At 40.0% G+C, this 144,179-nt stretch overlaps 1 protein-coding gene and 1 non-coding gene across 3 annotated transcripts; both read right to left on the reverse strand.

Annotated features, from left to right (window-relative positions):
- Positions 1-6,815: 6,815 nt before the first annotated feature.
- LOC126260121 (sialic acid synthase) lies at positions 6,816-99,892 on the reverse strand. Of its 2 annotated transcripts, none has more exons than XM_049957369.1 (7): positions 99,839-99,892; positions 31,945-31,964; positions 31,105-31,238; positions 14,201-14,419; positions 13,989-14,112; positions 13,676-13,902; positions 6,816-8,627 (listed from the first exon to the last, which is right to left on the reverse strand). In XM_049957369.1, exons 3-7 carry the CDS (start codon positions 31,234-31,236, stop codon positions 8,226-8,228), a joined length of 1,104 nt encoding a protein of 367 aa, XP_049813326.1. In that variant the 5' UTR covers positions 31,237-31,238; positions 31,945-31,964; positions 99,839-99,892; the 3' UTR covers positions 6,816-8,225. The 2 variants fall into 2 exon arrangements, with proteins under 2 accessions (XP_049813326.1, XP_049813325.1); XM_049957368.1 differs by lacking the exon at positions 99,839-99,892 and adding an exon at positions 91,453-91,521.
- Trnat-ugu (transfer RNA threonine (anticodon UGU)) lies at positions 52,471-52,545 on the reverse strand. The gene has a single exon. It is a non-coding gene; the product is annotated as a tRNA-Thr (tRNA).
- Positions 99,893-144,179: the final 44,287 nt, after the last annotated feature.

Here is a 144,179-nt window from a genome sequence, read left to right on the forward strand (position 1 = left end):
CTTGCTTAAGTCCTTGTCTTATTTCAAAGTATTCAGGGTTCCCCAATGGTGTTCTAATTCTACAATTGTGGCCTCTGTACATTGTCTTTATAACATTAATGTATCCATCTTCTATATCTATCTTCTTCAGTCCTTCCCAGAGTCTTTCCCTGTCAACTGAGTCATATGCCTTTTCTATGTCTATAAAAACCATTATCACCCTTTTGTTATACTCCCAACTTTTTTCCATCAGTTGACGGATAGAAAATATCAGGTCGATCGTGCTCCTTCCTTTCCTAAACCCATGCTGTTCTTCACTCAGCTCCTTGTCTATCTTTTCACTTATTCAATTTAGCAAAATTCTTTCAAAAATCTTGGCTGTATGACTCATGAGGGTTATTCCTCTGTAGTTTTTACAAAGTCTTTTATTGCCTTTCTTGAAGATGGGAACAATGTCTCCTGTTCTCCAGTCGTCAGGTATTTTACTATTTCTCCACACACTTGATAGTACTCTATATAGCCACTGCATTCCCACTGGACCTGCTGCTCTTATCATGTCCACTGATACTTCATCAGGTCCTGAGGCTTCTCCCCCCCCCCCCCCCATTCATCTTCTTCACAGCTTTTTCCATTTCTTTCCGTGTAATTTGTCCTAATTCTGCTTCCCAACTTCTCTCAATTTCTCCATTATTTGTTGTTTCCTCATGTACCTGCTCCTCAGCGTTTAACAGATTCTTAAAATGTTATTTCCAGAGATCTTTTATATTCCCTGGATTTTCTTATTGCTCTTCACATCTTCTTCAAGTTTTTTTTGTAAACTCTTCCCATGCCTTTTTCTTTGCTGTTTCCACTATTTCTTTGCACTTCTTCTTTTCCTCTATATATCTCTTATGGTCTTCGTCATTTTTAGTTTTCCACCATTTTCTCCATGCTCCATTTTTTCTTCTAACTGCTTGGATTGTGGTATCATCCCACCAACTTGTCTGTCTTATTTTTTCCTTTCCAGATGTTCTGCCACATACTTTTTGTGCTGCTTCAACTAAAGTGTCTTTGAATAAACTCCATTCTTTTTCTACATCGCAGAAAACTTCTTTTGGAAATTTTTGTGTTATTAATTCTCTTTACTTCTCAGCACATTCACTCTCCTTCAATTTCCAATCCCGTATCCTCATCACTTTCTTCTGTTTTCTATTTTTCACACGCTGATTCATTTTCCATTGTCCCACCAGTAATCTATGGTCTCCATCTGCACTCACACTTGGAATTACCCTCACATTTGTTACTTTCTCTCCCCATTCCCTATCTACTAGAATATAATCAATTACACTCTTCGTTCTTCCATCCCAACTGTATCTGGTGATAACATGACTTTCTCTCTTCATAAACCAGCCGTTTGCTATTTTCATTCCATTCCTATGGCACAAATCCAGGAGTCTTTCCCCTTCTTCATTTCTGCCTCCATATCCAAAACATCCCAATACTTGCTCAAATACCTTTCTGTCTTTGCCTACCTGTGCATTAAAATCTCCCATCACTATATTAGCACTCTCTATATGGTTTTCTAACACATTTTCAAAATCCATCTTCTCTTCTTCGCTACATCCCACTTGAGGTGCATAAATCTGGATTACTTTTAGTGTTTCTTTTTGGAATCTCAGGTTTAAGATTATGATCCTGTCTGATATATATCTCACATTTTCAATATAGCTTTGTACATTCTTATTCACCATCACTGCCACACCATTTATACCAGACCTGTTATTCCCACTCCAGTACAGTTTTCCTCCTCCTCTCAAATTCTTCTCACCTTTTCCCTTCCACTTTGTTTCGCTTAATCCCAATATATCTAACTTCCTCTCTGTTAGTACATCTGTCATTTCTTCCATTTTTCCATTGAGGATTAATATATTAAGGGTGCCAATATTTAGGTTATTTTTTAGACCAGTTGGTTTCATCTTCTTGTACTGATGAATATCATCAGGTCTCCCAACATTTGCACCAGTACTTGAAGAAGCAGTGGAGTCAAATCCTGAGTGGTTCGTTCCGAGGCTCGTCTGTGTTTTGAAAGCAATATATGAAGACTTTCCTACTGGCTTGGTAGGCCTAACGCAGGGAAGGATTTTTTGTTGGGGTTGTCTCCCTTAGCCTTTGGAGTTTCTCCTCCACCACAAGGCAGTGGTTCCCTTCTCATTTAATCCCCAGAAAGGAGGGTTGCCTCATCAGCCAGCTACGCCGTTCCAAAGTCTTCCTTCTCCGTCGTCGCTGCCATTAAGGTCTTCACCCGTAACCCTGGGCATGGGTTCCGTGTTATACCCCATGGGATAAGGTCCCTGCCTGAACTCAGCCATCCTAGCACTCCGGCCTACTGAAGTGTAGGATGCCCACCCCCGCGACGTGGACGCGCCAGACAGGAATTACCCCAGTGGAGGAATAGGGAAGGGCACCCTACCTCCCTGGAGCCAGGTTAATGATTGTGTATGGTGCCACAATCAAAGGGCTAATTTATATAATATTAATTATTAATTAAAATATTTAGCTATGACTTCTATAAATTATTTGATCACTTAGGTTCAAAAATTGAAACTTTCCGTAACCAAAATGACAGGCATTATGACAAGTAGTTATACTACTGCTGTCATAAATGTAGATAATACTGTCTTTGAAAATTTTCAATGCATTTTTATTAATATGAAGCTACCAATACAAGGTAAACAGAAGGCTATTTTATGCAGTGTTCAGATTAAGTTTCTGACACTTGCTCCTCTTTTGCAAATGTATACATTGACTTGTTCCACGCTCCTGAAGTTTCTTCTTATGAATAAACGAATGAAACAGTGGAATCTCCAGGTAGGAATTTCAACAATGTAGGAAAAGATAGATTGCTACTTAATGTAAAGAAGAAGAGATGAACGCTGTCTGGTGGAGTGTGCAGGAACTTGTCTCCAACAGGTGCAGCATCGAGAGGTTGTGGGGCAGGGAGGTGGTTGAAAAAGGGAACAAAGAATGAGAGCAGTGGCAAAAGATGAGTGGATGCATTGGCAGAGAGCTGCAAATAAACAGGATGGAAGACGAGAATGGGGAGATGATGATTGGACCTAAGGGGTGGAAACTGTTGGGTGGAGGGTGTGGGGACATTATGTTACCATAGGTTGAGGCCAGGATATTACAGGAGTGGAGAATGTGTTTTAAGCATAACTCACATCTGCGAAGTTATGAAAAGCTGGTGGTGGAGGGAAGGGTCCAAATGGCTCAGTTAGTAAGCAGCCATTGAAATAAAGTGTTTTAATGTCAGCCGCATGTTGTGAGACAGGGTGGTCTACTTTGGTCTTGGCCACAGTTTGCGGTTGTCGTTCATCCTGGTGGACAGCTGGTTGGTTGTTCTTGTTGTGGTCTTCAGTCCAGAGACTGGTTTGATACAGCTCTCCCTGCTACTCTATCCTGTGCAAGCTTCTTCATCTCCCAGTACCTACTGCAACCTACATCCTTCTGAATCTGTTTAGTGTATTCATCTCTTGGTCTCCCTCTACGATTTTTACCCTCCACGCTGCTCTCCAGTACCAAATTGGTGATCCCTTGATGCCTCAGAATATGCCCTACCAACCGATCCTTTCTTCTAGTCAAGTTGTGCCACAAATTTCTCTTCTCTCGAATTCTATTCAATACCTCCTCATTAGTTATGTGACTTACCCATCTAATCTTCAGGATTCTTTTGTAGCACCACATTTCAAAAGCTTCTATTCTCTTCTTGTCTAAACTATTTATCATCCACATTTCACTTCCATACGTTGCTACACTTCATACAAATACTTTCAGAAACGGCTTCCTGACACTTAAATCTATATTCAATGTTAACAAATTTTTCTTCTTCAGAAATGCTTTCCTTGCCATTGCCAGTCTACATTTTATATCCTCTCTACTTCGACCATCATCAGTTATTTTGCTCCCTAAATAGCAAAACTCCTATACTACTTTAAGTGTCTCATTTCCTAATCTAATTCCCTCAGCATCACCCGACTTAATTAGACTACATTCCATTATCCTTCTTTTGCTTTTGTTGATGTTCATCTTATATCCTCCTTTCAAGACACTGTCCATTCCGTTCAATTTGTCTTTCAAGTCCTTTGCTGTCTCTGACAGAATTACAATGTCATCGGCGAACCTCGAAGTTTTTATTTCTTCCTCATGGATTTTAATACCTACTCCGAATTTTTCTTTTATTTCCTTTACTGCTCCCTCAATATACACATTGAATAACATCGGGGATAGGCTACAACCCTGTCTCACTCCTCTCCCAACCACTGCTTCCCTTTCATGCCCCTCAACTCTTATAACTGCCTTCTGGTTTCTGTACAAATTGTAAATAGCCTTTTGCTCCCTGTATTTTACCCCTGCCACCTTCAGAATTTGAAAGAGAGTATTCCAGTCAACATTGTCAAAAGCTTTCTCTAAGTCTACAAATGCTAAAAACATAGGTTTGCCTTTCCTTAATCTATTTGGTCAGGCCTGGCTCTCCCAAGGCTGTCAGTAGTTCTAATGGAATGTTGTATATTCCCAGCGCCTTGTTTCGACTTAGGTCTTTCAGTGCTCTGTCAAACACTTCACCCAGTATCATATCTCCTATTTCATCTTAATATACATTCTCTTCCATTTCCATTATACTGTCCTCAAGAACATCGCCCTTGTATAGACCCTCTATATACTCCTTCCACCTTCCTGCTTTCCCTTCTTTGCTTAGAGCTGGTTGGTAGTCATACCAATATAAAAAGCTGTGCAATGATTGCAACAGTGCTGGTAATTGACATGGGTGTTTTAACAGGTGCCCTGGCCCCTGATGGGGTAGGATAGACCTGTGACAGGACTGGAATAGAAATTGCTGGGTGGGTGAATTTGACAAATTTTGCACCTGGGTCTTCCAAAGGGAACAACTGAACCACATCCTTTGCCAAGGCTTTGATTGCCTATCATTGTGTGCTGAAATGAGAGTCTCCCACCCGAGATACTTCCTCCTGGTCCATCTGTATGCCACTCCCAATCACAACCCATAGTCACAAGGATCTTGTCCCTGTGGAAGACCCAGGTGCATGACTGGCTCTATCCACCCATCCAGCTCTTCCTATTTCAATCCTGTCATGTCTTATCTTACCTCATCAAATGCTGGGCCATCTGTACAAGCAGCCATGTTGTATACCAGCTCAGCTGCAACTATGCACTGCTTTTTTATGTTGGTGTGACTACCAACCAACTGTCCACCAGGATGAATGGCCATTGCCAAATTGCAGTCAAGAGCACAGTAGACCACCCAGTGGCACAACATGCATCTGAACATATCACACTTGATTTCAATGACTGTTTCACTACCTGTGCCATCTGGATCCTTCAGTCCACCACCAGCTTTTCTGAACTGCACAGATCGGAATTATCCTTACAACACATTCTCTGTTCTCATAATTATCCCAACGTGAACCTATGGTAACATAATGTCCCCACACCCTCCACCCAACAGTTTCCACCCCCTATGTCCTATCATCTCCTCCCCATTCTTGTCTCCCACTCTGTTTTCTGCAGCATTCTGCCAGTGCATCCACCCATCTTTTTTTTCCTCCCGCCTCCCTACTCCACAACCTCCTGACACTGTACTTGTTGGAGTCTAGTCCCTGCACACTCCACCAGACATTCGTCTCCCCCCCTCCCATACACTACTATCCCTTCCCCTTCCCCTTCCCCACCCCATCCAGATTGCTGCTTGCATCGCACGTGATGTTGCATTCCGGCCCCGAGATGCTGGAGATGGCAGTTCTTGTGTGTGTGTATGTCTCTCTTTACTGATGAAGGCCGTGGCCGAAATCTACATGTGAGCGTCATTTCATAGTGCCTGTCTGTAACTTGATGTGTCTTCTTTACGGAAGTAGCACTCTCATCTTTCCTTACATTGTTGAATGAATGAATATTTTAACTAATTAACAAGTAAATAATTGGATTATTGACATTTTATGTTTCACTGATCAACTGGATATAATTTTGTTTTTGGTCAGTGTGAGCAGAATTTTGATACATAATAGCAATCAAAAAATTAAGGTCAGTACTGCATATCTGAAGTCTAAACAATGAACCTTTTGTCATCTTGTTCTTTATTTCCTTTACAACAATGCTTGTGGTAAGCTATAGGTCTCCATTGGTATCACTGAAAGGCTCCTATTAACATTTCACAAATAATATTTATCTACTCTTTGTACACTGGACAAAACAGCTCGCATAGCTTAATTTGCAGTGTACGTTTGCCAGAGGAGAGGAAAATGAGCCAAACCCAGATACACTCTATGACTGGATTCCTGAGGGTGAATCTCATATACCGCCAATCCAGAACACACAGCAGTAATAGCAGAGTAAAATGTTTTGAAACACACATTAAACAATTATTTGAATAATACACACAAAACATAACATATAACAATTAGTCATGCAATGTATAAGAAAATATATAAATATGGAGTATGGGTATTGAATATCTACTAATGGTTTTCACCTGGCAGCCACAATATAAGGTAAAAACAGTATTTTTGTGTTGTGTCATTTATTTTTTATTTATAACTGAAATACATACAGTCTGTGAAATAAGAGCTCACAACCACACAATGGTTCAGTTTGATATACATACAATATGAACTGAAGCTATAATGAAATGGAAGAACTACATAACTGCTTCAGAATAAATGTGCTTATATCAGGAGTAAGCAGTAAATAATTAGCTAAAGTGATAAGAAGCTGTGCATCAAGGAAGACAGTAGGCAGCTGAAAGAAACTGGAACCAAAATAATATTAAATGTAAGAGACTCAAATTTTAGCAAACTATTAAGAGTTTGAGAATGAGAAATCAAACCTCAAACAACTCAAATGAAGTAGATGAATATGAAAGATTAGGGAAAACAGAAATAGAATGAAAGAAATGGTGAGTGGAGCATATTTGCAAAGGAACGAGTAAACAATGGTAATAAAACACAAAGATAAAAAAACCTATAGTGACAGAAATAAAACATTAGAAGAAGAGAAGGAGAACATAGAATGTAAGTAAAATTTAGTGGAAGGTAGGATGGATAATTTTAAATGTGCTCTAGGAAGCCACTTTTTAGATCTAATTTGGATCTCTCTCATCTTTCCCCAAAATCTTTGTGGCATTCCTTTCCTTCCTGCTTCATCTATATCCGCTCTTTCGAAGTTGAGCTCCAATCTTTGATAGTACTTTGATATCAGTGTATGGAGCCCCTTTTGATTTCCAGCTCAGTTCCTTAATTTCACATACCCCTTAATTCACACTTTGCAGGGATTTTTCAACCATTCAGTAACTATGGATTCTTAACTTACTTTTCTTTGCATTTTGTTTCTTTACCCTGATAGCAAAATGCTTAAAAATTGCAGTAGTTGAATATTCATATACTTTCATAATTTCTGTTCCTGTCAGATTTTCTCAAGTTCATCTTCCGACAGATGATAATTAGATCTATCTCTTGTGTCTCGCAGAACAATTAGAATAATATTAACCCTCGAGCAGGTGCACCTATTTATGAAGTGCGCCAACCACAAATACGATTGTCTTGTACCACTCCATTGTTGTTTTATAATTGCAAGACCATACTTATTCCTTTGTTATTGCTTCAGCTAACACAGAGATAAGTTGTGTTGTCATAGGTCGAAGCAAGCAGCAGTTATATAAAATAAACACCGAGCTAGGTGAGAAAAAATTTACGATCCGTGCAAGAAAATAAGCCAGATTCTGAGCTAACAGCACAAGATAATAAGTAATCAAGTAAGTGTTCAGCTCGCAGTGATGCAACTGTGCTGTTTAATGCTCCAAGTGGTTCATTATTGTGGACTAACACTAGTGCGTGGCAACAGAGAGGTTAAATGAAAGTTAATTTATTATTGTTTAGCTGAACAATGATTTAGCTCATATAATCTAAGTTAATTTTATCATTGTTTAATTAAACCAAGGTTAAGCTGTGATTTTGCTCATACTTGTGTACCTTTGTAACACAACAACAGACATACTATAGATGTGTACAAAGTGCCTATTGTGTTATGAAAATTGGCCTGCCTACTCATAGGGTTAAGGTTCCAGACCTGCAGAACATCATAAAATGAAGAGATCTGAGTTATCGCAATAGATTATTCGGATCATGCAGGTGCTCCACTGAGAATAAGAGCACTCATTACAATGATTTTTTTGCTCCTAGTTATAAACACTGATATCTTTAACTTTCTGGTTGTGTAACAGTTAAATTTGATAGACTTTGAATTTCAATCAGATCTGTTAAACATATGCTTTCATCTCTCTTAATATCTCTGATTAATTTTTTCCCAAGAACATGTTCCATGTCTTCAGCCTTTATCCCTTTGGGTTCTGCTACTTTAATTTTAATATCATGTTGTGTCAGTAAATACCCCAGCTTCAAATCTCGTCCAGCTACCAATGTTTTACCTAGCTTTTTATAGCACAGTAATTCACTGGGCTGAATCTTCTTTTGGGGATTACCTAGTGCTTGTTCCACAATTCTTATATTTGTTACCATTTCTGTAAATTCCTCTGGTGTTAACGAACATTTGTGGTCACTTCCTTTCCAACTCTTGTTGAGCGTTATGTGCCGCTCTAGCACCTGAAAACAGGATCTGTGTAAAAATTTGAAGTCAAGAGCAAGAATATAAAAGGAAAAGTGGGATTAAAAAGACATTTTCTTAAACATCAGTTGTAATTTACACTTTTTAACATTTGTAGCACATTAAATGTTATTCATATCTTTGTTTCTGCCTCCTGTGAATACCATTCTTTTATTTTAGCTGCATGATGCATTGTGGAGCAACTTAAGTCTCACTTTCACTTTGGAAGAAAACATGAGGGAGCAAAAAGATGTTCTAAAAATTCCCAATTTAATTTTAGCAACATCTCTGATACCATATTTAAACCATTCTCTGTATCACCCTATTTTTACTTTGGGGTGCTATCCCTTTTTGGTTTAGAAGATGGGCAGCATGGAGATTAGAAGAGAAAGAGAGTGTTCGTGAAAAGGGGAGGGGGACATTTTGGATTAGCCTTGGAAGTTAATCTAGATTGCAGAAATTGGTACAGCAGTGCCCATAAAAGACTGCAGCATCACTTCCGGTTCCATCCAATACACAGTTTGCTGATTTATTTACAGGACCACTGTCTCATTTAAAACAACAGAGCTGTTCAGAACTGGTTTAAAGGCAAAGAGAGACATAAACATACTCCTTTCATACCAAAATCACCAGATCCAAAGCAATACAAAATATGTGGGCAGATGTTACATGGCAACTACAACCTAGACCAGTGCTAATCATTTTTGGATCAATTTTGAACAGTGGTGGGAAATATAACCTCATCTAATTTAGCAATATCTGTGTTATACCTTCAGCTAAGCCTACCGAATGAGGTTTTACTGCAGCTCCCTATAAATGCCATCAGCTTTCTAGTTTCTCTTGGACTGTTGTCCCATTTCCATAAAATGTGGAATTTTCCCTCTTTTTCTAGGTATTGCATAAACAGTTGACTAATTTAATGCTCAGTGGATATTCAGAAACAGCAGAAATTGAATTTTTTTCACCCAACAGCGAGTTTTCTCAAATGAATATCCTTTTGATAATAATAAATTTTAATGGAATTTAGGTAATTTATTGACAGGCGAGCTGCAATTTATTGGGATTTGTAGAAACCGCTTTCAGCAAAAGGATATCCACAAATGATCTAGTATAGAGGCAAAGGCCCATATTCAGGTGGGAGTGGATTCTGATACTAATGCGTAATTATGATATATATTTTATTGTTGTTGTGGTCTTCAGTCCTGAGACTGGTTTGATGCAGCTCTCCATGCTACTCTATCCTGTGCAAGCTTCTTCATCTCCCAGTACCTACTGCAACCTACATCCTTCTGAATCTGCTTAGTGTATTCATCTCTTGGTCTCTCTCTACAATTTTTACCCTCGACGCTGTCCTCCAAAACATGTCCTACCAACCGATCCCTTCTTCTAGTCAAGATGTGCCACAAACTTCTCTTCTCCCCAATCCTATTCAATACCTCCTCATTAGTTACGTGGTCTACCCACCTTATCTTCAGCATTCTTCTGTGGCACCAAATTTCGAAAGCTTCTATTCTCTTCTTGTCCAAACTAGTTATCGTCCATGTTTCACTTCCATACATGGCTACACTCCATACAAATACTTTCAGAAATGACTTCCTGACACTTAAATCTATACTCGATGTTAACAAATTTCTCTTCTTCAGAAACGATTTCCTTTGCCAGTCTACATTTTATATCCTCTCTACTTCGACCATCAGCAGTTATTTTACTCCCCAAATAGCAAAACTCCTTTACTACTTTAAGTGTCTCATTTCCTAATCTAATTCCCTCAGCATCACCCGATTTAATTTGACTACATACCATTATCCTCGTTTTGCTTCTGTTGATGTTCATGTTATATCCTCCTTTCAAGACACTGTCCATTCCGTTCAACTGCTCTTCCAAGTCCTTTGCTGTCTCTGACAGAATTACAATGTCATCGGCAAACCTCAAAGTTTTTACTTCTTCTCTATGAATTTTAATACCTACTCCAAATTTATCTTTTGTTTCCTTTACTGCTTGCTCAATATACAGATTGAATAACATCGGGGAGAGGCTACAACCCTGTCTCACTCCTTTCCCAACCACTGCTTCCCTTTCATGCCCCTCGACTCTTATAACTGCCATCTGGTTTCTGTACAAATTGTAAATAGCCTTTCGCTCCCTGTATTTTACCCCTGCCACCTTCAGAATTTGAAAGAGAGTATTCCAGTTAACATTGTCAAAAGCTTTCTCTAAGTCTACAAATGCTAAAAACATAGGTTTGCCTTTTCCTAATCTTTCTTCTAAGATAAGTCGTAAGGTTAGTATTGCCTCACATGTTCCAACATTTCTACAGAATCCAAACTGATCTTCCCCGAGGTCGGCTTCTACCAGTTTTTCCATTCGTCTGTAAAGAATTCGCGTTAGTATTTTGCAGCTGTGACTTGTTAAACTGATAGTTCGGTAATTTTCGCATCTGTCAACACCTGCTTTCTTTGGGATTGGAGTTATTATATTCTTCTTGAAGTCTGAGGGTATTGCGCCTGTCTCATACATCTTGCTCACCAGATGGTAGTTTTGTCATGACTGGCTCTCCCAAGGCCATCAGTAGTTCTAATGGAATGTTGTCTACTCCCGGGGCCTTGTTTCGACTCGGGTCTTTCAGTGCTCTGTCAAACTCTTCACGCAGTATCTTATCTCCCATTTCATCTTCATCTACATCCTCTTCCATTTCCATAATATTGTCCTCAAGTACATCGCCCTTGTATAAACCCTCTATATACTCCTTCCACCTTTCTGCCTTCCCTTCTTTGCTTAGAACTGGGTTGCCATCTGAGCTCTTGATATTCATACAAGTGGATCTCTTCTCTCCAAAGGTCTCTTTAATTTTCCTGTAGGCAGTATCTATCTTACCCCTAGTGAGACAAGCCTCTACATCCTTACATTTGTCCTCTAGCCATCCCTGCTTAACCATTTTGCACTTCCTGTTGATCTCATTTTTGAGATGTTTGTATTCCTTTTTGCCTGCTTCATTTACTGCATTTTTATATTTTCTCCTTTCATCAATTAAATTCAATATTTCTTCTGTTACCCAAGGATTTCTACTAGCCCTCGTCTTTTTACCTACTTGTCGTCTTTTTACCTACTTGATCGTCTGCTGCCTTCACTATTTCATCCCTCAGAGCTACCCATTCTTCTTCTACTGTATTTCTTTCCCCCATTCCTGTCAATTGTTCCCTTATGCTCTCCCTGAAACTCTCTACAACCTCTGGTTCTTTCAGTTTATCCAGATCCCATCTCATTAAATTCCCACCTTTTTGCAGTTTCTTCAGTTTCAATCTGCAGTTCCTAACCAATAGATTGTGGTCAGAATCCACATCTGCCCCTGGAAATGTCTTACAATTTAAAACCTGGTTCCTAAATCTCTGTCTTACCATTATATAATCTATCTGATACCTTTTAGTGTCTCCAGGATTCTTCCAGATATACAACCTTCTTTTATGATTCTTGAACCAAGTGTTAGCTATGATTAAGTTATGCTCTGTGCAAAATTCTACAAGGCGGCTTCCTCTTTCATTTCTTCCCCCCAATCCATATTCACCTACTATGTTTCCTTCTCTCCCTTTTCCTACTGACGAATTCCAGTCACCCATGACTATTAAATTTTCGTCTCCCTTCACTACCTGAATAATTTCTTTTATCTCGTCATACATTTCATCAATTTCTTCATCATCTGCAGAGCGAGTTGGCATATAAACTTGTACTACTGTAGTAGGCATGGGCTTTGTGTCTATCTTGGCCACAATAATGCGTTCATTATGCTGTTTGTAGTAGCTAACCCGCACTCCTATTTTTTTATTCATTATTAAACCTACTCCTGCATTACCCCTATTTGATTTTGTATTTATGACCCTGTAATCACCTGACCAAGAGTCTTGTTCCTCCTGCCACCGAACTTCACTAATTCCCACTATATCTAACTTTAACCTATCCATTTCCCTTTTTAAATTTTCTAACCTACCTGCCCGATTAAGGGATCTGACATTCCACGCTCTAATCCGTAGAACGCCAGTTTTCTTTCTCCTGATAACGACGTCCTCTTGAGTAGTCTCCGCCCGGAGATCCAAATGGGGGACTATTTTACCTCCGGAATATTTTACCCAAGAGGACGCCATCATCATTTAATCATACAGTAAATCTGCATGTCCTCGGGAAAAATTACGGCTGTAGTTTCCCCTTGCTTTCAGCCGTTCGCAGTACCAGCACAGCAAGGCCGTTTTGGTTAATGTTACAAGGCCAGATCAGTATATCATCCAGACTGTTGCCCCTGCAACTACTGAAAAGGCTGCTGCCCCTCTTCAGGAACCACATGTTTGTCTGGCCTCTCAACAGATACCCCTCCATTGTGGTTGCACCTACGGTACGGCCATCTGTATCGCTGAGGCACGCAAGCCTCCCCACCAACGGCAAGGTCCATGGTTCATTGGGGGATATATTTTATATGAGCCCCTAAATCACTAACAACAAGTTACAGGAAGGTTCTAAAATGCCACAGCAAATTCTTTCCTCTTTCAGCTGAGTTTGTCTTCCATTTATAATGACCATAATGTTGACATAACATTGAACTGTAATCTTCACTTTATTTCCTTTAAATGCATTGCTAGACTTGAAGAATAAAGAAGTATCCTACAAATCCATAAATGAAGACATATACATCTCGTTTGAAATTACTAACATAAACATTATTTCATTTACACCCCAGTATCATGAACAAAGTCTTTCAGTTGTAGTATGATTTTGTTTACTTTCACATCCTAATTTGAATGCTTTTTAATTTTATGTTCTCCTGTTGAATACAACTTACATGCAAATTAAAATTTCATTATATCATTTATATGGAGCTACACTTCCCAGTTGATTCTGTGAATTCAGTTAAGTAATAACATAACTGATTTTATTGAGCTCTGCATTTTTCTAAACAAACAAGTTTTGAGCGAGTAAATACAATGGTAATATATTCAGAAGGCTTTAATATCTATGTTAGATACTCTCCACAAACAAAGTAACAGCAGACTATTGATAATACCTTGGATCCCATAGCAATAGCAGCTGTTGAAATTGCTATCCCAACTTCATGTCCAGAATATCCAATATGGATATCAGGAAATTCCTGTTTGAATGTAGTGATAACTCTCAAGTTGACTTCCTCGGGCTTTGTAGGATATGATGAAACACAGTGCAATAAACAAAATTTACTAAAGATGGGTCGAACACAGTGATATATCTTTTTCACTATTTCCATGTTTGTCATACCTATATAAAACAAATGTATTACAACATAGTTACAACACTCATAGAAATTTATTGAACCTGCAAATAAAACAACTATAAATACATACCTGTAGATATGAACATGGGTCGTTTCTTAAATGCTGCATATCTCAACAAGGGAAAATTGTTTGCATCGCCAGAACCAATTTTTATGAATGGGACATTCAGAGAGTCAAGAATATCAACTGATACCTAAGAATGACACATCATTAATGATAAAAAAAAAAACAATAAATTTACTGTTAAGAGAGTTGAGGGCTTTTAGGGACTGTATACTTACCATATCCATTGCTGATGCCGAGAACATTATTCTAACTTCTTCTTCAGCATATCGCTGCAACTCTCTAAACTGCTCCTGATCAAATTCCAAAAATCTTTTATGTTCACCATATGTTTTACCCCAAGAGTTCTCATTTTCGTAAGGCCGATTAAGAGCTTCAGCATTAAATTTTTCAGATAAGCAAGATTTTTGGAATTTCACACAGTCAGCTCCACTTTTCTGCAAAATAATAATAATAAATCAAGTAACTTTGTTAAAATAAAACTATTATTTTGCAGAAATTTAATCTTTTTCCAAGGCAACACAAGAGTATATCCACCCATTCTATCATTATCTTCATCTGGCTTGTATATTCTGTAAATTGCAATAGATGTGATTACTTTTCATGAGGATTTATATTAATGTTTCTACTGATTATATTTCTGAGCAAAGTCTGGGAAGATGACTGTGAGTGCTAAAGCATTTCATAAAAGATTACAAGGAAAGAAGTCTGTACACTACATACTGCAGTAGATATATATAAAAGAGATGATGATAACCAAGGTTTTGCAATCAGTTGTTCATACCTTGATTCATGACTGTAACATCTGCTTCTTCCATGCACCAATATGATTGATCTGTTTTAAGGACAGCAACTTAAACTGACACAGCTAGCTAACAATAAACCAGTTCTTCAGGCAAAATGTGTATGGAACTGTGATAGACTCGTATTGCCAGTCTACTCAATGATTTGGTATACAACATACAATGAGGTGTCAAAAGTAAAGGGATAGCAATATGCAATACACAGTTGGCAGTACCACCGCATACACAAGACATAAAAGTGCAGTGCATTGGCAGAACTGTCATTTGTACTCAAGTGATTATTGTGAAAAGGTTTCCGATGTGATTGTGGCCGAACGATGGGAATTACAAGACTTTGGATGCGGAATACTAGTTGAAAGTAGACACATGGGACATTCCATTTTGGAAATAGTTAGGGAATTCAATATTTGAAAATCCACAGTGTCAAGAATGTGCTGAGAATAACAAATTTCAGGCATTACCTCTCGCCATGGACAACACAGTGGCCAATGGTCTTCACCTAACAAACGAGAGCAGTAGCATTTGTGTAGAATTGTCAGTACTTACAGACAAGCAACATTGCATGAAATATCAACAGAAATCAAAATGGGACATACGACATAATTATCTGTTAGGACAGAGTGGCGAAATTTGGTGTTAATGGGCTATGACAGCAGATGACCAACACAAATGCCTTTGCTAACAGCACATCATCATCTTAAGCTCCATCCTGGTCTCATGACCATATCAGTTAGACCATAGACAGCTGTAAAACTGTGGCCTGGTCAGATGGCTCCTGATTTCAGTTAGTAAGAGCTGATGATAGGGTTCAAGTGTGGTGCATACCCCCACAAAGCTGTGTACCAGGTTGTCAACAAGGCACTTTGCAAGTTGGTGGTGGCTACACAATGGTGTAGACTGTGCATACATGGAATTGACTGGGTCCTCTGGTCCAACTGAACCAATCATTGACAGGAAATGGTTATATTTGGCTACCTGGAGACCATTTGCAGCCATTCATGGCCTTCATGTCCCCAAACAATGATGAAATTTTTATGGATGTCAGTGTGCCATGTCACCGGGCCAAAATTGTTCACAATTGGTTTGGTGAACATTCTGAACAATTCAAACAAATGATTTGGCCACCCAGATTGCCCAACATGTTTCCCATCGAAGGGGAAACTGTTGGGTGAAGGGTGTGGGGAGAGTGAGCTACAGGAGATTGAGGCCAGGACAAATATAGGAGTGATGGATGAGTTTTAAGGACAATTATCATCTGCGTAGTTCAGACAAGGTGGTGGTGGAGGGAAGGATCCAGATAGGCCAGGGTTTAAAGCACATATTGAAATCAAGCATGTTATGCTTGGCTGCATGTTGTGGCACCATATGGTCAACTTTGTTCTTAGCAATAGTTTGGTAGAGACCATTTATCCTGGTCGACAGTTGGTTGTTTGCCTTAAAGATGTAAAAAGGTGTGCAATGTTTGCAGCAGAGTTGGTATATGACCTGGGTGCCTTCTCAGTTGTTCCAGCCTCTTATGGGGCAGGAGAAGCCTGTGGCAGGGTTGGAGTAGGATATGCTGGGTGGATGGATTGGACAGGTCTTGCACCTTGTTGTGCCACAGGGATATGACCCCTATGGCAAAGGTTGGGAACGGGAGTGGCGTAGGGATGGACTAAGATGATGTGTATGTTGGGTGGACAAGGGAACATCACTTCAGGAGGGATGGGAAGGATCTTGGGTACGATGTCTCTCATTTTAGGGTATGATGAGAGATAAACGTGGCCCTGGCGAAGGATATTGTTCAGTTGTTCCAGTGCATGGTGATATTGGTTGACGAGGGGGCGCTCCTTTGTAGCTGATTCTTGCGAGTGGTGGGAGGACTGAGAGTGTGTGAGGATATGGCACGGGAAATCTGTTTGTGGACTAGCTTTAGGAGGTCCCACATGACATATTGAAAGCTTTTGATCAAGGCAATCAGATAGCCGCTGTATTTCTTGATTACCAAGAAGCATTTGAACAGTACCACACTTATGCTTACTGTCAAAAGTATGATCATATGGGGTATCAAATGAAATTTATGACTGGATTGAGGACATTTTGGTAGAGAGGATGCAACATGTTATCTTGGATGGAGAGTCATCATCAGACTTTTTGGTAGAGAGGATGCAACATGTTATCTTGGATGGAGAGTCATCGTCAGATGTGTAAGTAACTTCCAGTGAGCCCCAAAGAAGTGTGTTGGGACCTTTGTGCCTTCAAATTTTTCACCTTTAAGATGTTGCCACAAATAATAAGACTCCTCTTAACTTCTTACATTCTTGTTAATGTTCTGTAACTTTGTGCTGGAAGGTTGTATGACATCTGATAAGCATAAAAGACTTTCTGATATTCCAATAGCCCTTCTGTTTCTATTAATCACTATTAAAATTCATGCTACTCATTTGTAAGTTTTTTTATGTTTTAAAGGAAGATACTAAATGCTCCTCTCTCTGTTGCACAGATTTGTCCTAGTTGTAATTTTTATTTTCTGGGAGCTGTTTCAACTTAGCTATACTTACTCTGTACAATAGTTTCATGGAATAATTTTCCTTAGCAAAAGCTTAGTGGATACATTGAGAATCATGGGGATTGGATGGACACTGATTTTGTCAGACAGGATGTCACTGGTAATCAGACTCTGTTTAAAAATGGTCAAAGAACAGAGGTAAAAAATCACAGACAATCTCTCTACTGTCTTGAATTTCTAAAATATTAGAAAAAATATTTTGTAAGTGGCTCATTCATTTTATAGAAGAACATTACAGCTTCTCAAAATCACAGCATGGTTTCCATAAATGTAGGTCAACAGAAACTGCTGTCTTTGATTTTTTATGTGAAGCTCTGATCTCAGTTGGCCATGAACATCAGTTATCTGCTATATTTTTGGACCTCACCAAAGCTTTTGATGTTGTAACCTTAAACTTTTACTCTCAGATTTGGAACATCAGTGTATCAGAGGACTGGGACACAAATGGTTACAATCATGCCTGAACATCAGACAGTAGTGGAACGTAAATATCAAGGAGGAAACAATATAAAGATGAATCAATAAGGGAAACAGATTGTTAAATATTATGTCCCCCAAGGTTCCATTCTCAGTCCAATCTTGTTACTGCTGTTTATAAATGACTTAAAGAGTCAGCAACCCCTTCCCAGACATGCATAAAATGTGCACATGACACCAACATTCTGATAAAAAGGAAGACTGTAGATGAACTAGAAAATGAAATCAAAGTATGCATGTTACACATAACTAATCAGTTCTCTTGAAAAAAATGTTCTCATAAATGCAGAAAAGAGAGTAAGTATGCATTTAAATACTGCACAAAGGAACACCCCTCAAGACCCATCATATTGTTATCTAGCGAATAATAAGAAACTTTAAACAGCACTTGATTTCGTGGAATATGGGCCCAATAAAATCTAAAGCAGGACAAGCATTAAGTTTCATCAATAAGAAAGTAAATACCACCTGGTTCTGCATGAAAATTCTTAGTGGGTGCTTGACACAACATATGATAAAAATATTGAGATACGACATAATTTTTTGTGAAAACTCACCTGCCAATGGAAGTTGCTTTATTGACCAAAAAAGAATTAAGGGGACTGATGACCTCAGATGTTGAGTCCCATAGTGCTCAGAGCCATTTGAAAAAAGAATTATTAGGACCATAGGAAATGTAACTACCAGAAGCTCATGCAGGCCACTATTTAAGAATCTACAAATTCTTCCACTACCTTCCTTATACATTTAGGAAGTTACATGTTTCAGTAAGAAAATAATGGACACTGAAGACCAACTAGTGCAAAAAAATGAAACAATTCATAAGTACAATACTTGACAGAAAATGAAACTGCCTAGTGAAAATGCAAAAACAAAACTTAAACTAGATGGACCTCTACTACCAGGGTGTAGGAACCGCCTGGTGACACAACGAAAAAGACACAGTGGACTTTGGTGTTTATTCTGTGAAGAATGTTATTTACAATGTGTTTATTCTTTGGTTTTATTCTAGCGCTATGCCATCTCTTTTTATATATCTTGGCTTTGGTTTTGTTCCTGTGTTCAACGACATGCAAAAATAAAGTTATATTCTTGAATGCATTACTCTATCTCAAAAATAATTATTAATTAGTCTCAGTGCCTTTAGTGGTGACCCCAAACACTGAACTTAAAGAAAATTATGATGTACAAACAAGAGAATTCAGCGACTTCAGAAAGTTCACGGAGGAATGCAGAGATGCAGCTCGTGAACCTTCAGGAACAGATACATGAACAACTTGAAGCAGTGAAGTTAGCATTGGAGACGCCTATTACTCCAACATCAAACACATGTGCGGCCGTAAAAACCAACAGACCGACAGAAAACATGCAGCATGTAAAACTTTGAACACCACAGTTCCTGCCCGATAAACTGCAGTTGTTGTTGTTGTTGTGGTCTTCAGTCCTGAGACTAGTTTGATGCAGCTCTCAATGCTACTCTATCTTGTGCAAGCTTCTTCATCTCCCAGTACTTACTGCAACCTACATCCTTCTGAATCTGCTTAGTGTATTCATCTCTTGGTCTCCCCCTACGATTTTTACCCTCCACGCTGCCCTCCAATACTAAATTGGTGATCCCTTGATGCCTCAGAACATGTCCTACCAAACAATCCCTTCTTCTGGTCAAGTTGTGCCACAAACTCCTCCTCTCCCCAATCCTATTCAATACCTCCTCATTAGTTATGTGATCCACCCATCTAATCTTCAGCATTCTTCTGTAGCACCACATTTCGAAAGCTTCTATTCTCTTCTTGTCCAAACTATTTACAATCCATGTTTCACTTCCATACATGGCTACACTCCATACAAATACTTTCAGAAATGACTTCCTGACACTTAAATCTATACTCGATGTTAACAAATTTCTCTTCTTCAGAAACGATTTCCTTTGCCAGTCTACATTTTATATCCTCTCTACTTCGACCATCAGCAGTTATTTTGCTCCCCAAATAGCAAAAATCCTTTACTACTTTAAGTGTCTCATTTCCTAATCTAATACCCTCAACATTACCCGACTTAATTCGACTACATTCCATTATCCTCGTTTTGCTTTTGTTGATGTTCATCTTATATCCTCCCTTCAAGACACCATCCATTCCGTTCAACTGCTCTTCCAAGTCCTTTGCTGTCTCTGACAGAATTACAATGTCATCGGCGAACCTCAAAGTTTTGATTTCTTCTCCATGGATTTTAATACCTACTCCGAATTTTTCTTTTGTTTCCTTTACTGCTTGCTCAATATACAGATTGAATAACATCGGGGAGAGGCTACAACCCTGTCTCACTCCCTTCCCAACCACTGCTTCCCTTTCATGTCCCTTGACTCTTATAACTGCCTTCTGGTTTCTGTACAAATTGTAAATAGCCTTTTGTTCCCTGTATTTTACCCCTGCCACCTTTAGAATTTGAAAGAGAGTATTCCAGTCAACATTGTCAAAAGCTTTCTCTAAGTCTACAAATGCTAGAAACGTAGGTTTGCCTTTCCTTAATCTTTCTTCTAAGATAAGTCGTAAGGTCAGTATTGCCTCACGTGTTCCAGTATTTCTACGGAATCCAAACTGATCTTCCCCGAGGTCGGCTTCTACTAGTTTTTCCATTCGTCTGTAAAGAATTCGTGTTAGTATTTTGCAGCTGTGGCTTATTAAACTGATTGTTCGGTAATTCTCACATCTGTCAACACCTGCTTTCTTTGGGATTGGAATTATTATATTCTTCTTGAAGTCTGAGGGTATTTCGCCTGTCTCATACATCTTGCTCACCAGATGGTAGAGTTTTGTCAGGACTGGCTCTCCCAAGGCCATCAGTAGTTCCAATGGAATGTTGTCTACTCCGGGAGCCTTGTTTCGACTCAGGTCTTTCAGTGCTCTGTCAAGCTCTTCACGCAGTATCTTATCTCCCATTTCATCTTCATCTACATCCTCTTCCATTTCCATAATATTGTCCTCAAGTACATCGCCCTTGTATAGACCCTCTATATACTCCTTCCACTTTTCTGCTTTCCTTTCTTTGCTTAGAACTGGGTTTCCATCAAAGCTCTTGATATTCATGCAAGTGGTTCTCCTTTCTCCAAATGTCTCTTTAATTTTCCTATAGGCAGTATCTATCTTACCCCTAGTGAGATAAGCTTCTACATCCTTACATTTGTCCTCTAGCCATCCCTGCTTAGCCATTTTGCACTTCCTGTCGATCTCATTTTTGAGACGTTTGTATTCCTTTTTGCCTGCTTCATTTACTGCATTTTTATATTTTCTCCTTTCATCAATTAAATTCAATATTTCTTCAGTTACCCAAGGATTTCTACTAGCCCTCATCTTTTTACCTCCTTGATCCTCTGCTGCCTTCACTACTTCATCCCTCAAAGCTACCCATTCTTCTTCTACTGTATTTCTTTCCCCCATTCCTGTCAATTGTTCCCTTATGCTCTCCCTGAAACTCTCTACAACCTCTGGTTCTTTCAGTTTATCCAGGTCCCATCTCCTTAAATTCCCACCTTTATGCAGTTTCTTCAGTTTTAATCTACAGGTCATAACCAATAGATTGTGGTCAGAGTCCACATCTGCCCCTGGAAATGTCTTACAATTTAAAACCTGGTTCCTAAATCTCTGTCTTACCATTATGTAATCTATCTGATACCTTTTAGTATCTCCAGGGTTCTTCCATGTATACAACCTTCTATCATGATTCTTAAACCAAGTGTTAGCTATGATTAAGTTGTGCTCTGTTCAAAATTCTACCAGGCGGCTTTCTCTTTCATTTCTTAGCCCCAATCCATATTCACCTACTACGTTTCCTTCTCTCCCTTTTCCTACACTCGAATTCCAGTCACCCATGACTATTAAATTTTCGTCTCCCTTCACTATCTGAATAATTTCTTTTATTTCATCATACATTTCTTCAATTTCTTTGTCATCTGCAGTTATGATTTGCAATGACTGAGCTCACGTTTTCCCAAAGCAAGATCCATGATGAGCAGGTGATGTTTGCGATAATGGTGAAAGCACTGGATGCTAGAACAGCAACCACAGCAGAAGATGTAATACTCCAACCTCCAGCAGAACATCTGTATGCTGCATTGAAAAATGTATTACTCACCAGAATGTCTAAACCGTTAAATCAAAGCATATGGCAGGTGCTTAAAGAAGAAGCTGTAGGTGACAGGACACCTACAGCTTCTGCGGTATTGTCAACGCAAAAGAATTGTCAGATGCGATGCTCAAACACATCTGCGTACATCAATTGTCAAGCACAGTAAAAGCCACACTAGTAACTAGTGAAAAAGACAACATACAGAACCTCTTGGAGATAGCAGACAAAGTCCATGTGACCATAGGCAAGCCACAGATGGCTTGCATGGCAATCTTTAACGAGGAAGAAGTGATAGCAGCAATACAGAAGACTCAGCATACAGACGTCAACAAACAAATACAAGAACTAACACAACAGATGACATTATTGCAGCAAAAGGTCTCACAATTATTACAGAATGAAAACAGCAAGGCCAGCGGCGAAATTCAACAAGGACAGGTATGTTGGTACCATCAATGTTTCACGGATAGAGCAACAAAGTGTTCACAGCTATGTGCATACCCAAAACGTGAGTGGCAGCTAGCAGTAGGCGCAGTGGGCCATGGTAGCACAGAAGAGCGCCTGCACACAACGAGGTGAGAGTGACGCAAACTACGGATGGGTGAGTAACGTCAATAATTTTCTTACCATCTCCAAACAGCTTTATGTCAGAGACGTCAAGTTGAACCGTTGCTACCTAACAGACTCAGGATCTGATGTGAATGTGCTCCCCTTTACTGACTATCAAGGAACAGATAGCACTCCATTGATGCAATTAACCACAGCAAATAAGTCGTCCATTGTTGCTCATGGCACGCATAAAATGGAAGTTGCTTTAGATTTCTCACAAAGCAGTCAGTGGACCTTCATTCCAGCAGAGGTGATATTGAGTGCAGAATTTCTTTGTGACATGCACATTACCGTAGATCTTGCTAATGCACACTTACCGCACTGGCAAGCATAACTGTGACGCGGTGTCACATGCCATAAATGATATCACGGTCGCAGAAAAATCCGCAGTAACTCACAAAACTGTACACCGCATTTACACCACGCGTGGTCAGCCAATACATCAACAACCACACAGGTTAGCACCCAATTGGTTTGTGGCAGCAAATGCAGAATTTGAGGCATTACTGGCATCAGGTGTCATACGTAGATCAGACAGCCCGTGGGCGTCACCCATACATTTGGTAAAGAAAACAGTTGGATCAAGGAGACCATGTGGCGATTACAGGAAGTTAAATGCATGTACTATACCAAATAATTACCCAGTGCCTAATGTTCATGATTTCACAAATCAATTAGCTGGGGAAACGATCTTTAGCATTATTGATTGTAAAAAGGCTTATCACCAGATACCGGTCGCAGAATAAGACATACCAAAAACAGCAGTTACATCACATTTCGGTTTATTTTAATATGTCCGAATGCCTTTCAGGTTAAATAATGCAGCTCAAACAAGGCAACAATTTATTGATGAAGTGTTGTACGGGTTGAAAGGATGCTTCGCATATCTTGATGACATATTAATCTCATCAACGGCAGAAGCACACAAGAAGCAACTGTCCGCAGTGTTCGCCCGCATAAAACAGTATGGAATAATAGTCAACGAAGCGAAATGCGAATTGCGAAAACGGCAAGTGACATTTCTAGGATATGAAGTTTCGGCGAAGGGCATACACCCGTAAGAGGACAAGGTAGCAGTAATCGACAACATGAACTGCCCTGAAACTTACCATCAACTCAGAAAATTTTTTGGCGTGGTAAATTTCTAAAGACAGCATTTGCGGCGAGCTGCACTACTACAAACGCCCTTGACAGATGCTCTTGCAGGTAAAAATGCAAATGGCAAACGACCATTGCAATGGAACATGGACATAGAGAGAGCATTTCAACACATAAAGGCTGACTTATGAAAAGCAGTACTCATTACTCATCCGGTACCAAAAGCACCTCTGTAAATAGTAGTTGATGCCAGTCAAGACGTGTTGGGAGCCGCACTGCATCAGAAAGTAAATGACAAATGGCAGCCTTTTGGTTTTTTCTCATGAAAACTTACAGACCCTCAAAGGAAGTGGAGTGCATATGACAGAGAACTATTAGCGATAGATGAAGTTATCTGGTACTTCCGCTCGTATGTTGAGGCAAGAGCATTTACTGTATTTACAGACCATAAACCAATAACCTTTGCATTCACGTTCATTTGGACATTGTGGGCCCTCTACCATTTCCAGAAGGCTACAAGTATTTGTTGACATCGGTGGACTGGTATACAAGATGGGCAGAAGCTTCTCCACTATCGGACATTTCAGCAGAGATGGTAGCTTGAGTATTTTTGCCTCCTTGGATCTTCCGTTTTGGATGTCCACTGTAAGTGACAATGATCAAGGACAACAATTTGAATCCACTTTATTCCAACAACTAGCCAAGCTCTGTGGATTCTGCCATCACCGCAGCACCGTTTATCAACCAGCGAGCAATGGCATGGTTGAGCGGTGGCACAGGACATTAAAGACAGCATTGATGTGCCATAAGGACAGCTAGACTTCAGCATTGCCAGTGGTGCTGCTAGGTCTCCGAACCGCCTGCAGATCAGACCTAGGTGCATCCATGGCTGAACTGGTTTATGGAGAGAACCTCAGGCTGCCAGCAGGATTTTCGTTGAACCGATGGAAGCGACAGCGGGTGACATGCCTTAAGTCTTACAACAAGTCCACAACCACATGGCACAGCTACGACCAACACCTGGTTTTCGACATGGCACCAACACGCCATTCATTTACAAGCAGCTTAGCGATTGCCCTTATGTGTGGCTGAGGACAGACATTGTATGAACACCTCTTCAGCCACCATATACTGGGCCGTATAAAATACTCGCGAGAGATGAACATACACTGCAGATAAATCATGATGGGGAAGCGACTAACAGTTTCCATTGAGAGAGTTAAACTGGTGCACATGTGGCCACCAGCTGACGAAGAAAATCAGACACCAGTGAAGAACCACTGCCTACACAATATGACAAAGAGGCGTTGCACGCAGAGAACAATAAGCCAATCCAAAAGCAGGAAACCAGACCAGAAGACCCACCGTTCTCAGAGAAGCACTCTGGGGTGGGCAGAATTATAAAATACAAGTATCCTTATGTGCTCGGAGCTCTGCTCTACAAAGGGGAGGCTGCCTAGGAACAGCCTGATGACACAACAAAATCGCACAGTGGACTTTGGCGTTTATTCTGTGAAGAATGTTATTTACAATGTGTTTATTCTTTGGTTTTGTTCTAGCGCAATGCCATCTCTTTTTATACATTTTGGTTTTGTTCCTGTGTTCAATGACATGCAAAAATATTCTTGAACGCATTACTCTCTCTCAAAAATAATTATTAATAAGCCTCAGTGGCTTTAAGGGAAAAAAACTTTACAACAAATTATGACAAGACATTAAGACACAAAAAATGTAAGGGATTTAAAAATGGCTCTAAAAATGTATCTTTTATGTGAACTGTATTGTAGTGTGGATGTATATATACAATCTTAAACTATACAGAAGCTAGTGAAGCTAACTGCTTCTAAAATCTGGATGCATTCTTGTAGAATAATTCAGTCAGTGTGTCATATAAATCATAAATATTTTCTATACTTTACATTGGTGTCTTTTGTAGAAATGCAAAAACTATAAGCTACAATCATGAAGATAACACAAAAACTGCAAACTTACTCTGCTTTTTTAATTAAAAAGATCAGTTGTTGATAATTCATTAGAAAAGTGTCATGATTTAATATAAATTTGTTTCCTTTCACAGAATGATTTTGTAAGCTATGATCAACACAATGAAGTAAAACTGGTAAAAATCCTCTTGCTTTTTTTTTAACTAGAAAACTGTTACAAGTTCATGAGAACAGCATGAAGATACTATATGTATACAGTTGCTTACAGTTTTATGTCTTTAAACTTCTTTATATTATAGTAGATATACAATTCATAATCATCACATTAATTCATATTGTCTGTTATCATCTCACAAAAACTGAATTGCCTAATATCAATACCAATCAATCAGTCTGTCTATCTTCTGGCCACAAGCATTCAGATGCACATTGTGTCATGTATAATTCAATCAAACAACGGGCTGTGCATCATTCACAGCCACATTCTGAACACCACTCACTTCTGAGTGGCTTTTGCAGTTCCACAGAATTCTTCACCCAATGCTTGCTTTTCAGCTTAAAGACTGATACAGTCTTTACTGTAGTGTGAGAAGCGTTCTCAGTGATATGCATGCTGTCATCCTTAATTTAGTGTGCAGACCAAATTATTGTCTGCACCCTTCAACTATAATTACATTCACTGATAATCATCACCCAAATCCAAGTTCTTGCATTCCTCTCCCATAGCTAAGTTACTCTACTGTGCTTGGCTCACACCCTCTAAAAAAGTTAAAACTCCAGGTGTAAAGGTTGTTTATTAAAACATTGTTTTTAAAGTGCAATGGCTTTTTTTGTACAAGCACATATACTGAAAACACCAAAAATACGAAAAGGGAAAAGTACAAATTGCAACTTAGCTCACAGAAGAGGTATTCAGCCACAGACAGGTACAATGAAAAAATATTCAGCTTTCAGACTAAACCTTCATCAGAAATCAAAACCTCCCACACATTGACAAAAGCACAACTCCCTCTCTCTCTCTCTCTCTCTCTCTCTCTCTCTCTCTCTCTCTCTCACACACACACACACACACACACACACACACACACACACACACACACACAAGCAATATCATCTCTGGGCACTAAGGCCTGACTCAATGAGCTGAATGAATGAGTCAAGCCTTAGCATCTGGAGACAAGAGTGGCCATGTGCGTGTAGTTGTGCTTGAATGACTGTGTGTTTTCTACTTCTGATGAATATTTAGAGAATTATTTTTCATGGTGTCTGTCTGCAACTCATTGCCTCCGCTGTGTCGTGAGTGTTGGTCTGTTCTTTCTGTATACAATAATTTATACAGGTACTCAAGGTATCTCTTACACAACCATTGAATTCATCATTCCTGGAAGGATTATTTTTCTAAATTGCTTAAAAACTGCATTGATAAAACTAATACATTTAAAGGGAAATGAATGTGAACCAGAAAATTGTAGACCCATAGCTCTTCCACCAGAATATCAAAAATGCTTGAACAGGCTTAGGCACAGAGACTGACTGATGGATAAGAGAAATGCAGGAGATAGGATTCTATTATATCTGACAAACAGGAGCCAATATGCAGAAATTACAAAAATGACAGGAAATGAAATAATATCTGAAGTGAGAATTCTACACTTCTCTAACCTATGGGATCCATTCTTGGCCCATTGCTTTTCATTTTATACAAAAATTTCATCCCAAGCATTATTAATTATGGCAATGTAGTTACTTATACAGATGACGCAACTCTACTGATGAAGAATAAGGGCACAGAAAATCTAGTAATAAAAGCCAGATTAGAAGTAAATGATGCTATTCAGAGATTTACAGAATTAAATTTGCATTTCAATATCACTGAAACAACTTGTCTAAGTTTCAAACTAAAAAACCAACACAATGAAGATATCGACATTTGCATAGATGAGTGCATAGCAGAGAACAAATATACAAAATTCCTTGGGATAACAACAGAGGAAAATATAAACTGAGATAAGCATGTAGAATTTATAAGTAGAAAACACAGCTCAAACCTATATGTCCTACCCAAAAGAAGCAAATATTATGAAAATGATGTACTAGGCCCTAAGCCGTTCAACATTAAGTTATTTTGTGGGGTTGCATCTCCAAAACAAACATTAATAGGGTATTCCAGTTACAAAAAAGAGCAACGGGAATGATAGCAAACCTTAAATGATGAGCATCATGTAGATCACAGCATTTAAAGCTCTTAAGATGCTAACACTTCTCAGAATATACTTATTCAAACTCCTATGCTGAAAAAAATTCAAATAAACTCCTGATACTCAAGATAACAAGAGACAACACAGCCATGACACAAGGGATGAAACCTCTTCTGTGAGCCTATACCAACCACCAAGAAATGCAAATCGAAGTCATCACATGCAGCACCAAAAGCCCTACAAAAATTCCCTTTAAACTTGGAAGAGACAAATAATAAAAATATTTTCAAAACAATCTCTCAAAACTTTTTGATATAAAACTGTTATTATAGTATAAATACTAACAAAGAGATAGAGGGGCTGGCCAGTACTTACCTCAGCTCAGTACAGCCGATAGATACATAAAATAGAACAGAAAGTTTACGTTCCTAGCTTTCGGAGAGAGAGGAAAAAAGGGAAGAAGGGAAAGTGGATTCAGTTACTCACAACCCAGGTTATGAAGCAACAGGGAAAGGTAAACAGGGAGGGTAGCAAGGATGGAGGCATGTGAAACAACACGTCATTTATCAGCTGACATGCCTGCACTGTACAGCCTTTTACATCAGTATGATGACAACTAAACTGGCTGAGCGCACGAACGGGCACAGACGAACTGTCCACCTAGGAGATGTCCAATACCCAGTAGCAGAGCATGCCCTCCAGCATAAGTCTAGGGACCTAGGAACCTGCTACACCGTACATGCCATTTGGCTTCTCCCACCCAACACCAGTCCCTTGGAACTGCGGAGATGGGAACTTGCACTACAACACATCCTTTCATCCCGCCACCCCCCTGGACTGAACCTACGTTAACCAACCTTACTCTTCAGTCTTCTCCTTTTTCCCTTTCCTCTTGAGCCATTCGCCCATCTTTTCACCCTATATAGTTGTGTTTATCTTTATACTATATACCTTTTTACTTCTGCATGCATCGTCTTTGGTTTGAAGCTGGCATAGTACTTACAGTAGAATATCTTTGGCTACCCTCTGACAACCATGCCTCCATCCTTGCTACCCTCCCTGTTTACCTTTCCCTGTTGCTTCATAACCTGGGTTGTGAGTAACTGAATCCACTTTCCCTTTTTCCCCCTCTCTCCTCCCTGACGAAGGAAACTAAGTTCCGAAAGCTAGGAACGTAAATTTTCTGTTCTGTTTTGTGTATCTATTGGCTATACTGAGCTGAGGTAAGTACTGGCCAGCCCCTCTATCTCTTTGTTAGTATTTGTTTCACATCTTTATATGAGATTTTCCATTAATCATTTATTATACACTCCTGGAAATTGAAATAAGAACACCGTGAATTCACTGTCCCAGGAAGGGGAAACTTTATTGACACATTCCTGGGGTCAGATACATCACATGATCACACTGACAGAACCACAGGCACATAGACACAGGCAACAGAGCATGCACAATGTCGGCACTAGTACAGTGTATATCCACCTTTCGCAGCAATGCAGGCTGCTATTCTCCCATGGAGACGATCGTAGAGATGCTGGATGTAGTCCTGTGGAATGGCTTCCCATGCCATTTCCACCTGGCGCCTCAGTTGGACCAGCGTTCGTGCTGGACATGCAGACCACGTGAGACGACGCTTCATCCAGTCCCAAACATGCTCAATGGGGGACAGATCCGGAGATCTTGCTGGCCAGGGTAGTTGACTTACACCTTCTAGAGCACGTTGGGTGGCACGGGATACATGCGGACGTGCATTGTCCTGTTGGAACAGCAAGTTCCCTTGCCGGTCTAGGAATGGTAGAACGATGGGTTCGATGACGGTTTGGATGTACCGTGCACTATTCAGTGTCCCCTCGACGATCACCAGTGGTGTACGGCCAGTGTAGGAGATCGCTCCCCACACCATGATGCCGGGTGTTGGCCCTGTATGCCTCGGTCGTATGCAGTCCTGATTGTGGCGCTCACCTGCACGGCGCCAAACACGCATACGACCATCATTGGCACCAAGGCAGAAGCGACTCTCATCGCTGAAGACGACACGTCTCCATTCGTCCCTCCATTCACGCCTGTCGCGACACCACTGGACGCGGGCTGCACGATGTTGGGGCGTGAGCGGAAGACGGCCTAACAGTGTGCGGGACCGTAGCCCAGCTTCATGGAGACGGTTGCGAATGGTCCTCGCCGATACCCCAGGAGCAACAGTGTCCCTAATTTGCTGGGAAGTGGCGGTGCGGTCCCCTACGGCACTGCGTAGGATCCTACGGTCTTGGCGTGCATCCGTGCATCGCTGCGGTCCGGTCCCAGGTCGACGGGCACGTGCACCTTCCGCCGACCACTGGCGACAACATCGATGTACTGTGGAGACCTCACGCCCCACGTGTTGAGCAATTCGGCGGTACGTCCACCCGGCCTCCCGCATGCCCACTATACGCCCTCGCTCAAAGTCCGTCAACTGCACATACGGTTCACGTCCACACTGTCGCGGCATACTACCAGTGTTAAAGACTGCTATGGAGCTCCGTATGCCACGGCAAACTGGCTGACACTGACGGCGGCGGTGCACAAATGCTGCGCAGCTAGCGCCATTCGACGGCCAACACCGCGGTTCCTGGTGTGTCCGCTGTGCCGTGCGTGTGATCATTGCTTGTACAGCCCTCTCGCAGTGTCCGGAGCAAGTATGGTGGGTCTGACACACCGGTGTCAATGTGTTCTTTTTTCCATTTCCAGGAGTGTAGTATAAATGATTTTAAGTGCCCTACAGTTTAAGAACAATTGCAGTGCTACTATTATAACAAAAGGAGATGTAACTTACATGTACAAATACAAACAGCATTAATGATGTAAACAAAATTGTAATTTAATATGAAATGGGCTGAGAATATGATTGCTCAAAATTATTATTTGCTCAATGCCAGTTAGTATCAGTGGATACTTGTCAGTGCATTTAATATAATTTCACCTGATGCATACAGTGTATTTTATCCACAGACCCAATAAATAAATAAATAAATATTGTTATTCCATCCTGGAATTTTCATTGTTTGATTTCTACCCAAAATGAGATTTTTAGGAATATTGTTGCCATCATTACAACAACTTTTCCAGGTTTGTGACAGTGGCATTATGTTGTTACGTAGACAAGCATTTCAGTTCTTGTTACAAGTGGCCAAAATGTTGGTCTATATAACATGATGCTGCAGTCACATACCCAGAAACATTTGTTGAAGTTATAAAAAATTCTTGCAGTTAATATCTTGCTTAAGAAAATGACTAGTCCATTATTTATTGCAAATGCTAAATAAAGAATCTTGAATTATAGCTCACCTTTGCACAACTGATTAGTTTCTTAGCTATTCCAATATCACCTTGATGGTTCTGACCGATTTCGGCAATAATGAAGCATGGTTCATTAGTTCCCACTTTTTTTCCATAAGCTATATCAATATCTGCAGCCATTGCTAGGAGAGGAGAGAAGGCATTATGAACATCACATGATGCATATCTGTGAATTATATTCACAATGTAAAATGCATTTACAACAGATAGAACTGAGAACAGTTGGTGTGGAGTTAACAGACACTTGAAACAGTTAAAAGGCAATGAATTGTGAGCAATCAAAACCCAAGGAAAAAATTAAGGAAAATAAGTAGTATAAACAATCAAGCTCATGAATCGTGGGCAATCAAAACTCAGGAAGAAATTAAAGAAGCAAGTAGCATAGAAAAAGGTCATTAATTGTGAGCAATCGAATGCCAACAAAAAACTGAAGAAAGTAAGTAGGGTATTGTTGACAAATGTATTACGTATGTGCATTTTATCATGAGAAGAAAATCTTTGATGAAATACAAACAATGATTGATAAGACAGATTATCAGACATATAAAATGAAGCAGTGAATAAAGATAGGTATGAACAAAATAAAAATGAGTACTTGTTTCATTGTCCAAATTTTGTATGGGAAATTTTCAAACTGTCATTACTTTTTGTGCAGAAACCTATCACTTCCCACTAAAATCTAAATATGAGTTGTGATAATTCTCTAGTTTTCATTCAGTATCCTCATTATGGAGAAATGACAAGTAGTTACAAAGTGTACATAACAATTTATCAAAGATTATTTGAAATGTCTGCTTTTATTTATAAGAATTTATTATTTATACTCACCAGAGATGACCAGCTGCTCACTGCCAGTGTGCATGCAAAGACCAAAGATTGTGAAAGAAGTGCTCCGCAGTATCATCAAAAGATCTTTTGTAGACAGTTTGTGTCAAGCCTAGTGGAATTAACATATGGCATGTCAACTGCATACAATCTGAAGACTTACTCAATCTTACTGAATGTAGTTATTACTTTATTTATTGTAACTGCATATAAGTTATATAAATTATAATTTTAAAACCTTAATTAAGTTTTTAATAAACTGGAGTTTTTATTTGATTAATGGATCCACTGCAGCTACATGGAAGAATTTCATTTACAAGTGAGTTATTGATCTATAAATTATAGTGGCACAAAAAATGATGGGATACTACACCTTACAGTATCTACTGCAAGAGAATAAATAGTGAAGTCCTTTAAAGGCAAATTATGGCAAACTTTAATTATGGAGTGCTGAAAGTCATTTACAACATTATGTCCGAAACCAGCCATTTTATTGCATACATCACAGTTCAAGAATAAATAATTAGCTCTAAATAGTGCAGTACAAATTCTATGCAACTAAGGTAAAGTAATGGTATGCAGCTTTGAAAATTTTCCAGTGCCAATCTTAACATCACATTCACATCAAGAACAATATGAAGCAATGCAAACTTCTTGTTGGATGAAAGTTATAAAATTTTCATGAAATCAACCAATTTACTATCACACAATGAAGTAATAGAAAGATAAAACAAATTCTTATTTGGTCCTACACCACTGCATCTTTTTACCTACTGAGAACACAAATTTAACACTGTACGAGAGAGAAAGTGATAAGAGTAAGAGAAGAAGATAACAAATAATTACTCTCAGGGACATCAAGGCAGAATATAACAGATCTATACTGGCTGTAATTGTACCACCCAACGCCACTACAGAATCCGAGTAGTCAGTGCAAAATTACTGTTGACACCATAGTGCCACTACCTAGGTGGAGCTTGTCACCAGGAGACCCTCTGATGAGGCCATACCTACCAGAATCCTCCATAAAAGCCAGCCCAGCATCAGTCTGACTCAGTTGTAATTTGATAACAGAGTGAGTGCTAGAGAAGTATGTGCCAATTGATCTATTGGTTTGTTTCTCCTTACAGGCTTAGTTTATAGGCTTCTGCAATTTAGTCTCTGACACTGAATTTGGGTTGCATTTCATACTTAAAGATAGATTAAACTGTTGTGGGGAGCATTCTGTAACCTATCTCACTCTGTCCAACAAACTGGGACAAGTCTCTGTTAGTGTAGATTGCCTTTACATAAGTGGTGATGAGGATGAGACCTGTGACATATGCAACTCAGACTGTGAAAATTTTGTGGTTAGATGAGAGTGAGGGCCTTCAACCATGGAGCAACTACAACTACTAGTCACACAGGCAGTGCAAGCATTAGTAAATGCAGCAGATACATCTTTTGTGGCAGCCATGTTTATGGCTTTTCTATCTTTTAATGAGCAAAGGATGCACTGACGAGGATAATTGCAACACTCCTACAGAATCGGCATTTTTTTGTGGACTTCCAAGGAAAACACAGCTGATGGAGAACTCAAAAGAACGGTCTCCCCCAAGGAAGTGTACTGTCAACTATTTTATTTAATGTGTACACTAACGATCAACCACAGCCGCAAGGATGTGAAAAGTTTCATATGTGCTGATGACCTTGCTCTTGTGCTGATGACCTTGCTCTTGCTGCCCAGGGCAATTGGTCTGAAGATTTAGAGATAATGCTTACACATGGTCTACAACAGCTTGGTACTTACTATGAAAAGAATCAACTCACACCCAATCGTAAGAAAACGCAAGTGTGTTCATTCCATATGAAACATAAACAAGCTAACAGGAAACTTGAAATATTCTGGAATGGAGTTGCACTAGAATATTGTTCCCACCCCAGGTATTTGGGCGTCACTCTCGACTGTACACTGACCTACAAGGAACATTGTCTGAAGCTGAAGCAGAAAGTATCTTCCAGAAACTGCCTTCTTTGGAAACTGGCAGGATCGAACTGGGGTACACATCCACAAACATTAAGGACTACAGCTCTTGCCTTATGCTATTCTGCAGGAGAGTATGCTATCCCAGTGTGGTACAATTCAGTACATGCAAAGCAGGTTGATGTAGCCTTAAATGACAGCTGTAGAATAGTTACAGGCTGCCTAAGGCCAACCCCCATGGACAAAGTTCAGTGTCTCACTGGGATTGCTCCATGTGACATCAGAAGAGAGGTCGCCACTAACATCGAGAGGCAAAAATCAAATACAGTGACCTGACATCCACTCTGTGGACATCAACCTGCCAAGCCAAAACTGAAGTCCAGGGAGAGTTGCCTAACAACTTAACAGCCCCTAGGAAGGATCAGCTGCGGCTACCCGACTCACCAAGTGGAAAGAAATATGCCAACACCTGTCAAACTGGATGACACCACAAGAATCCCTGCCGCCTGGTTGCACAGAAGTGGGTCAATAGGAAGTCCTTGAACAGACTACGGACCGAAGTCGCAAGATCAAGGGACAATCTCCTTAAATGGAACTTCCAACTCCCAAATGCCAGCACAACACTGTGTGAATGCAGTGAATTGCAGACAATCTGGCATCTCCTCAATTGTAACTCAAGCCCAACCAGCTGTAGCATGAAGGACTTAACATCTGCAGCACCCAATGCTATCAAATTTGCCCAATTCTGGGTGAATACTGTATAGTTTTCTTTGTGTGTATTGTATATGTGTTCATTTTAGTGTACCTCTGACACGAATAAAGAAAGAATGAGCAAAGTAAAGGGTGGGACACTTACCACCAATGATTGCAGTTAAATTTCAGAGCTTGCTCAGTTTACGACACAGAAAGATGAATGGCCATGTTCTTGTCATGACATCCCAAAGGGCATCACCTAATTCAGAAATTAGAACCACTAACAAATCCAGCATAACTTAAGTTGCCCAGAATAGTGTCGTTATTACAAGGACATTGTTCAATGAAGAATCATGTTTTGCAGCCAGGTTAGAATTTTGGCAATGAAACGGGGCCCTTATCAGTCTTACGTAGACTGGGCCATTGATCTACAAGAATTAAGTTGGAATTGCAGTTCTGAACTTTTGTGTAAGCAGAACTATGCTTACTCTCCAATCAGGGATGTTCTAGTGCTCCTTACCCATGACTTGGAAGTAAGAAAACACACATTGAGATAATTGGATCCCACTCTGATGTAACTAATGCAAACTGCTCAAGCTTATGTAACAGCCTGCAAATCTCAGAGTGTGTTTATGTGGGAAGAAGATGTTGAGGCAATCAGCTCTCTGCCACCAGTCATTATGGAGGTTGCACAATCCCCATGGCAGAGCCCTCCCATTTTCCATGGCCCTAATGACCCCCTCAACAAACACACCAACAGAAATGGGCCACGTAAGCAGCAGTGCGGTTGCTCAGCTGTAAACATTGCTTCCTTCACCATGCTTGAAGTGCATGCCCCCGTCGGCGTCCAGCGTACTGTAGGTGTAACAAAAAGGGACACTTGCAAGAGCTGTGTTTTAGTAGTTCTGCTACAAATGCATTCCAGATTGTGGAAGTGAAGCAAATGAATGATGAATCAGAGAAGTGCAAACTTCTCAGAATGCAGCTGAGTAACTGTACAAAGATGTGTTCATAGGCAAAAAATCAGTGAAGCTATTCCTAGACACTGTTGCTTCTGTGTTCTTACTAAACCAGCCTAGTTACCTAAGTTTAGGGTCATCATGCTTCCAGGCAGCAGAGACAAACCTTTGAGGCTATGGACTCCATAATACATTGGTGTTAGGGAAACCTCCAGTTTTGCTCTCTTACAGCCAAGTCACTTGTCAAGTAAATTTTCTTGTGGTAGCTTTCCCCAAAGTGGACAATATTTTGGGGGTGGACTCTTTTCTTGCTTTGGGACTTATGGCTCATGAAACGGTACATGTCATGCCCCACCCCCCTCCCAAAAGACTCACCATAATAGATATGCTTAAATTTTCTCACCTGGGTTGGGAAGTGCAACTGATTTTGAAGCTCAGGCCACTCTTAAGGCAACAGCTACCTAGCTCTTCTTCACATCTCAACTGGTGCCTCTGGCCCTAAAAGACACCCTAAAAACAGAGCTGGCCACACACACTCATGAAGATGTGTTAACAGCTATTCGCCACAGTCAGTAGGCCACTCCACTGGTAACAGCATGCAAACCCAACAGCACCTTGAGGCTTTGTGATGACTTTAAGGTGTCAATAAGTGCACAAGCTGAAGTAGAAACTTAAACACTACCGATCCTTGATGAACACATTGCAAAACTGGGTTATAATACATTACTCAATGAAACTGACTCAAAAATGCATGTTTCCAAATATCCTTGGATGCAGCATCACAGATTTACCTGGTGCTCAATATGCATATGTCCTCTACCATTATAATTGGTTAACTTTCACAATCTCATCAGCTACTGCCATATTCCAGCATTTTATGGATCAATTACTATAAGGCATTTCAAACTGTGCTGCAAAGCTCAATGATATCTTGGTTACAGGTGCGACTCCAGGAGCCACATTCACAATCTCAGCCTCTTGTTCCAGAAGCTGGCTGCAAAATGACTAAAATCCAAACTGCACAAGTGTTCCACCAAGCAACTGTCCATGACATGTACTGCATGCACTATTGCATGCTGTAGTTTTCTGGCAACTTACAGAACCACCCTGACTGGAGGCTGTAAGCTGGCAGAGCAGCTTCAAGGACACCCTTACCACACCCTCTTGGATAAGCTGAACCTGCCACTATACATGTCATCACTAAGGCTTCTCCCTTGCATGTGGATGACCTGCTTGTGGGCCTACGAGCCTCAATGCCACTCAACCTTGATCTGTGAGATGATCTCCACCCATCAGAAGCCCATGGCTATTTCATGGCCTTCACCTGCCACCAGTCCATAGCGTATATTGTAGCCTCTACCCATGGCCTTCTCTGGCACCATCAAAATCACCTTCATCTTTGCCATCCCTAGTCAGAAGTCACCTGCTTCTTGACCCTCATTGGACCTTATGTTTCTGTGGCAGCTCATCCATCTTCCATTGAACCTCGTCCTGCCCTGACCTCCCACAGTGATGCCCACAGACCCTGACCTGCTGCCTACCTGGTGGTAGCTCCGTTGGACCATGCATGACCAGTTTCTTTTCCCTGGCAGTTGCTGCTTAATATGGGGGGGGGGGGGGGAGGAGCAGGAGAGGCAATGGTGGAGTAGATGTAGTGGCGTCAAACGGCATCTCTACGGAAACCAAGCAGCTGGCACAACATTACTGGTGACTGGCTTGGCACCACTCCCCGGTGCCATCTGATGAGCCCACGACTACCAGAATCCTGGATATAAGCTGGGCCCATGGCTGGCCTGAGTCATTTGTAATTGAATAATAGTGTGGATCCTATGGAAGTGTGCTCTGGTTTGTTTATTGGTTTCGTTCTTGCAAAGGACATGGTTTATGGGTGTTGACTCTTCAGACGCTGACACTATGCAAACTGGACTTCAGTTGGATTGCTTTCTGGTAACTTGCACTGCTCTGGGGGGAGGGGTGGGGTGGGGGGTGGGGCATTCTGTAATCTGTCTCAATTTGTCAAATAACCCAGGGTAAGTCTCCATTAGTTTCTTAGTGTGATCACCTTAACAAAACCAACACTGCTCATAATCCTATGAGAATAAATGTTGATATGTATCTTCTCTGGAGCTCCATCTTCAACCTTGAGTGCACACTGAAATGCTATGTTGGCTCAGGCTTGCATTTGCATTGCATAGTGTACCTACTTCATGTCAATCAGGAACATATGAGTCCAGATAATAATTACAAACAACAACAGCCGTGCACTGTAAATTTTTCATGCATGTCGCATCCTAAACAAAGAAATGTGATTAAAAAATCAGTCGACTGGCCTAAAGTGTGCAAAAAAGAACAAAAAGTGTTGATTTTTGCCGATAATCATGGACGTCAGATAGCAGAAAAGGTAGCAGATACACAAACTAACGCAAGTGTCCAAGCCATTGTCAAACCAGGAGCAGGCATTGCAGAAGTGACAAAAACAGTGGTAAAATCGTGTGAAAACCTTAACCCAAAAGACTGTGTCGTAATTTTTGCAGGTGCGAATGATGTTGCCAGAGATAAAGGTAGTGAACTCATCACTATTCTTGAAAGTGTGCTACCCAAATTAGGCAACACAAATGTAGCTGTTGTAAATCAACCACACAGATACGACCTTCCTCCTTGGTCATGTGTAAATAAGTTAATAGAAAGAGTAAACAAAGAGATAGATACTGTATGCAAAAAGTTTCTGTACGTGAACTTAATAAATGTAAGCATGTTAGACAGGTCCATGCACACCAGCCATGGCCTTCATTTAAATCACATTGGGAAACAATTTTTGGTTGAAGAAATCTGTCGTCTAGCAAATTGGAATCACAATAGGCCTAATATAGAAGCAGTCCAAAGTACTTTGGACAAATGGGTCATAAAGAAAGATGCAATGTCTTATAAAAAGGGTGAAAGGCATTTTTTAGGGAAGTAGACTGTATCACAAATAAATGTGATGCAGAATTAAATTGCAAATATAAACTGAAGATTGTACACCAGAATGTACAGTCATTAACAAACAAAGCTGATGAAATAAATATACTCCTCAATAGTGAATGGAAAGATGTTTCAGTGTTATGTTTTTGTGAGCATTGGTTACAAAATGAGTATTTTCAGTACTTAAAAATATTACATTTTAACCTTGCAAACTGCTTTTGTAGAATGGAATCAAAACATGGGGGAACTTGTATATATGTAAAAGAAAATGTAGATTACAAGAGTATAACATCTGTTTGCAAACTTGGTTGTGAAAGAGACTTTGAAATCTCAGCTGTAGAGTTAATGTCTGAAAACACTATTATTTTATGTGTGTATAGATCTCCTGTTAGCAACATAAGTGTTTTTTTTTTTTTCAAAAAATTGTACCTTGCTTTAGGCAAACTTAAGACAACTGGGAAAACAGTGGTACTATGTGGTGATTTTAATATTGACTTTCTGAGCCATAGCCCTCACAGGGAAACGTTTTTAAATATTATAAAAGCCTACAATCTTTGTCTTACTGTTAGCTCTCCAACACATGTAACTAAAACTAGTGTCACTCTCCTTGATCAGGTATGTGTAAACATGGACAAGTGTACATCAGAAAACTTTGATACCGGCTATAGTGACCACCTTTCACAATTACTGACCATACCTGTAAATCACATTTCGACCAGTATAGAAAATGTTATCCATAAAAGGATTTATAGTGGGAAAAATATTGAATGCTTCCAGTACCTAATCAGGGAACAATCTTGGAGAGAAGTATATGATACCTCTAATACTAACGAAAAGATGGAACATTTTTTGAACATTTTCAAGCATAACTTTGACATAGCTTTTCCACAAAGGAAAGTTATTTCCAAGAGCACAGATAGATTCAGAAACTGGATTACATCAGGCATCAGAGTATCTTGTAAAAGGAAGCGGGAACTTTTTCTGCAGTCAAAAATTAACAGCAGTCCAGAATTTATTAATTATTTCAAAAAATACAAGCTAGTTTTGAAACGCATCATTAAGGAGGCAAAAATTAAGGAAAATGACAAATATATTATGAAGTCATCCAATAAAACTAAGTCCATGTGGAAAGCTGTGCAGAATCTTACTGGGAAGAAGACAACTCACAAAAATATTGTGATATCACATGATGGCAAGAATGTCACTGACCCTAGGGAAGTTGCAAATAGTTTCAATTCTTACTATGCAACTGTTTCTGGGAAATTAGTGAAGGAAAAATTTGGAAATCCACCTAATACAACATGGAAAGAACTTTCATCTATTGAAATAAATAATATATCCATGTTCCTCAGTCCAGTAAGCCCAACAGAGCTCCTAAATACCATTTATTCACTGAAGAGTAAGTACTCAAATGGTATTGATGATATTCCAGATTATATTATAAAAATAACTGCAAGACAAATACTTTCACCTTTATTGGACATATGCAATTCATCCTTAGCATGTGGTGTCTTCCCTCAGCAACTGAAAATGGCAAAAGTAATACCCCTATATAAAAAAGGTGATCATCAATGTATGGGTAACTGTAGGCCTGTGTCTCTATTGTCAGGGTTTTCGAAAAGTATTGAAAAAGTGTTCCTTTCAAAAATAATTACATTCTTCGACAAGAATAATATTATTTCTGGATGTCAACATGGCTTCAGACCACAGAGATCAATTGAAACTGCCACTTTCAATCTGATAAACCATGTCGTAAATGCAGTGGACAACCACAGAAATATCTCAGGTTTATTCTTGGACCTAACAAAAGCTTTTGATGTGATTGATCATTCTATACTCCTGAGGAAGCTCGAATGGTATGGTCTAAGAGGTGTGCCAAATCAGTGGATCAAATCATATTTGGAATATCGTTCTCAGGTAACTGAAATTAAGTACACAGAAGGAAATGAACTCCAGGTACACGTTTCAGAACCACGTGGACTAACTCATGGTGTTCCACAGGGCTCCATTTTAGGTCCCTTTCTTTTTTTGGTCTACATTAATGATTTCCCATCACACGTTAGGGATTCTGAACCAGTACTGTTTGCAGATGACACCAGTCTATTGATTGAAGGAAATAATTAAGAAAATCTTACTGCATCTGCAAAAGATATTACAAAAGCAGTGTCTGAATGGTTTACCAGAAACAGGCTAATAGTTAATCCCCAAAAAACTGTACTAATGAATTTCCACACTGATCAAAATAAAAATCCGGCACAACCTGTAATATGTATAGATAACCAAAACATTAGTTCTGTCAATGAAACTAAATTTCTTGGGATTCATATCCAGTAAAATCTTAAATGGAACACTCATATCACAGCCCTAAATTCAAAACTAGCAAAAATGAGCTATGTGGTAAGAATTCTCTGCAACAGTACTAGTGCAGAAACAGTTAGGGCTGTATACTTTGCTCATGTACATTCAATACTGAAGTACGGTATCATTTTCTGGGGAAATGTACATCAGGCCATAACAGTTTTCAGGAAACAAAAGGCAATTATAAGAATAATGAAACAAGTGAGCAGCAGAAAATCATGCAAACCTTTCTTTAAAGATCTAAAGATCCTACCCCTTCCCTGCCTTTATATACTGGAAATAGTCACGCATGTCAAAAAAAGCATACTGAGAAAAGAAAACCTTTTTCCTCAAAACAAAAGTGTCCATGATTACAGTACCAGGTCAGACAGTGACAAACATGTCAATCATTGTAACACCACATTATGCCAAAAAGGTGTATATCATGCAGGAACAAAACTTTACAACAGATTACCAAGACATATAAAATCTCTTACTGAAGTACAAAGCTTTAAAAAGTCTGTGACATCCTACCTTCTGAAAAACTGCTACTATTCAGTCTCACAGTATCTTATGCAAGAAAAAATGTAATTTGTATCTTTAATTGTAGAAATAAGTTATAAATATACAGTATTTCAAAAATTTGTAATTATTAACTGTATAGATCCAATTTGTCATAAAAATTTATAAAATTTATGTTTGATATTTGAAAATCCAATAGCCAAAAAATGTTTTCTGTCCAATATCCTGTGTACAATATATGTACTTAAAAAGAGATTTATATGGACAAATAAATAAATAAATAAATAAGTGATCTGTCACCCTGACACTTTTCATAATACCAATTATCTTGAATATTTTCTTATGTTCACCTTTCCATGAATTCTTGATGCAGTGATCCTATTATGTAGTGCTATGGAACTTTGTCTCCATCTGAAGAAGGTTGAGGGCTTAAGTGAGTTCACATTCTCTAGCAACTAGCTATGAAATCACGTAACCACTCTTTAAAGTACTCTTCCTTATTTAACATTTCTCATAAACTATCACAACACTGAGTAAACAGATCATTCAATTGCAACATGCATGAGCCGATCTGGGCAGGATAACTCATCAAATGACAAATACTAGGTAAGAAATTACATAATATAGCTTCTTTTGTTCTGAGGATAGACCATTGTAATCCGACACCTTCTTCTCTAGAATCCACAGCATGACTCCAAAGTGTAACTACTTCTGCATCACAAGTAAAGACACTTTGCTTCTTGATGATGCACTGTGCTCACATTTCTCCCTTCATATTACACATAAATTTAAAAATTTCACACAAAGTGAGCAGTCTTTCTTATACTACTAATTAAAATCATGTTTCTCCATGAACATATTTCATCATTAGAGTAGAAAGAAGTGAGACATGTTTATGTATCAAAAAACAACATACACCATTACAATACTGACGGGTACATCCAAGTCAGTGGAGAAAACTACTGTTGATCTGGTATTGATAAAAACCACGGAGAGATTAGTTACAAGAACTTGGTGAGTAGTAGCTAACCTAGATTTTTATTGGAGTAAAAGAGTGAATATCAAAATGTAGTAGAACATCTCTAATAATGAATGAAAGCAATAAAATACAACAGTATCTGTAGTTTTATAGAATGTAATGAATATAATGTTTTGTGCTGCAGTTTTAGGTAAGTGAGATCTAAGAATGCATTTAGTTATGAATCTTAGCCCAATACTGCAGATCTAATCTTCAGGATGGAGGCAATTGATATGAAGACTATGTTTGAAACAGTATTCAACTTAATTGATAAATCACAGGAACATCACTGGGAAATGCACTATCAAAGGTTGAAAGAACAGGACAGGTGACTATGCCATTACTGACTTTAGTAATTAGATCACTCACACACACACACACACACACACACACACACACACACACACACACACACACACACACACAAACCCACCAACTCCAGCATCTTGGGCCAGAATGCAGTATCACACGGGATGCAATCAGCAATCTGGAAGGGGTGGGGAAGGGGACAGGGAAGGGTAGGGGAATGCGAAAGGGAAGGGATAGTAGTGTATAGGTGGGGAGAGAGATGAATGCGGACTGGTGGAGTGTGCAGGGACTAGACTCCAACAGGCACAGTGTCAAGAGGTTGTGGGGCAGGGAGGTGAGGAAAAAAGGAACAAAAAATGAGAGGAGCCAGGAAAGATGGGCAGATGCAGTGGCAGAGGGCTACAAATAAACAGGGTGGGATACGAGGATGGGGAGGAGATGATAGGACATAGGGCGTGGAAACTGTTGGGTGGAGGATGTAGGGACAGTTGGTTACCATAGGTTGAGGCCAGGATAATTACTGGAGCAGAGAATGTGTTGTAAATATGACTCCCATCTGCGCATTTCAGAAAAACTGGTGGTGGAGGGAAGAATCCAGATGGCTCGGGTAGTGAAGCAGCCATTGAAATCAAGTGTGCTATGTTCAGCTGCATGTTGTGCCACAGTGCGTTCTACTTTGCTCTCGGCCACAGTTTAGTGGTGACTGTTCATTCTGGTGGACAGCTGGCTGGTAGTCATACCAACATTAAAAGCAGCAGACCTGATAAACAACATGGCTGCTTTCACAGGTAGCCTGGCCCCTGAGGGGTAGGATAAACCTGTGACAGGAATGGAATAGAAAGTGCTGGGTGGGTGGATTGGGCAGGTTTTGCACCTGGGTCTTCCACAAGGATACGATCCTTGTGGCAAGGGGCTGGGATTGCGAGTGGCGTAGAGATGGACTAGGATGTTGAGGAGCTTGGGTGGGTGACAGAACACCACTTTCAAGATGGGTGGAAAGTATCTCAGGTATGAATTCCTAACCTCCAACTTAAGCCTCACCATCCTTTCCCAGGTCCCTCCCTCAGAGCATGAACCTTTCAGTAGAGGAAAGAACAGCCATACACAACCGCAAAACAAATCCTGACCTAATCACCCTACCTGCAGACAAAGGTTCCACCACTGTTGTGATGAATCACAGTGACTACCTGGAAGAAGGCCTCTGCCAATTTTCTGACTCCTCCACCTATAAACTTTGCCAGAGTGATCCCATCCCAGAAGTCCAACAAAAATTCCAGTGCCTGCTTAAAGCCTTAGGCACTTCCCAGAACATCTACCCTGAATCCATTTCCATCCTTACCCTTACGACACACTGCACACATATTTTACAGTCTCCACAAAATCCAAAAGCCAATAATCCTGGATGCCCCATTGTGGCTGGTTATTGTGCCCCCACTGAAAGAATTTTGGTGCTCATTGACCAACACTTCCAACCAATTACCCATAATGTAGCCTCCCATGCCAGACACCAACCACTTCCTTCACCGACTGTCCATCATCCCTCCCCCATTACCTCCTGGATCCCTACTCGTCGCTGTTGATGGCACCTCCCTATACACCAACATACTTCATTCCCATGGTTTTACTGCTATTGAACACTACCTTTTCCAGTGCTCTTCACACTCCAAACCCACTACCTCATTCCTCATACACCATGCTAACTTTATTGTATTCCACAACTACTTCTCATTTGAAGGGAACGCATATAAACAAATCTGCGGCACAGCCTTGGGCACTAACATGGCACCCTCTTCTGCCAATCTTTTTATGGGCCATCTAGAGGAAACCTTCCTAGCCTCTCAAAACACCAAAGACCTATTCTGGTTCATGTTCATCCCTATCTTTGTTCCTTCACAACCTCAACATCTCTCCCATCTGCTTCATGTGGTCATCCCCAACCCAGCGTGCCACCTTCCTAGATGTTGACCTCCTCCTCTCTGATGGCTCCATCGACACCATTGTCCACTTAAACCCACCAACCACCATAGTACCTTCATTTTGACAGCTGTCACCCCTTTCACACCAAAAAATCCCTCCCATATAGCCTGGCTATCTGGGGACGGCATATCTGCAGTGACAAAAACTCTCTTGCTCAGTACACTGAGGGTCTCACCACAGACAGGCTCTATCTCCCAGATCTTGTCCACAAACAGATCCCCCATGCCGTTTCCCCTTGCAACCCCAATCCTCCCACCACCCCGCAAAACCCAACCACAGAGTAATGTGCCCTTTGTCACCCAGTACCACACCAGACTGGAACAACTGAACCACATCCTTTGTCAGAGCTTCGATTACGTATCATCGTGCCCTGAAATGAGAGACGTCTTACCCAAGATACTTCCCACTGCTCCTAAAGTGGTGTTCTGTCGTCCACCCAAGCTCCACAATGTCCTAGTCCACCCCTATGCCACTCCCAATCCCAGCCTCTTGCCACAAGGATCATACCCCCGTGGAAGATCCCGGTGCAAAACCTGCCCAATCCACCCACCCAGCACTTCCTATTCCATTCCTGTCACAGGTTTATCCTACCACATCAGGGGTTGGGCCACCTGTGAAAGCAGCCATGTCAATTACCAGCTCTGCTGCAATCATTGCACAGCTTTATATATTGGTATGACTACCAACCTACTGTCCACCAGGATGAACAGTCACCGTGAAACTGTGGCCGAGAGCAAAGTAGAACACCCTGTGGCACAACATGCAGCTGAACATATCACACTTGATTTCAATGGCTGCTTCACTACCCGCATCATCTGGATCCTTCACTCCACCACCAGCTTTTTTGAACTGCGCAGATGGCAGTTATCCTTACAACATATTCTCTGCTCCCATAATTATTCTGGTCTCAACCTATGGTAATACACTGCCTCCACACCCTCCACCCAACAGTTTCCGCCCCCTATGTCCTATCATCTCCTCCCCAATCTTGTCTCCCACCCTGTTTATTTGCAACCTTCTGACAATGCATCTGCCCATCTTTCCCTGCTCCTCTCAGTTTTTGTTCCTTTTTTCCCCCACCTCCCTGCCCCACAATCTCCTGATGCTGCACCTGTTGGAGTCTAGTCTCTGCACACTCCATCAGACAGCACTCAGCTCTCTCCCCACCGGTACTCTACTATCTCTTCACCCCTGCTTTCACCTTCCCCTTCTCCATCCCTTCCAGATTGCTGCTTACAACGTACGTGATGTAGCATTCTGGCCTGAGATGCTGGAGTTGGTGTTCGTGATGCATGAGTTGTGTTTGCTTGTGTGTGTGTGTGTGTGTGTGTGTGTGTGTGTACATCTCTCTTTACTGACGAAGACTGTGGCCGAAAGCTCCATGTGAGTGTCTTTTAATCGTGTCTGCCTGCAACTTGACGTATCTTCTTTACAGTAAGTAGCAATCTATCTTTTGCTACATTGTTGATATTCCTACCTGGAGTTTCCACTGTTTGACATAATTATGCACTTTTAATAAATTTATCATTCACAAAATACCTATTTTTGACAGTTGTGACCAAGTGCTGTCAAAGCTGTAATCTAACAGGCTTTTTTACTTAAGCTGGTCTAGCGGTCCCTGTTAAGATATTCATCTATAGAGTAGAAGGAGTGCCTATCAAAAAGTCTTTCAAACTTTGTTTACACCATGCTTTATCTTGAACCAAGATTTTAATGGTTACTGCCAATTTATTGAAAATGTGTGTTCCTGAATATTGGACCCCTTTTTGGACCAAGATAAGAAATTTAGATTATTCCTAGTATTGATATTATGTATTGAGCTTTTGGTTGGAAAGAGAGATATATTACTTGCAACAAATTTCATTAAGGAATAAGTATACTGAGACATTTCATTTGACAAATTAAATGTTCAAAAGTCCTATGAAATATTCAGATTTGGACCAGAGCACATATCATAGATTCAGCCATTCAAACATCATCCTATCAGGGATATGACACAAGTCAAGTTATAAATTACCAGGCAGGAGAAATCACTGCAGGCAATTTCTGTAAAGTACAATAACAGCAAATTATCACTAGTGTTAATCTACTCATACTGGCAGTTGTGGGAATTACTTCTAGATTATTTTATATACAACTTCTCACTCTTACATTACTCAGCTGTTGTTTTTGTTCACTATTTCATTCTATGAATTTAAGCAACCTTACAGATTTCACAGGAGACTCCCATCCATACAGGAAACCTTGAAAAGAAGACCCTGTATAATACGAACTTAACTACAAACTATAATTTAAATTCCTGGTTCCGAACATTCTGACAATTTACAGGAGGAAGTCTTTTACTTTGTTGTTGAATATCTTGGGACTTCCAGTGCCCTGCCAGAAATCTACTGTCAACCAACTACATATTTTTGCACCAGAATCACCAATGTATAAAACTCTAATCTGAACACAAGATACAGAAACACAGTCTATGTGAAATTATTTTTAGTTCTTGTATTGCAGCTGTATTTCAGAATTCATCTTAAATTCATTATTATTACTAACCACAAATATCATTAGTGAGTAAATGTGCTGACAAACAAGTGTAAGACTCCCACAGTCTCTGAAGAGGCTTCTGACTGCACACTTCTGTAGAAGAAATATTTTTATCTCAGCTCCATCATTTCAGAAAATTATGCTATAGTATAGCACTGAGTGGGAATATGCAAAGCATGTAGATGCTAGCAATCCTATCTGCAAGTCAAAACAATGAGAGACATTCTCAGAGTGAAGCAACCAGAACTGAGATTTTTAGATTAATTTATTCACATGCTGGTACTAAATAATTTTTTTTTTACAGAAGTGATCTATAAAACTAAAGACCAAGTGCACAAAGGGAAGCAAATTTATTGAAATGAACATAAAATTTCAATTTTTCTTCTTCAGATCATAATTACACAACACAAGAAATAGTTCACAATTAAGTCTCTATCTCAGAAAGAGGGTGAGATACATAAGCTCAGTGGCCTGTCAGCAATTGAAAACTGAATCACAATTACAAGAGTCAAAATACTGGTTCACAAAAGACAGACTGCCTCTAATTGCACAAACATTGGGTGGCCAAAACACCAGTGTTGTAAAGATCTGCACTGTAGACGACAAGTCTTGGTGCAGTTGAGGACAACTGCTGGGAGTTCCACATAGCATTGGAATCAAAAATCCCAGGTAAGTCGACTGGTGTCCCATGATAGGTCACAGGAGAATTCCAATAGAGCTTCTGATTGAGAAACCGAGGCATCCGAAGACATAATCTCCATGGAGAAGCTGATTTGGGGGGGGGGGGGGGTGAGAAGGAGGAGGAGGGGTGGGGGTGGCTGCTGTTGATATCCATAGGAGTGGGCATCTGGCCTGACAAAAGGGCTGGTGTCCCCATGTCCTGTGGCCTATGGGTCCTGCAGCTGACGGAGTCAGTGAACATGATTGATGCTTCGGATGCGTCTCACCATTGATGGGGCCAACTCTGGAACAGAATATTGTTGGAATTCTTCCATCTGGGGGACCAACACCCTGTGAGGGCATACTTGGTTGATATGCTTTCTACAGGAGAGCCATCAGGCAGCTGAACTTTGATCATCGCACTGTCCAAAAGGTGTGTGACTTGAGCTGATACCTACTGTAGGTGACCCCTGGCAAAATCTAGTGCCCAGACTGTATCCTGTGTAGCAGTGATGATGTGAATGCTGGATGGGGGGTGAGAGAGCAAGCAGATGGATAATAGACAATTGTGATCGATGTGGCCAACCATGGAGTTTAGCAGTTGCGCTGGATCCTTCCTGTGGAGAGGAGCAGTAGAAGACAAGAAATTAACTGAGTGTTCCTTCGAGATCATGATGTTGGAGCAACTTTGACAGTTGTGTTTTAGAATTGTGAACAAACTTCTCTACCAGACTGTTGGAAGCAATGTGGAATGGCACCATATTTATCAAAGCTATGCCATTCCCTGCACAAAAACTATGAAATTCTGCTGTTATGGACTGAGAGCCAATATCCATCACTATGGTTTCTGGGAGCCCTTCAATTGAGAAGATGCGAGATAAGGACTGGATCACTTTTTTTGATGATGTTGTGTGCATTTGTGAAGCATATGGAAAACTGCTGCTGGGATCTATCATGATCAATCAAGAGTAACCCAGAAAGAGCCCTGCGAAATAAAGATGATTATGAGACCCTAGGGATGTTGCATCAAGCCAATGAAAATACAGTTGGGCTGGTGCTTCCTGCTTGCTCTGACATGTTGTGCACACTGAAACCATGTGTTCTATATCCTTGTCAATGTCCCTCCAGAAGACATGTTGGTGGGCCAACCAGTTGGTGAGGATCATAACCCAATGAACTTCGTGAAGTAATGTCAACACACAGTGTTGGAGGGCTTGTGCAGTGATGCCTCAGGCATAGGCGTTTCATTATCTTCTTGAAGGAGGAGGACACCAATGAGAGTGGACAGCTCATATTGGTAGTACCAACAAGTCTACATCTACATTTACATCTACATCCATACACCGCAAGCCACCTGACGGTGTGTGGCGGAGGGTACCTTGAGTACCTCTATCGGTTCTCCCTTCTATTCCAGTCTCATATTGTTTGTGGAAAGAAGGATTGTCGGTATGCCTCTGTGTGGGCTCTAATCTCTGTGATTTTATCCCCATGGTCTCTTCGCGAGATATACGTAGGAGGGAGCAATATACTGCTTGACTCCTCGGTGAAGCTATGTTCTCGAAACTTCAACAAAAGCCTGTACCGAGCTGCTGAGCGTCTCACCTGCAGAGTCTTCCATTGGAGTTTATCTATCATCTCCGTAACGCTTTCGCGATTACTAAATGATCCCGTAACGAAGCGCGCTGCTCTCCGTTGGATCTACTCTCTCTCTTCTATCAACCCTATCTGGTATGGATCCCACACTGCTGAGCAGTTTTCAAGCAGTGGGCGAACAAGCGTACTGTAACCTACTTCCTTTGTTTTTGGATTGCATTTCCTTAGGATTCTTCCAATGAATCTCAGTCTGGCATCTGTTTTACCGACGATCAACTTTATATGTATGATCATTCCATTTTAAATCACTACTAATGCTTACTCCCAGATAATTTATGGAATTAACTGCTTCCAGTTGCTGACCTGCTATATTGTAACTAAATGATAAGGGATCTTTCTTTCTGTATATTACGGCACATTACACTTGCCTACATTGAGATTCAATTGCCATTCCCTGCACAATGCATCAATTCACTGCAGATCTTCCTGCATTTCAATCAGTGGCGTAGCGTGAGGGGAGACTTTGAGACTTAGTCTCCCCTGTATTCGTGCTTAAAAAAGATGCAATAGTAATTCATAACAAAAATATAAACAACTTTCTACTAAGAGCACTGAATGTGCGAAGACATCAGTTTTGTAGCCCACACTGCCACACCCTGAGTATTGGTGTATCTGCCTGCTTGAGACTTGACTGCTCTCAGTCTCTGCCTCCCTTCCCTTACCTGGCTGTGTGCGCCTGAGCGTTCTCCGCTCCCCTCCACTTCGCCTCTTCCATGAAGGCCGGTGCGCTTCACTTGCTAGCAGGTATCGAGACTAGTCGTTGCCACTTCGATGCTGGCTTTTAACACGGAAGTGAACAGTCGCGCGGTTTGTGTTCATAGTCATTCTTGGGTGATTTTAGTGCATATTTTTGCTGTGTCGTCAACATGAGTGAGCCAGTAACTGTACACCTTATAGAATTTTTATTAAAAACGCCTTTTTCTACATTAACGTACGTAAAAAGTGTGAATTGAAGGACAAACAACCTTCTCCTATACTCAGTGTAGTTTTAAGGGAAACCAAACAAAAACGCACTTTTCAGACAGCCTGGTACGAAAAGTATGCTTGGCTGACTGCAAATGCAGTTAATAACAGATTATATTGTTATATATGTCTTCTGTTTGGTGGTGAAAGGGAATGATGCAATGAGGGCATTTGTACAATAAAGAACTTTGACAGGAAAGCACAAAAACATCAGACATCAAAACGTCACCTGCAGAACAAAGAATCATTTCAGTTATTGGGCAAAAGTAGAACTGAGCAGGCCCTTTCTGAAACCGCTCATCTGGCAGCAATAAAATACAACGAACAAGTTGCATCCAGCAGGAGAGTATTTCTTTGTAAACAAGAACTAGACTTTTGCAGCCACCGAGAAGACAAATCCTCTAGCAACAAAGGTAACTATCTGGAATTGTTGGATTTACTAGCTCAAGGAGAGCAGTTAATCCGAGACCATCTGTCATCATCCTCAACCTTTAAAGGAACGTCTCCAGATATACAGAATGATGTAATAGATATGATAACTCTGGCAGTTAATGAGAAAATAAAATCTTAAATTCAGAACTGCAATTTCATTTCGATTCAGGCTGATGAAACATTAGACATATCATGTAAGAGTCAAATGAGTATAATATTCAGATACTGTATTGCAGACAAAATTGAGGAAAGATTCGTTGGATTTTACGATGTTTCTGGAGATAAAACTGCTGAAGGTTTGTCAAACATTGTTCATGCAGTATTGAAAGAATGGAATGTGGAAGGAAAAGTGGTTAGTCAAATGTATGATGGCGCTTCAGTAATGGTGGGCAGAGAAACAATTGGTGAAGCAGTTCTGTCACTATGCGCTGTTTCTTCATTGTTACGCACACCAACTGAATGTGGTACTGTTACATGCCTCCAAAATCATATGACAATTATGCATGTTTGTAAGTGATCTCACTACATTCCATTCGTTTTTCAGCAAATCATCAAAACGAACTGTACCGCTAACTGAGACAGGATTTAAACTGCCACATGCAAGCAACACTCGCTGGAACTTTCGTTCCAGGGCAGTTTCAACATCTAGTCATTTCTCAGGGCTATATATTGTTTTTAATTATATATTTGATGATATAGACTCTCAGTGGGACCCAGAATCTTTCAGCTGTGCTTTGGGAATGAAACGACGGATGGATAATCCTATGTTTGTCTACTCGCTTTGCTTCTACGGAGGGTGCTTTCTTTATGTTGATCATCTCTTTAATGTTATTCTGTCAAAATCTGTCAGTATAATGCTTGCCACGGCGAAATAAGAACTGTTTTGAGAAACTTACGACAGCTAAGAATGGAAACATTCACTGATGAATGCATTAAATGCAGCTTGTGTTTGAATGGCAACTTATCATTCTGTGACAGTCAAAAGACATCTCACAGGTCACTAACTTACGAGATACTGGATTTGCAAATTGTTCAGATAGAAAGAAGGTTTCAAGACTTTCCCCAAATTCAGTTTGTTGAACTTTTGAACGAAAAGTGTTTCCCAAACTATAAAAAAGAATTCCCAAAGTTGAAACTGCTTCAATTATTAGAACAGTACCTTTTTTTCAAACAAGAACAAGTTGAAAATGAACTATGTAACATATATGCTGATGAGAAAAAACACTTATCTCCAAGAATCCTCTTAAAGTACATTGTCAACAACGATTTAGATTCCGTTTATAAAGAAACAACGAAGTTCCTGCGTTTGGTTTTGACCCTACCCGCAACTACAGCAAGCAGTGAACGAAGCATGAGTACTCTTAAATGAGTGAAGAATTATTTAAGGAATTCAATGTCCTATATATGACCGTAGTATCTGTTCCCGAAAGAACAGTTACCGTGGATGACCATGCAGCTTTACTAGAAATGAAATGATAATTAAATGGACACCCTAGCTGCAAACAGGCATTGATGTACTTCATTGGGGACACGTTGAAAATGTGTGCCCCGACCGGGACTTGAACCCGGGATCTCCTGCTTACATGGCAGACGCTCTATCCATCTGAGCCACCGCGGGCACAGAGGATAATGCGTCTGCAGGGACTTATCCCTTGCACGCTCCCCGTGAGATCCACATTCCCAACATGTCCACACCACTACATTCGTAGTGCGCCTAATAGATGTTTGCCCACCATACTCATTACTTGTGGCAGATTAATCTACCAAGTCCCGTACGAGTTCGGGCATAGTGTGTGCGTTCGCACAAGAAGGTCAATGGCCGGGAAGCCATATTTCAACTATATATGACGGTAGTATCTGTTCCCGAAAGAACAGTTACCGTGGATGACCATGCAGCTTTACTAGAAATGAAATGATAATTAAATGGACACCCTAGCTGCAAACAGGCGTTGCTCACGGGGAGCGTGCAAGGGATAAGTCCCTGCAGACGCACTATCCTCTGTGCCCGCGGTGGCTCAGATGGATAGAGCGTCTGCCATGTAAGCAGGAGATCCCGAGTCCGAGTCCCGGTCGGGTCACACATTTTCAACATGTCCCCAATGAAGTACATAAACACCTGTTTGCAGCTAGGGTGTCCATTTAATTATCATTTCAATTCAATGTCCAACATTCGGCTGTCGTGTTTGAGCACATTAGCAATAGAAAAGTCACTACTTGGAGAGCTATCCAGTGATCAGATCTTTGTAGACAGAGTTATTGACTTATTCGTGGAAAGAAAAGACAGGCGCATTGCACTTGTGTGCAAGAAAATGTAAGTGCTTCTTCTCTTGCTGCTGGAGTTCTACAAATTTGTCTTATTTTCTTGAGCAAGTTAGTTATTATTATTATTATTATTATTATTATTATTATTTGTAGTGGTGGTAGTAGTAGTAGAGTAGTAATTGTTGTTGTTGTTTTATTTGGTGCGTATTGTTTCATTTGTTTAAATTATTGTTTATTGTACTATTTTGTCTTCCTATAATAACTGCAGAGTCTCCCCAACGTTTCCAACCACGCTACGCCACTGATTTCAATACAATTTTCCATTGTTACAACCTCTCGATATACCACAGCATCATCCGCAAAAAGCCTCAGTGAACTTCCGATGTCATTCACAAGCCATTTATGAATATTGTGAATAGCAACGGTCCTACGACACTCCGCTGCGGTACACCTGAAATCACTCTTACTTTGGAAGACTTCTCTCCATTGAGAATGACATTCTGTTATCTAGGAACTCTTCAATCCAATCACAGAATTGGTCTGATAGTCCATATGCTCTTACTTTGTTCATTAAATGACTGTGGGGAACTGTATCGAACGCCTTGCGGAAATCAAGAAACACGGCATCTACCTGGGAACCCGTGTCTACGGCCCTCTGAGTCTCGTGGACGAATAGCGCGGGCTGAGTTTCACACGATCGTCTTTTTCGAAACCCATGCTGATTCCCACAGAGTAGATTTCTAGTCTCCAGAAAAGTCATTATACTCAAACATAGTACGTGTTCCAAAATTCTACAACTGATCGACGTTAGAGATATAGGTATATAGTTCTGCACATCTGTTCGACATCCCTTCTTGAAAACAGGGATGACCTGTGCCCTTTTCCAATCCTTTGGAATGCTACGCTCTTCTAGAGACCTACGGTACACCACTGCAAGAAGGGGGGCAAGTTCCTTCGCGTACTCTGTTTAAAATCGAACTGGTTTCCCATCAGGTCCAGCAGCCTTTTCTCTTTTAAGCGATATTAATTGTTTCTCTACCCCTCTGTCGTCTATTTTGATATCTACCATTTTGTCATCTGTGCGACAATCTAGAGAAGGAACTACAATGCAGTCTTCCTCTGTGAAACAGCTTTGGAAAAAGACATTTATTATTTCGGCCTTTAGTCTTTCATCCTCTGTTTCAGTACCATTTTGGGCACAGAGTGTCTGGACATTGTGTTTTGATCCACCTACCGCTTTGACATAAGACCAAAATTTCTTAGGGTATTATGCCAAGTCAGTACATAGAAATTTACTTTCGAATTCATTGAACACCTCTCGCATAGCCCTCCTCACACTACATTTCGCTTCGCGTAATTTTTGTTTGTCTGCAAGGCTTTGGCTATGTTTATGTTTGCTGTGAATTTCCCTTTGGTTTCGCAGCAGTTTTCTAACTCGGTTGTTGTACCACGGTGGCTCTTTTCCATCTCTTACGATCTTGCTTGGCACATAATCATCTAAAACATATTGTACGATGGTTTTGAACTTTGTCCACTGATCCTCAACACTATCTATACTTGAGACAAAACTTTTGTGTTGAGCCATCAGGTACTCTGAAATCTGCTTTTCGTCACTTTTGCTAAACAGAAAAATCTTCCTACCTTTTTTAATATTTCTAATTACGGCTGAAATCATCGATGCAGTGACCGCTTTATGATCGCTGAGTCCCTGTTCTGCGTTAACTGTTTCAAATAGTTCGGGTCTGTTTGTCACCAGGTCTAATATGTTACCGCCATGAGTCGGTTCTCTGTTTAACTGCTCAAGGTAGTTTTCAGATAAAGCACTTAAAAAAATGTCACTGGATTCTTTGTCCTTGCCACCCGTTATGAATGTTTGAGTCTCCCAGTCTATATCCGGCAAATTAAAATCTTCACCCAGAACTATAACATGATGGGGAAATCTACTCGAAATATTTTCCAAATTATCCTTCCAGTGCTCAGCCACAACAGCTGCTGAGCCAGGGGGCCTACAGAGGCATCCAATTACCATGTCTGAGCCTGCTTTAACCGTGACCTTCACCCAAATTATTTCACATTTCGGATCTCCGTCAATTTCCTTCGATACTATTGCACTTCTTATTGCTATAAACACGCCTCCCCCTTCACTGTTCAGCCTATCTCTGCAGTATACATTCCAATCTGAGTTTAGAATTTCATTACTGTTTACATCTGGTTTCAGCCAACTTACTGTCCCTAGTACTATATGGGCATTGTGACTATTTATTAATGAGAGCAGTTCTGGGACCTTTCTATAGACACTCCTGCATTTTACTATTAGCAGATTAATATTGTTATTCCCTGTTGCATTTTGCCTACTCCTACCTTGCCGCGTCTCAGGAGGCGTCTTGTCGGGCCTAGGGAGGGAATTCTCTAACCTAAAAAACACACATGTGCACTCCACACGTACTCCGCTACCCTTGTAGCTGCTTCCTGCATGTAGTGCATGCCTGACCTATTCAGGGGGACCCTACATTTCTCCACCCGATAGCGGAGGTCGAGAAATTTGCACCCCAGATCTCCGCATAATCGTCTGAGACTCTGGTTTAAGCCTTCCACTCGGCTCCAAACCAGAGGACCGCGATCGGTTCTGGGAACGATACTACAAATATTTAGCTCAGATTCCACCCCGCGAGCAAGGGTTTCCGCCTTCACCAACTCCGCCAACTGCCTGTATGAACTGAGGATGACCTCTGAACCCAGACGGCAGGAGTCATTGGTGCCAACATGAGCAACAATTTGCAGTCGGGTGTACCCAGTGCTCTCTATCGCCGCCGGCAGGGCCTCCTCCACATCTCGGGTGAGACCACCCGGCAAGCAGACAGAGTGAACACTGGCCTCCTTCCCTGACCTTTCCACTATTTCCCTAACGGACTCCATCACCCGCCTAACATTGGAGCTGAATGTCCATATGTTCAAGAGTCTTGCAATTTGCTGGCCAACCATTCTTTACGAATCCCAGGGCTTCCCTGAAGACAGGATCCTCCAAAGACTGGCAGACAATGATTGCGGTGTCTGGGGGTAAGCTGCCCGCCACAGCCTTAGCCCTCTGCACCAGTATGGAAGCAGATTTCATGAGCCACATCACACTCATTGTCTTGTCCACTGGGAGATGAGATAGGATGACCAAATTGTCACGTTGTGCTGCGAACCAATAATGGATGTCATAGTGATACCCTGATAGAAACAATGCCCATCTCTGCAGGCATCAAGCGGTCCTGATCAGAATACAAATATTAGCATGGGTGCTGAACAGTGGTAATACAAGCTTATGATCCATTAATAGGATAAATTGGTGTTCATACACATAATCATGAAATTTCTTCAACACAAAAATGGTAGTTAAGTCTTCCTTTTCGATTTTACTGTAATTTCACTGCATCTGTGTTGACGTCTTGAAAACACATGCTATTGGGCATTCAGTTCTGTTGATTTTGTGAGGAAGAACAATCCCCAAGCCATAGTCAGATGTATCTGCTGCTACTATCAGGGCCATGATGCACACTGGACAGAGTAGAGCCTGTTTGCGATCTCAAAAAACCTTGTTGCTAGCAGAGAAAAAAAATGGTTCAAATGGCTCTGAGCACTATGCGACTTAACTTCTGAGGTCATCAGTCGCCTAGAACTTAGAACTAATTAAACCTAACTAACCTAAGGACATCACACACATCCATGCCCGAGGCAGGATTTGAACCTGCGACCGTAGCAGTCGCGCGGTTCCGGACTGCGCGCCTAGAACCGCTAGACCATAGCAGAGAACCATTGCCATTTAACATGCTAGTGAAGTAGCAGATACAGTGGTTCAGCAATAGCTGCTGCCTGAGGAATGAATTTTCTGATATAGTTCAGGTGACCTAGCACAGATTTCAGTTGTTTGGCATCTCAGGGGGTTTCAGTTGTTTGGCATCTCAGGGGGGCATAGGTTTTATTTGACTTCAATATGATGCAGAGATGTTCCAAATAGCATTGGAATATGGCTAGTATATAGATGATGCTGATTGGGACTGATGACCTTAGCAGTTAAGTCCCGTAAGATTTCACACACATTTAAACACATTTGATGCTGACGGGCCAAATGGCATGTTGGTGACTGGTATGCTTTTGGAGGCTTCATTCAACGGGAGCTGCAAGTAACTGTCCTGTCAGTCAGTTTTTGCAAAAACTTTGGCTCCAGCAAGATGCACCATGATATTCTCCTCTTCAGCAATAGGATATGTGTCAATGACATCCTGTGAAATGATAACTGACTGAAAGTCCTCAACAATCCACTCAGTATTTTAGTATTCACAGTACATGCGGCCCACTGACTGTTTGTAATGGAGATCAGAATTACCTCTTCCTGTATGTGTTGCAGCTGGAGATGAAGTTTGTCACTCAGTGCAAAAGAAAAATTCTCTTTCTAAGATACCTCTGCATTTCTGATGGCAGTAAAGAGACATGTGCTTCACAGTCGGTGACGCCAGTTGATGGGTTGAAAAAACCGAGGCAACAGTCCTGCAGAGGGGAAGTTGGGAAGACTAGTTTAATGTGAAATGTTGAACCATTTACTTCTAAACCATGGGTATTAAACAAATCCAAACCCAAAATGTTCACAGTCCCCATCACGTCGACCATGAGGATACAATCTGACAGTGATGCTGTTTGGTATAGAACACAAGTGCTAAACTTAACCTTTACCTCAATGATGTCATTACCAGAGCCTTTCAACTGCTTAGGAAATGGTTGTAGTGTAAGAGAGCCCAGGTGGTGATATGTCTCCCAGCTGACACTAGTCATTGAAGATCCAGTATCAACCTGAAAAACAACTGGGACATCACTGATGGCCACTTCCTTTGTTAATAACCCATTTGCAATAAGGAGAATGGCCTGGAAATGGATGACATCAGGACCATAGATGCAGTCCAAATCAGAATCCAGTCCAGTGGGGCACAAGCAACATTCATCTTCATGGTTGATTGGCACACTTCAGCTCTGTGTTCATTTTTTTCCACAAGCTGTGCATTCTGTGTCTGAAAAAAAATGGGGAAAGGGAAGAATGGTTAGGAGAAGATGATAAATAGGAGCAAACTGGTGTGTCTGAATATATGTAATATAATAGTAGACAGTGTAATGTACTAAGAAATGACCTACATCTCTGTCAGTTTGTTGGCGCATAGGTGTGTATAGGTCACCATCTCTGAAAGGAGGAGAAGGAGAGTTGATTTGAAAGGTGAAAAAGGTGTGTCCGATGAATGAGGTGAAAGAAATATAATGCAATCTGACTAATAACAAAATATTTAACTTTGAGACTTACTATAATGTTCTGCAAAATAAAGCAAGCTGGAGTTGTAAAATATTATGGAACTTAAGTAAACAGGAAAGCATTAATGACATGAAAAGTATCTGAAATCACACAGGTGACAAGGAGAGGTCCCTAGTGGTAGGATCGACTTTTTGAAACCATCCCTGCTATCACATCTTGTAGCCATTCACCCTGGTGGTCCCTTGTTTGCAGGTTATTGAAGGGGGGCAAAAAAAAAAAATCAGAATTTTGCATGACCCTGAATAGCATTTAAAGAAGATTATCAAATTGACTGGTTGTGTGGTGTAATGGTTAGGGTAAAGCCTTGATGTGCTGAAGATTGTGGGTTCAAATCTCTTCAGGTACTTTGATTTTTTTATTTTTAAATTTTTATACAAATTACTTTTTAGGTATTGATTTTGATTTAATATGTTTTATTTTGTCATCCTTTTTCTTCATCCATGTTATTGCATTCATTATTTCCATTCCTCATTTTGCTTGATTTTCGTTTCACTTATAATCTCTTCTCTTATTTAAATCTTCATCTGTCTATATTGTGACAGAAATTTAAGCTGTTTTAATTGTTTGTACAATGATTACCTTCCTACATTTTGTAATGAAAAATACATTTTTGGCATTGCACAGGCAATATAAATAGATTATGTCATCTTTTTCTTTTTTAACCGACAGCTCAGTGTTTTCAAATATTTAAATATTATAATAGATAAGTATAATTAAAATCACATTCACAATAACTCCAATTCGAAAAAAATGACATAAGAGAAAAAAAGATAACAAATTAAAAAATTCATATGATGATTAATATGATGTGACAGAGAAATAGAAAAAAATACATTTAAACCAATTAATTGAAAAAAAATTATAATCAAAGTCACTTCTATAAAGAATCAAAAATAAGAAATTTGAAGCACCTGACAAGATCCAAACCCATGACTTTCAGCTCATGAAGGCCTTACCTTATCCATTACATCACACAGCCAATCTATAAAATTCTTCTCTTTTAACAGTGTTGAGAATCAAGTAAACTTTAAATTATTATTATTATTATTATTTCTTTCCTTTCTCAGACCTTACGTCTGGTTCGAAATGAAAGTGACGCGGACCTTGATCAAGCGTGACTTCCTTTTAACTGTACGGTATATGTTATATTGCGTTTAGGAACTTTCGGGTAATTGAACATGTATCAATAATTACGGATTTCTGTAGTTGTATATATGTGTTTGGATGTAGCTGTATTGCATTGATGTACTGGTGGATATTGTGTGGTATGACTCCTGTAGTTGATACTATAATTGGTATGATGTCAACTTTATCCTGATGCCACATGTCTTTGACTTCCTCAGCCAGTTGGATGTATTTTTCAATTTTTTCTCCTGTTTTCTTTTGTATATTTGTTGTATTGGGTATGGATATTTAGATTAGTTGTGTTAATTTCTTCTTTTTATTGGTGAGTATGATGTCAGGTTTGTTATGTGGCGTTGTTTTATCTGTTATAATGGTTCTGTTCCAGTATAATTTGTATTCATCATTCTCCAGTACATTTTGTGGTGCATACTTGTATGTAGAAACTTGTTGTTTTAAAAGTTTATGTTGTAATGCAAGCTGTTGATGTATTATTTTTGCGACATTGTCATGTCTTCTGGGGTATTCTGTATTTGCTAGTATTGTACATCCGCTTGTGATGTGATCTACTGTTTCTATTTGTTGTTTACAAAGTCTGCATTTATCTGTTGTGGTATTGGGATCTTTAATAATATGCTTGCTGTAATACCTGGTGTTTATTGTTTGATCCTGTATTGCAATCATGAATCCTTCTGTCTCACTGTATATATTGCCTTTTCGCAGCCATGTGTTGGATGCGTCTTGATCGATGTGTGGCTGTGTTAGATGATACGGGTGCTTGCCATGAAGTGTTTTCTTTTTCCAATTTACTTTCTTCGTATCTGTTGATGTTATGTGGTCTAACGGGTTGTAGAGGTGGTTATGAAATTGTAGTGGTGTAGCCGATGTATTTATATGAGTGATTGCTTTGTGTATTTTGCTAGTTTCTGCTCGTTCTATAAAGAATTTTCTTAAATTGTCTACCTGTCCATAATGTAGGTTTTCTATATCGATAAATCCCCTTCCTCCTTCCTTTCTGCTTAATGTGAATCTTTCTGTTGCTGAATGTATGTGATGTATTCTATATTTATGGCATTGTGATCGTGTAAGTGTATTGAGTGCTTCTAGGTCTGTGTTACTCCATTTCACTACTCCAAATGAGTAGGTCAATATTGGTATGGCATAAGTATTTATAGCTTTGGTCTTGTTTCTTGCTGTCAATTCTGTTTTCAGTATTTTTGTTAGTCTTTGTCTATATTTTTCTTTTAGTTCTTCTTTAATATTTGTATTATCTATTCCTATTTTTTGTCTGTATCCTAGATATTTATAGGCATCCGTTTTTTCCATCGCTTCTATGCAGTCGCTGTGGTTATCCAATATGTAATCTTCTTGTTTAGTGTGTTTTCCCTTGACTATGCTATTTTTCTTACATTTGTCTGTTCCAAACGCCATACTTATATCATTGCTGAATACTTCTGTTATCTTTAGTAATTGGTTGAGTTGTTGATTTGTTGCTGCCAGTAGTTTTAGATCATCCATGTATAGCAAATGTGTGATTTTGTGTGGGTATGTTCCAGTAATATTGTATCCATAATTTGTATTATTTAGCATGTTGGATAGTGGGTTCAGAGCAAGGCAGAACCAGAAAGAACTTAATGAGTCTCCTTGGTATATTCCACGCTTAATCTGTATTGGCTGTGATGTGATATCTGAATTTGTTTGGATATTAAGTGTGGTTTTCCAGTTTTTCATTACTATGTTTAGGAACTGTATCAATTTAGGATCTACTTTGTATATTTCCAATATTTGTAGTAACCATGAGTGGGGTACACTATCAAAAGCTTTTTGGTAATCAATGTATGCGTAGTGTAGCGACCTTTGTTTAGTTTTAGCTTGATATGTCACCTCTGCATCTATTATCAGTTGCTCTTTACATCCTCGTGCTCCTTTGCAACAGCCTTTTTGTTCTTCATTTATAATTTTGTTCTGTGTTGTATGTGTCATTAATTTCTGTTTGATGATTGAAGTTAATATTTTGTATATTGTTGGTAGGCATGTTATGGGGCGATATTTAGCTGGGTTCGCTGTGTCTGCTTGATCTTTAGGTTTCAGATAAGTTATTCCATGTGTAAGTGTATCAGGGAATGTGTATGGGTCTGCAATGTAACTGTTAAATAATTTAGTTAGATGTGAATGTGTTGAGGTGAACTTCTTTAACCAGAAATTTGCTATTTTATCATTTCCAGCGGCTTTCCAATTGTGAGTAGAATTAATTGCTTGGGTAACTTCATGTTGCAAAATTATCACTTCAGGCATTTGTGGTATCATCTTGTATGTGTCTGTTTCTGCTTGTATCCACCGTGCATGCCTGTTATGTTGTACCGGGTTAGACCATATGCCGCTCCAGAAGTGTTCCATGTCTGTTATGTTTGGTGGATTGTTTATTTTAATGTGTGTGTTATCTATTGTCTGGTAAAATTTCTTTTGGTTTGTGTTGAATGTTTGGTTTTGTTTCCTTCTATTTTCACTTTTTTTGTATCTTCTGAGTCGTTTGGCTAATGCTTGTAATTTCTGCTTCTTTTCGTCTAATTGCTCTGTCGCTTCTTGTTGTGAGGTTTTACCTAACCTTTTTCGTTTTTTTTCCGAGATTTCATTTCTTATAAATTGTGTTAGCTGTCCGATGTCTTTTCTCAGTTTTTCTATTCTGATCTGTAGCCTGTGTTGCCATGCTGGTTTTGTGGGTTTCTTCTGTGTGTTGGTTGGTTCTGATCTCTGTCTAGTGTGTATATTTAGTGTAGTGAGTGCTCCTATATAAACCAGTAGTTGTAACTCTTCCATAGTTGTGTTTTCATTTATTTTGTTGTGTATGATTGTGTTGATAGTTTTTATTGTTGTTTCGACTTGTGGGTTATTTGGTGGTCTATGCAAGAATGGTCTTATGTCTGCATTTGTGTCTTTGTATTCTATATATGTCAGCTGAAATTATTATTATTATTATTATTATTATTATTATTTGCAAATTAGGGCCCACCAAGAAGAATGGCTGCAGTGTGTGACACCTGAGATCTTATCCTACATCACAAAATAGATGGTTTCAAAAAGTTGATCCTACCAGTGGGGACCTCTCCTTGTGAGAAAACTTCCAACCAGAAAAATGTATACACTGTTTAATTGCTCATAAGTTTGAAATTAACTGAAGGCAATGTCTCATAAGGTGAGAGTGTAGCTTAAAGTTCAAGTTACTGAAATCAGAGTAGGTATTCAAAGTGGTCACCATCGACATCCGTACACAGGTAATGTTGCTGAACTGCTGCATGAACTACACACTGCAACATATCCAATTGGATATCAGCACAGAAATTCGATGCATTCTCAAAATTCATCCAACATGCATGGTATTTGTCACTAAATGATGTCCTTCAGTGATCTCCATTTGTAAAAGTACAGAGGTATTAAGTCTGGAGAGTGTGGTGAATACTCTTTAGCCTATCCATCACTTGGGTAGATCTTCATTGAGGTACTCCCTGCCATAATTATGGTAGAGGGATGGAACAACATCTTGTTGAAAGTAAAGCCTTTCATCCCCATACAACATACAAAGTAAAATGGATGTATCAAGCTTCTCTAGATACACATCACCAGTAACTGCGACATCAAAGAAGAATGGCCCAATCAAATCCTGATAAGGTAACTCACACCATACATTCACTCCTGGTAACTTCATGGCTTCATCCACAGTGAGATGTGGATTTGCAGAAACCCAATAGCTGCAACTGTGGCAGTTTACTGTTCTGCCGAGTTTAAATTTTAGCTCATTAGGCCTCTCTCTGTGAACGCTTCACTGTTGCATACCATGCCATTAAACCACTCACAGTACTCCATTTTACAATCCAGGTTGTTGTCATTCATTGTACGTAGCAGTCTTGGGATGTAGCACTTAAACTTCGCAGTCTTCAAGATGTGACAAACACCTGAGTGACTCACTAACTTCCATGGTGAGTTAGCAAGTTGTTGTAACAGAACATGGGAGTTCACTGGACTTGTTACTGTCACAGGTCATCCAGACCATTGTTTGTGTACACCTTAAACACAGCCTTCAACTTCAAATTTATCTCAAATGCACATAACTGTTATAGGTGGCAGTGGCTCCATCTGAAAGACATTTCACCACTGGTGTTAATTTTTTTGTACTTAATGTACAGCTTCAGTGGTCATAACATCAGCTGATAGTGTGTGTAGTATTGCAAAATAATATGTATATAATGTGTGCAGTGACTGGGAGTGAGAAATGAATGAACAGTGTAGCATTAGCCTTTTGTTATTAGATAACTTATTTGTAAAACAGTATTGTACACCACAGGCAAACCAAATGTGTTAGTGTTGTTTTAAACAGAGTGGCCTTGTATCTGGGAGGATGCAGGCTCCAGTCTTCATCCTGGCATCCTCATTTAGGCTTGATGTGGTTTTGCTAAATTATTTCATGTGAATTCTGGGATGGTTCCATGTTATAAGACCACAGCCAACTATCTGTCCCAACCTTGTCATACTACACTTGCAAGTCTGTACATGTCTGTATATGTTAATTACTTTATTTCTGTAGTGCTTAAATTTTGATACCAAGGCCTGTCTAATATCTTTGTAAAAGAGATCTCTGGATGAATAAAACTACTACTACTACTAGTAATACTATAAAATTGCATTCCTTTCAACAAATGTCAGCCTTGTGCCAGACATGTTTACTCACATAAGTGGGGAAAAAAGTGTAGTGACATCAGCAGTCACCACATTGATCAACAATGAGTGTGTGATCAATGAGATGTCTTTGTTACGCAGTGAGTTTTTTGTATGTGAACTGTAAACATTGCTTATCTTATGTGTTGTATAAAGCAAATGTTTAATAAATCTCTGGTGTTTGATCCTTTCTCCAATCAGTTCTGTGTGGAAGTTATAACACATCGGTAACTAAATTCCAATTGTGGTGATTCAGTGAAGAGCTTATGACATAAATTTGGAAGGTTCTGCGTTGTCTCTGCAATGACTCCAACGACCCCTGCTGCAAACAATGGCTGCAAGCATGAGCAAACATAATTCAGAACACCAAAAATACAGAAAAATTAAGAAAAGTCAAAACGAGAACAATCAAAGCATCTCAGGCAATCTGAAGAAGCAATGCAAGGTAGGTCTCTTGGCCACATAAAATTGCCACCATTCTGGCCAGCTAGGCTTCAATTATGGTTTATGGAAGCCAAAAGCATTTTTGAACAGCACAAGATCAGAAGCAATGTGGAAACATTTCATTGCACAGTAGTTCACTAAAACAAAACTCAAATTGTGCAAGCTGAGGGATGTTAAAAACTCAGTGCTACATAACATTATGAGATTGTCTAATCCATAATTTTTCACTGTCACTTGAACTATGTCTTGTAAAGTTACTCTGTGAATAGTAATTAAGGGATAGGTCTCAAACACAGTTATTAATTGATCTTAAGACACTGGCCAGAATGGAGTTGCTACTGAAAATTCTAAACATGTTGTGGCTTAAAAGGCTACTGATTACGTAAGGACAGTTTTGACAACACAGAGATGCCTTTATGCATCTTAGCAGATAGAGCTGACACCACCGCAAATAGCCTGCACACTGTTTTGTGGGCTGTAGCAAACACCAACATAATGTGCAAACCCAGAATGTGCATGCCGAGACAGGGCAGCACACTGACACACTGGACCTTGAACACGCATAGCTACAGAAGCCCACACGTCAACACAGGACCAGCTGGCAACCAGCATGCGTGAGCTAAGTGTACAGTTAGCGAATCCAAGCACTGACCAGCAGCAGCATCAGGAACATGCTGCAGGTAGCATGGCAAACCTTCACCACACAAATGGAATGACATGGAACTGGAAGAATTCAGTAATTGCTGCAGGTATCATTAGAAATTTGGGTGGAAGGCAGAAAAATGTGTGCCACCTTGCCAATGCCCAAACACCACAGACGGCCTCTAACAGATGCCAGTGACCATCATCAGCAAGAAAGTAAGCAGAGTGCAACTAGTTGCACATGCATGAAGGTGTCTGCATGAAATTCTTCACAATGACCACTCACCTATGCTCAAGACATCATGGCAGAAGACATGGCTTCTGGCTCTGAGCACTATGGGACTTAACATCGGAGGTCATCAGTCCCCTAGAACTTAGAACTACTTAAACCTAACTAACCTAAGGACATTACACACATCCATGCCCTAGGCAGGATTCGAACCTGAGACCGTAGCAGTCGCGCGGTTCCGGACTGAAGCGCCTAGAACCGCTCGGCCACCGCGGCTGGCTCATGGCTTCTGCATCAGCCACATAACTGCAGACAACAAACAACTCACAGTAACTCAGGTTCACACAAGCAGCAGAGGGCAGCTCACTCCAGCTTCTTGTTACTGACAACATAGCAGGAACTACTTTCCCAGTGGGCACATGGTCAGACTTCAGCATATTGCCTCGACACAGTTTTAAGGCAGACGATACAGAAAGAGCACAGATATTAACAGCAGCTAATGAGTCTTTTACAATGCTTCCTGGAACTAACATTGTCATCAATGTCCATGAGAACATACAAACACAACACCGTGTGTCATATTAGGACATCGTCCAGGGCACCAGTGGCACCATCTCACACCCAAAAAATTTTTAGCAGCTCCAGACAACATAAATCATCAAATACAGAATGATATAATGGCACCTTCAGGTCAGTGGGCCTTGCTCCTCCATATGGTTCTTCTGCAAAAACCACTTGGTGCTTGTACAGCAACTACAGGGCACTTAATGCAAGGATCTTGCTGGACAGATGCCATATTCCGCATAGAGCACACTTCAATTGCACAACTGCAAATGCCCAGATAGTTAACATCATCACCTGCGAGAAAGCTTATTCACAATTTCCAGTCACACCCCTGAAGATGTCGGAGCACCATTGCTGCATCACATCAGAAGAACATAGCAACAATTGGCATTTTTTCCACAAATGCTCACTAATGCAGAGAAAAAATGGAGTGTGATAGAGAACTGCAATTTGGGTGGCGAGAAAACACTTCTGGTGCTGACTGGAAGGAAAGCCGTTCACAGTCTACACTGATCATGCACCAATAGCAGAATTATTTGCAAGAGTTAGGGCTCATTTTATGCAATTGCATGTAGATCTGATAGGGCAACTATTTGTCTCAGACCAACACAGATACATACTGACAGTCATAGATAGATTCTTGCACTGGCCAAGATAGCTTCATGTGCTGGCCAGAGGCCATTTCCATTAAGGACATTCCAGCCACAAGAGTGACCAGAGCCCTTATAATGACCTGGATTTTGAGAGTTGGAGTACCTTAAACCATAATATCCCAATGCAGGAGGCACAACTCCTGCCTCAATGCAGCTGCAACCACTCAGAACCACCAGCTACCATCCCACAAGTGATGGGACAGTAGAAAGGTCCCACAGAATTATCAAAGCAGCTCTAATGTGCAACAACAGTCAGTAGACTGAGTATACTACAAGTCTGGCTAAGAGACAATAGTGTATGACTCCCATGCAGCCACTGTACACAGGACCCTACAGGGTTCTCCAGAGGTCCATACACACCTTCAAAATAGGGCAAAACAGGAGAAAGAGACAGTGTCTATTGGGTGCCTCAAACTGGCATACATTGAAGAGACAGCCACAGACCAAACCCCCACAGTCTCAGTGCAGATTGCCCCAAACACTGAAAGAACACATCCCTCTCAACCTAAAATGCCCTCAAACTCTGTAGGACAGGGGAAAGATTTGGCCACTCCACCAACCCGTTGGGAGCAGCAGACACTGTCATTGCCATGACCATCAGGTGTCATACAATGACCATCAGCTGTCACACAGGCTGCCACAATTGTCAACCACTAATTCTCTTCCATGCCTTGTGCTCCAGGTTTCAAAAAGAGGGAGGGGTGACGGCTGCTGGTGTAGTGATCTTGACAGTCAACACATTGATCATGAACAGTGAGAGTGTAGTCAGCATGATGTTTTTGCTAATAAGAGAGATTCTTGTATATGAATTGTAAACATTGCTTATCTTATAAAGTGTATCTAGCAAGTATTTAATAAATGTCTGGTGTTCAGTTTATTCTCCAATCAATTCTGTGTTGAAGTTCTTAGTATCTGTAACTAAATTCCAATAAATGCTTATGTGGTGACATCACACAACAAATCAAAACAACACTTATGTGGTGACTATCACATAACAAATTGAAACAACACTAATGTGGGAATTATCATGTAGTGAAACAATACTTATCTGGTGACTACCACATAACAAAACAAAACAATGTCTCTGTGGCAATTGTCAGGATAATAAACTATTAAACTACCAAAAATTAGATCTTTCTGTCAATTGATTTGGAACTCACCAACACTTAAACTGAGTATCATTTTCTTGGGCCAATCTGTACATTGAAAAGGATGGATTTGTGGGAGGGGGAGGGGGAGGGGGGGGGAGGGGGAGGTGGAGGTGGAGGTGGAGGTGGAGGCGAAGCACATAGAAGTTAAATGAAAGTTTAAGATTTTTAAGTCCTCAGAATGTAGTTTCTAGAAATTAACTGTAAGTCAAAATAAAGTCTACTGTGCAACAATGTGTTATCACACTAATTATGAGAGATCAGTGTATTTAAGGTTATTTTAGTAAGTATAGTAAGTAAGTAAGTAAGTAAGTAAGTAAGTAAGTAAGATCCAATTTGGACTACTAAGGGACTTATTAGATGGCAATTGCCCATAAAATCTTGTTGCTACAACCATAAAGTTGTCACATAGTCAATTTTCAACACCCACTAGTCTTAAGTCCTAATTAGCAAAACCAGAAGATTTTGATAAATGTTTGTTATGGTCAGGCAGTACTATAACCAATTGTAAAGTACTTATTCTCATCCCAATTTATTACCTTATTTTACTAATGAGAACTACAAATTTATAACATAAAACAAAACAAAAAACCAGAGGTAGAATCAATAACAAACATGCAAATTGGTTGTTGCTAAAGTATTATCATACATTTTATGTTACATGTGCATACATCTGGCAGAGTGTAACACATAGAATTATTATTCGCAATTGAAGACTTTTCATGGTACAAACATTCCACATAGCATGTAGATATGTCTATAGCAAGATCATTCATCTAAGTGGAGGAATTCGTAGTGATTCACACCACTCCAGAGGAGTGATGCAAATCTCTATGTGTTCTTACCCACGAATGATATTGCAACAAAAGTTTTTATTGGTAAGAAAATAATAACATAAAATGATATGTCTAGTACAAATGTGCAGATATTATGCACTGATTCTTTTATTATGCATGTGGCTAGCCATATTGAGCTAAAACATGCAGCATCAGCATGGTATAGCAGTCATGGCAATTTGACTACGGGAAATATTTGTTTTGACATAGCAATAAGTCTTCCATCCCGCGTGCATGTGTGCATGTGCGCGCATGTGTGATGAACTTTGAGTGTATTAATGATCTTATATGTGGAACCATGAACATGTCAGATTAGTGTGAATTGTTGATGTATTTCAGGTAGAGAAAAATATATTGCATTTTAAATTGTAAATTAAGTGGAAAGTTAATCCTAAAATGTGGTATAAATAGACAATGTTTTTTTCTGAATTTAAAGGAGTTATTAGTTTTGATGAGGAAGTCTGGAAGATCAGCGTGGTAAGTGCACAGTCAAACTGTAATACAAACAAAGTAAAAACCCCATGTGTGAAGAAATGATTAACTCTTGGAATAACTGAGTGCAAATGCAGTCTCCTAGTTGTTCCAATCATAATAAGTTTTTTAGTTACTAACCCCCACCCGCAATAATTGGTCAATCAGTGTTTGCCTGACTACATTACTATTTGTGCGTACATCCTGTTCTTCTGAGGACACCTATGAACATAAATACTCCATCTCATCAGATGTGCAAAGTCAAGGTGGCTGTCAAAACAAAGGGGGCTTAATGGTTATAGGAATGGACATCACTCTTGTACTGTGGTCTGATATATCTGTCAGAGTAAATAATGTATGATGCAAATTTGAATTTAGCATGTGTGCTGTGGAAAAATGCAATTGTAAATGTATTATTTTTTGTGAAGATGTGGGAAGCATCAAGATGTGCTGTGTATCTTTCTTGTTCTTTGGAAAATCCAGCATGGAATGTAACAATATTATGAGAAGGTAAGTTGCTACTCACTGTATAGTGGAGACGCTGAGTCACAGACAGGCACAACAAAAATACTGTCACAATATAAGCTTTCGGCCATTAAGGCCTTTGTTGAAAATAGACAAACACAAACACACATGCAAACACAACTCATATACATATCACTGCAGCCTCTGGTAGCTGAAGCCACTCTGTGAGCAACAGCAGCAGTGCGTGATAGGAGTGGCAACTGGGTGAGGGTTACAGAGGAGGCTGGGGTGGGGAGGGGGGAAGGATAGCACAGTAGGGCTGGAGGAGAGTGAAGTGCTGCTAGGGAGCACACGAGAAAGATGTGGAGAGAGGATGGAGCAGCTATATGCAGTCGGGAGGTTAGACGAAGGGAAGGGGAGAGGTGGGGGAGGGGTGAGGCATTGAGGAAAAGGGGAGAAGTAAAAAGACTGGGTGCATTGGTGCAATGACAGCTGCATAGAGCTGGAATGGGGACAGGGAAGGGGCTGGATGGGTGAGAAAAATGACTGACAAACGTTGAGGCCAGGAGGGTTACAGGAATGTAGGATACATGGCAGGGAGAGTTCCCACCTTCGCAATTCAGAAAAGCTGGTGTTGCTGGGAAGGATCTATATGGCATAGGCTGTGAAGCAGTCGTTAAAATGAAGGATGTTGTGTTGGGCAGTGGGCTCAGCAACAGAGTAGTCCTCTTGTTTCTTGGTCAAAGTTTGTTGGTGGCCATTCATGCGGACAGACAGCTTGTTGGTTGTCATGCCAACATAGAATGCAGAACAGTGCTTGCAGCTTAGCTTGTAGATTACATGACTGGTTTCACAGGTAGCCCTGCCTTTGATGGGATAGGTGATGTTTGTGATTGGACTGGAGCAGGTGGTGGTGGGAGGATGTATAGGACAGGTCTTGCATCTAGGTCTATTACAGATGTATGAGCTATGAGGTAAGGGGGTGGGAGCAGGGGTTTTTGAAGGGATGGGTGAATACATTGTGTAGGTTAGGTGGACTGCATAATACCACTGTGGTAGGGGTGGGAAGGATAGTGGGCAGGACATTTCTCATTTCAGGGCACATCAAGAGGTAGTTGAAACCCTGGCAGTTGCTCCAGTCTTGGGTGGTACCGAGTTACAAGGGGAATCCTCCTCTGTGGCTGGATGGTGAGACTTTGGGAGGTTGTGGGAGACTGGAAAGATAAGGCACAGGAGATTTTTTTCTGTACAAGGTTGGGAGAATAATTATGGTTTGTGAAGGCCTCAGTATATTTTGAGATAGACTGCTCATCACTGCAGATGCAACAACCATGTGTGGCTAGGCTGTATGGTAGGGACTTCTTGGTATGCAACAGGTGGCAGCTGACAAAGTGGAGGTATTGCATGTGGTTAGTAAGTTTGATATGGACAGAGGTACTGGTGTAACTAAAAGCTTATATTGTGACAGTCCTTTTGTTGTGCCTATCTGCAACTCAGTATCTCTGCTATATGGTGAGTGGGAAGTTTCCTTTTCATAATAATGTTATTTGAAAATTTTAGAGAATGTAATATAATGTGACAGATAAAAAAATCTACTCACCAAGTGGCAACCTGAAGACACACACACTGGAAGAAGGAGCCACTGGCTCTGAAAGTTTGCATAAGTATAACCCTCTTTTATATGTGTGTGTTCTCCTACCACCACTTGGTGAGTAGCTTTCTTTTATCTATCCTATTACATTATTTGTTCTTTGGATTGCAGACACATCTATCTGCTGTTACATTTACTCTTTGTTTTTATGACTGATAGTTTCTTGTTTACTCAAGTCATTGTTAAGTCTCATTTATCCAAGTGTGTAAAATAAAACTGTCAAATCAAATGTTGCTGACTTACTGAACTGGTAGTATCAACTATTGGTAAGCAACCACAAACTGGTGTCCCTTGGAATACTGAACAGTGTAGAGACCCAAGAACACGCACAAAGCAATACTGTGGTGTCATGTCAAAGCTTCAAATGAGTTCAGACATTAATGCAGTTGTTAAAGCTGCAAGAAGATCTGCAAAGGCTAATAAACAACCTTCAAGGTCAAATGAGAATATGAAACCATATAGAGATATCCCCACAAATGGTGAGATGATCTGAAAACATGACAAACAGTTTAGTCGACAAGTCTAACATAGTTTCTCACACACAAATGAAAGTACCGAGTCATCAGTTTCTGCCAGACAAACCAGAGTTGTTGGTTGTAATGTTGAATTTGGCATTTATGAAGTTTGCTGTAGCAGTCAGCAGTTAAGATGCCCAGGTAGTGACCTCAAATATTATATTGAAGTCACCCTCAGAGCAACAGTATCTCGATTTGAGGGGAATGCTAGTCAGCCAAATGTGCAAACTGTTGGACAACACGTGCAGGAGATGTTATGGAGTGAACATATTAGAGACAGAATGCCGTCAGAGTTTTGGCATCACTTAAGCAGCATTGGTGGAGAAGGGACAATATCTAATGTGACACTATACTGTGTATCATTGAGGCAACTGCCATTACCAGTAAAAACAGCCGTGGAAGTGTGCAAGAGAAACAACACAAATTCTGCATTTGCAATAGCAGACAAAGTGTACCTGATGATACATCAAGGAAGCACTTTGGTAGTGATGCAGGTTGCCAATGATGTCAGCTTTGGGAAGGCAGCTGCGATTCAGAAGAAGCAGCAAATAAATGTTAGTGAAAATCTTAGAAATTTAAATTCCAAGAAGGTACACTGCATAAGCAGTTGTTGGCATTGTTGACTGGCAGGTGGACCCAGACCAGACAAGATGGAGAGGATAGGTATGCGTCAATCCAGAAGAAGCAACCAGAAATACAGGTGGTACAAATGAAGCAACACAACTGTGTGATGGAATCACCAGCATTTTGGTAATTGGGCAACCAGATGAAGGTCCCCACATGCTTATCCAAAAGGCTTCAGTGGCCTGTAGTAGGCACTGCAGACCACGAAATTCTGAAAGAGCTCTAAGTTACAAGTGTCCAACACTGGCCCAGTAATTAATTACAGCTCAATAACACAAGTGTTGAGCCAATCACGCTTGCTCAAGTTATTGTGCCTGTTATATGTAGAGGACAAAAAAGCAAGCTGTTGCTAGCTGATTGTCTCAGGTTCTGATGTAAGCATTCTGCCAGTTGGCAAGGATGAGAATGCATCAGTAACTGTACCTATCCACCTTACAGCAACCAATGATTTGCCTTTAACAGCATATGGTACTTGCAAGGTGGAACTGGACCTCCATTTCAACAGAAAATTCAAGTGGAAGTTCATGTTCACAAATGAGTAAGAACCGGTATTAGGACAGGAATTGCTTAGTCAACAAAGGCTGAAGATTAATGTCAGAATGGCACAGTTTATGATGGATGGTGAAGTCATTACAGGTACTATAGGCAAATATGCTATAAATACTATGGCCCTGCTACTTGGCTTGATTATGTGGCAGGGTAGACAAGAATTTGACAGCCAAATAGGTAAAGTCCAGTATATCACAGTATGCTAGTTTCCTAGTGTAAAATCTTCAGATTATTGGATAACATCACAGTCACCAAGTTGTGGTACAGTTAGCATGATTATTAATATCAAAATTAAGCAGGAAAGTATTCACATAAGAAATCAAAACAGACTAAAATAATAATGAGTAAAAGTCTATCCCAAAGGAAATACTCTGATTGAGAAGAGATCCAATGCTGGAATACATGCAAGTTATCTGTTACATTACTGCCAATTACTTGCACTATTTAATTATTTTGTAAATGTTCAGAAATTAAAAATGTGTTTCAGATAATCAAATCAGAATTCGTGAGTCCACCTAAAAGCAAAGATACAGCGTTTCCTATTTTTCACGGTACTGTTGAGAATGGGGCCAGCCATTAGTAGAGCTTTATTGAGATTAATTGGTATAAGTTTTAAATGTTCATACTGGCTAGAAAAGAACTCTTACTGGACTTAATCAAGTCCATCTTACTGAAGTTAATCAAAATACTTGATAAATAAGAGGAAAATCAGAAACCTGAACAAGGCTGATCAGAGATGAAAATTTGAATTGAACGACACTGGATGGCTCTGCACGTTAGAAATAAAAAGTATGCTTATTAAGCTACACAAGAAATGAACTGGAAATCAGTTCAATAAACCATGTTGTAATTACAGATTATGCTATGCTTATTCAACTTTGTGAGCACATTAAGGGTGTACGAACTGAATGCAGCGGAAACAAATGCAAATCATATGCACATATTAAGTGATGATTACATGACAATACAGAGCACCGTACACCTAGATTAGGGATCAAAAGTTTCAGATTACCTATCAGAAATATGGATTTGCAGTTAAAACAAGGATTTTATTTTGAATATTCTATCATATCTGATAATAAAAGAAATACAAACATGAAAAGACTAAGCACCTCCATTGTATATTTGACTGGTTGTTCATGTAGAGGGGCACCGATGAGTATCCACAACAATATTCATGTGCCCTTACCTAAGACAGCGCCATCTAAATAGACCTTAGTACTTCAGCTGTCTGTGTAGCAATCAGTTCACATTCGTTTACAGTACATTTTGTGGATCTAGAAGTATGTTTGTATACCTGATCAGGTTCATACCATATTACCATCCAATAGTATGGAAGCAGGAGACTGAAACTGAAGAAAATTCTGCAATTGTAGCTCAGCATCAGGAAGACTATTCTATCATAATCTGCAGTGATGAGTACATTGCAGCAGTTTTCTTAAACTGGTGCCAATTCAAGTGTTTCGCAGTAGACCTCAAGTATCATCATACAGGGAAGATCATTTTGTACATGTATAGAGTAAATATTCAGAGGACTCATGCTGCATCGGAAATTCGAGAGGAAGTAAACATATATGAGCAGCTCCAATCTTTGTCTCAACAGTGCAATGCCATCTCTGTGAACAAGGTGTAATGGGGTGCATAGCAGCCAAAAACCCTTGTGATGCAAACAACATAAGTTGAAAAGCTTGCAATGGGCACAGCAACATAAAAACTGGAGTGCGCAGAAATGGTCCGAGCTGTTATTCACAGGTGAATCTAAAAAGGGGAAGGCCTCAGACGTGGCCAACTGATTCAGCTCAAATTTGGCAGGTCACTTGTGTACAACCTAAAACGAAGGACTCTAAGATATTTTGGCTCAACCCATCACTCCCCCCCACCCCCTCCATTTTTGTGAAAATCACCCCTAAAGGTTATGATGAGCAATCGACTCAAAATTGGCAGGGTCAATAAATAATTGTAAATAGAGCATTTTTATCATCAGGATGGGGTCCACAAATGCATATGTTTCCAGAAACCGTGGAAAGAAACATTTACAACTGCTACTTATGTACCCACATGGTAAACTCTTTTCGTCAAGAGCACCAACAGTGCAATGGCCAAGGTAACTGGCTGGGAAGTGGAGAACCCAGTTCAAATCTCGAGGAAACTATATGGTTTTCATTTTTATAAATTGCAGATTTTCATATCAGAATTTGTAGGGATAGGAGGGTTAATAAGGTATGCAGCTCAACGTGGAATAATAATAGTAATAAGGTAGGCAAATTAATTCCCCAAATGATGTGAATTAGTAAAGAATTAAACTTTTAGGCCTTGTCACATGAAAACAACACCAAATAAGAGTGTCGTGAATTCCTCACGAGGGACCACAGATAGCCAACTGCACGACACTTGTTTACAGTGTAGATGAATATCCTGAAACATAAAAATTTGTTCTGTCCATGTTCTGTACTTTGTATGTAAACCCAAACACCTAAATACAGAAGTGTGACATCTTTACTGTTTTCCTTTAGTAATGGATTTTTAAATGTATATGATACTTTTTAATTTCCATGTTATTTGCTTATATGTTTCTTTCCCTTAATAATTTGAACTTATTTAGAAATAGTGTGTGATTCTGATTTTTTTCACAAGATATCCAATGTATACACTTTTCTGTTTCTTGGCATTACACATGTATTACTATATGAACACTTGTATCCATTATAAGATCACTGTCATAATCATTTTAACCTTTTATCATCTATCTTCATTTTTGACTTGTCCTACATCATCATGTGCCTCTCTGCACACAATGTATGATCTACAGGATAAATAAAATTACAATTACAATTACAGTTACAGTGAGGCACGGGACAGAATGCATGCGGGGAGATTTATGTTGTCCCAGTTCCCTATCCATCATATCATGGTTGTGAACCTCGAAGAGAGAGGGTGTCCAGCATGAACCTTAAAGAAGTTCATCAGAAAGAGTTGTTTTCCATCATTAGGCTACCATGAACCTCAAGGATACATGTAATGATTTTCATTGTTAATCCACCAAATAAAATATGTTTTGTGAAAGAATACAGTGATCTTCTGTAAGCAATATATGACTTGTACTGTATGTAGTTTGTAGTAATTAGCTATTCTGTTTATGATGTAGTAACTAATTATTTTTTGTTGTGTCATATATTTCAGTTGCATAATCTGAATAATGGAGGATGTATACCCTTCGACCAGCTCTGAAATATATAGTTGGGGAGTTTGTCATAGATGACAGCAAGCAGGAAGCTACTGACGCTATGTTTTGGTTTGTAAAAGTGTTGCAGGGCAGATGTATTATCAATACACTACCAGAAGTAGATAGTTCTGGTTTTCAGCATTGCAGATTGATAGGAGCAGCTACAGTCAAGCAATTTTTGGAGCTGATGAATCAAATGACTTTTGTTGATACTGAAGAACTATACCATGAAGGTGAAGCAGAAGGTGATTCAGTGGAAGATATCACAACTTAGTGAATCACAAAATGCTCATTACACTTTGGAAATGCCCACGTTGCAGGCAACCTGTGCTTCATCTGTTCCCGATGAGCTTTACAAACTGGTTACTATACGATTGAACTATGGCACTATATCCCTTGAAGTAAAAGTAAAGGCAGTAGTGCTAGCCACGAATCATCCAAATTGGAAACTACAAACACTGCAAAAGAATGGAGTAACAATAGCCCTGAAAAGGAAGAAGGACCTAAAATTGTGGGAAAATGATATTGTTAAAGGAGGGACAAGATACAACAAATACCAGGTGATAAATAAGTGGACGTACGACCAATTTGTCGAATCTCGTCATTGTCATGAGAATGTAACATTGAGAATACTCCAGGAGTGGGCTGCAGGTGCAGTGCTTCAATATACAACCAACAAGGGTTTTACGTTTGCTGTATCATTATCTTGGGCAAGGAATTTCAAATCGGAATATAATTTTCGTGAACAGTATGTCACTAAATACGTCTCCCACAAGGAGGTAGAAAATATAGAAGAAATACAAAAAGTGGCAGCTCTTTTCAGCACGCAAATGGCGTCACTTATGACTGGTTTTAATAGTGATTACATGATCAACACTGATCAAACAGGATGCGAGTATCGGGTGAACACTCAACACACGTTATCGCATAAGGGAGAAAAACGAACCCTTGTCGCAATTGGTAGTAAAAATAACTAACACATTCGTACATGGCGCACTATGCCATCACAGCCTCTGGAAAAGTGTTGCCTAAGGTTTTCCTGTGTTTACAAGAAACAAATGTTACATCTGTTCCTATGGTTATAGAAGAGGTCAATCGTTTAACCGACTCGTTGGAAAATGTTTACATTACTTGCTCCAAATCCGGGAAATTGACAAATGTGATTTACAGAATATTTCTTGACAATGTTTAAAAATCATACGATGCTGATAACAATTTTTGTCTAATATTGGATTCCTGGGGTGGACAAACTAATACTCTAATATATGACACCACGTTTGTAGATAACGAAGGTCAACTGATATGCACGGTTAAAGTAATACCGACAAACTGCACACTGGTGTACCAGCGGTGTGATGTTTATTTCCATCACCAGGTTTAAAACTTTATTTTGAGGCTTCAAAATTGCAGTGTGCTTCTGGAAACCCAGTGAGAATTGCACAGCCACACAGATGCAATAACTATTCGCAGCATTATTCGTAACCAACTTTCAGCACTGATTTTTCATGCAATGATATTGTATGCATGGTACGCATCAAAATTAATTCCCAAAAATGCCATATTTTTAAATGTAAACTAAGTTTATTTTCTGCCAACTCTTTGGAAGGAACTGTGTAGCTGTCAAAAGATTGCATTCATTAGATGGTCTTGGTGCTGTGAGTATATTTGTTTCGAATGTTTATATGACAAGTACCATCCATCTAGTTGTTCGAAGAAAAGTGAGGACATGTAACAGTGACTGGAAGAGCCATCGTAAAGTGACCAGGAGTAACATTTTAGTTGATTACTATTGCAAGAAGTTTGAGAAACTTATTTGCCTACCTTTTTATCATTCCTTATTGATTTACTTACCTTATTAACCCTCCTATCCCTATCAATAGAGATATGGAAAAATACAAATGAGAAGAATAACATCCACTAGATTCCCTTGACATTCGAACCCGGGTTCTCTGCATCCCAGCCAGTTACCTTGGCCGTTGCACTATCATTGAAAAGCATTTCCCATGTGAGTACATAAGCGGCAGTTGTAAAAGTTTCTTTCCTCGATTTCTGGAAAAGTATGCATTTGTGGATCCCCTATCAGATGATAAAAAATGCTCTATTTACAAATGTCTATCGATCCCGCCAATTTTGAGTCAATTGCTTGTCATAACCTTTACGGGTGATTTTCTCAAAAACGGGAGGGTGTTGAGCCAAAATATCTTGGAGTCCTTCGTTTTAGGTTGTACACAAGTGAACTGCCAAATTTGAGCCAAATCAGTTGGCCATGTCTGAGGCCTTTGTCTTGGAAGTCACCAGTATTCGGAAGCCATTGTCAAATGATTGTTCATTGACTTCATGAAGAACGTATGAAGAGTCACTGTGTGATGCCAGCAATGAAGCATAGTGGAGGGGTGTGGGATGGTTTTTGGTGATGAAGTCAGCAAATAGTGAGAATACATGGAACATTAAAGATGGAAGGATATCACAGGATACTGACTAACGATGTAACTCTGTCTGGTAAGAGACTTATTGGTTGTTGATTTTTTATGCAGCAAGACAATAATTGCAAACATGCTTCTAAATTGCGCAGAGGATATGTCAATAGAAATGACAAATGTGATGAACTGAAGAATATGATGATTTGGCAGTCACCTGATGTAAATCCTATTGAAATTTTTTAGGGTGAACTTGACAGAGAGGTGAGAAAACCGACATCTTCGAAGATCTAGGGAACAATTTACAGATGTGTTGGACTGTGATACCTCCAAAAACATAGAAAATCTTATCTGCAGAATGCCACAAAATTGTGCAACTGTTCTGAAGGTGAAGGGTGGGTACTTTGAAGAGGCTAAAATCGTAACCATATTGTGCTGCACCTAGCAATTGAGGAAATATTTATTTTGTTGGTCTGTTTAATTTGGACAATGTGTTTGTACATTGAAACAAAGTGTATAGTTTTTATCAGTCGTGATCAGAAACTTTTGACCAGTAGTGTAATAAGAAGTAAGCTGAAGGTGACAGAGAAAACTTTGAAGAGGAGATTATGTTTGTGTGAACAAAGTAATATCTGAGGTAGAAAAGACTAAGAGAAATTCACAGATCTAGGAGAGATAGTACTTGATTTCAAACAAGAATTTTCTGAGTTTATGACTGTGTCACTGTATACAAAAGTGAGTGTGGAGGTTAAACTACTTAAAAACTGCAAGGAGAAAAAGTAGGACATAATTAGTCCACAGAATCAATTGTAAATTCAACTGGTGTGCATGAATCAGGTTTCATGGCATGTTCATGATGAACATGTAAACCACAACCAATATTTCACTGTTTTTAAGAGGTACACTAAGCATTCCACTGTTTAGAGGTATGCTTGCAGCTTCATATATTCACGGGGATGTAGCACTATGGGCAACTGAATTGTTGGGAGTCACATAAATCACGCAAGCTCTGAAGCAGCATTTCTGGGTGAGTGCTTGTCCTAGGACTGTAAAACATATTAAGAAACAAAATACTGACACCATAAGCTTTCTTCTTCTTCTTCTTCTTCTTCTTTCGAATGGGTCTACTTTGGACCATGCTTGTTCAACTGTTGGGTTTTGATCTTTGCCCAGTACTGTTGCATCCTCTGCCGATGTAACTCCTTTCTTTTTTCTGTCCAGGGGGTACCTTTCCTTTGGGGCTTTTCATGAAATCCTCGGACTTCCTTCAGAGTTTGTCTCACAGACTGTCTGTTCTGGAGATCAGTTATTCCCATTTCTTTAATGTCTCCTTTTCAATTTCTGTCAGCCAAGTGGTGCGAACCTTCTTTTTTTGCCAGAAGGTGAACAAACAGTTGGTCAATCTGTTTGGAGGCAATCTTGCAACATGGCTATAAAAAGCTACCCTTCTTTTTCCTGTACAGTCAGAGAGCCTCTCAATATGTTCGTAAAGCTCTGAGTTATGTCACCTTCTGAATTCCCCAGCTTCTTCTACTGGCCCTAGGATCTTCCTGAGGATTATCCTCTCACTGACTTCCAATTTCTCCATCAGAACCTCTCCGGTTCATGGAAAGACATTCCATGGCATACAGGGCTTCTGGTCTTATGACTAATGTGTACTTCTTAAGTTTCAGGTTGCGTGACAGGCATTTTTTGTTGTAGTTGTTCATAGTCAGTCAATAGGCTAGTTCCAACTTGTTGACTTTCATGGATAATGACTTTTTTCTGATAAGTTGGGTTCAATCTGATACTTAAATTTCTCAGTCCTTTTGGAGTTTCCCTGGTCTAGCAACATCTCTTTGATGTTGGTGAAGAACTGTTTTTTCCAGTGACACTTGAAGACACCCTTTGGCTACCTGTTTTCTGAGGCAGTTTACCTTCATTTTGCCATTTCAAGAGAATCATCAATCAGTGCCATTTCATTTGCAAAAGCCAGGCAAGCTACAATCAATTCTTCATTCTTACAGTCCAGGTAGACACCACTCTGAATACCCAAACCGGTTGTTCCGTGCACCATTCTCTCACAATCTTTTCAAGGGCTCATAAGTTTTCAGGCATTTTGTATAAATATTTACAGTTATTGTGAGCCAGAGATACCCTGGGACCAGCCCTCTGGTGGGAGGTCAACTTTGACACCTAACCAGCAATCCCCCAGTCACCGTAGAATTCTGGCATTGTTCTCACATCACAGAATTGTAAAAAGAGGTGCCAAATGACAGTGACAAACTTCGAATGAAGTTAAATAAATGTAGAACCAGATCTTCCATTTGGATGTTGTTACTTAATAACAGCAAAGGCAATGAGCCCTCAAGCATCAGTTTTTGCTGCAAAGCAGTGAAATTGGGGCACTAAAATGATGTGAGCCACTGACAGAGATGCATCACAACAACAATGGGATAAGCCCTCTTGCCTGAGGATGTGGCAATGAGTCAGCTAGGTGCAGCTGATACAAGTCAACAAAGGATAGTGGATTCTCTTTAGAAATGGTGAACTGGAGATTGCCATGTGCCAGTGGTCCCTTTTATTGCTCATAATTTGTACGTAGTGGCTGCACCGTACCATTTCCTGTTCCAAGCTTCCAACAGCCAAAGACACAGTGTTGACCACAAGTTGGATTCTAGTATCCCCACTCCAAGATTTCCATCTTGGTAGCTGTCTTTGCCTGTTGATCAGTAAGGTTGATCCCCAGAATACCAATGTGACTACTGGATGCAGAGGAATTCAGTCAAACTCGCAGTACTGCAGAGTTCAGTAAGAAGATTGTGTATGATTACTTAAAACAAGTGATTCTGAGTATAGCACAACAGATTCTCACGAGGTCAGTGCAAATGTTTTTGGAGAAAGGGGGGGGGGGGGAAGACTTGAATAATGGTCATTAATTCTACTGTAAAAAACACTACGTACTTATGGTAGACAGTGAAGTTTGTGATCTCTGAAATGCATGAAGGCATACCTGATGTGATCATTGATCTTTGAGCCAACATTGAAGAACTGTAGTAAATTGAAAATGCCAGACAGTTATGGATGGTGAGACAACAGGCGCTAAAGTCTCTGCAAGCTCATTAATCACCATAAGAAAAAGGGCTACAGTTACTATAAACTCCTGAGGAACTCTGTTCACTTGAGCATGAGGGGAACTGTAGATGCACCTAAGCAAACACAAAAAATTGAAGACTCGAGAGTAGGCCCCTAAAGCCCATTCATGCAGTGTTGTAAGGGCATGAAGTGTCATAAGCCTTTCTGAAATGATATAAGACAACAATGAGATGTTGGCAATAGGCAAAACCCATCCTTACGGCAGACTTCAGGCAAATTAAATGATCAGTTGTTCACTGGCCCTCCCAACATCTACACTGGGAGTTGGACAAAAGACACCTCAAGGGACCAATACAGCCACCAATTCACCATTTGTATGAAAAACTTATGCAGCATATAAGGCTGATGGGCTATAGCTGTCCATTTCATATGGGTTTTTATCCACTTTCGAGACTAGGTCAATTGTGCTTTCCCTCTATTGATTTGGGAACTCACTCCAGATATGATTGAAGACTGCAAGTCAGTAATCCACTGATAGGTGCTGTAGCATCTGATTGGTGGATTCTATCATGTCCAAGTACTGTTCATTCCCTTTACTGAAAAGATCATTATATGCTTCCAGACACTGTGTAGTGAAGAACAGGCTCTTTATCCATCTTTTTTGAATACAAAAATGGAAGGATTATTGTCAGACACAGATGCATGAGCAAAGGGTGCTGCAAAGTGCTCTGCAATAACAGTAGCATCAGCATGAACAATACCAGCAGCACTGGTTATTAGCTGATGGCCACTGATATGACTGGCTCATACCTATGACAAAGAGGTGTGGATCCCCATGGTAGTGACAGATCTTTCCCATCATTCCTTCTTCTGGTGGTTTATGTAACAGCATAGCCACACACATAACATTTTAAAAGTAATAAGGTTTTCCACTGAAGGGTTACACCTATGTCATTCAAGTGCCCACTGTTGTTATTGCTGTTATGTATCCAGCAGTAAATAATCATCAACATTCCCTTGAGGAGTAAGACTGGGTGGTATAGCAGTTTTGAAAGCATGCCACTTAGCTTTCTTGTGAGTCCCCTGTAAGGGTACTTGGCTGGTTAACAGTGTTAGAAGAACATGACATTCAAGAAATGATCACTCTCAAAGAGTTCATCATGCATCCTCCTTTGGATCGAGGGGAGGAGGATAGAGCTACAGATTGAGAACTCAGTTGCTAAACATATTATATGTGCCACACTAAAATGACTAAAAGTATTGCTGTTCAATAAACCGAAGTCGAGCTCTGTGGTAACTTGTTCCATGGGGGTTGCATCCGACTATGGGCTGTGGGCACTGCAATTACCTGGGAGGAGGAAAAGTGGATATTGCTAATGGATCAGGTTAACAAGCTCTTGACATGTCAGCTCTCTGTATGTGGAGGGAGACAGTTATTACAGAGGGTAAAATCCAAAATTATATGTATGGAGAAACAGCCACAGCCTCTTATGGTGTACTGAGTGGTACATGATTATTAAAACCATCTACAAATACCAACATATAGACACCACAAGATGCTCATTCAATACCAGCTCTATTTTTGAAAGACATGTTGATTACTTAGGTTAGGTGCCTATGTTTCAGCAAATCAATTTTCTTGAGGGTGGTACATATTGCTGTATAAAATAACAGTAGCTGTCTTGAGTTCCACTAGGTGGTGAAAATAGCTATTACAGTTGCATTACATGATGGCTCCAAGTGTACACAGTGGATGTTGGAAGGAGTTGGGCCACATTTCAGCTTCTGCTTTCATGTCCTATTAAGTAGGAAAGAAATAAAGGGTAATAATTTCAACGCCAGCAGTGAAGGAGAAAGGGAGGGGAGGGGGGGGGGTCTGCTGTATTCACCTTAAACTATGGTTTTTTCCTTGTCTTCTTTTTTGATTTTATCTTTATTCTCCTTACAATGCTTTGTCTCTGACTGGGGAGGTATTTGGATATATATCTGGAAGGACAACTGAATTGTTCTGCAGCCCATTGCAGATGCCTCTGTCATCTAGTCGTTGATGCCTGACAAGGCTGATTAGCAGGGTCAGAGGAAGATAACCTTCCACTGCTGACAGAGTAGGACTCTTTCCCGGCAGGTGGTAGGGAACTGGGTCCCTGATGTGCGTGTTGTGGGAGCAGATGTGTAGGGTGCCATGCTCATCTCACGAAGAATTCTATTGAGACAACCATCTGGCTCCAACACTGTGTGAGATCTAGATGTCTTTACCCATGCTCTAGATGGGGTTTAATCATTGTTTTTGCGAAGTATGCATACAGTTGTCTGAACCGGATATAAGTGTTCCTATGCTTTCTTTGCTTCAAAATATGAAAGATGGTCAAAGGTTTTGTACTTCTGTAGTGATCTTTCTTTCTTCAAAATACAGCAATTCAAACTCCATGACGAATGTTACTCTTCACAGTTGATATATATAGGCAGTTCATAGATAGAGTTTCTTACACAACAGCCTTATGGAGTCTCCATACATGAAGTCATTTGTGCAGCAAGAAAACATGACTAAAACACATTCATTAGAAACAGCACATGTGGTTAAAACATATGACTTTACATCACAGTAACAAACCACACTTTTATCTTTTAGGTAATATGTCTCCACTGAAAGCTAAAATAAAAGCACCAATGTCAACTATTATCTTTTTGCCCCTGTTCTACACAAGGGACAAAATGGACACCCTGTTCATCCAAGTTTGCACTTCATCTGGCTGCAATGGAAAATTGAACCTTGGAGCATGTTGAGGCTCTCATGAAGAGGTGAGTAGACATCACCATTTTAATCAGAGTGGACCCACTTTACATCTTGTTAGTTGTAGTTAATTCCCTGAATTATTCATCAATATTATAACAAAAAAATTCTGTTTTTGTGGTAAAAAAGAATTCATCATCTGTTTGGCTACAAACTAAGTACAGCACTGTAAGTTCTCATTGTTTCTTTTGAGTCTGCTTTCCTCCCATAGAATGGACAGGGAAGGAAAAGTCATGGGGTCATAACTTCCTGCATTGAAATGGTGTATTCTCCAGAGTGAGACTGCTGAGGGTCTTGTGAATAGCAGTGTAAGGAAGTTTGAATCTTTTTATTACAGATCATCTGCCATGGTACCACCCTGTCCGATTGAGGACTCTCCCAGAGACTGGGTACTGCGTTAGGATTTTGGCACCTAATACAATTTAATCAAATAAGAGGTGCTTATGATAGGATGCACAGTGGATGGAATGTGCACCACATTGGACAAGCCTCCCCATACTACTGTAAAATTTTGAAAGAATGGAAGTCAAACCCATATGCAGGAATCATATGTAAACAACAGAAATGAGTTATGAAAAAAAAGTCTGGAGAAAACATTGTAACTAATCATAATCAGTGTCCTACAGAAAACCCATTTGTTGACAAGGAAACAATCCTACAGATCAACTCAGAGAAAATGAATAGCCAAATAGTAGGATTGCACCAAAGAAAGTACATATTCTTCTTTGTAGACTTACTTCAATTTCCCAGTATCCTACCAATGAAGTGACCCCATGTGATCATTCCATTTGATAGCACTCCAAAGTGTTACACCCAGGTATTTCTATAAGTTGACTGGCTTCAACTGTGTCATGTTGATATCATGGTATTAGGATATTACAGTTTTGCATTATACGAAATGCACTTTAAATTTTTGAACATTTAACCCTCAAGCAGGTGTGCCTGTTTATAAAGTGCACCAATGCCAAACACACATTGTTTTGTACCCAACATTGTTTTATACCATTCCATTGTTGTTTTACAATTGCAAGCCAATACCTATTGCTCAATTACTGCTTTAGGTAAACAGTAATAAATTATGTTGTCATAAGTCCAAATGAGCATCAGTAATATAAAATAAACAGCAAGTTAGATGGGAAATAATTTACAATTCCTGTAAGAAAAGTGACCCAGCACAATCCCACAATGAGGCAGTTATCTATGAGGATAGTAATCAAATAAGTGGTTGGCAGGGATCTGATGCAACTGCACTGCTTAATGCTTTGAGTGGGTAATTACTGTGGCGTAACACTTGTAAGTGGCATCACAGAGATATTTATTGTATTGTTTAACTAAACAGTGATTTAGCTCATATAAGGTAAGCTTATTTTATCACTGCTTAGTTAAACTAAGATTAAACTGTGATTATGCTCAAACAGTGTAAAACTCAGTAACATCAAGGCAGCTACCCTTTACATATGTAAAAAATGCATCACATGCCCACTCATGTTATAAAAAGCGGCGTGTCTGCTCTAGGATTAAAATAAGTTGCCAATCTTTGCATCACTTTGAAATCTTATCTAGCTCTGAATATATTTGTACATCTTTCAATGGAAAATCCAGGATGGAATGAAACATCTTTTTTCAGATAGCACTTCATAAGAATATCTGCATTTTCTTGGAAAAGACTGAGATTGAGGTTATTATTGTCTGCCCGGTCATTAATATATGACCTGAAAACAAGCATCCCAACACACATCCCTAGGGCACACGGGATACTACTACTACATCTGTCAATGACCCACCATCTAAGACATCATGCCCCCCCCCCCCCCCCCAGTAAGAAACCCATTATACCGTCAAAAATTTCATGTGATAAACAATATGACTATAATTTTGTTCATATGCAGTGGTGTGGTATCAAGTTAAATGTTTGCCAGAAGTCAAGAAATATTGGATCAACCTGATTGCCTTAATCCAGTGCTTTCAGGATATCATGTGACAAAACAATGAGTTTGGTTTCATGTGACTGAAGTTTTCAGTCATTCTGTTCACGATATGCTGTAATGTTTGAGCTTAAAATATGTACTAAGATTCTAAAATAGATGGCTGTCCCTGATTTGGACGGTTGTTTGGTGGATCAGTCCTGATGCTATTCTACCTCCCCCCCCCCCCTCCCCTCTCCTGGTGGGATCTACAATATACAATGGAAGGTAAAAAACAATGCACACCAGAGGAATTATCTGAATGGGACAAATTGGTAGATTGACACACATGTACAGACAAATAAATGATTACAGTTTCAGAAAAATTGGATGATTTATTCAGATGAAATGGCTTCACAAATTGAGCAAGTCAACAGCACGCTAGTTCACCGCTGGACCTTATCGAAGCAGTTATTCGGCTTGGCATTGATTCATAGAGTTGTTGGATGTCCTCCTCCTGAGGGATATTGTGCCAAATTTTCTCCAATTGGCATGCCAGATTGTCAAAATCCCAAGATGGCTGGAGGGCCCTGCCCATAATGCTTGAAACATTCTCAATTAGGGAGAGATCCTGGGATCTTGCTGGCAAAAGTAGGGTTTGGCAAGCACGAAGACATCAGTCAAAACTCTTGTCATGTGCAGTTTGGCAATATCTTGCTGAAATATAAGTCGAGGATGGCTTGCCATGTTGTTGTTGTTGTTGTGGGCTTCAGTCCGGAGACTGGCTTGATGCAGCTCTCCATGCTACTATATCCTGTGCAAGCTTCTTCATCTCCCAGTACCTACTGCAACCTACATCCTTCTGAATCTGCTTGGTGTATTCATCTCTTGGTCTCCCTCTATGATTTTTACCCTACACACTGCCCTCCAATACTAAATTGGTGATCCCTTGATGCCTCAAAACATGTCCTACCAACCGATCCCTTCTTCTAGTCAAGATGTGCCACAAACTTCTCTTCTCCCCAATCCTATTCAATACCTCCTCATTAGTTATGTGATCTACCCATTTAATCTTCAGCATTCTTCTGTAGCACCACATTTCGAAAGCTTCTATTCTCTTCTTGTCTAAACTATTTATCATCCACATTTCACTTCCATACATGGCTACACTTCATACAAATACTTTCAGAAACGGCTTCCTGACACTTAAATCTATATTCAATGTTAACAAATTTCTCTTCTTCAGAAACGCTTTCCTTGCCATTGCCAGTCTACATTTTATATCCTCTCTACTTCGACCATCATCAGTTATTTTGCTCCCCAAATAGCAAAACTCCTTTACTACTTTAAGTGTCTCATTTCCTAATCTAATTCCCTCAGCATCACCTGACTTAATTTGACTACATTCCATTATCCTTGTTTTGCTTTTGTTGATGTTCACCTTATATCCTCCCTTCAAGACAGTATCCATTCCGTTCAAATGCTCTTCCAAGTCCTTTGCTGTCTCTGACATAATTACAATGTCATCGGCGAACCTCAAAGTTTTTATTTCTTCTCCATGGATTTTAATTCCTACTCCAAATTTTTCTTTTGTTTCCCTCACTGCTTGCTCAATATACAGATTGAATAACATCGGGGAGAGGCTACAACCCTGTCTCTCTTCCTTCCCAACCACTGCTTCCCTTTCGTGCCCCTCAACTCTTATAACTGCCATCTGGTTTCTGTACAAACTGTAAACAGCCTTTTGCTCCCTGTATTTTACCCCTGCCACCTTCAGAATTTGAAAGAGAGTATTCCAACCAACATTGTCAAAAGCTGGCTCTATGTCTACAAATGCTAGAAATGTAGGTTTGCCTTTCCTTAATCTAGCTTCTAAGATAAGTCGTAGGGTCAGTATTGCCTCACGTGTTCCAATATTTTTATGGAATCCAAACTGATATTCCACGAGGTCGGCTTCTACTAGTTTTTCCATTCGTCTGTAAAGAATTCGCATTAGTATTTTGCAGCAGTGACTTATTAAACTGGTAGTTTGGTAATTTTCACATCTGTCAATACCTGCTTTCTTTGGGATTGGAGTTATTACATTCTTCTTGAAGTCTGAGGGTATTTCACCTGTCTCATACAACTTGCTCATCAGATGGTAGAGTTTTGCCAGGACTGGCTCTCCCAAGGCTGTCAGTAGTTCTAATGGAATGTTGTCTACTCCCAGGGCCTTGTTTCGACTTAGGTCTTTCAGTGCTCTGTCAAACTCTTCACGCAGTATCATATCTCCCATTTCATTTTCATCTACATCCTCTTCCATTTCCATAATATTGTCCTCAAGTACATTGCCCTTGTATAGACCCACTATATACTCCTTCCACCTTTCTGCCTTCCCTTCTTTGCTTAGAACTGGATTGCCATCTGAGCTCTTGATATTCATACAAGTGGCTCTCTTTTCTCCAATGGTCTCTTTAATTTTCCTGTAGGCAGTATCTATCTTACCCCTAGTGAGATCAGCCTCTACATCCTTACATTTGTCCGCTAGCCATCCCTGCTTAGCCATTTTGCACTTCCCGTCGATCTCATTTTTGAGATGTTTGTATTCCTTTTTGCCTGCTTCATTTACTGCATTTTTATATTTTCTCCTTTCATCAATTAAATTCAATATTTCTTCTGTTACCCAAGGATTTCTACTAGCCCTCGTCTTTTTACCTATTTGATCCTCTGCTGCCTTCACTACTTCATCTCGCAAAGCTACCCATTCTTCTTCTACTGTATCTTTCCCCCTTTCTTGCCAATTGTTCCCTTATGCTCTCCCTGAAACTCTGTACAACCTCTGGTTTAGTCAGTTTATCCAGGTCCCATCTCCTTAAATTGCCATGAAGAGAAACAAAACAGGGCAAAGAATATTGTTGACGTACTGCTGCACTGTAAGGGTGCTGTGGATGATAACCAAAGGGGTACCTCCCCTGAAAATAAATGGTACCCCAAACCATCACTTCTGATTTTCAGACCATATGATGTACCACTGTCCGGGCTGCCTCCAGACACATCGTAAGTCTGGAGTCTCACTGACATTGTAGAATTGTCTACAGTAATGAGCCCCATTTCAAATTCAGTCCCAGTGACCACTGAAGGTGTGTCTGGAGAACCCTGGACAGTGGTGGGATACCAGGCTGACTGTTGCCTGTCATATGGTCTGACAGCCAGGAGTGATGGTCTGGGGTGCCATTTCTTCTCATAGCAGGACCCTTTTTGGTACAATCCATGACACCCTTACAGCACAGCGGCGCACTGACAATATTCTATGTCCCATAATGCCCACCCACACACGGTGAGAATTTCTACTGATGTCTTCTTGCTTGCCTAACCTTTCATTGGACAGCAAGGTTGCAGGATCTATCACTAATTGAGTATGTTTCAAGCATTATGGGCAGGATCCTCCAATCATCTTGGGATTTTTGATGATCTAACATGCCGATTGAAGAGAATTTGGCACAGTATCCCAAAGGAGGACATTCAACAATTCTACCAATCAATGCCAAGCCAAATAACTGCTGGCATACGGGCTAGGGATGGACCATTGCATTATTGATGTGTTCAATTTGTGTAGCTCTTTCTTTTGAAAAAAATCATCCAATTTTCTGAAACTGTAATCATTGTTTGTTTGCACATTTACATCACATCTTCCTATTTCGGCCCAATTCAGATAATTCCTTCATGGTGCGTTACTTAGTTTTTGATCTTAATGCATATTATGGTTATTAGAGGGACTAACTCAGCTGCAAATTCTGTATAGAACCTGAGAGGGATCCATCGGACCCTTTTAGCAGTTTTAGCTGTTGCTGAATTCCACTAACACTGATATCTATAATACTCAGCATTGCAGTAGTGTAAGAATTAAACAGGGGCAGTACTCAAGATCTTCCTTTTTAAAGGAAAATATGAAAACAAAGTTAAGTAATTCTGCTTTTGCTTTGTTACCCTAAATTTCGATTCCTGTCATTCATTCATCTATGAGAGTATGGACACTAACCTACATGCCACTGACAGCCTTTTTTGACCAGAATTTATTTTGGTTTTGTGAAAGGTCTTTCAGTGAGATTCTGTCAAATTAATTACTTAAGGCTTCCCGCACTGCCCTTTTTAGCATCTCTCTTTTTATGGCACTGTGCTTTATCATACACTTATTGTGCAGTAGTTGCTGTTTCTTTAAAATGTCTTTACAGAGACTGCATATCATGGAGGGTCCCATCATACTGTTTTAATGGGTACATATCTAATTGTTGGTTAACTATTTTCCTAAACTAGAGCCACAGCTCCTCCACATGCAGGTGCCCACAGATATATGCTGTGTGTTCCATATTGAGATATGACACAACTACATCTTTAATTTACTGAACATGTATATCTATCAACTTGTTTTGCTTGCACTTCGTATTTAGTAATCACAGTTGTAATGGATACCAGTTTCTGTATTGGAATCCTCAAATAAGTCAGGACTGTTTTTTTTTTTTTTTTTTTTTTTTTTTTTTTTTTCATAACATCTCATATATTTCTGTCACGAGAGGGCTTCTGAACCATCTGTTCTAGATAGTTTTCACAGAAATTCACCCAATATCGTGTCAATCTCGCAACCTAAATCAATAATTATACTGATTGATTGTTGGATGATTAGTTTCCTCCAATGAGGAAAATGTGAATGGGAGACGTGTGTACTAGCTAGCTGAGGTTTTCTCCAAAGTTTTCAATTACACCTGGCTGCACATGTGTATATGGTAGTTAATAGAAGGACCCAATTGTAAGTTTTTCCTCACACTTGATACTGATACTGATTCTTGCACAAACACCAATGCATGCAGCTTGAATTTCACAAAAATCATCCTCTTGCAGGCTATGTGCCCCACTCACCTCAATGTCATTTTAATCAAATCTTCGAATCCAGTCCATTTCCGGATCAGTTTGTTTGCTTTCTGATCTCACCAGCAATTCCTAAAGCACGGGTCCCACTAGGACAATACAGTATGCAATACAACATGTTACAATAAAGATCACGCAATGCAATGCTTATACATGTGACACTAGTAGTCTCAAAGGTGTGACAAGCAACAAGACAGCATGAATGCATCAGTGGCAGCATGCATTACAATTTCTTACAAGGTGTGAACAAGTGCCAGTAGTGACATTGATTCCTTTGCAACACGTGAATTAAGCAACATCATCAACTTAGGCAATTATGTCATCAGCAATAGTGATGTTTATGTCAATAAAAATGGAACATTAAACAACAACACATTCAGTAAGTACTCCACATGGAAGCATCATCAGCAGCAGACTAGTTTGTTTTATCATGTTTCAGAAGAATTTACAAATAAAACTACTGAAAATAACAATCAAGATGGAGCCATGTAATTAACAAAACTACACATGCAAAGGGAAGCTCATATTCTCCTTAAGTAAAACCTCAAATTAATTAACCATTGCATCAGTGTTTATTATTGCTCACAGATTTCTTACTCTTCCATTTAAGTTTGTTGCAGATTCAAATCCTCTCTCAGTAAATTTGTCCTCAAGGTGGTTACATCCAGAGTAGAGTATGCTTTAGTTATATCACTAGCAAAATCCAATTTCACATTCATTATTCCTGGAACAATTGCCATATGTTCAACAATAAGTGAACAAAAACAGTTACTGAATGTTTCATGACTGAAGCTATTATTGCAGACAATAAAAATTGCTGCATATAGAACACAGCTACCTCTTTAGTTGGATATGCAGTTATCTATCTCTAATAATAAAATGAAAATAACTCTTAAAGCAATGTTAAGTGTGGCTGTAACCAACTTCACAAAACACATACCAAAGAGAAAAATGAGCCACAACTCCGCATAGTGCGCACCTGTAACGAGTGTGGAAGTCATAGCTTGTTGCCGCCAAACATCATCAAAATGTATCGCTTACTTGGGACTGGAAAGAGACTTTGCTCTCCTTACAGTGTTGAAATCAATTTCAGTATGTTAGCTACATTCCGTATGCAGTAAGTATGCTCTAAATGCCCCAAACGTAAAGTGGTGAGCCACTACACTCTTTGCTGCAACTACTTTTTTTTTTTAAGTAACACAAAAACTATGAGCAATAGCGAAAAGAAAACCAGTTCATTAACAAGCTGTGATGGGAGACTATAGGATGAGATAAATTCAATTTTTTTCACCAAATAGTTTCCTTAGAATTAAATGAGGAAGACTGCACAGTGGAGAACAGACGCAAATCTAAAAAAATCTGCGGTTTTTAATTTTTTATGCAAAAAGTAAAAGCTTTACTAAGAAACTAAGTAGAATGATAGGTGTAACTTTGTTTCATTTACATAAAGCAATTTTTTGCAGGTACATCCAGTGGCTCAAAATTTGGTTCCCCCCACCCCTCTCAGTGTATCACATAACAAAGCTGCATGGAGCATCCAGCATATCATGTTCTGGCAGTATGATGGAGGTACATGATGCTGGCGTGTCACTGCCATCTCAGTGTTAACCAGTTAAGTCAATTCAACTATGTTTCTATGTGATCCACTAATGTAGGTTGCTTCTGTGTAATGCCACAAGTTGCATTGCGTATTATATCACATCGCCTCAGTGGAAACTGTGCCTAACAGTCACCTCCCCATGCTTACCAAGCTCCTGGGTTTTTGAGTAGTTTCCACATCAAAATTCAATGTTTCATTGCTTTGTTTCAGAACTGGTAATGCACTGATTGTAAAATCCTTTTCAGGCACATAAAAAAATCTTAGTTTTGCAAATCTTATTTAGTTTATCAAAATCATACTGTGTTCATACCTCCATTTATTTATTTATTTTATTTCTATTCAGCCATCAACTTTTTGACACCGACACCCATCAATCATTTCTTGACTTCCATGTTAATTTGCACTATTTTCATTCCAATACATTAGTCCTTTCATATACTGGTACCTGATTTTCAGTCCTACAGCACTTTTAAACATGCTCTATTAAGTTCTTCCATTTGTTGTTAAATTATATTTGATCTGAGAGAAATAGAAACTTGCTAATGCTTAGGTATGCTACATTAACAAATATTTTCTTCTTTTTCACATGATGGATAATCTAGGATGGAATAACAAACTTTTAAATGTGCCTGTCTGCCACTCTGTCTGGTGAGTATCATTCTTCATTTTTCACATTTTCAAATCAGAAAATAGATCTCAGTGGATATATCAAAACAAACTGTGTTTTTCAAATGATATTTCATTGTTTACTTGTAGTGCAGACGAACTTCAACAATATATAGAAGTAGTTCATAGAGCACGTTTGAATGCTGAACCTAAAAATCTATTGTAATAATATTAAAATAATGTTTAGTCTACACATTGAAAAGAAAACTGTATACTTTTAAATTGAAGTTATAGAACCAACTAATGAGTTTTTGTATTCAGAGCAGCTGAACACAATGACTGGACAGGAAGCAAAATAAACAGAAGAGTAAACATAGACTGTGAGGAAGTAATATTAGTTTTATAGATAAATGTTTTCAGTGACCAATCATTTATTGTTCTGTATACTGCACTTTGTTTTCGCATATGTACATGATGATGATAGATGGGACAGTTGTAAGTGCAATATTATTTACAAAATGCAAACAAAGGTTTTCTTGCTTTAGTACATAATGTCAAAGATATTTTTCCGGAAAGAATTCAAAGATACTATTTCTCCATACCAAATTTATGCATATAAAAATAAGAATGAGTGAACAGATATAAATTTGGTTATTATGAATTTACAGTTTTTAAGGTGGTAAGCTGGTGCAGACACATGTGACATGACATGCCAGGATAAAGTAGAGGATTGTTGTGGGTTTTCATTTAAAGAGACGAGTAGTAAAGTCACTTTATAGACATGACACAGATGGCAGTGTTCAGGTGTGAGCAATTTTTATTGATGGACAGTATGGTCTGTGGGGATTGTTACAATGTGGTCACTGCAGTAGTGCCTGATCATCACTGTTGCTCATTTATTCTAGGAAAGTCCGCCTCAATATCTGACTGGTCAGTGCGGCCAAATGCCCAGATCCAATTCCTGGCTGGGTTGCGGATTTTCCCCGCTCAGGGACTGGGTGTTGTGTTGTCTTCATCATCATATCATCCCCATCAATGTGCAAGTCGCCGAAGTGGCAGCAACTCCAAAGAATTGCACCAGGCAACTGGTCTACCCAACAGAAGGCCCTAGCCACATGACATTTCATTTCACTCTAGGAAAACTATATTTTGACATTTAGTATGCCAGCAGTGGTAGGCCTATTTATGTACACATTGTTATCACAAGCATTTGTGGTTTCTGGACAATACTAACTAGCACAATGACATGCTGACCCGAGTCCAGCCCACACCATCAATGGGAACATGTCCACAAACCATTGCAGTGCTACATGACACACCATGTGAACAAATTTTTACAGCTCATTAGTGATGTGTACATAAGAAGGTGGTTGTAGCTTGCTGTGATCTCACAGCCAGGTCCACCACCACCATCGACATGTCAATACATATGATACACTTCTGTCCATTGGTTCCTCATATGCATCACTGTCATCATTTTTGACCCATTTGGACCCATCAACATTCTGATACTGCACTGTTTGAAGTAAATGAGACACATTAACACTTGCTTTCATAGTTCCACTTTTGTGACTCACCACTAATCAAGTACAAACACACTTTCTCTGCAGTCCTTGTAGCTTACTGATGGCACATAGTCCTGCAAACCTCAGTTTTAATTTATTTAAGTTTCTACTTGCACTAACATTAATGTACAAATGTAACCATATGAAATCATGAATACATTATCGCTGAATTAAAAAAAGGATCCGTATGTTATTGGCTTGATCTAATGTTAACCTCAAATGAAAGAAATCAGTAGAGATATAATTTGATACATGAATAAAATTAATTATAACTAATTCATAAAGACTAAGTTCTAAACACAACAATTATCTTTATTCCCATCAAAATTACAGCAGAAATTACATACTGGTGGACAAGTCTTAACAATTTTTCTCACAATACTGATTCACATAAAAAAACCTTGAAAATGATTTCATTTAATGATCAATCATAGCTGTAGACCCATAAACATGTGTTATTCTGCAACTGATTGGGCCATCCAGCATTACTCTTACAATCATTGTACCAGTACCTCTCTCTTGTTTCACAAAGGCAATGGTTTGTGTTTGTCTGGGTCCACCAAAAGAATGACTTTTGTCACTCTGAAGCAGTGTGCATTGTATAGAAGCTTCCTGAAAGATTAAAACTGTGTGCTGAACATAGGTTCAAACCCTGACTACCAGCAGAGCAGTACTTCAAATTCTTAGCAGTCATTCCTATACACTTTTCTGGTGTTATCGAGTTGGATCATGGGAAGCACCTGATTCCACCCGTCTGCTTTGACCTGTGACATAAAGGTGGTGTTGATGTTACTGTGGCACAGTGTTTTTGAGTCAGGTAATGTTTGTAGATGACATGTGGTTGTATTTAGTGGTGTGCTCTTGTGGTGGATGTTCATGTTTGTAGTTATTTGTGTTATGTTTGGTATTCTGTCAACTGACTGATGTGTAATCATTCTGTGAAGTAGTTGTTGGAAGAGTGTGTCGTGTCACCAGTGAGTTGTTGGAAGCAGGTGTTGTGCCGCCTGTTTAGGGGGTTTATGAGTTCATGTTTCTATTAGGTCTGATTAGTGTTGCGTGTTTTTTATGGAGCAAAATGTAATAGTGTTTTCTTACTTTTTGTTAGTAATGGATATGTCAGAAAAATTTAATAGTTATTCACTCCTGGTTGCACTGGGTGTTGATGACAATAAGGTTTTTGCAGGTGTTTGGCTTGATTGCTGACTCCATGATGTGTCATGTGTGATGAGATTATGAAGTTGACCCAGAGTCCCAGCTTCTCATACCAGGGACTTGTATTTGTAGCAATGTTGCCGTTACAATGTTTGGCACCCGAGGCATGTCGTTCGGAAGATCGAGGTTGGACATCAGGAGATTTTTATTTACATATTATTTTTGCCATGGATCATCTTTATATTTTTGTATTCATAAGATAGGAATAAATGTGCAATGGAAAGATTTTCTTTTTGTAATGAAGTTGTGCAAAATATATGAAGTATAGGGGAAGTTTGGAAGGGGGGGGGTGAGGGGAGGAGGTTCTGCAGTGGTAATTGAGACTGACAAGTCAAATTTGGGAAAGGGAAGCAAGAGAGGGGTAGATATCATGCTGGTTTATGGGCATGGGGAAGTTATTTTGGGGGCTGGGTTTTCAGGTTGTGTTTTGAGTATTTCGGAATCGAACTAAGGGGGTACTTATGGAGTTGATAGAACATATTGAGGAGGGGAGTGCTGTCATGTTTGATGCTTTTTTCATCTTATAAGAGTTTGAGGATATGGAGGTTCCATCCTTTAATAGTGAATTATAGTATCGACATAGTATCGAGTTTAAGAATTATGAAACCCAGACTTATACAAATTACAAATACAAAAGACGTGTTCTGGGTTCTGGTGGGGGGGAGTGCATTAGATCTGTTGTAGGAAGGGGAAAGAGGTGCTCTTCCAATTTGCAATCTCATTTAGATAAATATTGCTGATGAAAGTGTGTCCCAGAAAAGCATTGTGTTTTTTGAGGTCAGTGGGGAGATTGTATAGGCCAAGGGTTGTGATTTGAATGCGTTGGGTTTGGGGAGGGGGGCGGGGGCAATGAGGTGTTCACGTCTCTTTTCTGGTGTGGATTAAGTCTAGATTTACAGCCTTCTCACCTATCTTCCATGATGGAACTAAATAAAATTGATTACCTCTGTCTTTTAATTCTTCTCTTTTGGACCACCTATTCTGTTCTGAAGCACCATGTTACATCAAACTACTTCTCCTAGCAGTTTATGCTGCACCCTAATGCTAAAAGAAAAAGGTTCCTATCTTCTTCAACTTAACTAAATGACAAAAGCCTGTCTTCAATTAATTCTCTCTTCTCCTTACATAGGTATACGTTATTCCACCAGACAAGATCTCATATCCTGCTATATAGTTCATTAATAATAACAAAATAACACAATTTCCACTATTTTATAACATCTTGAACATAATTAGTGGTAGCATCCAATGACCATAACATATCTCTGGGCTGCACCTACCAAGAGTAGTCAACCCCGACCCCTGTTCATCATTTTCTGCTCAGCCGATATGCTGCACCCATGAAACCCTTGACATCTGCACATTTCCCACACAATGGGTTGTTCTTGCCTTAATTCTAAATGCAATGACGACTTAACTTTATGATCACCTTTCCTTATCTAGAAGTATGACCTATAATTTCCCCTGGAATGATATGAAACACTGTTTTTTTCTGTTTTGTAATGTGTGGTTGTTTTAATGTTTTTCTGTTTCTTTGTGTGTGTTGTGTTTAGGAGTGGTACTAGGTGAGTTGGTGTAGGTTAAAGGGAAGGAAAGATTGGGAGGTTGGGGTTTTTTGTTTCATTTTTGTGTGTGTGTGTGTACTTTTTTTGGGGTTGGTTTGTTTCGGCTAATAGTTTTTTTTGTTTGCATTTAATTGGTCAAGTGAATCTGGGGTTTTCAGCATTTTGAGCTGTGTTTTGGGTGGGTCTTGGTTTTTTGGCATCGAGAGGTTGGTTTGGGCTATAGAGGTTATGCGAAATGTATGATTCCTGAGGTTTAGTGTTCGTAACGTAATGTTGTATGGTGAGAATCCAATGTTTTGATTTTCTAGATAACATATGTTTTGGGATGGAGCTGTTTTTTGTATTGTCGTATATTTATCTTGTCTCTCCCTCCCCCCCCCCTTCCTCAAAACCCCCTACTTCCTGTTGTCATCCCATTCATTTCATTTTATTTCTGGAATATTTGCATCTGTATGTAGTGACGTTATGGTAACCATAATGCATATGCTGTAAGTAGGGGTTTACGCCATCTTGTTGATGTCGTGGGTCAATACAGACTGGTGGGATTGGACTCTTCTGTATGTAATGCCATCAGCTCTCATTATCATTATTATTATCCTTACAATGTTAAGTGCATTTACTTATACCTAAATTTTCCCAGAACAGCTCATCATATCTTACCAAACTATGTCTATTTTAAGTGTGTTTAATAGCTATATATGGCTTCAGAAACACAAAACAAATACACCTAAAATTTCTTTTCACTTCTGCGAAAGAAAACTATCGAGATCAGAATTGAGTTCTAAAAGGATGTGGTCGTGTATACAATACAAGACTCCTCAAGTGGTGTTTGTGTTTGGTCACACTGTTAATAGAAAAGTTGTCACAGATGAATAAATTCCTATAAAAGCTCATCTTCACATGACTCTCCATACTTTTAAGACAAAACTTAGGAAGGCATATTTCGTGACACAAATTTGCGAGTACTTAACTTAATTCGATCTGCACTACTGTTCAATTTTTGGAACCATGTTCAAATTGCAGGATAATGGCCGAGGACCTTAAAAGCAAACCATAATGGTGTTCATGACAGAAGTTTTTGGGAAAAAAAAGACACAGTGTAAGATGTTTTTAGTATCACTAATTTACACGTTTTATAGCAAATGAAAAGTGAAAGCAAATAAGCAAGCCAAGAAATACATTACATATCCAGCACTTACAGGAAAGGGAATTGTGTCTGATAGAGGATGTCTCAAGAAACAAAGAATAAATCAATTACAGAAGTAGATTTCTGTCTGACAATTGAAGAAAAATATATTTTCACTGAGACTATAGATAGAACTAAATAAAATGTTGGGTATGAGTCCCATCTCTCCCCCCTCATCCCCAAGGTTGAAGCACCTGAAATATTTAAACATGCAGCAACACTGAAAAAGGAAATGAAGGAAAATGTGCAGTGTGTTGAATATATAAGACGGGAATTGCCGTTCATGTTTGGCTTTTTGAAGCCGAAGCTAAGTTTGTGTGTAGAGCGCATAGCAGAAAGTACCCAGCACGCAGCACCACCGTATACTAAACAATCTTAACTCCATCAGCAACAAACATTTGTTCAATGTGTGGCATTGCACACAGTAAAGATAGTCTACTGCAAAACTACTACTCATATAAGTTTTTTTCTGGTACACAGCGTAATTTTGTTTCAACAGTTCAACATCGAGCACTAAATATTACTTTACTGATGCAGCATGCGACTAATTCCTAAAATATCTACGAAAGTAGCAATAGAAGGAAAATATGCAACCTCTACGCAGTATTTAGGTTGTATGTGCCCGGTATATGAGGAACTTTACATTTTATACTTGTTCAGCTGCTTCTCGCTGTTGTACGGTCAATAAGAACTTTTGTGTGCCTAGTTATTAACGAATTTTTCTAGAAAAGACTCTATTTATTGCTACAAATATGCGTGTTTGTCATTACTGTTCAGTTTTCAGATACGAGAACTGAAATATTTAGTGGAAACGAACAGAATCTGATTCTACGGCTAGACACTACAGCTTTTCATATTACTTCGCGCAAGCGTAGCACACTCGGCAGGATGACATGAGTAAATAGGAGCTCCCATCAGCCAGGGCTGTCTGGCGCCAGCAAAACGAATAAACGACTAGCCGCGTTGACGTTTCGGACCTGAAACCGGTGTCACGTGACTATGTGCTGCACTAGACCAATCTATGTTAGACTGTGGTATAACATTGAGACTGTGATTGTACTATAGCTGGCCAGACCGCAGTGACAGATGAACAGTGGACGAGGAATTCGAATATGGTTGTATATTCGCGCGAACAAAGTTGACACTCGACGCAGTGGCTGGCGGGAGCTACGGTAAATGGGAAATAACGCGTCGAGTGCCAACTTTGTTTGTGCCTATAGTACTTTTCCTCATTTTGATCCCTCAGTCATCTATAAGTACTATACAAATTGTCGAATGTACTAAAATGGCTGATTCCTATTAAATGGAAAAATACACTGCCAATTACATTTCATTTGTGCTTAAGAACCGACAGAAAGATAGCAAGTGATTCTTACTTTTATATTACATGTGTGTGACCCCGCCGTAGAAGCAGACTCAATATTAAACAATAGTCATTTGCTGTCACGTTATTGAAGCTTTTCCTGCAAAATTGATGCAACATCATGGATTACTTTAAATACATTTATACAGATATTTTAAATGTAATCATTAGTCTATGCCCGTAAATTGCTTTAATGTTGTGTGATTGTCTGCCTAAACCACGTAAAAAGCCTTCAAAATTTCACCAACACTTCTCTCTTAACACTTGGGTTGAACACCAAACTTTCGTATTTTTCAAGGCGTCTGTATAACTGGTAAACGTAGTTCATTGACATCATAATTCCAGCGAAATTAAAACTATTGAAATTTATTCAGTCCAAAATGAAATGTAGATTACTAACATCTGTTGGGTCAGGTCTGTGTACACTACATCAGTGTACCCACCCTAATTTTGTATACTTTTGGAATAAGGCATTTTCTGGAACACAGTGGTAATACAATTAATAATGCAAATCACTGAGAAGGGTGGCCTATACGATTCAGTCACATGTATTAAATATTCCTTTGGTAGCTCTGGCTGTTTTTATTGTATATTAGTGTATTGTATATTTTCCACAAAGACTAATACAAAGAAGAATGTGTTCACAGAAGAAAGAGTATCTTGTAAGCAACTGTTTATCACGTACAGTGGTTTATTAATTTGTGAAGGATGAAACCACTTTTAATAGCTTGCTGTATGTCTAGTGAGTATTTGCTTATCGTGTCAGAATTTGAGATCTAGGTATATGACTAGCTGTCGGATCCAGCATACTTACTCTGTCACTGAGTCGGTGATGGTGAATGTAAATTGCATCAGCTTCATTGTTATTTAAAATATGAGTGCCACCAGTAAAACAATCAAGAGTGTCTATCTATTAGGCCTACTTTCTTTTCCTCCTTTAATATAGTGTCATATTCTCGATTAATTTGGCAACAGCTAAGTGATTTTTCAGAATACAAAAAAGGCCATTAGAATCATAAAGGATGTGAATCTAGAAACTCCTGCAAGCCCTGTTTAAGAAGTTAGGATTCAAAGAATGACAGATTGTTTAAATAATGACAATCGTCCCCATAACAGTGTTGTTGTTATTATCTTCAGTTAAAGATTGGTTTGGTGCAGCTTTCAACGTTACTCGACCCTGCGCAACCCTCTTCATTTCCGAATATTTTCTGCGATCTACATCCTTTTGAACCTGCTTACTGTATTCATGCCTTTAACAGGATAAATTATGTAAGAAATAAGTAAATTCCAGCAGCAACTATAAAACAACAGAAGCAAAAGCAAAAAATAACAAAGAAAACAAGCGATATGAGAGTAGGCGAGTGTAGCACGTCTCATAGCACCTACATTCCGAACGATAGAACATGAGCAGCCAGGCGTTCTTTGAAGCCAGGTTGGTATGATTACGTGATGACTATTTCCGGTCCGAAACGTCACAAAGCCAGGTCTTTTACTGGTGCTAGATACTCCCCCATCAGCCAGCTTTCAGCTTCTCCATAAGAGTAAAGTTTAGTTGTCAAGTTTAGTTGACTGATTTTAGTTGATCAGCAGAAGTCGAATGCGACTTGAATCATCTTTTGTTCTACGTTTCAACTGAAATGAATCAAACCGTTTCAATGTGACAATGGCTTTGTAGGTAGCAGAGCGCGAAACAGTGTTGAAACAGTTACTGGTATGTTAAAAGAACAACTGCGAACAACAGGCTATTTACCTGTGTTAAAAATATGGTTCGGATTGTTGTTATTCTGATTGAATATAGCATTTACAGTCAATATTCTCACAAAATATATTTTTATGTATTTAAAGCTTAAAAAATCATCAAAATTTGGTCACGTGACCGAAAACGCTCTGGCTGATGCTCTGGTGACGTCAAAGACTAAGGTTAAGACGAAGCTATACGTGTGTGATAGGAGCGCTAGTCGAAGTCACGAGATTTTCACGTACTTTTTCTGCAAGCCTCTTAAGTGATGTAAAACGCAATTACAACTTTCAAGTAACAACAGAAACAAATTTTGTGAACCATGATAGTGAAAGCCTTTCGAAAGTTGATGCCTTGATGCTCTACCCATTTAGAGCGGCGATATGTGCAACGGAGAACAGTTTTTACCCTGCTCCCTATAAAATCACCAAACACGCTCAAAACCAAGGAACTGTAGAACTTTTGCAAATGGGTCCGTATGTTGTAAGTTGATTGTCGGCTATCTGTCATGAGCTATACGACCCAAAACACAATAAAATTATTCTTGGCAAAACTTTGTGCTGATTTCCTTTTTAGAAGACACTCAGCACAGATATTATATACAGCAGGCGGTCGCAACAGATAGCGTATCCGACTGCAACTGAAGAGGTCACATGTTCTAAGCGTAGAAGTTTTACAGGAAATAATGCCTTAGCAACAACTGATTGTAACTGTTGTTTCGATTATGAGCGTATTATATATATTGCATCACATTATTCTGAGTTTGAGAAATGAACAACAGATGATAAATGCATTTACTTTGCGTCAGTGGTGGATACAGAAAAACCTCAAGGAGTGGGCGCTAAAGATATCTTGAGCTACCTTTACTTTTACCGTAATGAAAAATAACATAGTAACAATGCATTTTTAGGAATTTTAGTGGAGATATACGCATCAATAGTTTTCCATACTTAACTCCTCTTGTAACAATATTTTTACTGAGAAATTACTATGAATCGCTATTGTTAATACTTCAATATCAACTGACTTTTTACTTATTCATTCTTCAGTCTTCATATTTCTGCTTTTGAATGTAAACTAGCTTCCTAGTTTAGTCCGTATTTATAACTCTATGTATCGAAGGTTCTCTGTACAAGAAAACGTATTGAGATCACTAGAATGGTCGCCACTTTTCTCATAGGTATGTGTTAGCTACCTATGTGCCAGACAGATATGTATGCGATGCCGCGGACGGGCGTGCTACATAGGAAAGTACAACTACTGGATAGTCGAGTCGACTGACGAAAGAAACGAACGAATGGCGTGCGGGCTGACTGGCGGGGGCGGTGTGGGTGGCAATGCGGGCAACCTCGCATGGGGTGGGGGGGGGGGGGGCGCCCCGCGCTCTCACCATATAAATCCGCCACTGATTTGCATGCCAACAATTCACTTTTTTGGAAAGCATTGCTAGTAGTGAAGATATCACCATACGCCCACAGTACAATGAAGTGTAAACGATGAGGTTATACGAAGAGGCATAAAGCAAGTACAACATGCAGGTGACACAAACGTAATGGCTGTGATATTTGCGAGTGTAAACTAACGTTAGCGTCTGAAGTAGAGTTAGTTTATCTTTATATAACGAGATGAAACCGCAAAAGATTAAACAATAAGGAAACTAGCTGGACAGTATAAAAATAAAGTAATTAAGTAAAAAGTGTATGGTCACACTAACTAGAAAATATCTTTTTGAACGTGATGTGTGTGAACAGCGATTGCAAATGTAAGCGCATGTAAACAGCATGGAAAACACAATAATATTCTGTTTCTGATCGGTGTGATGAAGCTTTGTAAATTTTTTTTGTTTTTGATATGAGAAGAATGCCGAGTTGTTTTACAAGAAAGTTAAAATATTCTGCCGGGTTAGATTCGAAGCAGCTATCTTATAAAATTCTACTGTCTATTGCTCTAACAACTGAGCTACCGAATAATTGAGGGGTAGCTCGATAAAACGACAGGAGTTTAATTTGGTTGAATGACGCTATCCTTCGTTGTAACAGTGGGAGAGTATATCTCGGAGGCAAATTAATGTTAATTTCACAGTGCAACACTTTTTAATTAAGTTATTGAACTTGTGTGTTGATGTGACGGCAATTTGCTGGAACAGTGCAACTACATGTTGCACATCTTCTCTTTCTCTGGAACACTCAAAATCAACTTTCAGGAGTTTTTATAGATGTATTTGTACAGTATGGTACTACACATCATTTACAACACATTTTCCGAAATGTAAATTCCAAAACAAGACCACTGTAATTAGCATTATGACAGTAGGAGCGATGAGCTAGCCACTGACGTCGCAGGCATTACATGACTCGCATGGGGCGTTTTAGCAGGCTGTCAAACTATTTGAATTTTAGGAACATAAAATGACATAATTAATCATTTAAGACAGGTTCCTGAAAACAGTCAAATACCCTATTCTATTAAGTAACAATCGTCGAACGCATCGTTTTTGGGTGAGACAGTAGATCTTGAGAAGAAATCGATTGGCAGAGCTTCAGAGACATTGCTGAAGGAAGTAGCGTTAATGGATAGTGAAGAATACAGTAATCATATTTTGATAATGTTAGAAGAAAAATTTGAGTGCCAAATAAAGAAACGCAACACAGTGATACGAAAAACTATTTCAACAAGCCTAAAGGTGCAAGTAACATTTAAGATATGTAGCTACAGAAGATTCATTTTCAATGCTTGCTTCTGTAAAATATGTACCTAAAAATGCCATTTCAAACTTTTTGAAGGGAGTTTCTGCAGCTGTATATGAGGCTTTAGAAGAGTTTATTAAAGTACACTGAGATGACAAAAGTCATGGGGTAGCGATATGCACATATAATATAGCGTACACACGGTATAAAATGGCAGTGCATTGGCGGAGCTGTCATTTGTACTCGTGCGATTTGTATGGAAAGGTTTCTGGGGTGATTATGGCTGCACGATGGGAATTAAAAGACTTTGAATGTAGAATGGTAGTTGGAGATAGACGCCTGGGACATTCCATTTAGAAAACCGCTAGGGAATTCTATATTAGAAAATCACAGCGTCAAGAGTCTGCCGAGAGTATCAGATTTAAGACATGACCTCTCACAATGGACAATGCAGCAGCGTTTGTGTAGAGTTGTCAGGTCCAACAGAGAAGCAATGCTGCGTGAATTAACCACAGAAATCAGTGTGTGACTTACAACAAACCTATCCGTTAGCAAATGCCGCAAAATTTGGCATTAATGCGCTATGGTAGCAGATGGCCGAAGTGAGTGCCTTTGCTAACAGTATGACATAGCCTGCAGCGCTCTCCTGGCCTGGTGACCATATCGGTTGGACGCTCGACGACTGGAAAACTGTGGCCTGATCAAATGAGTTACGATTTCAGTTGGTGAGAGCTGATGGTAGGGTTCGAGTGTTGCACAGGCCTCACGAAACTGTGGACCCAAGTTGTCAACAAGGTACTGTGTGGCTCGATAATGGTGTGAACTGTATTTATATGGGATGGACTGGGTCTTCTAGTCCAACTGAACCGATCATTGACTGGAAATGGTTATGTTCGGCAACTTATAGACCATTTGTAGTCTTTCATGGACTTCATATTCCCAAACAACGATGGAATTGTTGTGGATGACAATGAGCCAAATCACTGATCCACAATTGTTTGTGATTGGTTTGAAGAACTTTCTAGACAATTTGAACGAATCATTTGGCCAACCAGATCATCCTACGTAAATCCCATCGAACATTATGGGACATAATCGAGAGATCATTTGTTGCACAAAATCATACACTGGCAGTACTTCTCAATTATGGATAGCTAAGGAGTTCTGCAGGGGACTTTCAAAGACTTGTTGAGTCCATCGCATGTCGAGTTGCTGCACTATGCTGGGCAAAAGCAGGTCCGACATGATATTAGGCGCTATCCCATGATTTCTGTCACCTCAGTGCAAGTAAAAAATATTTCAACAAAAGTATCTGTATATTGAGCAAGCAATGAAGGAAACAAAAGAAAAATTCGATGATGGTATTAAAATCCATGGAGAAGAAATAAAAACTTTGAGGTTCGCCGATGACATTGTAATTCTGTCAGAGACAGCAAAGGACTTGGAAGAGCAGTTGAACGGAATGGACAGTGTCTTGAAAGGAGGATATAAGATGAACATCAACAAAAGCAAAACGAGGATAATGGAATGTAGTCGAACTAAGTCAAGTGATGCTGAGGGAAATAGATTAGGAAATGAGACACTTAAAGTAGTAAAGGAGTTTTGCTATTTGGGGAGCAAAATAACTGATGATGGTCGAAGTAGAGAGGATATAAAATGTAGACTGGCAATGGCAAGGAAAGCGTTTCTGAAGAAGAGAAATTATTAACATCGAGTATAGATTTAAATGTCAGGAAGTCGTTTCTGAAAGTATTTGTATGGAGTGTAGCCATGTATGGAAGTGAAACATGTACGATAAATAGTTTGGACAAGAAGAGAATAGAAGCTGGTCAAGGAGTAACACGTGGAAAAGATGAAAATACTAGTGATAGAGCTATGTACTGTGATTGTTTCGTTATGAGGTCAAATCGCTCTTATCTTAATACAGTTTGAATTTCTTCCTGGGAGATAATAGGATTGTAAAGAGATGTCAGCTTTAGCTGGACAGCAACACATTGAATAAACGTATCAAATTCATTTTTAGTATGAATTTTATTATTATATTGGTCTACTTTGTCAAGTTCATCAATCGCTGAACTTACGTTGTGGACCACTTTCCGTTTGTGATCCTGAGGAGCACATACACATTTGTCGGTTTTGATTATTTTGATGTAGACTGATTGGCAGATTCTGTGTTTTCGACATATGCACTAATTGAAAAAAATAATGGCAAAAACAAACTTTGTAACACTGTATGCTCTTGATCAATTTAGAGTGGCAAAGGGCTGAGAAGTGAAACAACATTTCAAAACATTACATTTATTTTCCAGCTAAAATATATACATACAAAAACATCAGACAATATTTATAAGGAAATATACGGAGCATGTTTATCTTATCCATTATTTTTTTTCCTTATGTAACTAGTAATGAAATAAACAACTGTATTTTTCTCCTTCGTTAGAGCTGAATTTTCCACTTTAAAATGTTATTTAATGAACATTGCTTCATCATCTTATGTTCTTGTTTAGATACAATGTGGGTGTCAACTCTTTTCTGTTATTGTAAAATCTAAATCTATTTCACTTTCAGATAACTGACTTTGCTTCTGGAAGAACACTGAATGGAAAAATGCCCAAGTCATTATAGAACATTTGCCACAGAAACAAGGCGCAATAATACCAGGATGGGAAACAAATCACAACACCAAAACATAATTAATGTAAAGAAATTTCGAGAATACATTTCTCTAGATAATATACTTAACTGATTAACAATGCAAGATCAGAGGTTAACGTAAGCACAAGATAAGCCACTGCAAATGTGAAATCTCTGGTATGTTAATAAGTGGTTACTCACCAAATTGTTAAATGCAAGCATGCAAACGTGCTTGCATTGTGTTGTACAGGTGCCTGATGTCAGTTTGTGGGATAGAGTTCCATGCCTGTTGCACTTGGTCAGTCAATACAGGGACAGTTAATGCAGGTTGTGGATGATACTGGAGTTGTCATCCGATGATGTATCGTATGTGCTCGATGGGAGACAGATCTGGTGATCTAGCAATCCACAGCAACATGCTGACATCCTCTAAATCATGTTGGGTAACAACAGCTGTATGTGGGGGAGAGTAATCCTGTTTTAAAACAGCCCCTTTGTGCTATGATAACAAAAAAATGGAAAAAATTAATTTAAAGTATATTACAATTGTGTTATTAGAGATGTTCTGCTTGTATGAATTTAGACAAATCGGACTTCATCTCTTACATTTTAATTGTAGATGCAGGCAGCCAACTTCAAGGACACCAGTGCGTGTCAAAAATAAGAAAATCCTCCTTACTTGGTTCCACTTCACTTCAATGAAAAATACGTAATACTGATATCAAGTCTTCTGTTATTCCGAAACACGTGTGATAGAAAACACTCGTAGCCCGTCATACTCCGAGCAGCACATCTTCACAGAACTTTTACATACGAGAGAGTGAGAAACAAAATCATGTACAAAGAAAAACAAATTATGATTCTTTTTCATTTGTCCGCGCCTTACCGCGCATTCATACTTAACGTCCCTGCCGCCGCTTATGGTCGATCACTGTTTCATCTTTTTTGTTTTTACTAAATTTTAACCTTACCATATCTGGGGAGGTTTTCAGCATGTACCTACACAATTGCCACCACACTGTACGTTGATATGGTATGCAAACGTACGATGTTTTTGTATGTGCATAACTTATATATCATTCGCCGATAGGGGTGCCCTTTATTTGTCTCTTTTATTTAAGGGAATGGATATGTCAGCTTCTCCTATGTATGTTAGAATTCTACAAGAAATTAAAAGATTATATACATAATATGATAGTCCATTACATATTTGAATATAGCGCACTGACAATAATGTTCAGTTTGCTTTGGCCTCGCTGCGGCGTTTCGCGCTTGCACACTGACAGGTTTGATGGGTAAACGCTAGTCGCTAATGGTCAACATGTAGCTGCGACCATCGCACGTGAGTGCACTCGTTTTCTTAGTGTTGATTTCACATTGAGTGTCACACTTCCACCTGAGTATCACATATTGAAGAATTGCCGTGGCGCTTGTCTTCATTATGGGTGCAGTGGGTGTGTGTTTATGGTCAAACTCCGACGCTGTGACAGAAGGTCTCTATTTTTACGGCTCGGGCGTCATTATTACCGTCGTACTCGCATTTTCAGCGCAGAGAACCCTGGCCAACAGCATCCGTCGATGAGGTAAGTACTGGCTCGAACAACTATAGTTCACTTATTAATGTATAAAGCGATGTGAGCCACGCTACTAAGAAATTATTTCGTTGCACGCGTATGTAAGTGTCATCACACTTGACCGTCTACTGGCTGAAAGATACATAGCCGTCCAAAACATTGTATAAATACTTGTGTTTAAAGTTCATTTCTTCACATGGAGTTTAGTTTCCAATAAAAATTCATACAAGTATTGAGTTACAACAATATACATAACATGATAGCTTATACCCATGGCTGACATTCCATCCATCACTTATACTATTGTAATTATTCCTCCTTTCTATATAATTATGTAGTTCTCAATAAGTTTGAGCAATCAATCATTCATGATAGGAAACACAGTCATAGCTCAGTCACTCAAAATGATTCTGAAATTTTACTTGTTAGAATGAAATCAGGCGATGATTCTTCTTCTCTGCAGGCTCATGCTTTGCGGCACTCTGCTAATCTGTACAAATAAAATGCCTCGTAATTTTGGGAGCGTTGTATAATCAGTCGGGAAACCTCATATCAAGCGGATATTTGGCTTTGATAAAGTTTAAACTTCCGAAGAAGTAATGGAGCTCTTGGATTATTAAATGCAGGTTCGTATCCAGTCTTTCGGAAGTTCCCTTCTGATCAACAACTACGCAATATATCGATAAATATCATTAATTCTCAAATGTCAAATACACACCTTTTATTTGAAGGAGCAATCTACATATATTTCCTTTTTAATCGTACAGTTTCATCTCAGTTATCTTCTGTCATAAATCTCAATAATCAGATTACAATTCTTCAAACCAAGCTCAGGCTAATCGGCATGAAGACAATCTCGGAAGCTTCCTTTCTTTTTTTTCTAACAACCACCAGAGAGAATACTACAAAGAATAATTATGCGCTCATGGCATAGCTATTGTATGAAACTATTTTGCGCATGGATTCTGTGAGTATGAAGATAGAAAATTAATAAACGTCATTCAAGGGTAGAATTGTATCTGAATAATTCATCGAATATAAAGAGATATTACACTATGAACATAAATTTCTTATGTTTTAAAACGTCATAAATTTTTCATTAACTGGGTTCTGTTACTACAGTTGTTTGTTAGTTTTAACTTAACTTCGTTCACATCACATATAAAAATTAATTACATAACACATTGTTATGGTACAATACAAGGAGATGATATATTTATGCTTCATTTTATAGACAGGCTTTTATCACTTATGGGAGCTCATTTCTTCCTTAGATAGAGGAGGGAGAAAAACATTCGAATTAGGACTTAAACATTACGCATTGCTGGCCTAATTACACTTGGTGCTGTCTCCTTTGTTTGGGAGGGAAGAAAGGAAATTCTCATCTACTTGTTCAAGGATTTATGAGGAAATGTTACTCATACAGTCATGGACTAATTGCTAAGGAAATTTTATTTCATGGAAATAATGTGTACTGACTAGTCATTCACGTAGTATCAAGTTGTTTCTTCATAAGCTAGTGCTGTTTACTTCAATTTTTGTAAAATCACTTGCATAAATGTTTGTGTGTACTCTGCAGTGAATAGGTATTGATAAATGTCACAGAGATATAGTGCGACGATGCATATTTTCATTTTTCAAATGGATCAAATGGCTCTGAGCACTATGGGACTTAATATCTGAGGTCATCAGTCGCCTAGAACTTAGAACTACTTAAACCTAACTAACCTAAGGACATCACACACATCCATGCCCGATGGAGGATTCGAACCTGCGACTATAGCAGTCGCGCGGTTCCAGACTGAAGCGCCTAGAACTGCTCGGCCACACCGGCCAGCGTTCATTTTTCATTTGCTCTGTCACCTTTGAATAAATATCCTTATAACTAAATTGTTTATTCGAGGTGCGGCCCGTTCCTTCATTTGGTACTGCTACTCTCGACGTAATTCTCTTCTTCTGCGCCGTGACGATGTACTGGTCGCTGAAAGGAAAAAACTTAAAACTAACTGCTTTACCTAGCTTGGTGGCCACTGATACATTTTGTTATTACATCCATCTGAAGATATTTCCATACTTTGTTTATTCATAGACATTCGTTTATTCTGTTACCCTTTATGATCATTTACTCTGCAAAGAAAATTATTTGGCATTTCTTACGGTACTTTGTCAATTCTCCTTGGCTTACACATCTCGTATATTTTTCCATTATACTTTGTATTGCTTGTAAATATGTTGTATGTAGCTTAGTATTTAATTAAATCTCTGTGTACATATATCAATAGGTTCCTTAATTCTTAGACAGTAGATGAAATTGCGTAGGATTTCCGTTTATTTTGTATTTAAGGAAGTACTTGTACATATCGCATTCCTATTTGTTTGCGCCTTCTGCAATTCTGTCACGCAACGAATGCCTCCTGTCCTACTACTGATGTCATCGCATATTGTTGAGCACAGACAGCTGAGCCCTAAGCTAATTTTGCTTATTCTTTCTCTTCGCATGAAGCAGTGTATTACTTCTCATCGCTATTAATTTTATGCCTTCGTGTACAAATCAAAAGAATTACCTATGCCTATACACATTACTTTGCCTTAAAATACACTCAAGAAGAAAAAAATACATTTAGAGTTATGAACACTATGTACAATTATCTTGTGATAAAAAAAATACTTCCCAGCTTTATCATTCTATAAAAGCTTTTGTATCTTTGTGAGGGTGGAGACCCTTGTCTCTTTGTTTCCTCATAGACTAATCTGTGCGTCCTAGGGTATGGTATTTTGGAAATTATGTATTGTCCTGAATAAAGTAATTACCACTTCTTATTCAGTTTGCCAAATTTTGTCGATTTAGGGTGCGTGCGTAAGAGGACTCGTTGCCCTTCAAAAAATTGTGTAACACGTTCCAGTTTCTTATTATAATTTTTCTTTCTATACTCGGCCCTGTTTCTAATGTAACCATGACTTGTTTGGTTTATCTTGTAGTGTCATTTCTGTATTGCGTACCTTTCGTATGGGCGACTCCCACTCATTCGTTTGTTTTGCCCAGAACATCAATTCGTTAGGTGTGAAACCTGTTGAAGAATGTGGACGGTTATTGTCAACTTGCATGAAGGGAGTTACATATTCTACTCATCGGGCATGTTTGTGAGGTGTGTATGTCCTAATAAACCGGTTAAATTCTTCAGAGACTCGTTGTATTGGGCTTGCTTCTTGGTGAAAACAGCTTACTGTGAGGTCATAAATTGTTTCCACCTTTCCCCAACGAAATATGAAGCATTATCAGTTAGTAGTACCTTTGGTTTGCCTAATCTTCTCAAATAGTCTCCCTCAATTCTTTTACTGATATTTGTGGCTGTTGCATATTTAATGGCGTACATTTTGATATGTTTCGAGAAAATATCGTATAGTGCTACTACGTATCTTACCCCTCCTTTACTTCTTGGATATGAACCAGTTATGTCCAGGGATAGTATATCTAGTGGGTTTTTTGTGAGTATTGGGTGTAGCTCAGTTCATTTTGACACATTGGACTGTTTTGATTTTTGACATATTGCACATTTTCTTAATACTTGTAGGACTCATCTTCTCAAATTTGGAAAATAACGAAGTGTTGCAATTTTTTCAGTACATTTGCCTACTCCATAATGTCCCTATACTTCATGTGTGTGTCTTATAAATTCGTCAATATATTCTTCAGGAATACACTCACACCATTGTATGAGTTTTCATTTTTCCTATGAAAGAAAACGCTCTTGCACTCCTGATACCATTTACTTACCTTTCCACTTTCATCTTGCTTTACTCCATCTGCGGTCTTGCTGGTGTAGAATTTTCATTTTCTTACAAAACTTATGGTAATCAGACTGTTGTGTTTTACCTTGCATGAATAACGTTTCGATTTCTGCATCTTGCTCTGTTAAGTCACTAAATTCCTCTTAACCTTGTGGTAACCTAGACAAGGCATCTGCAATAACGTTCTGACTTCTTTAATATAAATGATCGCGAAATTGGATTCTTGTAAATATAGACACCACCTAGCTAAACTATGGTGCAATAGTTTATGTGGTAAAAGAAATGACAGTGACTGATGGTCACAGTAAACTCTGGTATTCATGCCCCCCAAAAATGATTCAGACTTTTTAAATGCCCATATTACAGCTAAACTTTACAGTTCTGACCAGAGTAAGATCTTTCTGCTTCTGATAACGTGCGAATAGCAAAACTGATCACCTTGGGTACTTCTTTACCTTTTGCATACTTAAATAACAAGTTAGAAAATTCTTGTCGTTGCATATCATTCAGTATCTGTGATTCACTTAGTTTCTGCACTACCATATCGGAACTAACCTCAGTGTTTGCTTCTTGTTCAGTATCAAATTTGTTTGTGAAATACACAGCTGGAAAGGAATATTGTATTATTACATTTGTCTCTGGTTTGTTTTTGTTACTTTCATCAGGTGATTTGACTAAATCAATAGCAAAATCTACTCCTTTACATAAAAGTGGCATTTATTATTACCTATGTCAATTTGTCTTTTGTATGTCCTAAACGTGTCCATGCCAATAAGACAATTAACTATAATTTTGTCAATTATAAGAAAATTGCACTTCACTGTAAAATGTTCAATTTGTAATGGAATAAATGCCTGATGTTTAACCAATTTAGTCTTAATGCCTGTAGCAGATTTCATCTTGCAGTTTTGGACAGGAAAAATGCATTTGACATTAGGTTGGTACTTGAACCCGTATCTAAAATTAACTGTGTGGCAATATTAAATATTTTCACCTTAATGATTACTTGTACTGTCCTTCCCGGACATTATTTGTTGTATCTAACTCATGCTGATACAGACCATCCTTGATGTTTGTCAAATCTTATGAAACATGTTTGTAGTTTTTCTTTGTCCCCACTCTCAGAGAGGTCAATTGCCTGGGGCTTGACTACGACTGGTTGGTGTTTTCCGACGGCGTAGTATTCTGGAGTAATTTCAGTTAGTTGCACTGTGTGGATACCAGTGTGCGATTTGCAGGGGAGTATGGGGGGGATTTCCCCCCCTCTGCATCAGACCATCCTCTCCTCTGGTTTTAGTTTATGCATCCCAACCTGGGATGTTTATTTCCCACGCACTGGAGTAATACTTTACATATAATTTAAATTTTTTCGAGCCGAATACTGAAAGCTTTAAAATACACTCTTACTATTAATATGTTTGCTTATTAATATTGAAAAAGTGTTATGGAGCAGGTAAGCATTTCAAGACATTTAGAACTAAATGACAAGACGACACACGCCACATTTCTGTAGCATGCCACAATGTTGCAAGACGTCAACCCAGCGTAAACGAGGCTTTAGAGCCAGGTCTGTATTGTATGGTGGATTGATGTGTTGCGCACTAAGCTAAAACCTGCAATCAAATCCAAACGTCGTGGAAAACTGTGAAGAGATGTCATCCTGCAGCAAGATAACGCTCGCCCACATTCTCCCAAACGGACAGCCGACACAATAAAGGAGTTGAGATTCGAGGTGCTGGAACATCCACCATACAGTCCAGACCTGGCTCCAAGCGATTTTCACATGTTTGGACCCTTAACGGAAGCACTACAGGGAAGAAGATTTGAAAGTGATGAAGACGTCATTGCTGGTCAGTTGGTTACAGATGGAACCGATAAACGTATTTTCTGATGAAATAAAAAAAATAAAAAAATAAACCTCGTAAAACGTCGGGAAAACTGCATTGAGGTCGAAGGATGTTACGTAGAAAAATAACGTATGTTTCAGTTTTCTATCATCAGAATAAGTACAGCTTTTCACAAATATACCTTTGCTTTTTGAATTCCCCTCGTATACCTATGTTGTTGTTGTTGTGGTCTTCAGTCCTGAGACTGCTTTGATGCAGCTCTCCATGCTACTCTATCCTGTGCAAGCTTTTTCATCTCCCAGTACCTACTGCAACCTACATCCTTCTGAATCTGCTTAGTGTATTCATCTCTTGGTCTCCCTCTACGATTTTTACCCTCCACGCTGCCCTCCAATACTAAATTGGTGATCCCTTGATGCCTCAGAACATGTCCTACCAACCGATCCCTTCTTCTGGTCAAGATGTGCCACAAACTTCTCTTCTCCCCAATCCTATTCAATACTTCCTCATTAGTTATGTGATCTACCCATCTAATCTTCGGCATTCTTCTGTAGCACCACATTTCGAAAGCTTCTATTCTCTTCTTGTCCAAACTATTTATCGTACATGTTTCACTTCCATACATGGCTACACTCCATACAAATACTTTCAGAAATGACTTCCTGACACTTAAATCTATACTCGATGTTAACAAATTTCTCTTCTTCAGAAACGCTTTCCTTGCCATTGCCAGTCTACATTTTATATCCTCTCTACTTCGACCATCATCAGTTATTTTGCTCCCCAAATAGCAAAACTCCTTTACTACTTTAAGTGTCTCATTTCCTAATCTAATTCCCTCAGCATCACCCGACTTAATTCGACTACATTCCATTATCATTGTTTTGCTTTTGTTGATGTTCATCTTATATCCTCCTTTCAAGACACTGTCCATTCCCGTATACCTATATGTAGATGATTCTGTAAATAAGCTTTACCTATAATGTACTTTTAAAGATATAACAAGGGATGGCTTTTCTGATAGTGCATACGCGTGAATAGTGAGTTTCCGCATTAACATCTATTTATAAATAACTGTTTAATCATGGGTAACGCCACGGTCCAAGCTAGTAACATATATAATTATACTAACCCCCTTGGACATCCCCCCCCCCCCCCCCCCCACCACTGGTAAAAGCACAAATCGCACACTGGTGGATACTTCGCCAATTTGTGTCATTGGCTGCTGTGCCGTTATTTTGCTGCCCAAAGGTCGGTTGCGGTACAGTGTCGCGCCACTGCTGTGGCTGTTTCTTTTCATGTTCGGCATAGGGCCTTGAGATGGTGGATTGTAATTCGCTCGTGCGTTGAAATTACTCCTGTTGTTTTGAAAATTTATTTTAAATCGTATGTTTTTTCCGTTCCTGTTATCGTACTCGTTACCTCTGGCTACGTGACTTTGCCGTTGTGTGTACCATATTGCCGTGTGTTTAGATAACGTTTAACTGACTGATTTACGTAACTATGTTATTGTTGTGCCTGATTTTTTGGTTGCTGTATTGGGTACAGGTCTTTCCTCGTAGATTAAGTCGATAGAATCTAGACTGATCGAAAATATTCAGTGTCGTGCTGTGGCGTTGTGACTAATTTGTCTCTAATGTGGGATGGTAAACGACTTTTCCAAATTTTTAACACGTCTACCTGTGACATTGGGTTCGTCCAGTAGCGTGTCTTGTTCAAGTAATTTTCTGAGTATCCACGTAGATTCCCATATTTGTAATTGAATGTTGCGGGATTGAAAACATAGCGTCTGAGTCTTTCTTGCACTGCCTCAGACCAGTATTTGTCGAGGGAAGTTCGTTCCAATTGGATATAAGTGCTGCAACGTTCGGCCACTTCAGTTGCCCATAAAAGAACGCCACCTTGCGTATATCCTACGACAAATCTGATTTTCTGTGCTTCCATCCAGTTGTGTGGAAATACATGACGAAAAGCACTGACAAGTACTAATGGATTCATTCTTTTACCTTCGGTAGTGAATGTAGGAAACTGTCTATGTCTCAGCAAACCTTCGTCTGCAAAAACATTTCATAGACACGTGATATTTTCGGTCGTATTTATGTGGTTATTGTAGTTACCTGTAATTCTGGTTGGTAATGGCTCAGGTATTGAAGTATGTTTACATTTTGCACTCTACAAATGTCACTGGTACCTGCTGTGGGACTCGTGACAATTTGTGGATAAATACCGACAGGTTGTGGTTTGTTCACTGTAGCCAGTGTATTAACTACATGCATATTTCGAGATCTGGTAATATTTTCCTCTAAAAGATTGCAGATCCTATTTTCCGCGGCTTGTAGGTTAATGTTTACCTTGTTCACTATTTGATTTTCTTTTTTCTGAATAGCCTTTTCTACCACATCTGTGTATAACTTACAATCTGTTACTAACTCCTCTGCAATGGTATTACCCTTAGCTAACGTACTTGCTTCACCTTGACTAATGATATAACTTAGATTTTCATTGATCTTTTCTCTCTCTTTCTTAGCCACATGGTGAGTCAACTTCGAATGTTTAGCAACATTAGAAGTTGACTCAGCATGTGCTTACAGTAAGCTCTTCTTCAGCTATAGGTGCACCTTCATAGTGTTTATTTAGTTTATTAACGACAGTGGTTACCATTTTTACTGTCGAACAACCTGGTTTTGTGTGGCTTCAATATCTGTGTTTGCATCTGTAATTTTCTTTATCTGTTGTTCTACTCGATCATGATAGTCGTTAAAAGAATCAACCTTCTGTTTTAACTCAGTAATGTTACTGTTAACTTCAGAAAGTACTTCATGCTTTAACTGTTTTTTCATATCATCCTTGAATACTTGTTTCTGTTCTTTTTTCATTATATTTAGATCTTGTGTGACGGTTTTCAGATTCTGTGTCAAATTATCTATTTTGGTAGGCTACTCATATCTTGTTTCATATCACTGATATTTGTGTTGATACTACCTATTTTCGTGTTTTTGTTAGATAATAACTTCCATAGCAGTGCATCAGTTGGACTACTATGGTTGCTGTCAGCTGTACTTTCCAAGTTAATGTTTGTGTTGTGACCAAGTAGTGTTTGTAACGTGTTCTCAAGATTTATATCAGAATCGCTCTCCAATGTTTCATTCATGATTGGTATGTCGCTCTGGGAGATGCTTGACATTGTCTTGTCAATTGTAAACATTGTGTCGTCAAGGTTATTCTGCTGTGGAGCATTTGTCACAATCTGTGACACTCATCTACGATCTACTTAAAACTTTCTGCAGTAGACATGCATGGTCCCTGAACTTCAATTGTTCGATCGCGCAATTCTACTCCATCTTGGCCGATTGCGTTTTCGCTATTGTTATCAACAATATACATATGTGTTTCGGTCATGTTGTATGAATATGCAAAAATAATAATTTCACAAAAAACGTTAAAATTTCATATGCTAATTTTTAGACTTGATAATTGTAATTTACGTGATGTCAATGCCTGTCTTACGTCTATCATGATATGCAAACTATTATGTGGCAATTCACACTTAAAAATTTCTGTGAATTTTCCACCATAAAATGATGTATCTACATCAAAAGATGCGTAACCAAGTGTAACCATGCAAGCGACTTGAGTAGCCCTCCTACCTTTGCTGTGATGAACAAAACAGCTTAATATGGGAAATTTCACGTGACCTGCGTCCAGTTCTTATTGTTTTTCAAAATTTTTTCCTCAGTTTCTGCCTTTTTGCTTTACTTAGTCCCCGTCGCGATTGATGTAAACAGAAAATACAGATAATCAGTTTTATGACCAATAACAATGTCATAGAAATTTCTTACTATAACAATAGTTAACAAACCCTACTCGCAACCGGTGCCCTGAAGTCGTGGCACTCAGGTCGCCAGTTGCATTATAATAATTAAAAAATGGAAAAAATTAATTTAAAGTATATTACAATTGTGTTATTAGAGATGTTCTGCTTCTACGAATTTATACGAATCGCACTTCATCCCTTATATTTTAATTATAGATGCAGGTAGCCGATTTCAAGAACACCAGTGTGTGTCAAAAATAAGGAAATCCTCCTTTCTTGGTTCCACTTCACTTCAATGAAAAATGCTTAATACTGATATCAAGTCTTCTCTTATTTCGAAACATATATGATGGAATCCACTTGTAGCCCGTCATACTCCGAACAGCACATCTTAACAGAACTTCTACACACGAGAGAGTGAGAAACAAAATCATGTAGAAAGACAAATGAATGATGATTCTTTTTCATTTGCATTCATAATTAATGTCTTTGCCGACGCTTATGGTCGATCGCTGTTTCATTTTTTTTGTTTTTACTAAATTTTAACCTTCAATGTTGTACATAAAGGATAGCACAGCAGGTCGAATTACCAGACTCACATACGAATTTCCAGTCGGGGTGCTTGGGATAGCAACGAGAGTGCTCCTTCTGTCATACGAAATCACACCCCAGACCATAACTCCTGTGTAGGTGCAATGTGCCTAGCATGCAGACAGGCTGGTTGACCTCCTTATAACCAACACACGGCCATCATGGCACCAAGACAGAACCAGCTTTCGTCAGAAAATACAACAGACCTCCATCCTGCCATCTAATGAGCTCTCGCTAGATACCACTGAAGTCGCAAATGGTGGTGGTTTCAGTCAATGGAATGCACGCTACAGGGCATCTGGCTCGAAACTATCGATGAAGTAACTTATTTGCAACAGTTCGTTGTGTCACTTTTGTGCCAACTGCTACTCAGATTACTGCTACAGATGCAGTACAATGAGCCAAAACCATACACCGAACACAATGGCCTTCCATCTTGGTAGTGCCATGTGGCCATCCGGTGCCTGGTCTTCTTGTAACCATATACTCTCATGACCACCCCAGCCAGAGGTCATGTACGGTGGCTAAATACTTGTCATGTCTTTCTGCAATATCGTAGAAGGAACATCCAGCTTTTCCCATAGCCCTATTACGCCTTAAAGGTGCTCTTGACTAACATCAACTCATCACATCCAATCTCAAGGTAAGTTAACACTCACGACGGTTACAGTGTGTATTTAAAGGAAATCTGATTTGCATCCTCATAGTGGCGCTACTAGCGACACTCTTATGCGACTGGCGTGAAATTTCAATAGTCATCGTCTTTCAGTTGTAGAAACACATCTACCAACTTTTACTTGTATTGCACAAGTCCTTCTTGGTGCTGCGATGTTTTCCCTTCTTTCTTCCTGGCTGTTAGTATTTGTGGTAGTAATAGATGCAGATTTACGGACGCTCATCTGGGCTTTTTGTGTTTTTTTCGTGCAATGCGCTTTTGGGTCCTTTGTCATGCAGGAAATTCTGAAAAATAAAAGAAAATTAGCTCGGATACAAGATGATTCAAAGTTGTATTGTTGTAACATAAAAAATGTTTTGTGAAAAAGTGTACGACAAATCGCACGTTATGAAAATGTTAACAGTTTCTACAATCTCGTAGGTACCTAATGTTTTTATGTTCAACTGTTGTCAACAAGCCGCTCTTACGTAAAAACAATTTCAATGTTTCAAATTTGTACAGAGAAGGTTATTTTTTTGTTATAGTTGCCACAATCAGAAGAAGAAGAGAAGACAGTTAAAAAGGAATACTCCTTTCGATGGAATTTTCTCAACTGTTGTGGTGCTATAGACGGAAAGCATATCATCATATGAAGTACATAGAGCGTTTTTTTGATGGCATTAATAAACACAAGCTATTGTTCTCGCTATTATGACGTAGGTACGTGTTCTTGGAGAACACGAAACACTCAACTGAATGGTTTCGTTATTTTGAAGGTTAACTGCGTCTACTGTGTGTGATGAATACACAGAATATTTTCTGGGTGAAGGTGCTGTGCCATGGCCATTGGATATGATACATGATGGTAAATAATTATTATTTCAAGTTGATTTAAAGTTACTTGAAAAAATAAAGAGTGTACTTACTAGATTTGATGACGTATCTCTATTATTTGTAACACCATTCAGAAACGTATCTGGTCTTTTATACCAAAAAGTTTGGGAACATATATTTTCTCCATTCCCATTCCACTTTTTTGGATTTGTATGCATAGTTCTGAGTGTATTGTTTTTGATTATGTGAGAAATGGTTAAACCATAAATGTTCTTTTATTAGACATTTCAAAGTATTTGCCTCTGCATCTTTATTTTTACAGTGATCCAAACGATGGTTCCAAAGACAACTGTGCTTATTGTATAGTTCCAAAAATTTGAATGGTCCACGTAGCGGCGTGGCTCGGGCAGCGAAGGAGTCTTGAGTTAACACCGCCACGAGGAAGGTGGCGAGAGAGCCCTGTGCTGGGAGCAGGCCTTGTATGTGCCGGGAAACGACTTCGCCGCAGCTGGAGTAATAGCGTGGCCTAATTGTAGTTGAGAGCCGTTGTTTGCTTTTGGACCACCTGACACTCATTTTATGAGATATTTGAAGACACAGCACACAAAACACCACACGGAAGGACACTGGCATTCAAAACGAGTTGAAAGCAAACTGATAGGCCAACTGGGTGATCTGGAGGTTTCACATGTGACAATACCTAATTCATCTCAAAGATGACTCATCACTTGAACAATAAAGTCTGACTGTTGAACATTTCTTCGTCCACTAAAAAGCTGATGTTTGGTTTGTGGGGGCACTCAACTGCGTGGTCATTGGTGCCCGTACAAAGTCTCAATTTTTACAAATCCAATTTTTATACAAGCCAATCTAGCCACTGTCACGAATGATGATGATGATGATGATGATGATGATGATGATGATGATGATGAAATGATGAGGACAACACAAACACTCACTCACCGAGCAGAGAAAATCCACACCCGGCTGGGAATCAAACCCAGGACCTTGTGATCCAGAGGCAGCAATGCTTACCACTAGACCACGAGCTGCATATAAAAAGTTGATCAACTCTCTTGAAACAAAAGGTTCTCATTAGGTTTTTCATTCAATTTTTGCTGACCGACTAAAATTGGTCAACTAAAATTGACTAGAGCGAAAGTGCCTTAAGGGAGGATTATACATCACCGAACCGTCACGTCACGTTACATCACATCAGGGTGTATTCACACTGGATGTCACTTCACGTCATGCCACGTCACATCAGTTCACTTAAACCTAGTACTGAACGGTGAACGTGAGCTATTAGTAACGCAAAAAGTTGGAGTATAGTATTGGAACTGAGGAATTAACAATGATTAAGTTATTAATGGCCAAATAAAGTTCATAACATATGTTCTTGATCAGTTTTGTGTGGTGAAGTGCTGAGAAGTGAGACAACATTTCAAAACACCGACGTTTGTTTCATAGCGAAAATATGTACACACGAACACAACAAACATTATTTATAAGGGAATTAACAGAGCCTGTTTACCTTACCCATTATTTTCTTCCTTACATACCTAATTAAATCATAAACAACTATATTTTTTCTTCATTAGAGCTGACTTTTTCACTTAAATGCCAATTCACACTGGCTGTTATGTACTGACACCATCACATCAGGGTGTATTCAAACTGTCCGTCAGGTCATGTCATTTCAGTTTGCTTAGCCCATTACCCAAGGGTGACAGTGAGGTTATGATTTACATCCGTGATGTCTGAGTTTAGTATCTGAAGTGAGGAAATAACAACGATAAATTTTATTAATGGCCAAAGCAAACTTCATAACGACTGTTGTTAATCAGTTTTGTTTGGTACAGTGCTGAGAAGTGAAACAACATTTCAGAACATATATTTCCTAGCGAAAATATAGACATACAAACACACTGTAGGAGTGCTCATATTACATAAGCAATGCGTATATGGATATTGTACAGGAAAAGATTACTTTATTAGCATAACCCATACAACCGATACAAAAGCACTTATTAATCATCAGCGAATGTGAACCTAAAACATATTCGAAAACAGTTTCATAGAAGTACATAGAACACAGTGCAGGTTCGACCCACTCGATAGAAACCTTCGTTAATTTTCCCTGGAGAAGAATGTTCATTATGTGTGTGTCATGTCGTAAAACAGGATACAGGCTGGGGATTGGAGGCTGTAGAGGAGAATGTACAAGGTACATGTGGAACATGACATGGGGACAGTTTTGGAGAGACTTGTGCACGAAAACTGGGTGGGTATCATGCTGTAATGGTGGAGTAACATAAAGTTGTACAACGTGTTTCCAGAGATGTCACACCATGATGAATAACTGTGCCTCACCAAGAAGTGGAACAGGTGCTAAAAATTCCACCAGCACAAATACTAACTCCGCAGACGAGCAACTAAGGTTGGTCTTCTGCTGTGGTACGTAGGCCTAACAGCCCTGGTGTCAATGCGTGCATCCAGGAATTTTCTTGGCACATCAGTGAGGCCTTTAAGATGTGGTACCATCTTTCCACCATGGCATTGCTTGCCGTGTGGCAGCCCATGGCTCGATTGTACTGAAAGCCGCACAGTCTCGAAAATTCCTGGAAAAGTGATGATTCGAATTAGTGTCCCTGGTCGGTTGTAATGAAAAAGGGGCACCCAAAGCACGTCAACCAGGCTTCAATGAAAGCCTCTGCCGCTGTCTTCGCAGAAACATTTTTGATCGGGTCCTATGGTTCACCGCCATAAATCATCTATAGCCCGTGGAGAGGGAAGGGGCCTAACTAAATCAGTGTGGACATGCCTGAATCGCACCATAGATGGTGGTAATTGGCTATGGGAGCGAGCACATAATGTTCCACATTACTGTGTTGGCAGTGGATACAAGTATGTGCCCAAGCCTCTGAATCTTTCTTGATCAAAGCCTACACAGAACCCATGATTTATCGAGTTGTGGATACACTCGAAAACCATGTGTAATGTGTGTTCAACGTCTAGTAGTGGAGACATCACACCAAATTTTAGCTGTGCAGTGCGGTGCTTCCACTAGCTGTAAATGTAGGCCGATTGATGAGTCACTTAACAACCTCTGCAGTTGCGATCAGAAACCTGGGTATTCGAAAGTTCTGTATAGCTCATCACTGGGGTTAGTTTGTTAATGTGTGAGAAATACACTCCTGGAAATTGAAATAAGAACACCGTGTTTCATTGTCCCAGGAAGGGGAAACTTTATTGACATATTCCTGGGGTCAGATACATCACATGATCACACTGACAGAACCACAGGCACATAGACACAGGCAACAGAGCATGTACAATGTCGGCACTAGTACAGTGTATATCCACCTTTCGCAGCAATGCAGGCTGCTATTCTCCCATGGAGACGATCGTAGAGATGCTGGATGTAGTCCTGTGGAACGGCTTGCCATGCCATTTCCACCTGGCGCCTCAGTTGGACCAGCGTTCGTGCTGGACGTGCAGACCGCGTGAGACGACGCTTCATCCAGTCCCAAACATGCTCAATGGGGGACAGATCCAGAGATCTTGCTGGCCAGGGTAGTTGAATTACACCTTCTAGAGCACGTTGTGTGGCACGGGATACATGCGGTCGTGCATTGTCCTGTTGGAACAGCAAGTTCCCTTGCCGGTCTAGGAATGGTAGAACGATGGGTTCGATGACGGTTTGGATGTACCGTGCACTATTCAGTGTCCCCTCGACGATCACCAGTGGTGTACGGCCAGTGTAGGAGATCGCTCCCCACACCATGATGCCGGGTGTTGGCCCTGTGTGCCTCGGTCGTATGCAGTCCTGATCGTGGCGCTCACCTGCACGGCGCCAAACACGCATACGACCATCATTGGCACCAAGGCAGAAGCGACTCTCATCGCTGAAGACGACACGTCTCCATTCGTCCCTCCATTCACGCCTGTCGCGACACCACTGGAGGCGGGCTGCACGATGTTGGGGCGTGAGCGGAAGACGGCCTAACGGTGTGCGGGACCGTAGCCCAGCTTCATGGAGACGGTTGCGAATGGTCCTCGCCGATACCCCAGGAGCAACAGTGTCCCTAATTTGCTGCGAAGTGGCGGTGCGGTCCCCTACGGCACTGCGTAGGATCCTACGGTCTTGGCGTGCATCCGTGCGTCGCTGTGGTCCGGTCCCAGGTCGACGGGCACGTGCACCTTCCGCTGACCACTGGCGACAACATCGATGTACTGTGGAGACCTCACGCCCCACGTGTTGAGCAATTCGGCGGTACGTCCACCCGGCCTCCCGCATGCCCACTATACACCCTCGCTCAAAGTCCGTCAACTGCACATACGGTTCACGTCCACGCTGTCGCGGCATGCTACCAGTGTTAAAGACTGCGATGGAGCTCCGTATGCCACGGCAAACTGGCTGACACTGACGGCGGCGGTGCACAAATGCTGCGCAGCTAGCGCCATTCGACGGCCAACACCGCGGTTCCTGGTGTGTCCGCTGTGCCGTGCGTGTGATCATTGCTTGTACAGCCCTCTCGCAGTGTCCGGAGCAAGTATGGTGGGTCTGACACACCGGTGTCAATGTGTTCTTTTTTCCATTTCCAGGAGTGTAGTTTGCCATGATACTGTCAGCTCCATAGATGTGACACATGTCTGAAGTGGACTGGAATATGTACTCAGCACGACGAAATTGACAAAGGGAGCACTTGTCACTGACTTTATGGAAATCTACTATGATGGGTTCATGATCAGAGAAAACAGTGACAGGTTTGGTCTCTATGAAGGGGCGGAAGTGTTTGACACTCTCGTACATTGCGAGGAGTTCCCTGTCGTAAGCACTTCATTGAGTTTTGGCGGGGCAAACTTCTGTGAAAAAAAAAAAAAACTCAATAGCTGCCAGGTTGCACTCACTTTTTGCAGCAGTGCTGCGCCAGTCTCGAACTGGCTGTCATCCACTACAGCCGATATGCTCCAATGATAGAATGTGCTAGGGCCACCGCATCAGCTAGGCTATTTGGCAGCTTGTTAAAGGCAGAATTCATCTTCAGCGTCCACAGAACGAATCATTTGCACACTTTTGTTGTGTCTAGCTAATGCATTGGTTAGAGGTGCCTAAATAGCAATGGTTCAGGGATGATGGCAGCGATAAAAGTTTACCACACCGAGAAACCTCCTGGGTTCTTTGAGCTTCTGAGGCTGATGAAGAGAATGTAAAATATCCTACTTTTCCTGTAGAGGAGAGCTGCCTTGAGCTGATACTCTGTAGCCAAAGAAAGTTACCACTTGTTCACTGAACATGGATTTATCTTCATTCATCGTGACTCTTTGTGTACTTAGCTTGCTTCGCACTTCATTCAAATGTTTCTCAGGCTCCTGGTCGTTTTCTGAAAATAGCAAAACGTCATCAATCTAAGCAAGTTACTGAGATAGTCCCCTCAATACACCGCCCAGAAAACGCTGTCAAGGTGGGCAACACTTTTAAACCCAAATGGCCTAATAACAAAATCGCCCGCATCTCGTGGTCGTGCGGTAGCGTTCTCGCTTCCCACGCCCGGGTTCCCGGGTTCGATTCCCGGCGGGGTCAGGGATTTTCTCTGCCTCGTGATGGCTGGGTGTTGTGTGCTGTCCTTAGGTTAGTTAGGTTTAAGTAGTTCTAAGTTCTAGGGGACTTATGACCACAGTAGTTGAGTCCCATAGTGCTCAGAGCCATTTGAACCATTTTGAACCTAATAACAAAAACTTTAAATAGTCTGAATTCGGTAGTCACTGCAGTCCTTAGTATGACCAGCTTCTCCTTAGGCATCTGACTGTATGCTTTATGACAATCTAACACAATGAACATTTTTGGATTTGTGAAATACTGAATGTGTGGCATGGGATGTGAGTCCGGAATGGTTCTGGCATTCAGTGCCTAATAGTCACCACATGGTCACCATGATCCACATTTCTTATGAAAGAGGTGTGGAGGAGAGGACCGTGGGCTGTTGGATGGCTACATGATTCTCTTTGTAACGTTTCATCTAAGATGACCTTGATCTTGTGTAGACGATCAGGCGTTATTCATCAAACACGTGAGGAAACTAGTGGACCTGGCATTTTCTGGATGTGATGTACCATTTTGTGTTTGACCATGACCCTATCCATTGTGTGTCACAGTGACTTGGGGTTTGTGGGAAGAAGCGTCTCCCTGTTGCTGTGCTGTGAGCAGTTCTGCCATTTTTCGAGCAGCTTGCAGGCTGGACTTCATTTTCAAAATACCAACCTCCAGAAGTTTGTTCTCTCTACGTAATTCGTTTGATTCACACGTACTCACTTCAGTCTTCTCCTCCAAGTTATAGCAGCGGATTCTAGGTCGCTGTGATAGTGCGCCCACTAGCTCCTGTTACGCTCCGTGTTAGGCTTTCTGAGGTTGTCCACCCTGCAGTAGATAAAAGATGTCAGCTGTAACTTGACTCCAAGAATCATGCGCCCATTGATGGTATGAAGACGTGTGTGTTCTGCAGCCACCAATCAACGCGTTTTTCGTAAGGAAATTGCCGCCTTGAATAGGTTAAGCACTATTGGCAAACCTGCACTTGGTAGAGAGTCCAATAACAAACATCATTGTTTTTAATCCATGTATTTGCATGGCAGAACCGTTGACCAGTTTCAAGGGAGCTGTGTTAGTGCATTTGGCATCGAAGAAGGCGCTAACAGGCAATGCACTGACATCCAACCCAGTGTCGACTACAACTGTCAGCTCTGCAGAACGATCAGAAATGAATAGTCTTTGCAGTGCCACATATCTGATCATTGCTAGAGAAGTCAACTCGTATGTTGTAGCATCATTCTTAGATGTACGCCGTTCACATTTTTCAACACCAACCTGTGGAGGGTAGGCATTGCTTATAGTTACCACAATCCGTCGCGCTTAAAACAGAGTGTGGGAGGCATCTTGGTGAGAGTACAGTGCTTTGAACTTCATACCTTGGACACAGAAACGCCTGTAGAAACAGCAAAATCCTGTCTGGTAGTGTTTGTGATGTATGAGTTGTGGTGAATATTTAGTTTGGGGATTGAACCATCTGCCACTGTGTTCTGCTGTTGCAACATCTGCAGCTATTTTGTCAACTTCTCAGTGACAGTGCAGAGAGATCAGAGATCCTCGGCGACGCTTGGTGGTCCTCAGTCGGTCGTGGCTGCACAGCTCAGAAGCGCCACAGTGGATGGGTGTGGTAACACTTGGTACTCTTCGTGAACAACAGTGGTTGCGGCAGCTGCCACGGCAGCATGTGAGCTGAGAAAGCGTGTGCTCTGTGTGCCACTTGCGGCAACTCGGATAATGGCCGACTTTCGCGTGCAGTTAAGATTAAACATACCCGCTCAGATGTCTGTTGCTACGAAATGTGTAACAGCAGAGTATGTGAAAGAATGCTTGAGTCAATCATAGCACGTAAGTGTCTCCAAAAGTTGGAAGGTCACCTGTTGCCATGTGGCTCATGATAAAGAAGCTGTATTAGTTGCTGATCTGTTGGTTTCTTGTAATGATAGAGAACGCCACAGTGAGGGTGCTATAGTCTTGCTGTGGATTGGGGTGTAAAATATTGTCCAACACCACCAAAAAAGCACATTGGTCAAGGTTGCAGATCACTAACATAAATTGCTCAAATTCATCGTGTATTGACTGTTGCATGAAAAGGTTCTCCATTATAGCATCCGGCTCTTCGGGTACAAACAGTGGCGCCCGAATTTGTAATCGCAATGTGAGTGGGCTATAAGAGCTATTGAGCGAAAACTCTGTAGCCCATGCGAGTGGCACTAGTGCAGGTTATTGAATCGAAAGTATCTTCACATTCGGTTTAATGTCACACAGTTATGGTTGTGCATAACAGTGTCCTGTGACATTTGCACTGAATACAACAGGTGATACCGTGATATCATGGTTGATATCGGTGTGAGGTACAAAATCCCGTGACAGTGGTAATGTAGAAGGACGTTGAGGAATGTTGATCTCATTCTTTTTGTATTGGATTGCACTGACATTGGCGTGTAATAGGTATGCGCGAACGACATGCCAATACGTAATGAAACGAGTTATGGATTAATAATGTATAGACTGCCACACCACTTTAGTTTTGGGGTCATCACCTATGTACGAACGTTCGTACTGCGCAAACAACGTGTACACGCACCGTCAAAACTTTCTTCCTGAAAAACCTTAATGTGACACTACCATCTGTCGATAGCATGTGTAAATGACGCAATTTGAAATGCATATTGGAATGCTTTGACGGTGATATGAGAGCCAGTGTGAATTAGCCTTATGGGGTAGTTTGTACCTGTCCTCTGTATCAAATGCGTACAGGGGAATTAAAGTATAATACAGCTTTGTTTGCATTAAGTACAATCTCACTAAATGAAAACTAATAATTTCTCATACACTCTCAACATGCACGAGAACTATACCAAACAAGGAAACAAAGGCAGTTATATCTTCTAGGTATCAAACATGAGTCACTGATAAAATGTTCCCACTCACACTGGGTAGCTTCTTGTGGCTTCATATTCTACATGAGTCTCTGCCTTTTTAACAATTGCCTTCTATTCTGCCCTTTCGTTTACTTTCCTTCTCCATCCTCTGATTCCTAGGCTTTGATGTTTTCTTCAATGTCGTTCAGCCATCGTTTACATGGGTTTTCTTTAAATCTCCTTCCTGTCGGTTTCAAATGGAAGACCTGCTTTGTAGTTCTTGCGTCCTCCATCCTTAGCACATTCCCTAGTCAGGCCATTCTTTTACTTTTAATTAGCCTTACGATTTCAGTGCATTGTGTAAGACGATCCAACTCATAATTAGACCTTGCTCTTCGGACCCCTCCATGAATGTTCCGTAGTAAATTTCGTTCAAATATTCTGAGATGTTGTTCATCAGTGTTGGTTATCCCCCTTGCTTCACATCCATATGTAACGGCTACCCTAATCACAACATCACATATAGTCACTTTGATCTGTTGGTTCACCATTCGAGATGTGAGTAGCTTTTTAAAATGCGGGATTGTATTTCAGTGTACATAGAATTTACTTTGTTCGTACAAGCCCCCCGGCATTCGAAAGCCTCCACATAGTGAAAATTACAACTTGCTGCAGAGCAGTTATTCAGATTATTGTTCCCTGTTCTATGGTATTTATTTATTTATTTAGTTTTCGATTCGTTAGTTTCCAGTCCTATGCTGTGCTTCTTCTTTCAGTTTCAGTTAATTTCTCCAACAGCATACTTTGTCTACTAATAACTGCAGTGTCATCAGCATATGCAGCCAACTGCGCGGTCCTTATACCTATGTGTCCAGGTAATTGTAGTTTTCGTATAACTGCTTCTAAGGTCAAATTAAAAAGCATTATGGAAAGAGCATCATATTGTCTAACTCCTTTATTGATACCGAAACAGTCGGTTATTCCCCATTCACTTTCTCTATTGCTTGGAACCTGCCAAGGTCGCCTTGATAATCAAAATATATTTGGGTGGTACACAAAGCAGTTTCATATCTTCTAACATCTCTTCCCTATTCAGACTATGGAAGACATGTTCTGGACGACTAAGTAGATATTGTTGAGTTCTATATTATATTCATATGCTCTTTTCTGCATTTTTCTCAGTACGGATATTTCGTCCACAATTGCTATACATATTAGGCCTAAGGCCACACTTATAATCACCCAATATGTCTTCTAAGCGTGGTACTAGTGTATTGTATAAGATTCTGGATAAAATCCTTGTATGCCACGTTCAACGGAGTGATCCCTCTATAGTTAGACATGCTTTGTCGTCTTTCTTATGTATGGGGTGGATTACACCTATAGTCCATTCTTCTGGAACTCTTTCTTGATTCCAGATTAAAGTGATAAGTTTCGGTATCCATATGTGTAAAGTAATGCCTCCTCTCTGTAACAGCTCGGCAATTATTCCGTCATTTCTTGGAGAATCGTGATTTTTTTGGCAATTCATCACCTTCTATTCTTCAGCAAGAGTAGGTTCTTCTATTTTTGGTTCTACTGTATGTATATCCGTTCCTCCCCATCAGTGTGATCACTCTCCAGCATTTAATTACAATATCCTCTTCATCTGTTCATTACTTTCCCCTTTTCTATCAGCAGGTTTCCATCTTTATCCTTGCAGCCTATTATTTAGGTCTGAGCCTTTTGCCACAGTTATGATATTATTCTTGATACATTCCCATTTCTTACCTGTGTCATTATTGTGCTGCACCAGATCTAGTCTATGTTTCAGTTTATTCTGATACTCAAAATCTGTATCGTCATCTTCCAATATGTCCCTTAGTTTTCCTTTTATATGCAATAGCAATCCTGTGCGGGTATAAGATAGTAGTTCTAATCTGAGTTTTCTCCCCGAAATGTACGTATATTTTCAGTGTCACTTGTCCATCTTTTGGGTACAAATATACTGTCAATTTCATTTGCATCATTCCTTCCTGAAATTTTCCAGGTCCTCTTGTGAATATTTTTTCTTGGGAAACATGTGCTTACTAATTTAAGAGCATTGGAAACCGCATATTGGCAAGTCTCAGCACATTAGTACTTGTTTCCTCATGCAAGCTTTCCTTACCAAAAAGAGCGAGGAAAGATTATTTTCCAAGCTTTGCATTGTAATCCCCCCAGGACTGTTACTGGATCATGTGCAGGTATCCTTTCGCAGACTTCGTGCAGTTGATTGTAAAAGCCATCCACCAGAGCCTCATCTGATCTTTTTGCTCACGTTTACAAAAGTCATGTTACGTAATCTTTCTTTTATTCTGAGGGTGCATATTCTGTCATTATATGACGTAAAGGCAAGGACAAATTTGCGCGATTTTTCGCTACAATTAACCCAAACCTCTTCTTGTTTATCATCTCTCCCAGAGTAACATAATGTAAAATTTTGGTTCCCAATCTCTCCTTTACCCTTCCATCTGTTCTCTTGGAGGGGAACTAATTTCAATCCATAATTCAACACTTCTTCGACTGTACTTTTCATTGCTCCTGGTTGCAGCAGGGTACGCATATTCCAAATTTAAGAGTCCTATACGTATTCTTATTCCTTAGCTTATTTCCTCTTCAGTGAGTAGTCTGGCTTTCTGTGTTAAGCTATCCATAACATTTTTTTTCCAAGGTACGGGCGTTGGAGGACAATTTCTCTGCCTTGACTGTGTTTCTCACTAGGATTGGGTACCCAACCTTCCACTGGGCTGCTCAGGTTTCCAGGGTTCGCCAAGTTGGAATTGAGAGACGGGATTGAGTAGAAAAGGTTATGTGACTTTATCTTGCATTAAGCGAAGGTTTACGAACCACTACCCCATTTGAACCCCCCTCCCCCCCTGCACACACACAAACACACACACCCATACCCACTACACACACACCCATACCCACACACACACACACACACACACACACATACACACACACACATACACACACACACACATACACACACACAGGTGTCGATTCGATATTTACCGCAGTCGCAACATCAGCCCCCCCCCCCTCCCCCTCTCCCAACTTTTTTACAAAGCTGCAGGTCGGGATACAACGAAGTGATGGCGTGAATGGATGCATGCGCTCCTCACGTTGCTTCTTACTTCGCTGAGGAATTTTGGGGGAGGTGAAGTGGAACACAGCTATCCCTTTTCTCGTTGCGACACAGTGTGGAGCAAGTAGAGAGCAGAGATAAACTCTGTGTGACACCACTCGCAGTCGCTTGTACATACGTTCCCGGGGTGCCACAAAGCATTCGGCAGAATGTTAGATTCATTTTATATGATCAGCCCTCCGACCAAATACTCTCGTCACGAAAGTAGGAGCCCCTCCTAAGAGCCGAAATTTGCATCACTTATCTGCCGGAATGTGTGAAGATTAGTGGAGGCCTGTGAACTTACATGGCCATCGGTACCAGGCCTTGTAAAACCTGCAGTGGTTCTGGGGCATCTATTGTCGGTTCCTGCGATTGAAATGATGATGGAAGTGTAGCGTTACAGGCGCTGCATCGTCTGTATATGCTGATATTAAGCGCTCAATTGATATGTGTCTTGTCTGTCAGTTTTCTCGATGATGAATGTGAATAGGGTGGGGAGAGTGGAGGTCAGAGTGCACTGTCTCGGAATCAGACAAACTCACTCTCGGATGAATCTGCATATATGAAAATCTTTTTGTTATTGTGACTGATTGGGTTAAGTGGCATGAAGTGGTGCATGTGAGAATGCAGTTGGTGGGTGAAGGTTAAGGGATCCTGAGTCACTGAAGGAAAAGGCGTAGGCAACAATAATTAGCCTGGCAACCATAACTGCTCGCCAGATAATTTTCATGGGTGAACAGTGTATGTCTTCATTAATTGCAATGTGAAGTCCCTACAGCACCAAGTGTAATGTGTCAAACCAGAATTTCGTGCCTGCTTCCGCAGAGTTGAAATAATTCCTCGAAACTGTGACCATTGAATTGTCGTCCTCTGTTGGTCGTGTTTGTTTGTGGGATGTCGAATATCGAATTAATGGCAGCTATGTAGATAAATGAAAGTTAATGCACATCAGTAGGATAAACAATCCCGTAATGTTCGAAAACAGCATTGGTTATGTGCTGTTTAACAGTCACGTTCATTAAATATCTCTGCATAACGTTGCAAAGCAATATGAAATTGATAGAGCATGTAAGAATGGTAAGAGGGAAGGCGAGTGGTGGTATTACGGAAATGCTTCGGAAACTCAAATGGCAATCCCTGAAGGGAAGGCGATGTTCTTTTCGAAGGCTGCTATTGAGAAAATTTAGAGAACCGACATTTGAAGCTGACTGCAGAACGATTCTACAGCCGCCAACGTGTGTTTCGTGTAACGACTCCGAATATGAGATAAGAGAAATTGTGCCTCATATGGAGGCATACAAATAATCTTTTTTTCCTCGCATTATTTGCAAAGGCGAGTGGTAGTATTACGGAAATGCTTCGGAAACTGAAATGGCAATCTCTGAAGGCAAGGCGACGTACTTTTCGAAGACTGCTATTGAGAAAATTTAGAGAACCGACATTTGAAGCTGACTGCAGAACGATTCTACTGCCGCCAACGTGTATTTCGTGTAACGACTCCGAATATGAGATAAGAGAAATTGTGCCTCATATGGAGGCATACAAATAATCGTTTTTTCCTCGCATTATTTGCAAATTGAACAGGAAAGGAAGCTACTCTCTGTGGTCAAAATTACACTTCGCCACTCACCGTACGGTGGTTTCGGAGTATGTACGTAGATGTAGTTGTAGAATTCCTATCATGATGCTTCGTTGTTACTTTGCCGAAGTTTGGTGCTATGTTCTTCTGCGCCATTGTCCCCTGTTGCTATGAGTATATTATCTGTTGCAGGATCACCATACAATCATTTAGAATACCGTTTCCCAACTGTTAACACCACACAAACTAAGACATATTTGTAAATCGTGGAATAGAAGACGTTTTGTTCTAGTAACGAAACCCAAGTTCCGTATCTGAAAAGTGGCCTATCGGTATTTATGCTTGGGTCATTGGAGTGCGATGATCGGTGATCTTCGGAGGGGCCTGGCAAGCGTCCACGCACTATCTTCAGTAAACCGAATAGCACAGCAATGACCCAGCCACAGTACGACGGCTCGTCAGTGGTAGCGGCTGGTGGAAGCTAGTCAGCACGCCACACTCCAGCTTTGCGGTTCATTGTGCAGTAAGTACTCGTAGTGAACAGTACAGAGATCCAGTTTACGCTTAGCCATGTTCTCTCTCTCTCTCTCTCTCTCTCAAACACACACACATGCACGCACGCACACACACTTCGTATTATTTCGCATTATTGCATGGCGTAGAGGGTGCAGTCCAGCAGATATGATTTCAGTTTGTGTCTGAAGTTAATTTTGTTATATGTCAAATTCTTTACTTCACTTGATGGCTCCTTGGTCAAATATTTTTTATGGCGGAACTTCTCAATTTATTCTGTGTAAGAAAGACTGAGCGAAGGACATGCGCTAAAGGCATTTTCTTATTTGCGTCTTCTGGTTTTGACTATATTTCTAGCATGAGAAGGCGAGGGAAAGAGAAGGGAATTACGTGATTATATAAATGGAACGTTTTTCCCGCTTTTGGTCGCGACGTTTGTTTGTTTTTGTTACGAATTGCATTAGCAGTGTGCCGAGCTGCTGGCAAACTGACCTGTTGACTCTGACATCTGGTGACTGTGGGTCGTTCTGTCTGTAACGGTTTTTAACATCGGCAGCGAGCGTAGCGCAATACATTGTAGAAACAGCAGAATGAAGACACAAGACTGGTCATTTTTATGTTTCCCTAGAACCCTGAGAGGTGACCAGTTTTGAGAAACTCATTATGAAACAATGATAAACCATAACTATCGGTAGACGCTGGTTAGCCACATAAGGATAAAACGACATTAATACAAAGGTAAACAGAGCCGAAATCTTTCTTATCGTCACAAAAGCAAACCTTCTGTCCATATCCTGCCTTAAAAACTAATAGTTCTGTGGGACGTTTCTGTCCATTTGTCAATATAAGGTTTTAGTTTACGTGTAGTATGACATTTGTAGCTAGCAATGTTCTTCATTAGTTCCACGCCCTTTTAAGAATATAATAAAAACATAAACATCCGACAATAGTTTCTTTATCCTTATAGTAATAATATGGCATCATTTCCTGTACTTATTTCTCTCTAAAATGCGATATTGTTATATTACAGCTTAGACTTTCGTCCTATCACCCCCCCCCCCCGCCCCCTCCCACTCTTTCTTGGCATGAAGTGTATTTATTTCAAGCATGTCATAGTAGATGTGTGACGAACGTTGATACTTGATGTTCCAGCTTGTTTATTGATCCAGAACACCAGTGTGGGCGCCATCATTGTCGCAGCACAAAATGTGGCGTCAGGTCCTGTGTGCAATTTTCTGAAGCATAGGCTGTGTGATGTTTTCGAATGCCTCCCTAACAGCTTGCTTCAGTTCTTTAGTTGCCTGCATCGTTGTTTCACGACATGCTGCTTAGTATTCTTCGGAGGCCACTCGATCGGCGTTGGCAGATGCACTGATATTGTTATATTACAGCTTAGTCCGGAAGTCCTATCTCCCTTTCCAATTCTGGGGTAATATTTCATCCCAGAATTCTCGGACACGTAGAGCGTTTTGGACAGGAGTTTAATCTTGTTGAAGCCAACTCGTCATCAATAATGTTCAGTCTTTGGAGGTCTGGAATAGACCATTCACGCAACATTTGCTAGTAAGAATGTTGATTCACTGCACCGTCAGAGAAATACGGCCCTATGAGGTGCCCACTGGATATTGCAGCTCAGATCATAACGTGTGGAGGATTATGCTTTAACTCATCATAATAAAATGGGGTTTCCTCGCTCCAGAAAAAAATATCCCTATCCCCAAAAGCTCGATAAATTGCACATTCGTCTGACAAGAAAACCTTGCCCGCCGTGGGAGCGTCACATACACATTTAGTAAACCTGAGCAAGCTTCATATCTTCCCCGCATGTTATCACCCAACTCGTTTGCGAATGTTGGCGTAAAAGATTCTAATTCCAGATCATTTCTCATGTGTGTCAGCATAATCGCTTTTGAATTCCCAGTTATAACACCCCAACGACCCCCTTTAATTCAATTAAGACAGAATATCATAATATGAAGTAGGGAAGAGTTACCTTGGCAAATACGACATCTTTGCGATAAGCTAACACCGAGAAGTTTTGATAACAACAACATTATACGTCACTGAGAGTTTTTGTTATGAAAAGAGGAGGAAGAAACCTCAGATTTAATTAATGGACAAATATCCAAGTGATAATTGCAATTAATATCTTGAAAGATAAGTCCAAGGTGATGTTAGTCAGAGATAACTTTTATGTGGTAAAGAGTTGTAAGCGCAACGAAGAAATTCAATGCGCCTACAATACTCTCCCCGATGTTATTCAATCTGTATATTGGGCTAGCAGTAAAGGAAACAAAAGAAAAATTGGGAGTAGGTATTAAAATCCATGGAGAAGAAATAAAAACTTTGAGGTTCGCCGATGACATTCTAATTCTGTCAGAGACAGCAAAGGACTTGGAAGAGCAGTTGAAAGGAATGGACAGTGTCTTGAAAGGAGGATATAAGATGAACATCAACAAAAGCAAAACGAGGATAATGGAATGTAGTCGAGTTAAGTCGGGTGATGCTGAGGGAATTAGATAGGAAATGAGACACTTAAAGTGGTAAAGGAGTTTTTCTATTTGGGGAGCAAAATAACTGATGATGGTCGAAGTAGAGAGGATATAAAATGTAGACTGGCAATGGCAAGCAAAGCGTTTCTGAAGAAGAGAAATTAGTTAACATCGAGTATAGATTTAAGTGTCAGGAAGTCGTTTCTGAAAGTATTTGTATGGAGTGTAGCCATGTATGGAAGTGAAACATGGACGATAAATAGTTTGGACAAGAAGAGAATAGAAGCTTTTGAAATGTGGTGCTACAGAAGAATGCTGAAGATTAGATGGGTAGATCACATAACTAATGAGGAGATATTGAATAGGATTGGGGAGAAGAGGAGTTTGTGGCGCAATTTGACAAGAAGAAGGGATCGGTTGTTAGGACGTGTTCTGAGGCATCAAGGGATCACCAATTTAGTATTGGAGGGCAGCGTGGAGGGTAAAAATCGTAGAGGGAGACCAAGAGATGAATACACCAAGCAGATTCAGAAGGATGTAGGTTGCAGTACGCATTGGGAGATGAAGAAGCTTGCACAGGATAGAGTAGCATGGATAGCTGCATCAAAGCAGTCTCAGGACTGAAGACCACAAAAACAACAACAATACTCTTTCACAGAAGAAGTCGCTTGCTGGCTCTCGTCCTGTAAAGACGTGCGAGAACAATACTTGTCTTAGTTAATTGAGAGTACGGAACGCGACGAGATTGTTTTGCGTTCAGAAGTGTTTCTTGCGTGACGTGATTCACGAACTTCGGAAACTGATTTTCTAAGCAGAGAGAGGAACTGATAGACGCGTTTAACCGTGCATAACTGGTTAATTGAACTTTATTAACGAAACTGGTGAATATTGGACTTGACTTTCAAATAGTTGGAACTAAAAGAAGAGTGGATAGTATATCAAAGGACTACACTCAATTAGTCTCGAGTAGGACACAATTACACGACTTCATGAAGACAATACAATTACGCTGAAGAGTCAAGTTGTCGTAATTGTCAAGAAACTTAATTTTAATAGAACTGACTTTACCAACCAACTGCGTGTGCGTGTGGTGCGAAAGTTATGAAGTATTTCGTGGCCAAGGAACAATAAACTGTTCGTTCCAAGTGAAATATCAAGCGTGGACTACATTATTAAGTGATTTAATCAATGATAGTTAACCAACGACTGTTCAGCAGGGACAATTTAATCTGAATATCAAAATACCTACTTCATTAATTGAAAAGAGAACTTTTGAACATTTTTTTTTAACATTACGGCGTAGGTCCACTAAGACGTGATCAAAGAATATCTGTGGATCTCGCTTCATACAGGTTCAACAACTCCATAGCAACGAGCCAACAGCGTACGAGAAGACTGATAATTACAATGTTTCCTCGCAATTGGTGGTGTGTACGATGCGGGTGAGATAAGATTTAACAACTACTGCATATCCGGGCAATGAATCATTCAATCTTAAATCAGAAGAAGCATCCATCGTACGAGTTCGCATTTGTCTCCCGTTCACCAACGGGGACCTACGTCATCGCGCATCGTGTCTCAACTCCACTGCGAGAGTTGTGGCAGTAGCAGCTCTACGGCCTCGACAGTATCATCACGCGGTTGGAGTGCCGGGGCGTCACACAGTGCAACAGATCTTTTCTGCAATCATTTTATGGGAGATATGGACACAGAATCCGCCACCGATGCACATATTTGCTGTCGTGTTGATGGTCAACCTGTTCTCTTTTTCATGCAAAAATGAATCCGATTCTGAAAAGTTTCTGTTGTCATCGCAATGTCCTTCCCTTTGGTGGAGTTTCTTTATGGAACCGAGCCACAAAATCCCGTAGAACATGTTTTATGGTTTTCCCAGTGTATGCACGTTCACGAAGCCATGCACTTGCTGGATTACACTCTTCCACACTGTAGGTACTTGCTTTCACCATCTGAGAAAAAAAGGAAAGACATATGGATTATAAATATACATCATTACCAAAAAGAGGGCGGTGACAGGACTTTCGGGCCTTAGTGTACATAGATATTATCTAATTTTGGCTTTACCCCATATATCGAAAGTCACTGAGTAGCACTGAATGGAATAATTTCTTAATTGCATTATTCTTTTTGAATTCCGCTCATTTATTATAGTTATCGCACCCCACCGTACATGTCTTTAAACTGGAATACAGTTCTGGACCCACTTTTTTTCTTGTCTTCAATATTCAGTTATCTATGTGCTAAAAGTAGATGTTTTTTTACTGAGACACTTAATTGAAAATGGAATTTGACGCAACAGTATGTTTGATGAGATTGTGTTGCCTGGAAATTTTTCAGTGACAGGTTAATTGTTTGAGAACCATTAACATAATAGTGCATTTTTGTGAACTATAACGCTGTAAACGTATTGTAATTAAGTTTGCAAGATATTTTTATTGTTTATTTGAACTACCTCACGCTATACAGAGTAATAAAAAGAAGGAATTCGTATTTCTGAAAACAAACAGATGGTTACACAGCAGAATAAAATTACAAGTGGCACAGCGTTCGTTTTTGCACGTGGAAGTACGTGTTGGTGCTACTTACACCTGAAACTGAGTGTTTATATTCTCTTGATACCTGTGGCGTAGGCTGCAATTACGAGGGCCGTTCAGAAAGTAACCTCCGGTTGATTTAAAAAAATACACCAAGTTAAATAAAAATATTTTAATATATACATCTTACAACTACATCTTTGCACTATTTTTCTACATAGTCTCCATAGCGATTGAGGCACTTATCGTATCTCTTCACAAGCTTTGAAATTCCTTCTGCATAAAAATCACCCGCTTGTGCCTGGAGCCAGCCTGTGACCGCATCTTTGAGCTCTTCGTCGTCATCAAACCGCTGTGACCCGAGCCATTTCTTCAAATGCATGAAGAGGTGATAATCACTTGGCGCCAGGTCTGGGCTGTAAGGTGGATGGTTGATAACGTCCCACTTGAAGGACTCAAGAAGGGCCGTTGTTCTGCGAGCAGAGTGAGGACGGGCGTTATCGTGCAAAAAAACGATACCGGAAGTCAGCATACCACGGCGTTTGTTCTGTATAGCCCGTCGTAACTTTTTCATTGTTTCACAGTACACGTCTTGATTAATGGTCGTACCACGTTCCATGAATTCAACCAACAACACCCCTTTGGCATCCCAAAACACCGTTGCCATCAGTTTTCTGGCAGAAAAATCTTGCGAGGCTTTTCTTGGTTTGGTAGGCGAATTTGAATGTGCCCACATATTTGATTGTTCTTTTGTCTCAGGGTTCACGTACTTAATCCAGGTTTCGTCACCGGTCACGATTCTGTTTAACAATGGTTCTCCTTCGTCCTCATAACGTGACAGAAAGTCTAATGCAGAGGCCATTCTTTGAGTTTTGTGGTGGTCGGTAAGAATTTTGGGCACCCATCGTGCACAGAACTTACGGTAACCCAATCTTGCTGTCACTATCTCGTACAAGAGAGTCTTAGAAATCTGTGGAAAACCAGTAGACAACTCCGACATTGAGAAACGTCGATTTTCACGAACTTTTGCATCAACTGTCTGAACGAGTTCGTCAGTCACCAATGATGGTCTACCACTCCTCTCTTCATCATGAACGTTTTCTCGTCCACTTTTAAATAAACGTACCCATTCACGGACAACTCCCTCACTCATAACTCTTGGTCCGTACACGGCACAAAGCTCACGATGAATAGCTGCTGCAGAATATCCTTTGGCTGTAAAAAAACCTTATGACAGCACGCACTTCACATTTGGCGGGGTTTTCTATTGCAGCACACATTTCAAACTGCCACAAAAACTAAACTAGCGCAGGTACAACGTTCACTCGACCACGGCTTGATTCCGACTGACCTGTTGAGTGCGTGAACGCACAGATGGCGTCGCTACTCCCCCCACAACCCGCACTGTGACCAATCGGAGGTTACTTTCTGAACCGCCCTCGTATGTTAAATCTCGCAAGTCTTTCTTCATGAATTAGTTGTAGCGTATGTCATTTGAGTCGAAACTTGTAGCACTACATACAATTATTCTACAATCATTCAAATCTCTTAAAAGTACTCTCAAGTACTGGGAGCAAAAAATATAAACTATTTATAAATTACCTACGTAGAAATAAGACGAAAAACCAGTACTGTACCTACGCAAGTTATGAGGGTAAGAGACACCCTCGCTTTCCGTCGGGATTTCGCAGCAAGCATGTTAGCATTTCCGTCGGAGGGACTGTGGACTGATAAATAGTGCTCCAATAGTAATGCGCTTCTTTAACGTCACGTAGAACCACTGATACTTGTGTACTACGGAAAGTACAGTTCAAGAAGAGGAAACCACTACATATGATGGTGGCAACAGCAACATTAACGTTACACAAAGAGGAACCTTTAGTCCTCCTCTACATGGACATATACCCTGGCTTAGTTAGAAAACATTTGGAGGAGAGTGTGGATGTGAAGGACAAGAAGTAAGCCACTGTGAGTAATTCATTCCATCAACCTACAGGCGAGGCCTAGTTGCTTATGTTGTAAGATAACAACAATTCCAAAGAGGCAACTTTTACTGCACCTCACAATGATGAATCAATATTTAACGAACCAGCAGAATTATTTCAAACCCTCAGGAACAATCATCAGGCAAATGAGGTGCGGCAGCACAGCTACATTGAGGTGTATGAAATTACGAATAAACAATCGTTACACAGTGGATGCACTTCTAAGTTTACGTCGATGGGTTATTAGAAAACATAGATAAATTGCACCCTATGTCCCTCTGCCCAGTCAGTCCATCGGAGCAAGATTGTAAATTTTGAAGTGCGTGTGAACGACAGAATTAGGGTAGAATTTTCAACGCCAGATGCTGCAAATGTTTGCGTTGAAAGAGACTCCTTCGGGCTTGCCAGCTCGAAACTTAGATTACTGCCTACACAGATTTTTAAACAAGGAGTTATCTGCAGTGTCGACTCGGATATTACGTATGGGGAGCTAGCGGGAGGAAATGATTCGTCGATGAAGATTACTTGCATTAAGCTAATGACCAAACGTGTAAAACAAAAATGAAAGATGTTAATAACCCCTTTGAAAACTTGTGTTTTATCTTGCGTATCAGAATTTCTCCCAAACAGTGTCCCCATTAAAGAGATGTGTTGCGTAGTGCAACCGTATTTATGAAGTACTTCAGATGTGGTCATGTAAGCAGCCAGTATCTGTCATAGGTCCGTTGTGCAAGGGACGAATCACATCCGTAGTTCATTAAATGATACCAAAGAAATAAAGTATAAGCAAATCAAAATATGTGTTTCAAAGAAGCGGAGGACATGGTCCTCGTCGTTTCTACGCACTAACTGCGGAAGTAACTATCCGACGTCCAAAGTGACTTCCCCGCACTTCCAAACAAGCACTACCACTTCGCAATTGGTACTCAACAGCCGGCTCCACAACCAGCACTCTGGTGCAAACTAACCGCGCTCCGAGCGGCTCCCTTGCCGTCCAGATGGTATCTTCTGCATCACCATATAGCAGCAACACAGCAGATGCATATTGTCGGTGAGAAGAATATAGCTTCATCATACACAGTAACGGCAGAACTGAGAATTAACATTCAACTGACAGAAAGACTTGTTGACCTCATTATGTGCTTCGTGGAAAAAGTGAAGGTTTCCATAGTTGACAACACCTACCCTGTCACAGGCCATTACGCAGTCGATTCTGCCAATATAATAACAAGACAGAACTCCTCCTCCCCCCCCCCCTGCACCCTCCACCCAAAGCTTACGTGTGTTCTGTTCTATGCTTTAAAATGGATCCACACGTCTTAAGTGGATTGCTAGATCTGCTAACGAAAACATACATCCCTTCTGCGAGAACTCGTAACACAGAGACTTCCGGAGGCGTTTAGAGCACGCAGCGCAGTGTCTACAGCTGTCCAACCTGGTTCCATTACAAAGAGCGACAGTAAAATAAAATTGAAACCTTTTTTGCAACCACAATTTCGGACCACACATGCAGCCAGCAGTTCAGGTGTAGAAGGCATGGGGCTGTATACCCATTAATTAATACATTATTAATACATTGAAATCACTTCTCCCAAACCAACTGAAGACATCGATAACTTTCCTAAGTAGAAAACTATGGAGTGGCAGAACACAACAATTTTCTCGATCATCAGACATTGAATTCACAAAATACACAAGATGGCGTAAATCTACACAAGTTCCTGTGGCAATTAGTTTAAATTCAAGCCAAGGCAGTGGTTGTACTGAGGGACATCAACCCTTCCCACAGTTAGAAAGTTGGTAGAAAGTCTAAGCGACCATCAGTATGTGTGTGGGATCTGAGGTAACAAAATTGCTGAGAGACACACTCTCACCCTTAGTTCGTTCAAGTTCTTGATTGGCTTTGCTTCGTGGTCAGCAGTAGTGCTGTGGTTGCCTCCATATTCACGACACATGTGTTGGTTCCACCAGCTTGGAAGAAACCATGCACATGTACGTTCAGCTGCAGCCAAGATGTTCACTATAGAATCCTCATAGCACGTCCGTGATTAAGCTGCAACTACGCTATTTCCACCACGAGTAAGTAGCTTCACAGTATCTACAATTCTAGAGCGACAGTCTCTGCCACATTGCCCTGTCTGCGTGTTCATATTCTTGTGATTCAAATCGTGGAGATTCGTCTCGAATTTACTGCACCAATACTCTCACTAGGGACTGGACTAGGTGTTATTATTTGTCTCGTGTTTTACATCTTGTCATGCATGCCTAATCCAAAATTGTGGACTACAAGTTCCCATCTTTTTCTGTGCTGAGGTTGCCTCTCATTTCTGTGTGTTTTCTGACTACAGGGTGTTCGGAAATTCCCGTTACAAATTGCTATGACTTGTAGGGGTACATAAGATTTTGAATAGGAACAAATGTCTAGAAACGTACGGCTTTCATTCTATGATTTCAGATTTTTAACTCATCCACTTCTGCTTGAGGAACTGAATTAGGCGTGACCCAGTACATTTATTAGGTATCAACTCGAAAGTAAACACAACGAAACAACCGTGTATCATTTAAGCACATTTTTTTGTATTAACACTTTTTAAGTAGGTTCTTTTCTGTTTTGGAATAACGTAAACACGTAATGTTTAAGTGTTAATACAAACAAATGTGCTTAAGTGATAAATGGACGTTTTGTTATGCTCCCTTTCGAATTTTTACGCAATAATTGTACTGAGTCA

Source organism: Schistocerca nitens, chromosome 5, assembly GCF_023898315.1.
Source record: "Schistocerca nitens isolate TAMUIC-IGC-003100 chromosome 5, iqSchNite1.1, whole genome shotgun sequence".
Lineage (NCBI taxonomy): Eukaryota > Metazoa > Arthropoda > Insecta > Orthoptera > Acrididae > Schistocerca > Schistocerca nitens.

What these genes read in the sequence shown, in the direction of transcription:
- LOC126260121 (XM_049957368.1), bottom strand. An exon ending in TGAGCAGCTGGTCATCTCTG is followed by an intron (nt 31,239 to 31,944) that starts GTGAGTATAAAT and finishes CTCCTCTCCTAG; the next exon opens with CAATGGCTGCAGATATTGAT. An exon ending in ACCCATGTTCATATCTACAG is followed by an intron (nt 13,903 to 13,988) that starts GTATGTATTTAT and finishes TGTTTTATATAG; the next exon opens with GTATGACAAACATGGAAATA.